General features: G+C 43.5%; 2 protein-coding genes across 2 annotated transcripts; both read left to right on the forward strand.

Annotated features, from left to right (window-relative positions):
* The first annotated feature begins 23783 nt into the window (after positions 1-23783).
* EGFL6 (EGF like domain multiple 6) lies at positions 23784-92744 on the forward strand. Its single transcript, XM_055122376.1, has 12 exons — positions 23784-24109; positions 42810-42928; positions 50917-51009; positions 54543-54662; positions 58241-58360; positions 61358-61492; positions 63262-63384; positions 78176-78520; positions 79720-79800; positions 83102-83203; positions 85863-86128; positions 92372-92744. Exons 1-12 carry the CDS (start codon positions 24036-24038, stop codon positions 92480-92482), a joined length of 1689 nt encoding a protein of 562 aa, XP_054978351.1. The 5' UTR covers positions 23784-24035; the 3' UTR covers positions 92483-92744.
* A 16757-nt stretch (positions 92745-109501) lies between these two features.
* Positions 109502-124305, forward strand: TCEANC (transcription elongation factor A N-terminal and central domain containing). Its single transcript, XM_055121821.1, has 4 exons — positions 109502-109559; positions 112627-112711; positions 119856-120045; positions 120293-124305. Exon 4 carries the CDS (start codon positions 120301-120303, stop codon positions 121348-121350), a length of 1050 nt encoding a protein of 349 aa, XP_054977796.1. The 5' UTR covers positions 109502-109559; positions 112627-112711; positions 119856-120045; positions 120293-120300; the 3' UTR covers positions 121351-124305.
* The last annotated feature ends 19874 nt before the right edge of the window (positions 124306-144179 follow it).

A 144179-nucleotide genomic window follows, 5' to 3' on the forward strand; every position in this document is an offset into this window, starting at 1 on the left:
TTTTTGCATGTGGTTGTCCAGTTGTGCCAGCACCATTTGTTAAAGAGGCTTTCCTTGCTCCACTTCACATCTCTTGCTCCCTTATCAAAGATTAGATGGTCATACATTTGGGGTTGTGTGTAGGGATATTCCACCCTGTTCCATTGGTCTACGGCTCTGCCTTTGTTCCAGTACCATGCTGTTTTAATTGTTACTGCTTTGTAGTAAAGTTTGAGGTTGGGGATGGTGATGCCTCCCATCATCTTTTTCCCAAGAATTGTTTTAGCTATCCTTGGACGTTTGTTATTCCATATGAATTTTAGGATTGCTTGATCCATTTCTTTGAAGAGTGTCATGGGTATATTTATAGGGATCGCATTGAATCTGTATAATGCTTTAGGGAGTATTGCCATTTTGACAACATTGATTCTCCCTATCCACGAGCAGGGTATATGTTTCCATTTCCTCATGTCCTCTTTGATTTCATGGAGTAGCGTTATGTAGTTTTCTTTGTAAAGGTCTTTTACTTCCTTGGTTAAGCTGATTCCGAGGTACTTGATTTTCTGGGGCACGATTGTGAATGGGATTGCTTTTTTCATGTCCCTTTCCTCTGCCTCATTGTTTGCATATATGAAGGCCATGGATTTTTGGGTATTGATTTTGTAGCCTGCAACTTTACTGTATAAGTCTATTGTTTCTAAGAGTTTCTTAGTAGAGGTTTTAGGCTTCTCTAGATATAGTATCATGTCGTCTGCAAATAGTGAGAGTTTGATTTCTTCCCTTCCTATCTGGATGCCCTTAATCTCTTTTTCTTGTCTAATAGCTATCGCAAGTACTTCCAGTACTATATTGAAGAGGAGTGGTGAGAGTGGGCATCCTTGTCTTGTGCCTGATCTCAGAGGAAAGGCCCTTAGTTTTTCCCCGTTGAGGATAATGCTTGCCGTAGGCTTGTGATAGATGGCTTCGACTATCTTGAGGAAAGTTCCTTCAGGACCCAAGTTTTACAGAGCTTTGCCTCTTCTGAGCACAAGAAATCTGATTCAGTGGCCACAGTTCCCAAATCCAACTTTCTTTTTTTAAATTTTATTGAATCACCGTGAGATAGTTACAAGCTTTCATGTTTGGGTTACAATATCACAATGATCAAACACCCATCCCTCCACCAGTGCACATTCCCCACCACCCCACCATCAATATCCCTGGTATACCCCCCTTTCCCACCCTCCCCCTGCCTCCGTGGCAGACAATATTCCCCATACTCTCTCTCTACTTTAGGGCATTATGGCTTGCAACACAGACACTGAGAGGTCATCATGTTTGGTCCATTATCTACTATCGGCATGCATCTCTCATCCCAACTGGTTCCTCCAGCCATCATTTTCTTAGTGATCCCTTTTCTGTTCCATCTGCCTTCTCCCCTTCACTCGTGAAGCAGTCTTCCAGCTATTGGGTAATCCTCCTGGCCCTTGTATCTACTGTCCTTGAGTGTCAGCTTCATGTGATGTTATTCTATACTCCACAAATGAGTGCAGTCCTTCTGTCTGCCCCTCTCTTTCTGACTCACTTCACTTAGCATGATACTCTCCATGTATATCCATTTATAAACAAATTTCATGACTTCATCTCTCCTAACAGCTGTATAGTATTCCATTGTGTACGCAATACTTCTTGGAATATATCTCGAGGATGCTAAAAAGCACAGTAGAAATGACATCTGTACCTATATGTTCATTGCAGCACTGTTCACAATAGCCAAAATCTGGAAACAACTTAAGTGCCCTAGAACAGATGACTGGCCAAATCCAACTTTCTCATCAATAGTTGAGAGGTTTTTTACTTAGGATATAATTAATACAAAAAAGTTCACTCCAAATTATTAAATCTATGCTTGGGAACTATGAAAGACTCTGTTAGTGATTAATAGAGACAGAATAAGGTGGAGATGGACTAGCTACCACACCAGCTCCCAAGTCAGCCTTAGTGAGAAATGATTTATTATTAAACTAGTAGGTAGGCCGGAAGAGTGCAGCTCACTGTTCTCTGACTGCAGGCAACAGGGTTGACCAGTATTCCAGCAGCTGTGCCTCCTGTACCAGGCACTTGTCTTGCATGAAACTAACCAGCATGTGATCACTAGCACCTCGCATGGTCCCCTGAGTCCCATCAGCAGTGATTCCGGAGTTCAGCCAGTGAGGTCTCAAACCAAAAATAAAATAAAAGTATGATTTATATCCAATATTATATAACATTATATATCCAATATTTTATAAATTTAAAAAGTATGATTTATATCCAATATTATATTAGTTTTAGGCTTACCTAGTGATCTGACACTCAAAATCATCATGAAATGATCACTATATCTAATTACCACTATTTCTACGCAGTTCTCAAGTTTTCAATACACTAGTATTGACTGTATATGCTGTATATTACATCTCCATGACTTATTTCTTTTATAGCTAGAACTTTTATCTCTTAATCTTTCCACTCCATTCATCTGTGGCAACTACCAATCTGTTCTCTATGCATGCACTGTAGCACTGTAGTCCCATTGTTCATCGATTTGCTCAAGCGGGCACCAGTAACGTCTCCATTGTGAGACTTGTTGTTACTGTTTTGGGCCTATCAAATACACCACAGTTAGCTTGCTAGGCTCTGCTGTGCGGGCGGGATACTCTGGGTAGCTTTGCAGTGCTCTCCGAGAGGGACGGAGGAATCAAATCTGGGTCGGCTGCATGCAAGGCAAATGCCCTACCTGCTGTGCTATATGCATATGAGTTTTATTTTGTTGTGTTCTTTCTATTTCATAAATAAATAAAGTAATTGTATGAACTTACTTTGTTTATAAAATATTCTCAAGGTCCATCAGAGGGTTATCAGAAATGGCAATATTTCATTCATTCTTAGTTCCATTATATACATACACCATGTCCATTCATCCATCTGTGGACACTTAGTTTCTTTTCATACCTTGGCTGTTGCAAACAAAGTGGTAATGAACATAGGGTCACAGATATTATTTCAAAATAGTCCTTTATTTTCTTCAACTAAATGCTCAGAAATGGTACTGCTGGATTGTGTGGTAGTTCTATTTAAAAATTTTCAATTATCCGCCATAATGTTTTCCATGGTGCATTCACACCAAGTCGCATTCCTACCAACGCTGTACTATGCATTCCTTTTCTCCATATTCTTTCTACCACTTATGATTTTTTTGTACTTTTGATGAGAGCCATTCTGACAGTTGTGAAGTTCTATCTCCTTGAAGTTTTGATTTGAATTTCCCTGATAATTAGCAACATTGATCATCTTTCACATACCTGTTGGGCATCCATATGTCTTCTCTGAGAAAAAAAATCTATTCAGATTCTCTTTCCATTTTGAAATTGGATTGTTGCCTTTTAATTATCATCCTCATCCTCATCATCATCATCATACAATTTTGCTGCTGCTGTTGTATGAATTCTTTAATACAGATTTTTGGCTCTGTTTGCTGGCATGATTGGGACCTTGGGCCTCTTGTCTCAGCCTATACTGTTTGGTAGCATCATAATCAGGATGGTTGCTTCTTATCTGCAGGAACTCAGCCTGGCCCAATTACATTAAGTCTTTGTCTTCTGTGATCTCTGTTTATGTAATGTATGTCTTTGCCTTGTTTGCTTTTATTTTGCATTTTTTTGTTTCAAGGCCACACCTACCAGTGCTCAGTGCTTACTCCTGTAGTGAATTCAGGATTCACTCCTGGAAGGGTTCAAGGGACCATATATGGTTCTGGGGTTTGAGCCCCAAGTTGGTCTGATGTCAGGTGAACACCCTACCAGCTGTACTATGTCTCCAGCCCTTGTTTCTTTTTAAGAATTAGATTTTTTTCTTCCTAATTATTGTAGGTAAGATTTAAGAAATTTCAGTAAATGTCATGTTTCCTCTGATAAAGTCTGGAAAATGCGGGTCACCATTCCCTGTTAGCACATATGCCCTTTGTTTTATTCTACACTGAAGAATTTCAGTACATTCTGGACTTTGCCTTTGGAAGTGGCACTGAAGTTAATAGGGATGTTGAAGTAGGATTTTGGTGCAGCAGAGGAGCTTATAAACTGAAAATGACCCCAAATATTTCCCCTGGCTAAAAAGCCACTAACTCAATAATTCAGGTGTCTCCCATTCAACGGTATCACTGTCTGTCTTCCCACTTCTTTATAGCCACAGAAAAGCTAGACAAACACAGGTCATTTCATCTCAGTTCACTGCACATTATTTTCTTGGAATGAAATTTTGCTACACTGAATATGGAACAAGATTAGTGGATAATGTATGATCTTGACATTCATGTTTGTTTTGCAAATGAATCCTCTCTTCATAGGAAACTAGTAATAACAGACCCTCTAGGAAGGGTTATTAAGGGGTTAGGCCACAGAGGCAAAGGAATGCTGGGCCTTCACTGAAATATAATGAAATCTTTGGAATTTTTGTGCCCTGGAAATACTAACACTTTTTTTAAAAAGTGTTTCAACAACAGCTTGGATGACCTCATTGCAAGCAAGCCAATAATGAAAATGTGATTCTCTGTGGGTTTAGACCGTTCGCTCTGTCTAGCTGACTGCTTACTGTTCTGCCAGCTAAGCTGGAGGTGACTATTTTGTTCACCTCCTAGTTCTCTCCCCCTTTCTCTTTGCAATCATGTAGAATTTAAGTCTCCGTTCGTTTCTGCCTCTACCCATTTGCTCCCAGGAAAGGGAATCCACTTAGCCATTTTGGTATCTGAGGTTTTTCATCTTTCTTTTATATGTAAGGAAGTCGTTAAAGAGTCCACACGGCATGTAGGCACACAGTGAAGGCAAAGAGCAAGCAACTCTCTGTAACGTTCTCCTGCCCTTTCCATATAAAAAGTGAAACACCTCTAATGTCTTTCAAAGCTGTGCTTTTTAAGATGGAAGGGTTGCTAGTACAAGAGGTACCACATTTCTAAGCTAACATGTGGAAAATATTATAGACAAAGAAGTGAAAGAGTGCTGAATTACATCCAGGAGATCTCCCTGGTTATAATTATAAACACTTATGAAATCACCGATGTATAAATACAGCAATACAGAGACCTCAGCTCTTGGCCAGAGGGGAGCAAAGCCTTTTTTTTCTTTTTCATTCTAAAGCCAATGATTTATATTTATAACGCTTCCAAACGGAAACTAGCTTTCTCATTTCATTTATTTATGAACATGATAAATGGACCATTTCCTGATGAATGAGCAGATATCCTAGCACTCAATACAAAATAAAGTACAAGAGGGGGAAAATGTCACTCAGCAAAACATATAAATATATATATATATATTCTTTTTTCTTCTTTCTTATGGACTATCAACCAAAAGAACATGAGAACATGAAACATGAGTGTCTTGCAAGGGTCTAAGTTATATCTCCTACAGGGAGAGAAGGGAGAGTCTCAGATACAACAAAGCCATGGGGCACTAAAGCACGGAGTCTAACTTTGCTAACTGTAGCCAAGCAAGGAGGGGCAAGAAGACTGGAGATGGTCTGCAGTGATAACCTTAACCTTGAGCACAGGAGACAGTGCCTGTAAGGCTGCCAAGCTTCCATGGTGATCTTACTATAACCCACTGCTTCGGAGAGGCCAGGGGTTCCATGGGTCACCTTTCCAAAGTGACAGTTCCTTATCTCCTTATCTTTTTCGTCAGTTTCACATTTGTCACTGCACTGCCTCAAGTTCTTGTCTCCATCACTCTTCTACACTCCCCGCCACTCTTCTCCAAATTTTATAGTTCCCAGCTCAAAAGCAGAATTGCTGCTTCTTCCTCACAGGTCTGCTCTCTCTACCGCTTCTCTTTTGAGCTCTCTCCATTCTCATTCCCAATACTCTTCACTCCAACTAGACAGATTCCAGTGACATGATTCCCAGTTTGCCATAATTTTCCGTCCTTTCCCTCAGTGCCCTAACCTGTTCCCTCAGTGCCATAACCTGTGCTACAATGTTTTAGCCTCTCCCATGATTCCATGTTTCTCCCACTTTTCTCATAATGGCCCAGCCTACCTTCTATTCTCTTCCACAATGCTTGATCTTCTCCCATAGTCCCATGTCTTTCCTGCCCCTCCCTCCCACCTTTCCCACTACAGTGTTCCAAGGCAAATGCCCCACTTGCTGCACTATTGTTTCAGTCCTCACTTTTTGAAATAGATGCTACTATTCTCCAAAGGGATTCAGTTGCTAATGAAATTACATATTCCCAGTGGTTATTATTCTGTTCAATATTTCAAACTTTTAAGAATAGACTGTCATCATCAGTAAATTTATATCTTTTGATTTTTAATGATAACTAAGTCTCTTCTCAGCCTCTGCAAGAAGATTAATTTTGGTTAACTTTTCCATTCAAAGAATGTGCTAAGACTGTGGATGGCCTTGTTTTTAACTTGGGTCTTTCTCAATTACCTCTTTTTTTTCAGTTCCCTAACTTCCATTCCCTGTTACTTGGACTGGAGCGATAGCACAGGGGTAGGGCGTATGCCTTGCATGTAACCGACCTGGATTTGATTCCTCCGACCCTCTCGGAGAGCCCGGCAAGCTACCGAGAGTATCCCACACACAGGGCAGAGTCTGGCAAGCTACCTATGGCATATTCAATATGCCAAAAACAGTAACAAGTCTCACAATGGAGATGTTACAGGTGTCCGCTCGAACAAATTGATGAACAAGACGACAGTGCTACAATGACAGGGCGGTGCTATAGTGTGGTCCTATTGATGTTATGGTATTCAGGGGAGATGTGATTGAATCTAGTCTTTTACTGAGTTCAATTTCCTAATCCAAGATGTTCTAAAAGATTCTCAAATTTAGGGTTGAACCTGTTTACAACTAGACTCCTATACTCTTCCTGCAACTATGTGCCTTTTACAAGTGTTTGCTTCTTTCTTTGGGAAATTCCCAAATGAAAACCTGACAGTCATCTTGATCTTTGCTCCTCCTCTTGTAGCTTTTATACCCATTTTCCTATTGAATTTTCTTTTTTCCCTTTGACCCCTCAAATCCTACTGCGAGAACTCTAAATGTCCATTTTTCTAACAGGGTCCCAGCTCTCCATACCTAGATTATAGTCTCTGGGCTGTATTTCTAGGAACAAACAAGACATATTGATTCAGGTTTGTTAAACAATCATTGTCTCTTAGACTTCAGGATCTGATTTGTATTTTTCAGAAGTGAAATGCAGGAAAAGCTCCTCAGCTCCCTGGCTATAAACCCCAAACAGCATCTTGACAATATGTGAATTTGGGGTAACATTGAGTATACAGATGTCAGGCCATATTTTATTTGCAACTCCAGCATTCTCTCGGTCCAAATACCCTTAAAGCAAACCTTTCAGCTCCCTCATTCTAAAACAATAACCTTTCTTCCACCATGTTTCTTTAAAACTCTATCATTTTTCTGGCAATTGAAGTCCCCGAAGCTCTGATGAACTGCTTTCAGCTGCCAAAATGATTAGTTTTGAATAGAAACAAGTATAATTCCCAGAGGCTGAGCTATGCAAAACTTTGAACTCTAATTTGAGGTTATATACAACCTCCTGTAACACATAAGCATCATTTTAAATGTTTTTCTTTTCTTATACCAAAGATAGAGTGATTACTAAAATAACAATCATCTATTCTGAATGCAGAATAAGAAAGGCACTTAGACAACAATGATTTCAATGATTTCAATGAGACTTAATAAAGCCCTAAAATCAAAAATGTTTAACACACAGTTAATGTTTAAAACTTCAAATTTACTAGTTGTAAACATATATGATAAATATTATTAAGCCTTGACTAATAAATGTTTAATATAGATAAATGTTACATGATTTTTAAATTCCCTATACCTTCTTTCTGCAAAACCTCAGAGCAAACGATATGTAAGTTTAGGTTCCAGCATGCTTTTGTGCTCTGGTTCAAGTTGTAGAATACCTGCCTTTTAAATGGCTTTATAAATCTTTGGAAGTATAGTTTTTTGGTCAATAGTTTAAGTTTTTAATTGAAGTTCCACAAAACTAACCACTTTTGTCTCAGAATTTAGCTTTCAAGTAGAATTAGAGCTCTGTATAAACTCTTACTTCAATAGAAATACTTTGAAGAGGAAATGGAGTTTTCATATCACAGAATAAGCATGGTCCATTAAAATGTGGTAGGTGGTATGTGTGTCCAAGTGGGACTCATCACTAGGAGCACAAGTTCCTTAGATAACATTTCCCTGGGGTGGACAGATAGTACAGCGTGGAGGTTGTTTGCCTTGCGTGTGGCTGACCTGGCTTTAATTCCTGGAATTCCATATGGTGCCCCAATCACCAAAAGGAGTAATTCCTGAGCACAGAAAGCAGAGTCAGGAGTAAGCCCTAAGTACCACTGGGTGTGGTCCCTAAACCAAATAAAAGCAAAAACAAACAAACAAAAAAAGCCTGTGTCTTCAGGATTACAAGGCTGGTGATTTTTTCCCTGAGCAATCCCCTGGAACTTGTATTATACTTTTTAAATGTGGGGATGATGAGATACAATACTTTTTCTTGACATACAAATTCTATTAAATTGATAATTTTAGTTTTGCAAAAAATGTTTTGTTGATATACAGCCACAAATATTCATTTTGTATCATCTGTGGCCACTTTCGTACTACAACAGAATCGAGCAGTTGTGGCAGAGGCCATATGGCATGCAATATTCATCTCATGTACCCTCTGGTCCCTTGCAGAACAAATGGGCCAACTCCTACTCCAGAGAATCATCTTACATCAATCTTTTTACTCTTTGAAACTCTGTAGCCAGAGACCTGCTTTATCTCCCTTTCAGAAAATACCCAAAGAATTCTCCTCTTGAATGTTCAATTGTGTGAGTTTGCATGAATATGATTTGAGTAAAAGAAAAGAGAGGGAGAGAGAGATAGAGGCAGAGACAGAGAGACAGAGAGATCTCCTAGAACAGAGCAGAACTAGTCCTAACCTGTGGTGAAAACACAGGGTATGAGGCTGGCCTTTTGCCTCCAATACTTTGAGCACCCCATTCATCTCAGGAGATCAATGAACTGCCAGGGTAAGGCATTGGGGTAGGGTGAGGCAATCAGGGAAGAAAAAGTTTAGAGATTTATGATCCTATAGGCTCATCACAATGAATGAATAGCCTAGCCAAGCCTCTGGATGATGAAGAGCACTTATCTGAAATAATCCATGACATCGAAGTTTGGGGGTTTGATCCCACCACAAAAACTCACCTGGGCAGAAGGCTGAAGCCAACTGCTGCAGCATTGGTCCATTAGGCAACGTTGGTTGGATGACACAGGCAGACATGGAGAGAAGAGAGGTAGCTGAGGCTAGTCTGTCAAGGGTAGAGTGCATACCCATGTTTCTATAGCTCAGATGTCCACAGGTTCTCATTTTCAGGGTTAACTCTATGCTCTCAAAACTACCAGATTCCTCAGTCCTCTTGAATGATGGATTCTGGTCTTCCAGATCCCCACATCCCCATCCCAAAGCATTACAATTTTGGGGGTGGGGAGGAGTTTTTACCTGTATGACCTGGTTGCTATTTCTGCTTTTAGTTGAGCAATACTTGGGCTTCAGATCCCGCCAGAAGCTAGTGCCCAGTCTGAGTAGCTGTCTTGTGGTACTGCCCTGTTTTTGGTTGTTGTACTGTGTTATCTTCATTACTGCTGATAGTTATTGCACAGTACCCTGCGCCTTCTCCCTTGGCATGATTATCCATGAGCCCCAGGCATGGTCAGGTGCTGCGTCTAACATCTTAAGGAAAGGCATTAATTCTCATAACAGTTTTGGGAGTTATAGAGTGTTACCTCCTTAACCTGGTAACTGAAAATGGTTTTGCCCAAGGGTACATATTTAGCAATACAAAGGGCCAGAATTTGAGCCCAAGTTGGATTCCAAATTCCATGTTTAATTAATGACTAATTATTGCAAAAATAATTTAAAATGTGGTACAATTCAATACAGTTAGACTTTATGTGTGAGCTAAACCTAGAACCTATGAACAATTCCAGTTTGTCCTGAACTGAGTGTTTTCCAGGACAGAGAACTTACAGTGCTGAGCTGGGAGTCTCAGTCTAGTTGGTTACCCTATACAAATTTAGGCCCTCCCCAACACCTCCAAAAAAGTGATCTTGCTTTTAGTATCTTTGTGTTCTTAGGATGGATACCATGAAACGGAATAGCTGGTTCAAATGATAGTTTCATTTTTAATTATTTGAGAACTCCCCAAAATGTTTTCCACAGAGTCTAAACCAGTCTACTGTCCTACTAATTGTGAATGAGGGTTCCCTTTTTTACAACCACCCCACCAGCACTGTTATTTCCAGAATTTTTGATATAGGCCTGTTTCACTGGTGTCAGGTGATATCTCACAGTCATTTTTTTTTGCATTTTCCTGATAATCAGTGACAATGAACACTTTTTAAATATGCCTGCTGGCCATCTCTATGTCTTCTTAGAGAAGTGCCTGTTCGGCTCCTCAATATATAGGGTTGTTTTTCTGTCGTTGTGCTCTGTGAGTACTTTCTTTCTATATCTTGGCTGTTATTTCTTTGCCAGATGTATGGTGTGTTAATATTTTCTCCCATTCATTGGGATGTCTTTTTAAATTTTTATTTAAGTTTACTTCTCATTGCAAAACCTTTTCAATTTGATGTAATCTCATATGTTTATTTAATTTATTTATTTAATTATTTCATTGCAGTGTGAGAATTCAACCCAGAATCTCACATATGCATGGCAAATGCTCTACTGCTGAGCTACATCCCCAGGTCCCATTTGTTTATTTTTACTTTTGTTTTATTTGCCAATGGAATAAAGTCATTAGAGATTCCTCTGAAGTCAGTATCATAAGACTTCTGCCTATGATTTCCTCAATATATTTTATGGATTCACATCTATTACAAAAGTTTTTAATCCATTTTGAACTAACCTTTGTGTATGGTGTGACATATGGGTCCAATTTTATTTATTTTATTTTTTGCATGCATGTAGCAAACCAATTTTCCCAGAACCATGTGTTGAAGAAGCTTTCCTTTCTTAACTTAATGCACCTAACTCCTTTGTTCTAAATTAATTTCCATACATTTAAGAGTTTACTTCTGGAGTTTCAATTCTATTCTTATCATCTGAGAGTCTGGTTTTATTCCAGTATCACCCTGTTTTGATTACTATATTTTATTGTATAGGTTAAATTTGGGGGGTCAGAGAGATAGTACAGAGGGTAAGGAGCTTCCCTGCACTGCAGCAAATCCAGATTGAATTCTCAGAACTACATATGGTTTCCCAATCACTGTCAGGGTCATTCCTGAATACAAAGTCAGGAATAGCCCCTGATAACTGCCAAGTATGGCCACCAAGCCACCAAAATACTAACTAAATAAATGAAATCAGATAATGCAATGCCTCTCAACACTTTTCTCCTTATAATTGCTTTGGCTACTGATGAAGTTTTATAGTTCCAACCAAATTTATATAGCATTTATTCTATGCCCTTGAATGAATGCCATTAGAACTTTTATAGGGATTGCACTGAAAATGTATAATGCTTCAAGTAGAGTGGTCATTTTAATACTGTCAGTTATTCTAATCCATGAACATGGAATATTTCTTTACTTCCATTGTCTTTAATTTCCTTTAATAGTGACAGTTTTTATGTATGGCTTTCACACATCCTTTCTATTCTTGTTCCTTGGGATTTGATGGCTGTTTTTGTTTTTGTTTTATTGTTTTTTTGGGCCACACCTGGCAGTTCTCAGGGCTTCCTCCTGGCTCTGCATTCAGATCTCACTCCTGATGGGCTTCGGGGAACAGTATGAGGTGCCAGGGATGAAAGCCAGGTGAAAGCCAGGTCAGCTGCATACAAGGCAAATGCCCTCCCTACCCATTGTACTCTTACTCTAGCCCGAGGATTTGATGGGTTTTTGACACTATTTTAATTGAGATTTAATTTTTTTCATTCTCTTCTAGTCATTTTTTAAGTATAGAAGCAACAGATTTTAGTCTGCTACTTTACTGTATTGGTTTGTTATTTGTTTTTTGTGGGTTTTTTGAAGGCGTTAGGGTTTTCTTTGTCTATTAGCACATCACCTACAAATTGTGATAGATTAATTTATTCAATTTCAATTTTAATGCCTTTATTTTATTTTTATTGACCAATTACTGTGGCTAGAACTTCTAATAGTACGTAGTGGTGGAAGTGGTCTTCCTTGCCTTAGAGGGAAGACTTTCAGCTCTTTGCTATTGAGTATGATGTTATCTGTGAGTTTGTTGTAAATGACCTTCAAACTATTGAGATGCATTCATTCTGTTAGGGTAGATATATTGTTTTGTTCAAATTTAAGAACTTTATTGTAGATAAATGGAAATAAATTATTACCTTCCAACAACAACGTGAAAAACTGACTTGGAAATTTAAGTCAATGAAAGTAATAAGGACTAAAGTATCAACAAGATCAAGTTTAAGTCATGACAGTTAAATTTACATTTAAGTTATTAACTAAGTATTCCTATGAGTAAGTAAAATCAATGTTTTTAAAATGCTGTGCAAAACATATTTCAAATATTTATGAATCAATTAGCTCTGATTAAAGATTAAATAATATTCAAAGAAAGAAAACTCATGATTTTTGTAAAGATATAAGATGATCATATGTTAAAGATTTTATTTAACCCAATCCTGGGGAAACTGGTAATATATTGCAATGAGTTTAAAGGAGAATTTAAGGAACAGACATTTACATAGATCAGAAATATTGAAATGAACAACCAACTAAAGGTAAAATTGGCCTCTTCTACTTTGGTGGAAAAAAATCTCTTAAACTTTCATGATACAGGATAAACATGCCTTTAGACTAGAAGACATAATGCTGAGTAAAGTCAGTCAGAAGAAATACAGAAACAGAATGGTCTTTTTCATGTGTGGGGCTTAAAGACACACATTAAGGGAGCAACAAGTGGCCATTGGTAACAGGAGAGTTGGTACACAAGATTACAAACTTACAAGGGACAAGGGGGTGTGGGATGGGAGGGACTGGGGGAAGAGAAGTGGGTATCCTAGTGGTGGGTGTGGTGTCAAAATGATATATACATGAACTAAGAATATTGTAAATTACAATTCCCCAATAAAGCTAAAAATTGCTTAATGATTTTGCATTATTATCAGTCGATCTCAAATTGGCAATAAAATAGCTCCAAGACTATGGATAGAATAATAAATAAAACAGCTCCAAGACAAAAAAAAGAGAATCTGAAAATCAGGAAGGATGCATTACTTTTCAATGAGGTGCGAATACTTCTGTGCACCACCATACAATAAAACATATTTTTAAAATTGAGTTTCCCCACTGACATGATTACAAGTATGATCTTACATAGCTGAGCATTATGCTCTAGTGGACTTGCAAAAAAAGATGGCTAGGGTCTGGAGCAATAGTACAGTGGATAGGGCACTTGCCTTGCATGTGGTCAATCCGAGTTTGATCCCTGGCATCTCATATGGTCCTATGAGCCCACCAGAAGTGATCACTGAGTGAAAGCCACGAGTAAGCCGTGGGTACTGGCCCCCACTAAAAATAAATAACAGAAGCCTAAACAGGAAATCTTTTAATAAGCATTAACATGGCAGAATTCTTGCAATAAACTTTGACTTTATATTTTTCATTATGCAGATAATAGGGTATACTTGTATAATACAAACCTCATTGATCTGTTAATCAAAAATGTAACTGGGATGTGAGTGGAGAAATATTACGAGTTAAGGTATTTGACTTGCACATAGCCTACTCTGGTTCAACCTTAGCACTGAATATGGTCCCTGGAGAGCAGTGACAGGAGTCATTTGTAAGCATAAAGCAAAAAGTAAGCCCTGAGCACACCTTGATGTGGCACCCCACCCAAATATCTATGGAAAGACCCCAAAAAAGAATGATCTGGACTCAAATGTCAGCAGTGCCCAAAGAAAGACACACATAGTTCATCAGCAATAAGTTCTATAAATGATAATAATCAATGGTTGAACATTACTGGTTTTCATGAAGTGTTTTGAGTATATGAGAACTTGCTATGAGATAGATAGTAATCTCTCCTCTTTGAATAATGAGAAAACAGAGGTACAGAGAAGCTAATAACTTGCCCCCAGTCACACAATCCAAGGCTTTGATGCTTTCTGTCTCCAGCACCCAAGTTCATCATGATTTCCTCCACCATCCCCCACTGTCTGCATTCCCTTCCCTCTGTTGTGACTGCTATAGTGCAAACACATATCATCTGTTCTCTGAACCATCAAAGTAGCCTCCTGGTTTGGTCTCAAATTCATTTTCTAGGCAGAAATCTCAGTGCTATCAAGTACATATGGGCACATGTCACATCACTGCCTTGTTTCCAGTCCTCGCTGATTCCTATAGCCCATCGAGAAATCCAAAGTACACAGAACCCCTTTTAAGCATGATACATATGTAGGAACAGAGCCCAAAGAAGCTTGCCCAAGTGGGGAAAACTAGTTCATAGAATTCTGAACCAAATTTTTATTCTTATTTCCTCCCCACACTCTTTTTCCCCAAATATTTTGCCCCAGGCAAAAGTAGCAGGACTTCTAAGGGTCTGATGCTGTGGTGTGAGACAAGTTATTATCTGGGAGAATACAATTTTCAAGGTTATATATTTTCTAAGTGTGCCTTCCCATCTAAAAATTATTCATGGGAGTTGCCGCCCACAAACGGCCTCTCTGACTCCTGATCAAGTTGCTGAACGGCCATGATCCCAGAGACTCAGAAACAAGTACCGGAACCCAGCGGCTTTTGGCAGAAATCCCTCCAGATTTAATTATTAAAATTCCAGAATTCCAAGGGGCTAGAGTGATAGCACAGCGGGTAAGGCATTTGCCTTGCACACGGCCGATCCAGGTTCGATTCCCAGCATCCCATATGGTCCCCTGAGCACTGCCAGGAGTAATTCCTGAGTGCAGAGCCAGGAGTAATCCCTATGCATTGCCAGGTGTGACCCTAAAAGCAAAAAAAAAATTTCCAGAATTCAAAAATCGCACAGCCGCTACCGTGGCCACACGACATCCTATGCTATTCGTAATCAGGAATAGAAAGCATAGTGTCTAATGTTGCCTTTTCGGCAAATCTAAGTGTTTGGGGGAAATCTCAAATAACAATGATGGGCCCGGTGTTGAGGTGTTGAAATGTTGAATGTAATCAAAGTAGAGAGAGAATAATGTGGATATCATCTGCCACACAGGTAGGGGAAGGGGGTGGGATGAGGGGTTTACTGGGGTTGTTGGTGGTGAGAAATGTGCCCTGGTGAAGGGACAGGTGTTTCACTATTGTATGACCAAGTCTTAAACCCGAAAGCTTTGTAACTGCTCTCACGGTGATTCAATAAATAAAAAAGGGGGGAAATCATTTATGGGAGTAGAGAATGAGACAGGAACAAGTATTTATTGGCATAAAGAAAAAATAGTATGTCTTCCTTTATTGTTTGCAGAGCACTCTGAAGAACTTCTGTAAACACATGTGTCTTCAATTCTAATGATACACTGACAGTTCTGTCATCCAGGGCAATGAATTATGTCTTTTTCATCTGTATACTCTGGTTCAGTTTTCACATGTGAATGTCAAGGCAACAATCAACATTGTTTAAAGGAATGGTATACACCAATGTCCCTCAACTAGGGGCCACCTAGTCTCAGTGGGCCCCCAAGATTGTTAAGTTGAAAGAAATTATATTGGGTTAAATGGTTGGCAGCCCACTCCTGACTTTTGTAACCTCGCCTTGTTCTGCTTCTGTAACCATGCTTATGCCCCTGAACTGTATATAACAATGTACTATGCCTGGGTCCTGTCACATACATCCTGACATCTGCCTGTCGGTTGGGCTGGGATTCATGTACGTGAATAAAAGATAGGGACCCGCTCACAGAAGGAGTTGCTGAGAACAAGGAGCCCAGATGAACAAGGAGCCCAGATGAACAAGGAGCCCAGATAGTGACTCCGGTCCCATGGCCCAGCAGATAGTGACTCCGGCCCAGTAGATAGTGACTCCGGCCCCTGACACAGAGCCCAGATAGCGACTCTGGTCCCATGGCTCTACTGAAAGTAACTCCTGACGAAGGGCAAGAAAAATGAAAGAATGTCTCCAGACACAGGAATTTCGAGATAGTGGCTCCGGACGAGGCTACGTGACTAACGTGACTGGCCCGGAGGACACAAGCCCTATTAAAAGGCTGCCCTTTTCCCCCCTCATCCCCCTTCCTGAGCCTCATAGTATGGTGTACACCACACCGCGTCGGCCAGCGTGGGGCTTTTGCTTATTTCACAGTCCAGAGGTGGCTGCTACATTAAAAACCTTCAATATTTCAACAAAAACTTACTGTTATTAGTTGGAGTTTCCCCCCCAAGTCAGACCTGTTCAAATGGAACCGTTTCACATTGCTGACAATTATAAATGTTAAGTCGCGTGGATGCTGCCACGTCCGCGCGGTTTTGGATTTCTGTATAAAGTCCAGGGAAAATTCTGCCAGAAATTACATAGCCCAGCTCACAGTCCCAGTGCATTGCTGTAAGAAGTCTCTGAATTCAAAGTCTTTAGGCACAGAGGGTCCGATTTGCGCTCCACGGCTCCGGATTTATCTGGGCCGAGGGCGTGCCGGTTACGCCCCCTTCCCATGAGTTCCTGGGAGCCCCAAAAGTAAAATCCGAATACCTGTGGGTTTGGAGTCACAGAAGATGGCGCCTGCCACATGGGTGCCGCCAGCCCGCCGCTTTCCGTGCAGGAAGACAGGGTGGGGAGGAAAAAAATCCACCCCCGGCAGCACAGAGTTGTAGCCCAGTTCGGTGTCCCAGTGCATCGCTATCGGATGCTGCGCTGGATGCCCCAATGTGTTACATCTTTGGAATCAAAGGAAAAAAAAGAGAGAGAGAGTTATGTCAACTATAGTGAGTTTTGTGTTGAATTATGGAATGTAATCAAGGTAAAGAAAAAATGAAGTGAAATTCATTAGTTATACAGTAGGGGGTGGGGGGGGGCGGGGGGTATACTGGGGTTTCTGGTGGTGGAATATGGGCACTAGTGAAGGGATGGGTGTTTGAATATTGTATAACTGACATATAAACCTGAGAACTTTGTAACTTTCCACATGGTGATTTAATAAAAATTAAAAAAAATAAAATAAAAAATAAAATAAAAGGCTGCCCTAACTAGCACAAACCGCTTCATCCACCTGAGGTGCAGCCCCAACATGTTGGTCTGAATAAACTTTTTCCTTGCAAGACTGGCCCGTCTCTGCTTCTTGCGGCTCCGGACCCAACAGATATTACAAGGATGTCACAAGTGAAAATATCATAAATGATGGGCATGGGAGGAGACTGGAAGGCAAATAAGTAGGAGAGGTGCTCCACAGGAAGAAAATAAGGTCAGAAGTGGACCAATGTCAGAAAAAGGCTAATAAACACTGGAATACACCATGTATGGGACCTACAAAATAGGCACATATGTCTAAAACTTCAAGTATTTTTTAGCAAATTTTGTTATTTTTAGTCTTTAAATAAGAGATCACAAGTGTCGTTACAATATTATAGTTCACTTTTTAACATTGTGCAATTTTACAATCATACAGTTCTGTTTCTCAAGAATACTTTCCCAAATCAAATCAGAGTGACTTTGACTAAGTCTTTACTTTGAAGGTCTGTCTAAACAAAATTGCCTTAGTTTAGTTCTCACAAGCCATTCTATAGAGTTTATGTAGGAAAACACTAGACAAGCCTGGAAGGGCTATGCCAAGTTGTTATTACATTCAACTGTGAACAGGAAACATTAAAGGATATTTACATGGAACAGGAGGAAGGTATAGAGAATGGACTCAAGCCATACCTCCACCCAATGAAGACAAAACGTAAATCTCCTGATGACAGAGGGTCTTAAGTTGGCAACTTAGGAATCTGGCTAAATTCAAGAGAGCTAGCATCTGACAAAGATTTAACTCCAGGCAGGGAGATTTTTCTATGTGGTAGTGACTTTCAACATGCCATATACTCCCTTAAAACTCAGATGAAGCTGGGGACTGGAGTGATAGCATACCGGGTAGGGCGTTTGCCTTGCACGCGGCCGACCCGGGTTCAAATCCCAGCATCCCATATGGTCCCCTGAGCACCGCCGGGGGTTATTCCTGAGTGCAGAGCCAGGAGTAACCCCTGAGCATCGCCAGGTGTGACCCAAAAACCAAAAAAAAAAAACTCAGATGAAGCCAAGTGACCCCTCAACCGAACATATTCCCTATAAACAAATACATGGGTTGGCTCTAACATGCCACCCCCCAGGTATGAGTCACCATTTTGAAGAGTGAAACATATAGACAAAAAATAATCTCTGGTGTCTTTAAAATCCATATTCTTTCTATTACATTGAGAGGGACCTTAGAGGAAATAGCTAACTGCTCCTAACCTCATATGACCCATCTGTATAATCTTAGCCTTCTACAGTGCTGTCAAGGGTAAATAATTACTCTCTAAAAGGCCTAGAATTAATCATCAATCCACAATAGCTATCTCTCAATTATCAAGTGGAGAGTTTTAAGAGTTGGCAAAGTTTGTCATGTTATATAAGTTTCAGGTACACAGTATCATGACTTCACATTTGTGTGTGTTATCTAGTGATCAGTATGTAAGTTATCATTACCACCATAACAAATGTTTTTTTCTTCTTGTGATGAGGATTTTTCTGATTGATGTGGGAATTCATCCTCCTAACCAAAAATCCAAGGGTAGACCATGTCTTTAGGTAAGAGAGTTTATGTATTAGAGTGCAAAGGGTTCGCAAATGTGCACCCAGGAAAGAATAATAGAGCAGGAAGGAATAGATTAGATAACAAATATCTGCTGTCTGCAAAAGTGTGCCAGGCAAGCATAGAATAAGACTCCTTAGGATCTGTTAGATGTAGAGACAACGTGGGCAAGCATAGAAGAGGAAACTGTCAGGACTTTATACTTTAAGGGTGCCTTCTGATCATTATGTAAAAATACCCAGTCTCTGATCTTCGGGTACCTATTGATTGTTGTTGTGTTTACTAATTGTTCTTCATGTCTCTGTCAATATTGACTCGACTTTTGGGAGTTGGGGCAGTGGTGAGAGAATGATGTTATATTGAAGAGATGGCCTTTGAGACCACTTAGGGCTGCCCCAATGACCTAAAGCTTGGACAGTCTGTGTGTATTTGTCTCCTTACACGTTTGTCCCTTTCTCTGAAATGAACCCTATTGGATAGGGGTTGACTTTAGACAGATCTCCTCTCCTTAAATATGCAGTTCAGTCAAGTTATCGACAATCACCATGCCTAGATCTTGTTTATTTCATAACTGCAAGTTTGTCTTTTTCTCTTTTAACCTAACCTTAGCTTTTTTTTCTGGTCCCCAACAGATGCATATTGTTAAAGAAGACCAGATGCTCTAAGAACCACATGAGAGTTGTTCTGCCCATAACATCGTATGATATTCAACATATGTCTCATAACAGGTGAGTCATTACTGACAGAGACATAAAGAACAGTTAGTAAGCACATCAACATTCAATAGGTAGGTGAAGATCAGAGGCTGTGGTATTTTACATAGTGATCAGAAGGCACCCTCAAAATATAAAGTACTGAAAGTTTTCTATTCTATTTTTGCTCATGTTGTCACTATATCTAAAAGGTCCTATTGATTCAGCAGTCTTACTGAATCAATACTAGGGAGGAAATTTATTTAAATATTATCAGTGTGCATATTTCCACCATGCAGTCCCCAGTGCCTAGTACATGACCAGCTCTGTGCACATTCCAATAAATGTTTGTGCAAGAGATAGAGAATATAGAGAATGGGGAGGGGGAAACGTGATTGATATTTTTCTTCTATCATAGAATTTCAAAGATGGGTGTCCTTGACAGGCATATCATGAAGAAAAACATTACAGACCTCAATATCTCCAGAAACCTTCTTTTGCAGAGTTTAGCATCATCTGTGTTGAAACTCTTATACTTCATTAAATCTTTTCGTTGAAAAAGAAGAATAATTTCTAGAATATGTCACAGGAGTTCGATTGATGTAGAAGACTGAGAAATCAGAGATGCCATTTTTCTCTGAAGTTGGAATGGTAGTCAAGAAAATGTCAAGACATTTGCGTGGAAGCACTGTGATGGAAGCACCAAGACATGAACTCTTTTTCTGTGTGACTTTGGTCAAAGTTGGAACTTGGTGTTTCCCATCTGTAAAATGTCAGAGTTGGTTCAGATCCATTATTCTCAGTCTTGACTCTCCATTAGAACACCCAAGAAGTTTCTAAGTGTCTCCATCCCTGCCTGGGCCATAGTGCAGACATTTGAATCTCTGGAGGTGGAGGCCCAGGCATCAATCCCCTTAAAGCTTCCCAGATGATCTTAGTTTGCTGTTGAACTTGAGAAATGCTGATCCACTTCTCAAGACCTAAGACCTAGACCCTTAGTGGTTCTCAGACAAATAGTAAGCGCATACCTTGGGGTATTTGAGATTCTACTAATTGAGATCAGGCCTGTCTCCATAGACACATAATCAGAATCTTCATTTTAAGAAAACCCTCCCAGGTAATATGTATTGGCATTAAACTTTGAAACTTCTGACTTAGACACTCACTCACACAGCTCTTTCATCCAACAGTGCTTTGCTTCTGGTGCTGCTATTTAATATCATTTTGGAATCTCAACACCAGGCACTTTATGTTAAAACATTTTATGTGTCTCTATTCAGAATGCACAAAATATCCCTCAACACCTGTTCTATGCAGGGGGCTAAGTGGAAATAGATTGGGGGGAAATGTAACCCTGTAAAAGGTATGATGATTTTATGGGATTCTGATCAAAGACTGTTTCTCCTTTGTCAAATGCAGTATGGCCCCCTTAAGAGTATAGCTCTTCAAAGTTAGCAGGGCCAGTATGTTTATTAAAAACACCTGCTTCTTTGTGCCAATACATAGCCAAACTTTCACCTGGCAACACATCATTTCCAGGTACCTTGTCTGTTCTTCATAGCATCTGAAAGTGCCTTTGTCCAGAGCTATCCTTCCAGAAAAATTAGATGAGCTGGCAGAGGAGAATTTGAACTCTGGGAGCTTCCTGTTGTGTGTTCATCACCAAATTTAAATCTAGAGTAGTCAGTTACAGAAGGAAAAACTCAGAAGCTATATCCAAATCTTGTGATTAAGATTATAAAATGACAGCTCTATGTATTGTGACTCTTTTAACTCAATGCTAAGAATAGAGGTAGCCATGTTTATATTAATCATTATTTATTATAAATTTTAAAATAATAATTTCTCTAGAATATGGAGTATTTGAATACAAATTTTTAGAGAAAATTAGCATGGGAAAAGCTGTAATTTTTCAATTCCATTTCTAGACACTGGGTAGTAGCCAATCTCCCTCTTCTAGAAAGGAAATGAAACTTTCCCATATCTCCGCCTAGGCCTTGCCTTTCCAGTAGGCATCCGTATATTTGTGTCCTTTCTTTGTCACACTATGCCCTCAATAGGCAAAAACCCACGGACTAGAGCCCTGGTAGAAAACTTCAGCCAATAACTCAATGGAGACTGAAATGGTGATGCTGTATTAATGTCCTTGCTCCCCCTTCTTTTTTGGGTCCATTCGTGTGGATACACATGTTCTATACTGGCTCAGGAATATCCCCAACAGTATGAAGTGTGAGTGACCTGAAAGATCACTAACATACACATGCTATTATTTTCCTTTCCTGCCCTAACTCACTCTCCTACCAGTGCTTTCTATGCCTCTGGAATAAACTACTTCCACTTGAATCTTTGCTTCATGGTCTGCTTATGCAAAATCCACATCAAATCATATGATATGTTCCATCAGCAGGTATAAATATTTGTACATATAACTGCAGTTTATACCTTATATTTTTTCAAGTTTAATATGTCCAGTAAATAGAACTAGTTATTGTAGGAAGAGTACAATGGGTTCTAGTGACATTATATTTTATTCATGCGGCTGAAGCCATGAAAGAGTAAGAAGATGAGAAAAGGGATTTCTGTAATAGCAACAGAGCCCAGTGGAGAAGGGTCTTGAATTTTAAATCCAGTTCTACATTTGCTAGTGGTGTGATCTTTAGCAAGACACTTAGTTCCTCTGCCTCTCAGATTTTTGACGCTTTAAACATGGTGAAGCTAATGGTCTCCTACTTGAAGTTGTGGGTGTTCAGTAAGATACAGCATGAATAGTGTTTGCCCATAATGTGTGTCACTGTTGGTAATGAACAGCTCAATCACCTGTTTGCTGACCAAGAATACTGAATGTTTTAGGATGCTTTCAATTACTAAAAGAAAAAAATCTATCTAAACAGAGCTCTGTCTGGTATGAATGGCCCATCTGTAGGGGGGGAAATTCCCCGCCTTCACATCTCATATTTAATTGGCTAGAATCAAGGTGTATATCCATTATATAAGTGTGAATTGAGCTCATAATCAATACAAACTTCCTCTTTTATTTTCTTTTTGGGTTACACCCGGCGATGCACAGGGGTCACTCCTGGCTCTGCACTCAGGAATTACTCCTGGCGGTGCTCAGGGGACCATATGAGATGCTGGGAATTGAACCCGATTCAGCTGCGTGCAAGGCAAATGCCCTACCCGCTGTGCTAGTGCTCCAGCCCCAATCTTCCTTTCTCCATACCCTTCATGTTATTTCACATACCAGGTCACAGTCATGTGAGTGTTATTGCTGTGTAAGACTCAATTAAGTCTGCTTGACCCTCAACTGCTGGTTTTGTCTGAGCTCATTCATGTGTCTGCAGCTGACCAATACACACTAGACTCGACTCTGTGGCTCTGTGCCCAGCAGTTCTTCATTCTTCTTATATTGCAAGACTTGCTCGGACAAGGTTTCCTCATGTCCCTGGTAGAGACTCAGCTTGTCTCCAGGCTTGGAAATGGCAACTTTGCTAGCCGCTGCTCTATGCCATCCATCAATGCAAGTCACACAGCAGTTCCAAAGCCAAAGTGTGAGGCCACAAATTTGCGCACTGTGGGAAGCCAAAGTATATAGATGTGGGGAAGTGGTGAAGGAGAGACCAATCATTCATTCTACCATAACAAGTTGTCGGGGCAAATGTCTAAGTACTCAAACAAGTGTTCAAACTCACATCATCCCCATTTCTGTCTTGAGTTTCCATATTGACTCATGAAAGTCAGGCTTTCCTTAACAACAGGGCAATGGATGTTGTGTTAATGCCCCCTGTGTGAATGTCTAGACTGAAATTCCATAGGCTGTAATGGTTCACCGCACAAGGAACCTATCGGGAAGGGTCTATTGGAACATTCTTGCATGTTCAGTGATTTGCGACTATATTCCTGTATCGTTGTGGTCCTACATGTGTGAACGGTTGCAAATGTGCTTGGGGGGGAGGGTGTTTCTCAAAGGGCAGCGTTGCACAGTCTGGTGCCCTTTCTGCTCTAGCAACCTGAGAATGCCATGCTGCAAAAGAAACCCCAGCAGGACATCGAAATCGAAACACAGGTAGGTCCCAAGTACCATTCTGAAAGAACCTTCTAAATGTTGATGGCTAGCAGACGCGCGCAGCGCGGAAATGTGTCCCACCTGAGAGAGACGTGCTGGGCGGCGACTCTCTCAGGAGCGAGGTGGACTAAGGCTGGGGGGAGTTTCTGGGAGAGCCGAGCGCCGGGAGGATGCGCGGGTAGCGTTGGAGGCGGGTCCCAGCCAGATGTGTTCAACCCGCCCCGCCTTCCCTGGCGCACCCGGCCCGCTGCGCCCTCACTGCCGAGGAGTCGCTGCGCCCTGCCCTCCCGGGCGGCCCCACCTCTCCCGAAGCCCCCCAACACCCACACCTCAGCTCTGGACTTCACCTTGCCGCCTTTCGGGGACCGCGTCTGGGGGAAGTCGAGGCACCGCGCGGCTGGGGAGAGCCGCACAGGAGAGCACAGCACCCGGAATTCGCCTGCGGCGCCTTCCCCGGGGACAGCGGGAAGAGGTGGCCGAAGGTGATCGGAGCGGAGATGCCGCCGCCCTGGGCTCTGGGGCTCGCCCTGCTGCTCCCCTGGGTGGCAGGTGGCTTAGGGAACGCGGCCAGGTGAGTGTCTGCGTAGCGATCGCACCCCCTCCTGCCCGGGCTCTCCCCGGGCTCCTTTGTCCCCCAGGGCTGCGGGCGCTCCCGCAGGGGGGTGTGCCTCTGTGTCCGCCGGGCCGCCAGCGCCCGCGGGCTCCCCTCTCCGCCCAGTTCCCCGGCCCTCACCTGGCACGCGTGACCAGGACGGGGAAGCTCTGCGCGCGGCCGGGGGGCGCGCCTCGGCTTGGTGGTCTGCGGGCATCGATTGCGGGCGCGGGCGGGTGGGTGGCTGGGTGAGATCCGGGTGGGTGCAACTGCCCCATTCTAAGGACCGTCACTGTCAGTCTCCGGTTTTGCTGGGGGATGAATCAGAAAGAGGATGACAGCGTGTGCACGGGCTGGGCAGAGCCGGCCAGAAGGGGGGTTGCTCTACCCAGTACCTTTCTCACTGGGACTGAGGAACGCAACAGAAAGGACGCGACTGTCGCAGCACATGGACTCAGCCCGCTGCTCAGCTCCTGAGAACCAGGAATCGCGTTAGGACCCCCAGCCGCCCCTTGCAGAAGGCGCTCGTCGCCTCCTGCTGCACAGAAGGGTGCACAGAGGGGATGAGGAGCGTGTCAGTGGTGGCAGCGTCATCAGCAGGCCGTGTGGCCAGGACTCTGCTCTTCGCAGTGCACGGGGAGCCTCGGGGACACCGCGGCCCTGCGGGGCTCCTGCTGGTCGGATAACATGTCTCGTCTTCTCGGTGTCCCCTCCAGCAGATTTCTGTGCTCGGGCGTTACTGACCCTGGGGCTGGGCTGGACAGTTACTGGGGAAACGGGCGCCTTCTCGTGTGCCGTAGGACTTTATTCAGCGTCTATGGCTTCGCCATGCCAGTAGCAACTGCCCCCAAACATGACTCGGGACACTGCTGAGTCCCCACACACACCCCCAGCAGCTGAGAGAACTACAGCACTACTGAGATGTGTTGGGATGTTTTAGGGAACATAGTTTAGTTCCTGGGAAGGGCAGGGAAAAAGTTTCCATTTGGTGCAAGGCATCTTAGACGTAAGCCTGACTCTGACTTGGAAACAATATCATTCAATCAAAGCTAGTCAGAGTATTAACGGATTTGGAGTTCAAACAGAACCAACTTCAAACCAGGTTCACCAAATGTCTGATGGCAAGTTTCAATTTCCTTTGCATGATAAAAATGTAAGCAGATGCAATTTGCTCATAATCATATTTTCCTTGCACGTTGGAGATTCTTGTATTGCTAGGAAGCCCACTTCAGAAAGACCAAACGCTATTTAGAGATTTGATTAATAGTTCTTTCTTAGTCGGCAAACCGACCTCCAGGAGCTTCGCTTTCAAAGTACCACCAAATTAAATTAGAATCTGAAAAGCCCCTACATAAACCGAAGTATATTAAAAGGGAGAAGCCATGTCAAGAAGCTGAGATTCTGCAGTTTTCAAGATGCAAAACGTGATTTCTTGACATGGGATCAGGTTCCAGGCCTTCGTCGATTATCTATCTGCTCCATAAGCCTGGAAATGTCAAGGGTTGACTCTTCAGGCTCTGACCAGAAACCCTATTTAATCAGCTCCAGACTCCACATTCCTGATGCCACACTTATGGAAAAGACGAGACTTTCAGCATGGGGACGGGTGTCCACTGGTCATTTCCTAAGGTTTCACATCTTCAGTACAAATTGTAACCACTGTGTGGAGATTTCTAATATAAGCACCAGTTTGGGGGATTTTCTCCAATGGAAGACAGCACCGTAATTTTAATGACTTTAAAGCTGGTACCTTCTTAAATGATGCTGGAGCATAATAGACAAAGAACACTCATCAAATGAAGATATCAGTAGTAGCATGCATCTCCCATTCATAACTATCAATATTTGGTGCAAGCTCTATTTCTCTATGTTTTATTGTCACTTTAGATTCTAGACTTGCTGTGTCCAATGCAATTTATAGGAATCACCAGCCCAGGTGACAACTGAGCACTGGATGTGTGACCAGTTAAAGATGAGTTGTACTGTGTGTGGCAAATCCACATTGGATTTCCAAGGTTTTACATGGACAAAGAAAGTGAAATGTGTCACTAATCATTTGACTAGTTGAAATGCTACCGTGAGTATGCTGCCTTCAATTCAAATATATTGCTAAAATAAATGTCACCTCTCGGGGCTGGAGCGATAGCACAGCAGGTAAGGCATTTGCCTTGCACGCAGCCGACCTGGGTTCAATTCCCAGCATTCCATATGGTCCCCTGAGCACCACCAGGAGTAATTCCTGAATGCAGAGTCAGGAGTTACCCCTGTGCATCGCTGGGTGTGACCCAAAAAAGCAAAAAATAAATAAATAAATAAATAAATAAATAAATAAATTTCACCTCTTTACCTAATTTTTTAAAATGTAGTTACCAGAAAAATTTAAATGCCATACATGGCAATTATATTTCTGTTGAATAGTACCAGTCCAGAACATTTATTGATTTGAACTGTGTTCCAAGGTCTAGCATGGACAGCTTTATTTGCCTTGGGCACATTAGGAAAAAATATGTTGTAAACTCAAGTTTTTCTTTAAACTCAAGTTTAAAGTTTAAAGTTTTTCTTTAAAGTCAAGTTTGGAGCAAGTCCCTCTGATAAAAGTTTCTATCAGGGGAGAAAAGTGCAACCAGTAAGGCACTTGCTTTGCATGTGGTCGGCCCAATTTCAATCCCAGGCCAGGAGTAATTTCTGAGGGCAGATCCAGGAGTAAGTCCTTAGCACTGGTGGGTATTGCACAGATACCAGAAAACAACAACAATAAAAACATGTATCTATGTTTTCCACATTATCCATGTTTTCTTCTGTTGAGTTCAGGTAAGACTATGATGAGAGGAAAGAAATGACAGGTTCATGTTGAGGGCCAGCATGTGTGAAGAGAGGACTTCCTGCAAACCATGCTCCACATTGAGAACTGATTGTCTCTGAATTCTATTAAGGAGATCCTATTGTAGTAATTTTCCACAAACATGGTTACTTAAAATGATACATATTTGTTCTTGTATAGCTCTAACGTTTCAAAATGAATCTTATGAGGATAAAATTAAGGTGGCAGGACTGGGTTGTTCTAGAGCTTCCAGGGAGTATTCACTCCCTTTCTCTTACAACTTCTAGAGGCCCTTGTGTTGTGGTTGGTCATTCTAATCTTATCTTCCTTTTCCACTTGTTTTTGCCTCTCAGTCATCATCTTCTCAGGTCCCTTGTGATTCTACCAGGTCCACCCGGATAGTTCAAAAATGATCTGCCTATCTCAGGATCTTTAATTTGATCATATTTGCAAACTCATTTTGTCACAGAAAGTAACTGCACTGGTTTCAGAGATTAGAATGTGGACATCTTTGGGAAGGCCACTATTTACCCTGAACTATGAGTACACTTTTCCTGGATTTATGGGCGGATCTTATTTAGAGGATGAGGGGTAGGGGTCAATATATGGTAGTGCTTAGGGAACCATGTGATGCTAGGGAATTAAACCCACGCCTGACATATGCAGAACATGCACTCTACCATTGATTCATATACCCAACTCCCTGGTATTGTTTTAAAGTAATTTGTAAAGAGACTTATGAGAAATTAACAATATTTTTAAAACCAGAACTTGTGGGGAAACACCCAAAACTCAAGAGCAGAGTATTTCTAGGAAATAGTGACCATGAAATGTATAATTACAATGTAAACTCCAACTGAGAAATCTTATTTTAATAATAGTTTCATTGGCTTAGAAGGTATTAAAGTCCAATTTATGTGCAATCTCTGTGTGCAAGTCATTTTCATAAACATCAAAATGAGAATGAGTAGCTAGTCTACATAAATTATATTGGCATTCAACAAATACAGTTGAGATCCTTCTAAATGTCAAAACTTTTCTAATGTAATTTCAAATTTCTCATAAACCCTAAGGAATAGGTATTATGCCTATCTGACACTCACGGGATAGAAAAACATGAAGAAATTAGGTGATTTCCCAACAAATGTGTTTGATTTGGTCTTTGGCTCCAAGAGCAATGACTTTTGAATTTATTTCCCCCCAAATCTTGGATAAATAAAACCTGACATTTTTGCAAGGTGTTTTCTCATTCTGATATTTTTCTATCCATGACCCCTTCAGGACCTTGTTCCCTTCCTACCTTGTTCCCTTCCTACCTGTAGGATGTTCCTCATCCTACTAGTTGGACCCTAGTCTCATAATGTGACCTCTCATTCATGTGATATTTACCCGTAGCCCCCTTGGAATATCTCAGGGAAGTGGTAGGGAGTCATGTGGTTCCCAATTGAGAAACACTGGAGTAGACAATGGAAAGAAGTTATATTTAAAAGAAAAATATGTACCCATGATTTAATCCTGGTAGGGAATTTTAGAAGACCACAGGGTAAGTGCACCAATATTATGCTATTCATACCCCCATCAGTCACTGGGTGAGGTTCTCTGGGGAGACGGTTTGTCCATATTCAGCCTAGCATGTTCACAGGCAGGGCTGGTTCCCTCACAATAGCTAGTGGGAAATGAGACAATTCGCTACCATGTACTACCATTTGTCGACCTGAGGAGACAGGGAAATGCTTTTTTTGTGTGTTTTGGGGTTGGGGCCACACTAGGCAGTGCTCAGGGGTTACTCCTGGCTATGCACTCAGACATCACTCCTGGTGATACTCCAGGGACCTTATGGGATGCCCTGAATTGAACTCGGATTTGCCTGATACAAGACAAATGCCCTATATGTTGTACTATCTCTCCAGCCCAAGGAAATAGTCCTTATAGATTTTGTGCTCCTGGTGATAAGTTCCAGTATACAGACTCCTTTGGGGACAATGGGACAGGGTATAGAGAGGTCCTAAGATATTATGAAATGAATTATATCTCCCCAACACTTCTAATACCCCAGTACTTCAAAGTATGAGAGCATTTGAAAGTAGGGCTACATTTAAGTTAAAATGAGCTTACTGGGGTAAGTCTAATTATGGCATATTCACCCAAAGGAATTTGGACACACAAACAAACAAACATGTACTCACACACAGCAACACCAAGGAAAACCTGTAGTAACGATATGAAGTCATGGCAGACAATAGCCTTCTATAAAGACATCACAAGAAGCCAAGCCTACCTTGGCTTTCATAATCTAGCCTCATTGGAAAATGACATCCCATTGCTTAAACCACCCAGTCTATAGTACTTGGTTCTGGCTGCCAAAGAAAACAAGCTCAGGGTAGATAGAAACCTCACAAAACCAGAGAATAAAAGTTCACCTGATATTATCAGTCAAATGCAAACTGAAAATGGGGCATCCCCCAGTACGTTGGATTTTTTGTTCTGTTTTGTTTTGTTGCTTTGAGGCCACACCAAGTGGTCCTCAGGGCTTACTCCTGACACTGCCTTCTGGAATCACTTCTGGCTGGTCTCAGTGGACCACCCAGAAGGTAAGCACCCTACCTCAGCCTGACCCCTGGTGCTACCATATATGCTAAGTCTTATCCAGGCAGCTCTGCAGTGTGTAATCTTTGGTGCTGTCGGTAATTTACAGCTATACTCTAGACAGTTGTATGTAAGCACCACCACAAAAGGGTACAATCCCCAGCGAGCAACATGGGTAAAGAAATATGACCCCTGAGTAGCTCCTTGTGAGCTCCACAGTGATTCCTCACCACCTCCATGGTGAAGACTACAACCAGAATGTGTGTGAACACCACACAAAAGAGTATGTGGTTCTTGCATACTCAGTCTCTGGTGACTGAGTATGCAAGAACCACAATGGAAGCCTTGGTGAGTACTGCAGTCAACAAGCAGGCATGCACTACAACCTGATGGGCAAGCTCTGGTGGGCACCACCACTAAAATGGACAAGCAGCCCAGGGAGGGATGTGTGTGTGTGTGTGTGTGTGTGTGTGTGTGTGTGTGGTGACCTCTGTCACCACAGCTACAATGGAGGGAAGGAAAGGGAGGCAGATCAACTTAAATGCTCACAGTGTGCAAGTGGCAGATTAAACAGCCATGGCATCTCTTTAAGACAATGAGGTCACTTTCTGACAAAGGCTTTGCCCAGAGGAATCAAGAGAACCTGGAATTTTCTGTTAACTCTCTGACTCCCAGTGTATTTGGTTTCAATGACTCCCAGTGTACTTGGTTTCAATAACAAACCCATTTTAAGCATGAAGGGCTTACTTGGGGTGGTGGTGGGGAGAGTTCTAAAAGTAATTCAAATTAGTGCAGTTCAATTCAACAAAATTAATTGAGCAACTGACATGCCCTAACATTCTCCTGAATGCCAGAGATACACATCTCTGTGCCGCCCCCACCGGACAACTTTGTAGGACAAGCAAGACGTCTTTCTTTCTCTTTCTCTCTCTTTCTTTTTACCTTTCTCTCTCTTTGTTTCTCTCTTTCTTCCCTCCCCCTCTCTCCCTCCCTCCATCTCTATCTCCCACCCTCCCTCTCTCCCTCCTTCCCTTCCCTCCTTCCCTTCCTTCCTTCCTTCCTTCCTTCCTTCCTTCCTTCCTTCCTTCCTTCCTTCCTTCCTTCCTTCCTTCCTTCCTTCCTTCCTTCCTTCATTCCTTCCCTCCTTCCTTCTTTCCTTTCTTCCTTCCTTACTCCATTTATTCCTTCCTCCCTCCGTTCCTTCCTTCCATTTTTTCCTTCCTTCCCTGAGCTAGCCCCAGCTTCTAGCCCAATCTCTAGGATACAGTAGGTGCAGAATAAAAAAAAGCTCAATGACTGAATGACCAAAGGAGGGATGTGGAGAAGCAAGGATGTTATTTACACATAAATTTAAAATGATTTATATATAAGGTACTCAAAAGAAGAGATATATAGAACATATGTTGACATGTGCACTTATAAACAAAGAACATGTTTGTAAATGTATATATATTCCACACGCTCGGGTCGAGCCTTACACATGAGTGAAGTCCCATGGAACCCAGGTAATGTAGAACTTTGTGACCTTGGACTCTGGGCTCAACAAGACCTGGGAGCAGAGATCCTCTGCCTGCTTCCCCCAGTCTCTGGTGGTCCAGGGGTCATGCCCATAAGCCACCTCCTACTGGCACCAGATAATCTCATCGGCCACTGCCCAGAACTCACGGCTGCTTCTTCCAGAAGGGAGCATAAAATGAGGCCTCCATAATCATGCCACTGGACTCCATTCCAGAGGAGGGTGGGTGAGAGCCCTCCTCACTCCAAGGAACCCAGCGCTGGCAGCTGACCTCCACAACCCAACCACCGCCACACTCCAAGCTGCTTTCCACATGCTCCGGCCAAGCTTCAGGTATGAGTGAACATATTCCTAAACGACGCGGCCGCTTTGGTGGCTGTGCAACACATCATAAGACACTCCCTACTCATTTTCCATAATTATGACACCATATTAGATTGGAGGTAAGATGGCACCAATGCCACCCAAACCCCTCATGTCTCCTAAACTTGGCTCACCATCTCGCCTTAGACAACGTGTGGTTCAGCATGCCAGATATGGAACTCTATGTGTAATCCCTGCTGGAACTCTACGCGTGACTCCTGATGGACATAACTCGCTGTTTGGCAAGATTTGGACAGTATGGAACCAACGGGGCAAGGAGAAAACAAGGCAGCGGCCGCAGCACCGCCACCTGCCCCGGCCGGGCTGTCGCATCACCATCAGACATAGAGCCATGGTAGCAGTGCGCCCAATGGCTCATCCACTGTGGGGTGCTGTCAACCAACCACCAGGTGACATGGGGCTCAGCACAGGCGTTCAACCTGGCACAGACCCTCCGCTATAGGGTCTTGCTCTGCCAGATGCTCAACAACCTCTGGGTGCACACCATTAACCTTAAGGAGATCAACCTGAGGCCACAGATGTCCCAGGTGCTGCCCAGAGATACAGGTAGATGCGTGTTTATCAGTGTGCAGATCGTTGCAATATGCCAGTCGACCAAAAGCTTACATTTGGTAGACTGGGAACACCTGTAAAGGCAATTAGAGGCCTCCCCAAAAGTATCTGTCCCTCTCAGAGAGCCCAGCAAGCTACTGAGAGTATCCCGACTGTACAGCAGAGCCTGGAAAGCTACCCGTGGCATACTCGATATGCCAAAAACAGTATCAACAACGGTCCTCATTCTCCTGATCCTAAAAGCACCCCAAATACGCCATTGGGCTACAGTAGCATGTGACAGGGACAAATGGAGACGTTACTGGTGCCCACTTGAGCAAATGGATGAACAACAGGATGACAGTGATATATGTAAATACATCAAATATGACAGAATACAGATATGAGAGATGAAGCCTGCATGAGAGAGAGTCAGGGAAAGTTGGGGTGGGGTCTGGTGACACAGAAGCTATCCTTACAGAGCGATTGTGAGCCCACCTGACATGAAACAGGATAGATGGCAAGTTTTCCAGGGCTTACTTTGTTGTAGAAATGTCTTTACCTCTCCACCTCCCTCCTTTGATCATTGCAATAACAACAAAACAGCAAGATAGGAAAGGAAGATGGAGAAATAAATTTAAAAAATAAAGATAACTTAATACTGACCCAAGAATTCATGTTCAGTATTTTACAACTTAACAGAATTATCATTAAGGCAATGATCCATAGTTTTTTTTTAATTTGGTAGCATTTTTACTAATTTACATAATAATAGTCTGTTTATAATCCACAAATCTCAGAATCAATGAATATGAATGCAAAATTAAAAAATCAAAATACCAAAGCAGCAAATATTTTTTATCCAAAGCATCACTGTGCCCTTCAAGTATTCCCTTTGCTTGGTTTCTGGGCACCACATGTCTTAGTTTCCTATGGCTACTCAATGAAATACTTGCAAACTAAACTCATGATCAGCTTTTCTCCTCCCGCCTCATCTCACCAATTCTCCCCATCCCAGAACTAACAGGATCCATACAGGCTCAAGCCAGGAACCTGCCCATCATTCCCGACCTACATGCAATCTAGCACTGTCTTACTACAGCTGACTGATCTCCTCTCCCTCCTGTTTTCTACCACCCAGCTCCATCACCACCATCCCTCCCACCAGTTGCCACAATAGCTTCCCTTAGCTCTTGTTTTTTTTCTTCCAGCCTATACCCCCAATAGCCCTCTTAAATATGGGGGTTTTTTTATTCAACATATTTGTTAAGTCTGGGGGTCTTGATTTCAGTGTTGTTGACTCTGTGCTTTGGATATTTGATTCTATCATTCCTTAATACCATCTTTGTACCTCAATCCCCTCATCTGGCCCCCTATTGCCTCTCATCTGTCTCTTCTCCTCCCTTCTAATAGTTTCTTCTCCTCCCCATACTCTGGGGTCAAGGTTGATGTGACCCCAGAGTATAGTATTTCCTCATCCAGTTATTCTATATACCGCATGTAAGTGATATCTTTTTGTGTTTATCCTTCTGGCTTACTTCATTCAACATGATGTCTTCTAGTTCCAACCATGTTGCTGTGAATTGCATAATTTCATCCTTCCTTACAGCTATGTAGTATTCCATCGTGTATATATACCACATCTTCATGATCTACTTGTCTGTCATTGGACATCTAGGTTGATTCCAAATCTTAGCTATTGTACTGAGTGCAGCAATGAATAATTGTGTACATATGGGTTTTTTAATTAGTGTTTTTCCTTCCTGAGGATAGACACCAAAATGTGGAATTTCTGGGTCATATGGGAGCTCAATTCTGAGTTTACTGAGTACCCTCCATAATATTTTTTATAGGGGTTGGACCAGACAACTTTCCTACCGGTGTTGGATGAGGGTTTCTTTTTCACCACTTCCTTGCCAACAGAGATTGTTCCTAGTATTTTGACATGTGCCACATGTGTAACACGATATCTCATTGTTGTATTAGGGAAGTCCTCTTAAATTTTCAGTCTGATCATGCCAGCCCTTTCTTTAAAATCTTTCAGTGACTTTCCATTGAATCAACAATAAAATCTTTCCTGTTTTAAATGGTGTAAAAGCCTTGCTTGGCCTAATTTTTACCTACTTCCCAAACTCTAATTGATACCATTCTCCATAGCAGGAAGGAAGGAAGGGAGGGAGGGAGGGAGGGAGGGAGGGAGGGAGGGAGGGAGGGAGGGAGGAAGGGGGAGTGAGGGGAGGGAAGGAGAAAAAGGGAGGAAGGGAGGGAGAATGGAAGTTACTGATAATACTTTGTTGACTGCCTTTCTTCCTGTCTCTCTTCTCCACTCCCTTACCCATGTTTCCTTTCTAAGTAAACTACTTGTCTTCAAATCCTATCTCATGGTCTACTTCTTGGGAACAACAAACTAAGCCATTCTTCACCACCAATTTGCACTTATATCCTGAGTTTAGAAAATATGTGAGAGAAATAGAGAAAACAATAGAAAGTGCTAAGTTTTGCCCTAAGACTTCTTTTGTTGAAAATTTGAAGCTATATCAATACACATTGACACCAGAAAGGTTGATTACCTGAGCATTACTTTTGATCTCTTAAATGCCTATACAACCAAGAGGCCAAGATGCTTTGATATAACTCTAGAACTGTTGGACTTGGATTCTAAATCTTAAAAATGAATGGAAACCCAGAATTAATCTTAACTGCTTAGGTACAATAGACCTGTCATATAGGGAACTATACTTTTTTGTTTATACTTTAAATAGTCCTATAACAGATCCAGCCCTGTCATAGCACAGCAGATAGGGCGTTGCACATGGCTGACCTGTGCAACGCTCTATCTGCTGTTTTGATTCCTCCGTCCCTTTCGGAGAGCCTGGCAAGCTACCTAGAATATCCCACCTGCTGGCAGAGCCTGGCAAGCTACCAGGCGTATTCAATATGCCAAAAACAGTAACAAGTCTCACAATAGAGACTTTAATGGTGTCCACTTGAGCAAATAGATGAACAATGGGACAACAGTGCCATAGTGCTATAACAGATCCAATTAATCTAATAATCAATCCAATAACAGTTCAAACTCAAATTGTCATGGCTGGACCTAGTTACCTGTATTAATAATTTTTTGTTTTATAATATCTATTTATATTTTCTCGACAATATTTAAACAGATTGAAACATCAACAAATGAATTTTTAATGTCTTAATTTGTCTTGGAGAATATCGTGAAGTTTCCTGGAGCCTGGCCATAAACAAGCATACAAAGAATTCTGGCATGGTATATTTTTTGCAGAAAGTAAGGAATACCATGAAGAAATACTATACTACTTACACAATCCCAGGAATGTTTTAAAATTAACTTCAGCTGTGGAGACGACGATTTTCTGATTAATTTGATCAGTGTAGACAGCAAGCTGCATAATGCATTAAAGGAAGGCTTAGTAATTCTGAATCCAGCTCAGTCTCCCACAGCTCAGGTCTCCTCACAACAGGCACTAACTCACCTCCATTGGTGTTTTGCTGCCTAGAGACTGGGTTCCCTAGAACTTCTCAGCCAAATGTTGTTTAGGAGGGGAGAGGAAAGGAGAGAAGTTGTCTGACCCATCAAGACCTCCCAAGGTGGCAAAGGATATATTGGTGGCATTATTTTTTCCCAGTATTGTGAACACTTTCTAGGTTCATAAATTTCTTTCTATTTATTAGTAGTATTTTATCAGGTTCAATGGAACTGGGCTGATCCAGTTAAATGCATAAGAACTCATTATATCTAGAAATATATTAAAGTCTTACCATTGATGCTATGTCTTATGCATGTGTTCTTGGTATTCTAGAGTGCACCGGTCCAGTTTTTAGAAATGAGACACTTCCAGGAATGCTCAGGGAATATGGGCCATTCCCCATGATATTCATCCCCAAAGTACTTGGGACTGCCAAGGCTACATGCTGAAGGTGCTGAAACTGAAGCCAGGACCTTGCACATGCAAGTTATTTGCCCTTATGTGAGCTACCACTTGAACCACGTCCTTGACTCTGCACTGGTCAAACTTATGGGGAAAATGTGTGCTTCACGAAATATGGAAGTAAATGCAATGCAAATGGCTAGCTTTGTAAGATTTTTATATGAAAGGATTCATATATAAGGTGGTAAAATTCCACATATTCAATTTTAAGAAGGGATGTTTCTTGAAATGCTATTATGGTTATCATGATAAGCTCATTTTTGCAGCAAATCATCTCAAAGTCTCAGTAAAAGTTAATTTCTTTACTTGCCTCAAAGTGCAAAATATGCTTAAGAGACTGATGCCTGCCTTCACATTGAGCCTGAGTCCATCTATCATGTCCATAGTCTCCTATTTTTGCAAAGAATTGGTGGAAGACAAGAAGACAAGTGTGTCTGAGATCCCATTAGAGGTTCTGAAAGCCCAGCCTGGGAGTGATCTACCCACATTACATATCGGTCGAAATCAGTCATGTAGTCCCATCTAACTGGCAGACTCGGTGGGAATTAGAGTTTGAATCTGGGCCTGAGAGATGAAGAAACAGAACTGAGAGCCTTAACCTTTCTTTTCCATGATTGTCACATTGCAACATTTGACCATTTTTAATTTATAAAATGGCAGTTTCGGGGGACATGGAAATAGTATGGGGGTTATAACTTGTGTGTACAATCCAGATTCCATCCCTAGCATCAAATGACCTCCAGACCATCATTTAGTATAGCCCTGGAGGCGTCCAACACCTCCAGAGTTACCCTGGTGGTCCCTGGCACTGCAGATCCCAAACAAGCACTAAGAGGCCTGAGCATCACCACATACATCCTTGGCCTCTAGCACTGAACTTCCACTTCAGTTGGACAACTCTGATTGGGAGTGGCCCCGAGAGCCTCTGATGCACTGCTTAGGAGGCGAATAAACAAATACAAAATAGAAATTTACTGAGGTTTAACTTCTTTTATTGGCCATACCTGGCAGTGCTCAGGGCTTACTCCTGGCTCCGCATGCAAGAATTATTCCCTAGCGGTGCTCAGGGAACCATATGCAATAGTAGAGATGGAATCTAGTCAGCCATACACAAGGGAAGTACCATACCTGCTACACTGTTTCTCTGGCCCAGATTTCACTGTCACTGTTACTGTCATCTCGTTGCTCATCGATTTGCTCGAGCGGGCACCAGTAACGTCTCCACTGTGAGGCTTGTTACTGTTTTTGGTGTATCGGATACGCCTCGGGTAGCTTGCCAGGCTCTGCCGTGTGGAGTTAATAATATTTTCTTATCCAGAATACTCTCAACCAGGCACTAAAATGAAAGAATTACTAAGTTACTAATGGAAAAATGAATGTGTTCATAGGACTAGAGCAAAAGACAGAGGGGCTGGGAAGAAATCAGAATCATGCATTGACTTTCAATGTCAAGGTAGGCACTATGTAGAAACTAAATATTAAGCCTTTTAAATTTTAGTGTTTTAAAAAATATTATAAGATGGAATGAAATGCCTGCTCTGATTGCCAGTACTATACTAACCGATATTGGATTCTTTTCTTCTCCTCAATAATACTGTTTCACTTAAACATGAATATTTTAATAATTTTCTTTTGTATCCATAATTTTAAAGAGCTGCATATGTGCATTAAACATACTGGCTAGCATAGAATACAGAGTTGGATTCTTGGTATAATAAATCAATTTCCTCTGGCATCTACAAATCAGTAAGTAATTATTAGCAGTTCTACTCACTAGTGATCCCCCTAAACTGATTTTTTCCAAAACCAGATGCAGAATTTGATGATTAAACCAGTGAAATCCCATTTGTGGCTATCCCTTTGAAGGATCGCTAAAGAGTGGGTGGATACATGGATGGTAAACCCATTCATTGAAAGGCATGTTGTTCATTTATGGACTCTCATGGTTCACTGATGGTTTTTTCCTACAATGTTGTTTCAAGCTGCTTGGTTTCCTTTAGGAAAGAAGCAGAAACTATACATATCCGCAGAACAGTTGGGGGTTGAACTTTTTTCTAATTTGTATAGTTCCCTGAATATCAGAATTTATTTTCTTATTTTTTAATATGAGTTGATTTTTAAACAGTTATTTTCTCAAATCTTCCAACAAATTAGAGTAAAAAATAAATTTAACGACAAATGTGTGATGTCTTTCATCAGAGTCATGATGCATTTGTGACTAAGGAAGGCAGTACTTAGGACACAGAAGGAAACCTCATTACATTTTTGATAGCCAGTAATATTTTGGAAAATTTTATAAGTGACACTTTGTACAATGTCAAAAATGATGACTTGGGAGAAATTAATACACCTCAAATTGACCAAGTTTTGCCTTTTCACATGAAAGCAATAAAGTCTGATGCAAATTCAGAAGAACATTGTCCTAGCCACAATATTATATAGTTTCTCAACATCAGTAAAGTTCCTACACTCTTTCTCTCCTCATTTGGATTTCCTGTTGCTGAACTTGCCTACTTTTATTCTACTTTTCTGAGTCTTTTTGGGTCGTTTTCTGGGCCTTCCTCATTCTTGGCTCACTTCATATTTACCAGTTTCTTTTAAACTCTCACCTAATCCTCCTTCCCTTCTTACCCTGCTTCCACTTTATAAAGCCAGTAACCAACTACTACTCCATAATTCACTTATGCTTCCTGGGCTTTTGACCAAAATATCCAACCTCCTAGTCAGTATCTATCCTTGGTTGTCTCTCTAATGTGAGCTCAAAATCAGTATGTTCCAAGAGGAAACTCATTGTTTCCTTGATTCCTGGATGTCTTCCTCCACCCATATTCCTTGATCTAGAAATGCAACACTCTATTCTACCCAATAATGTATCTTTCTTGAATATGAAGTAAATTAACGTTCATAAGGGCAGAGATCTTATGTCCTCTCTTGGTTTCTGCTTAACCTTTGCAGACAAACCTGTAGCACATACATTGTACGTATTCAATAAATATTTTTATATAGAAAAGTGAGGGGCTGGAGTGATAGCACAGGGGATAGGGCATTTGCCTTGCATGCAGCCGACCCAGGTTCGAATCCCAGCATCCCATATGGTCCCCTGAGCACCACCAGGAGTAATTCCTGAGTTCAGAGCCAGGAGTAACACCTGTGCATCGACAGGTGTGACCCAAAAGGCAAAAAATAAATAAATAAATAAATAAATAAATAAATAAAAAAGAAAAGTGAATGAATGAATGATTAATCCATTACCAAGTCTTTTACCTTATTTGCATCATTTCCTCCTCTCCCACTACCCCAGTTCCAATGACCAGAGACCTCTTTCCAAGACAACTGTTATCACTGATCCTTTCTGCCTCCCTATAGTGTGTTTTCCAGACTTTTTCCGTGATTGATTTTTCAAAGGGAAGATATCATCAGATAAGTTACCCACTTATAGCCCTTAATTTTCCCTTTATACCTTTAGACTTTAATGCCCCATAGCCTTCAAGTTTATCATGTTTTCTTCTAACACCCAACTCAAATATCACCTTTCCTGTGATAGCTTCCTCTCCTTTCTCAAACAATATTAGTTCCTGTGACTCAAACATCAACTCTGCTTTTTAATAAAGAGAAAATAGATGCTGGAACTTTGTATTACAGGAGTATGTTGTCCAGATACCTATTCTCTGGTGATCTAGATAAAAGTTCTTGCAGTATGAGACAAAGTTATCAATTTATCTTATTTACTAAGGTATGGAGGTTTCTATTTTTACTGACTAGTTTCAATATCTACATTTAAGATTCAAAAACATTGAAAGATAAATAGTAGTTAAAACATACAAAGGAGTAAATAGACCTTTCTCCAAAAAAGATCCACACATTGCTTAGAAACATATTACATATGCAAAATATCATTAACCATCAAGGAAAATCAAATCAAAATTACAATAGACAACCATTTCTCATCCACTAGATGATATTAATGTAGCAATATAGAGAAATGTGTATAATAAAATTAATGGACAGTAACAACTGCTGGTCAGTATGTGGAGAAATTAGAACGTTAATATGTTGCTGGTAGGAATGAAAAATGATGTAACCATCTTGGGAAACAGTATGCTTCTTCCAAAAAATTGAACATATGGTTTCCATATGAATTAGAAATTTTATTCTCCTGAGAAATGAAAACATAAGTCCACACAAAAGCTTGTACACTCATGTTCACCACAGCATTACTCATAATACCCCAAAGGTGGAAACAACCTAAATGTCCGCCAATTGATGAATAGCTAGATAAAGTGTGGTATCATTCCAATAGAATGTCATTCCAATGGAATAGAAATTATCCCAATAGAAGATTTTGTGGAAATAGGAAAGAATGAAAAACTGATACATGCTCCAGCATGAAAGAACCTTGAAGCTATTCTAAATAAAAGAAGCCTGACACTAAAGGACTACATAGTGTATATTTACATTTATGGGAAATGCTTAGAAAATGCAAAAATTCAGGCCATAAGATTTTTTTTGGGGGGAGGGCTGGAGGCAGGGGGTAGCTGAGACTACCTTCTAATAGGTATGCATTTTTTTGGAGAGTGCTGGACTTATTCTGTAATTAGGTAGTGGTGATGGCTGCATAACAAAGCAAATATACTAAAGTCAGGAAATTGTACAGTCTAAAAGAGCACATATTATGTTATGTGTATCTATATTTAAAGGTATCATCGTGTTTGGACCAGCTATTTGGGTGATTTACTTGACACACTTTGTGTTTACTGGTACATGGCTTCTGATTTAGGAGTTATAGTTATATGCAATCTGGTTCAAGATTGTGGTATTCCTTGCAGAATTGTTAATAATGGCTGCATTACTGTTCATCAAAGATCTGTAGGCTGTTTCATGAAATTCACAAAGCTTTCCCGTGCTATAGTAGTGCCATAGTCAACTGAACTTAAAAGAGCAAATATACTGTATTGATCATCACTCTGTCTTCATACAGTACTTGGGGTATAGCAAGTGCACAGTAGATGTTTCATTTTCAAGTAATAGTACTTAAGAGGGACAAAATTTCCCCCAAATAGACATTTGGCAATATCTGTAGACATTTTGGTTGTGCCAACTAAAGGTATGAGTATTATTGGCCTCTATAGGTTGGGATGCTGTACAACACCCTACAGTGCATAGGATAAGCCCCCTTCCCCAACAAATAGTTATCTGGCCGCCCATATCGGTCATGTAAAGATTGACAGTCCCTGTGTTTAAAAATGGAGTGATTAACTCATAACCACCACCCTCCAAAAAATATTTCCACTGAAGTACAAAAACAGTTCCCTTCAGAAAAAGAAAATAGCACAGCTTCCCTTGCCCATGGTGGTCCCTGATAATAAAATAGGTTGTACCACCTCTTTGTCCACCTCTGTATCTTTTCTCTGAATAACCAAATTATGGGGTGAGGTTGGACCTGAGAGAAATGCAAGGTTAACTTCTCGACCCCAATTAAGATTTTAACTTGGATGAAGTTAAGTCCTGCAACAAAAAGTATAGCATTCCTTGTCTGTTAAAGAGCCCACGTTTTGCAACGTATTTAAAATGCAAGAGGAAGCAATGCCATACTGCTCCCAACTATACGACTCAACTCTTTCCTTTCAGAATCTGTTGGCCACCCTGTCTGAACACATGGTGAACTTCCTCCCTGGCCCTGAGTACTTGGGGACACTTATTGGCAGGGCTCACTATCTCAGGATTCAGATAGGGACAGTGAGGAGGCCATGACTTTTTGGTCCTCTGTTTTCACATGACTAATGAGCTGAGGATGATCTTTACCATTTTTAATAGTTAAGACTATATCAAAATAATAATTCTATTCCATGGCAGAGGATAAACATATTCAATTCAAATTTAAGTGCCCTTAAATAAAGTTCTAGAGAGCACAGCTGCATCCATCTGTTCACTATTGCTTATGCCTGCTTTTGCTCTTGGACCAAGCTCGGATAGCCCACACAGCCTGAAATATGTACCATCTGGCTCTTTTTGGAAAGCATTTGCCCACCCCTGCTCCACAGTAATCATTTAGTCTATGGTGTTTCTGGAAGGCATTTCCAGAATCTCCAGCATCTGACTCTGCAGGGATTGTCACTCTTCTGGGTAGGGACTTCCTCATCTGTGACAGCTTTGCTGAAGGAGCCCCAGAGCCCTTCCAGCTCTCAATAGTCTTTCCTGTCATGGAGAGTCCAGTTTGGTTCATAATTCCCAAATACCTGATGGGGCTAGATTGCAGCATTTTTGCCTGGGACAAAGCCAGGAAGTGACAATCTCACATTCACTTCTAACATGGACCAAAATGGCTGGTCCTGGTGACTCTACAGAGCAGAGTTGAAACATACCTCTTTGCACAATTCAGAGACTTACGGTTCAAGTCATTTCCTTGTACCCTCATTTTATAGATTTCATAAACCCATTCCTTTAACCTAAGTAAGAAAGTGATGACACTAATTGCTGGGGGAAAGGCAGGCTTGAAAGCGTGGTGGCAAGAGTTTGCTTTCCCAAAATCAAGTCTTCCAAATTGAACAACAAACAGTCCATAAAAATGAACTGGCATCTCGGGGGCCAGAGCAATAGCACGGCGGGTAGGGCGTTTGCCTTGCACGCGGCCGACCCGGGTTCGATCCTCGGCATCCCATATGGTCCTCCAAGCACCGCCAGGAGTAATTCCTGAGTGCAAAGCCAGGAGTAACCCCTGAGCATCTCTGGGTGTGACCCATAAAAAGGCAAAAAAATAAAAATAAAAATAAAATAAAATAAGCATTTAAAAAAAATGAACTGGCATCTCATGTGTTTATGTAGTAACTAAGAAGGGTGCTGCTCTTTCTTTTGGCTCAATTATAATACCTGGCTCTTTATTTGCAGTTCAAGGCATCATGGATTGTCCTCATCGACAATGTTACTGCAGCCTGGACTGTGTCACTATGGAACCAAACTGGCCTGCTGTTATGGCTGGAGAAGGGGAAGCCGGGGAGTTTGCGAAGGTAATTTTGTAAGAAGTCAGACTACCCTGTGTTAAGGAATAACCAGGGTCCTTAAGTTTATATTTGTGACATCAAAGAGTGTTCTCCAAGATGTGATTTGTTTTAGGGGACTCCTTGTCAGTGATCTCTATTATTCTCATAGCAAGTATGACTAGCTACTTGTGGTTGCCTTTTTTAATTCTGGAGAAACTGAGTTAGGAAAAATCAGGAAATAGATGCCTCCTTTAAAGAATAATTTGTTCCAACTGATTTCTAATGAAATGCACTTCTTAAAGAAAACTACAAATACAGTTCTCTTAAGCGCATTTTCATTCCAAACAGCCAGCCAGTAGACTTTAGTCACAGAAAAGTAAAACCATTTACTTAATAGTTTTGTTACTCACATTTCTAAAAAGCCCATTGTGCCAGTTTCTATGTGGTTTCAAGGAGATCGTGCATACATGCAAGATTTAAGTTGTTGTTTTTCAGATTCTTACATACATATTTGAAGTCAGGCACCACAATCTGCTGTGGACATTGTGCCGTTTATGTAGATAGCAACTCTGAGACAGGGCACGGATATCGTTGAGAGAGTTGGGGAGGGGAGGGATTACAGCATTTTCTCTAATAACCAGCAATTAGAGTGTAGGGCAGTCAAACCCATATTATTCTGACCCTTAGGTATGGCTTCAGGTACAGAGAAGGGAAAGAATCTGGACTCACTCTCCCAGTGTCTGTAGGTGGCATATGGCTTACTGAAGTTCCTCATCTGTGGAATAGAATTGGCATGCTCTGTGCACTTTAAGCGTCGGTATGGATCATAATGGTTTATAAATTGTAAAGCACAAAAAAAGTTAGGCATTTTCAAGAATAACAGTGCTCCCTTCTTTCTGCTTGTCTGTCCCTATGCTCACCTCCTCCCTTTCAGCTGGTTCAAATGTATCTGGATAGAGCATAGGTGAGTACAGAACTTGATCCTAATCTAAACCCATGAAACATTGACAAATGTGATGACGTTCTCTTATGCTCAATACCATGCGGAATCTCCCACTGTCTTCTTCCTTGTGAGGAAATAGAGGATGGGGAGAAAATATAAATATATGATAAAAGTTCATTACTGATTGTTCACCTCGATAAAGTTAAACAAGCACTCCCACCCAGACATTGTCCGTTGAAAGGACAGTTGTCACACCACAGGGATTTATGGTGTCCGGAGCAAGGACATTGTCTAGAGAATCACAATGAGGTGCATGCCCTCAATTCAGGTGGCTTAGTTCACTGGGCCCCTGTTTGTTCCACGACAGCACAGGAAGAACAACGCTACCTTAGAGGGTGTAGAGTGAAAGCACTGATGGTTGTGTGCTTTCCTGAACACCTCAAACAGGCCTCAAACATTACCCTTAATCTACAAGGAACTAAAAACTCATCGCACGTTTCCAACGTAAAACACCAGGGTGAGATGGTCAGTTTGCTTCTATGCCTTCTCTTGACACAACCTCACACATTTTCATTAGAAGTCAAACAGGTGGAACGGGGGAAAACCCAGGTGCGTACACAATTGGGAATCTATTCTATCACCCAAATTTCATCAGCACTCACTACCTTAGAGCTTGTATGTGTCTAGGGGAAATAAGTTGGGGTGAGCTTTGGCTTTCTGGAAGAGCTTTTCTGAAACCAGATCAGGTCATTTGACCACAATCCCCACAGCCCAGCACTTTTCTTCTCAGTACGTGTGGGGAGTTTTTGAAGGACCCTGGAGGCACCAAGGAATGCAAGATGTTCACGCTGCAAAATCCTCACCTAGGGCCTGGAGTGATAGCACAGCGGGTAGGGCGTTTGCCTTGCACACGGCCGACCCGGGTTCGAATCCCAGCATCCCATATGGTCCCCTGAGCACCGCCAGGGGTAATTCCTGAGTGCAGAGCCAGGAGTAACCCCTGTGCATCGCCGGGTGTGACCCAAAAAGCAAAAAAAAAAAAAACAAAAAAACCCCAAATCCTCACCTATGCCAGTTCGCCTACTAAAGAGAATGTCCACCCCCCACTGCCTCGGTCAAATGGTCAGACTCACAGCATTGCCATGATTTCCGGATTAAAACTCAGTTTCGCATTTCCTTCAATGTGTGCAGTCCTTCCCAATAGGTAAAACTCTATGCTCCCCAAAGTACCTCCCAAACAGGGAGGTTAGTATTTCCAAGTCGGAGTGTGTCTGATTTCCAAGTCAGAGGGTGGTAATGAGACAAGAGGGCACGTCAACCTGCCCCAGCAGGCACCAGCCCCCGGCCTGTGAGGCCTGCCCAGGCCTCGCCTCCATCAGCTGCGAGCCCTCCATTCCTCAGATGCCTGGTCTAGGTGCGACCTCTGTTCTGCCTGTGTCTCTCCCAGACAGGGTCCGCTCGTGCCACACTCTCATTAACCTGCAAACATAGGGCACTTGTGAGATGGGGAGAGTCCTCCAGGAAAAGCTGCAGGTGGAGGAGGCAGGGAGAGACCTGAATGAGAGAGCTTCACTTTCCTTCTTTTTTTTTCCTTTTTGGGTCACACCTGGTGATGCACAGGGGTTACTCCTGGCTTTGCACTCAGGTATTACACCTGACGGTGCTCAGGGGACCCTATGGGATGCTGGGAATCGAACGCAGCTTGACCGTGTGCAAGGCAAACGCCCTACCTGCTGTGCTATCACTCCAGCCCCAAGAGCTTCACTTTCAAGCTTACTTTAGTCTTGGGACATTTTAGACAGAAACTCAAATTGCCCGTGCCGAGGATTGGCTGCTCAAGCCCTGGATCCAAAGTGATTGTAAATTGAAAACATCTTTCTGGAGTTTTGACCTGACAGCCGGCAGGATATTATTCACCATTTCTCTTCTGTTCTGCTTGGCACATATCTTGGGTTTTCCTGTCTGGACCGCATTGGAAATGACTTTCCAGGGAACAATCAAAAGGTGTTGAGCCTTTAGAAAAAAGGAAAAGAGATTTGTTTCTCTGACATTTAAACTCAAAAGCTGCATCTCCATAAAAAAAGTACATATCCATAAAAAAGAGGCACTGGAAATAAAATTCTCTCTTTGCTTTAAAAGGGGAAGAATTTTTATTTATTTATTTATTTATTTATTTTTAATTTTATTCTTTTAGTTTATTTATTTATTTATTTATTTATTTTCTCTTTGGGTCTCACCCAGCAATGCAGAGGCTACTCCCGGCTTTGGACTCAGGAATTACCCCTGGCAGTACGCAGGGGACCATATGGGATGCTAAGAAACACATCCCCCACCTTCTCATTTGTAATTTTCTCAGAACCCTAAAATGTCCCCTGTTCTGTTTTACACCTCTGATTTTCTCAAGATCAATTTCAGTATCTAACAGGTTCATATTAAGTATGCTCTATGCACTGTAGATTTTGAAATCTCATTATTAATATAAGAGTCTCTTGCCCACATGCCTGGCTGTCTTCCCTGGGGCCCTTCAGAGGGGATGGGCTCTAGCTTCCCTCCCCACCCCGAGCAGAGCTCCCGAAGGCCAAAGACCACCGGAACCTAGCTACAGCCATGCTCAAGGCCCCTCTCCACACATTCGGATGGGCCTCACGCATGAAGGTACGGGCAGAGGAACCCAGGTGTGTGTAATTCCATCAACGGCCAACATCCAGAGACTTAAAAGCAAGCTCCCAGAATACCGCGGACGTTTCACGCCTGCGTGATATCTTCTAGCCTACTCCTCCCTCTGGGAGAAACTGGCAAGCTTCTAAGAGTTTCCTGCCCACATGGGACAGCCTTACAAGCTTCCCATGGTGTATTCATATGCTAAATCCGGTAATAAGCTGGATCCCATTCCCCTGACCCTGAAAGAGTCTCCAGTGCAACATCATTGGGAGGGCCGAGTCGAGTCAAGAGAGACTTCTAAGATCTCAGGGAAAGGATGAATGGAGAGGTTACTGAGCCCGCTTGAGAAATCGATGATAAATGGGATTTCGTGATTCATGATTCGTGATTATTAATGCTATTCTTCCCAAGACACTTCAAATAACTTGTTTAAGTCAGAATCAAAGTGAAGTTCACTCATTCAATTACATTTCTCACACTTGGAAGTACTCAGAGTTTACCCTACACTCAGAGATCACTTTTGGTGGGATTCAGAGGACCTCACAGGGTGCCGAAGATTGAACCCAGGACAGACTATAATGACAAATAAGAAATTGCAAATAAGAAACTGTATGTAATGAGAATTATGAAACAGTAATAAGAACTAAGACACTGAAATCAACTCCACGGTCAGCCAGAGAAGGGAGGAAGAGGTTTTTTGAGGGTGATTAGAGGCCACTCCAAAAGCCTCCATCCCTCTTAGAGAGCCCGGCAAGCTACCGAGAGTATCTCACCCGCATGGCAGAGCCTGGCAAGCTACCCGTGGTATACTCGATAAAGCCAAAAACAGTAACAACAATGGTTCTCATTCCCCTGATCCTGAAAGAGCCCCCAATATGCCATTGGGCTACACTAGCACGTGACAGGGATGAATAAAGACATTACTGGCCCCCTGCTCAAGTAAATTGATGAACAACAGGATAACAGTTATACAGTGATACAGTGAACAGGTTCATAGCACTATGAAATACTGTAGGGAAAACCAAGCTGAATGTTCAAGCCAAAAGTTCTTAGGATCAGGTAGTAGAGAGAATTCAGGGATAAAAAGCCAAATATTTGTCTGATTATTTAATAAGATGGAGATGACCCGCTCATGGGTGAAGCCATAAAAGGTCTGTGGCTATCTGCAAGGCTAGTAGAAGTTCACATGTGGCTGGAGGAAACAGTGAAGATTCTAGAAGGAAGAACTTTGGAAGGTCCTGGAATAGTAACCATTAAAGGAGGGCACGCCAGGCTACGGTAGCAATCGATTTGAAAAGAAGAGATAGTTTACCTTTGCCATAGTATTGTCTCTGTCTAAAGCACAGAATTAACTAACGCTGAAAAAAGACCTAGATCAGATAATGATTGTGAAACCTGCACTGTATTCAGGGCTGGAGCAATAGCACAGCGGGTAGGACATTTGCCTTGCACTCGGCCAACCCGGGTTTGATTCCTCCGTCCCTCTCGGAGAGCCTGGCAAACTACCTAGAGTATCCCGCCGTACGGCAGAGCCTGGCACGATACCCATGGCGTATTCGATATGCCCAAAACAGTAACAATAAGTTTCACAATGGAGACATTACTGGTGCCTGCTCGAGCAAATTGATGAACAACGAGATGACAGTGACAGTGATTGTATTCAGAAGAGTGAATATTATTATTCATTCCTTAGTACATGATACATGGTAAATGATTATTTGTTGACCTCTGTACCAAATGTGGTGCCATCAGAGCTGGCCTTTGAAATGTGAATTAATGTTGTTTCTGACATCTGATTCCCTAAGGCAGAACCTGTAGAGGAATTTTTGTCCAGATAGTCTACTGAAGGCTACTGTCCAGAGAACTCTGTAAGGGAGTGAGGGAACTGTGAAAGAAGCTAGACCCCCCCATCAAAAAAAGGAAAAGAAAAATGAGGCTGGAGCGATAGAACAGCAGGTACAGCATTTGCTTTGTACACAGCCGACCCGGGTTCGATTCCCAGTAACCCATATGGTCCCCTGAGCACCGCCAGGAGTGATTCCTGAGTGTAGAGCCAGGAGTAACCCCTGAGCATCACTGGGTGTGACCCAAAAAGAGAAAAAAAAGGAATAAGAAGCTAGACCAAGATGTGGTTTCCAGAAAAGTCTCATTTTAGTGTGGTGGATCAGAGAAGTCTAGTTTATCAGTTGTACCATAGAGTTTGTTCCAGTTGGAAGCGAAGCTGTTAGAGTCCTTCAGCAGTGGGGAGAGGAGAAGGAGGAGGCAGCATCATTTTCCAGATATGAGGCACCAAGTGGATACAGTATCTGTCCGTTGAATGAATTGGGAAAAAGTGTAATAGCATGTGTTTGGTGTCAACAAAATGTGAGACAAAGACAATTCAAAAAGTCTTGTACGTGTTAAGTTTGGGGACAAAAAATTCAGAGATGACCAAGACTGAGTTTATGTAACTGGGAAAACAGTGTGATACTAACAAAGATGTAGGGTCTGTGATTAAATAGAAAGATGATGTTCCCTTGAGGAGCAGGCTTGCTCAGAACTGAGTGTACAGTGATCCAGAGCAATAACGAGCAGAGGGAAGAGAATTCCTTGGCAATTGCTGTCATTCTCTCTTACTGTGCTTGCTTATGAACGACAGAAGATACAGAAACTGCTGGGAACTCAATTCCCTACCCGCCTTCTTTCTTATGTCTTCATTTCTTGCTCAGTTCTCTCTCTTTCCCTCACTCTCTCTTTTTCTCTCTCCCCCTCCCCATTTCCCTTTTCTCCTATGACGTTTCTTAAGCTTGTCAACACTTCTTTCTTAAAAAAAATATGTTTTAATTGAGTCACTGTGAGATACGTAGTTACAAAGCTGTTTGTGAACAGGTTTCAATCATACAATGATCCAACACCCATCCCTCCACCAATGTCCATTTCCCACCAGCAGTGACCCCAATTTCCCTCCCACCACCACCCCTCAAGCCTCCCTCTATGGCTCTGTGGCAGGCACTTTCTCTCTCTTTTCTCTCTCCCCTCTCTCTAACCTTCTCTCTACACTCTTTCTTTCACCCTCTCTTCTCCCTCTCCCTCTCCCTTCCTCTCACTCTCTCTCTCTCTCCTTTCTTCCCCTCCCTCCCCCACCTCTATCTCTTCTTCTGGGCACTATGGTCTACAATTCAGATACTAAGAGTTTTTCATGTTTGTTCCTTTACCTACTACTTTCAGGACACAGTTCCTATCTAGAGTGATCATTTCCAACTATTTTGTCATAATGGTCACTTCTCTATCCTAATTGCCTTCTTCCCCAGCACTTGAGGCAGGCTTCCAACTATAGACTAATCCTCCTTGCCCTTGTTTCTACTGCCCTTAGGTATTAGTCTCATATTTTTATGTTCCACAAATTATTGTAATCACTTCACAAATTCATTGCACTCATTCCACAAATGAGTGTAATCTCCTATGACTTTTTCCCACACAACATCCTCCTTAAGAACTGGCTTCAAACTTTTGATCTTCGAACTGTTTTCTTGTGGCCTCCAACTGAGTCAATTAAACATGCTATCTCTGCTCCTATCATTCTTTCATCAAACAAATATTTATTAAGTGCCTGATTGGTCAAGTGTATAGATATATGGCACAACAAAAACAAACCCTGACTTTCTCATATCTTTCATCATCACCAGCACATCATCATCCCCACCACCGCCACCACCATCATCACCACAATAAAGAGCAACACAGCACAACTTTAGCAGCATTAGCATCACGCTATTGAGACCCATCCTTGGGCCTGGAGGTATTTTCTTCCTGCTTCAGATTCATGGGCTGTTCCTTTTAAAGGCACAGTTTTAAAAATATTTCAATCACTCAAACAGGAGGGAAAACATAGAAGATTAAAAAAAGAGGCAAGTGACAGAAAGAAAAGGAGCCTTAACACTTGTCTCTGCATTACTCTAGAGTCTCTTTGGATCCCTACATTATACTTCTTTTTCAAAATTGCATTTATCTGCAAAATTGGATGAGAGTGGGCTGGCTGGCTATGAGGTGTAGGGATGTCGGGGGATGAGTTAGTTTACAAGAAAAACACTTTCCAGGATCTTAAATGTGAAAACAGGGTCAGAAAGATAGTACAGGGGTTAAAGTATTTGCCTTCCATATGGCCAACCCAGGTTTGAGTCTCCAGCAATACATATAGTCCCCTGAGTACTGCCAGGAGTCATCCATGAGCGTAGTTCCAGGAATAGCCCTTCAGAACTGTTGTATGTGGCCCTCAAACAAAAAAAGTGTGAAAACAGATGAGAGGGAAAGGATGCTCATATCGATAGCATCTTCTATAATATGTCTATCATTTATTTGTCCTGCGGAAAAGTCCCCCTGTTCTAACTATTACTGTTTTTTTTTATTGTCAAAACACTTTTTCCTTTCACAGCCACATGTGAACCTAAGTGCAAATTCGGTGAGTGTGTGGGACCCAACAAATGTCGCTGCTTTCCAGGGTACACTGGGAAGACCTGCAGTCAAGGTCAGTACAACAAACCAAGTGGTGATGAAAACTCACATCAGAGCTTTTAAAGTAATTCTATTTTGTGACCGGGCTTGTGGCACAGTATTGATTGTACTTAGGATTCCCAGGGTTAAATCAGATCTTCAAAGGAAAATAGTTCTAGAACCAGAGTGTTCAATTAAATCCTCCCAGAAAAAAAATGTAAAATTCATTCCAAGGTCTTTGCCAACAAGTGAGATAAAAATCCTGTTTTCCCGTTAAGCAAATCATTTTTAGAATGTTTTAGAAGTTAGTGGCTTGTTCTAGCTCTCCCCCAAAATCCTTTCTATGAGAGTACGAACATAAATGTTTCTTGTGGGCAACTTTGCAGATCAGGGCATACAGAATTTTCAAGGCTGGAGCCCGGTGCCCAGAATGAATGATTTAATGCTGTTTACAAAAAGACTTAATTTGGGGCCAGGGGTGTAGTTCAGTGCTATATCACATGCCTTGCAACCCTGGCACTGCAAAGCAATAGGTTTATTAAAACACTGTTAGTTGTGCCATTTTTCACTGTTATTGTCAGTACTAAATCATGAGAATTTTATGGGCTAAAAACTGGATTTATGGGCTGAATGACATGCATCACTTTATCATAACTGACATATTTTCAAACACAACTTATGATTTTTCTTATAGCCTGGTTATCTAAAGATTTAAATATCAAAACAGCAATATTTTATAATTTAATTTTATAATATCAAAACAGTGATTCTCAACTGGAGCAATTTTGTTCCCTTCGAAATATTGCTAGATAAACTACTGACACCCAGATAGATTTAAATTTCAGATAAACAGGTCATTTTGTAGTGGATATAGTTTTCAAATGTACCACAGTGGGTAGGGCATTTGCCTTGCAGGTGGCCAACCCAGGTTCAATCCCCTCCACGCCTCTTGGAGAGCCCAGCAAGCTACCAAGAATATCTCACTCGCACAGCAGAGCCAGGCAAGCAATCCGTGGTGTATTCAATATGCCAAAAACAGTATAAACAAGTCTCACAATGGAGACATTACTGGTGCCGTTTGAGCAAATCGATGAGCAATGAGATGACAGTGATACAGTGATATACTAGTACTTAAAATATTAGTCAACAAGAATTCAAATGTAAGTGAGTGTCCTACATTTAAACTTGCTGGATCTGGTTGTCTGACTCCAGGGGATATCAGGCAATGTAAGAAGATATTTGGAGGACGTGTTGCTGGCATCTGTTGGGTAGAGACAAGGGATGCTACTCAATGCCCTAGTGACATCGGGCAGCCCCACAGAAAGAGATGATTTGGCCCCAAACATCAACAGTGATGAAGCTGAGAGAGTCATGCTAGAAGAATTTGAAGATATTAAGAAAATAGCCTCAAAGAATGAAGTTGAACATAGATAAGCAACTGAAGCTCAACTTCTATCAAAAAGCAGCTACCAGGGCTGGAGCAATAGCACAGTGGGTAGGGCATTTGCCTTGCACGCGGCCAACCCGGGTTCGAATCCCAGCATCCCCATATAGTCCCCTGAGCACCGCCAGGGGTAATTCCTGAGTGTAGAGCCAGGAGTGACCCTTGTGCATCGCAGGGTGTGACAAAAAAATAATAATATTTTTAAAAAGCAGCTAGCATTCTAAAAAGGAATGGGGTTCCAGAGAAGGACAAGTACCCACACCGTCCACTGTGCTATTACCCACCCTTGCAGCCAAGCCAAAGGGCAACGGCATAGATGGAGATCACATTTCTGGAGTTGCCAGCCCTCAGTGAGACACCTCTGCCTTGTCCAACACTTGCAGTCCAACTGCTTGACAGATACGCTGGTGCTTCCCCCAGCACTTGGCCTTTAATAAACTGTGCTTAGGTCTTGCATTCTGTACAAAGAGCCTTTCTCAGGAGTTTTGAAATACAGAAGCTATTTTTCATGCTAGTTTTCAAATTCCAGGAAAGTAGAGAAGTTGAGGGGAATGGTCCAGTTGGCTCAAATTTGGGACTGTCTGTCTTCCCCTTCAGCCTCCCCACCCAGATGGGCCTGATCAAAGTCCATTTATATCCATTAATGGAGACAGGCATCAGCCCTCCACTGAAATCTTTCCCAAGAGTGCTTCTTCCAAGAGATGAGCGAGTCACCTCTGAATTAAGGCCAATTGATGGGATGCTGCTGCTTTTCTCGTTAAGTCCCCTTGGCATTTTTCAGTCCCCCCATTAAAATCAGTTGGGATCCACCAGGTGGGGTAGAGACACACAATGGAGCAGGGATGTTCCATGTCCACTGAGGGTGTTGGAAAAATCCCCATTATAGGTTATTTTGGGGGTTGGGAGATAACTCGTAGTCAGAGGTGTGTGCTTGGCATAATCTAGAACCTGATTTGATCTCCAGCACCGTAAGGCCATTCCGCACAATTGGATATAGCCTGGCAGGGCCCTGGGTATCACTCAACCAGCTCTTGGTTGTCCCTGGAAACGCTGGACCCGAGGAGCATTGCATCCTAAGGCCCTCATGTCGAGCTGCCAGCCTGGTTGGCCAAGAATCACCATGAGTCGCCCCCAGGCACCATGAGCACTGTTTGAAAATTCTCCCATCCCCAAAAAAGATTCTTTTTAGACACTAAAGCTGCCACTTCTTTATTTGATGGGATAAGCTTTAGCTAATGCCACACTGAATTTGCTCCTCCCTGGAATCCACTTTTGTTCTCCTTTAACTTCCTTAAGGGAATTAAGACAAGAGGCCCCCATGTGACCACATTCCAAAGACAAGGCCCTGTGCCCATGACTATGATGTTTTTTCAGATTTTCTTTTTCCTTCTGTACCATTTTTTACTTTACTAAAGAAGTTATTAAGTCTGTGTGTGTGAGAGAGAAGTACTGGAGATCAAACCCAAGGCAAAACGTGCATGCTATCACTGAGCTATGTACCTGGAAAAGTTATTCATTCTTTGCTTTTAGAAAATTCTGAAATGGACATAGAAGAAAGCTCCTTTCACTTGGAGACAGCTGTTATTGGCATTTAAAGCAGATCCTCTCCAGATTGCTCTTCTTTTACATTTTTTATAAAGTTGGTACCAATGTGTATATATAGTTTCACGGTCTTCTATGAAATGATCAGTATCATATGTGATGTTAGTTGCTGACCAAAATGTCATTAAATAACAGGTGACTTACACTAGTCATTAATCCATTCCTTTTTGTGGAGATACTGAATTCCTTCCAGTTAAATATATGAAGAAAAGAGCTACTATGGGATTATTTTAGTATGTGAACACACACCCAAGTTTCTGTTGGGTGAAATTACTAGGTCACGTGTAGTTTTCTTAAATTCCACCAAAATGTTTTGTTATAGTGGTTGTGCGCATTGACATTCCCTATCTGATCATTCCATTTACTACACATCCTCACCAGCCCTCCAAAATGGCAAGCGAGGAGGGTCAGAGATGAGGCAGAGCATTGCCCCCATGTTGTGTGAAAGTCTGAGTTCCACACCTCGAACTCTTCCACGTCTCTCTTTGCTTATCTCCATTTTTCTGATTGCTCCCCCACAGATGTGAATGAGTGTGGAGTGAAACCTCGGCCATGCCAACACAGATGTGTGAATACGCATGGCAGCTACAAGTGCTTTTGCCTCAGTGGTCACATGCTCATGCCAGATGCCACCTGTGCAAGTAAGTCTAGGGAGGAAGACCCTGTCATGGGTGTTTGAGAGGTGACTTTGTCCATTGAGGCTAAGGTAAAAGTTGACTTGGGTGAGGAAAGCAAAACACACCCAAGAAACAACTCTAAGATGGCCCACGGATAAAATATCCTTAAGCACTTAATTTTTAAATTGTGTTAAAATACATTTAATGAGGGACCAGAGAAATGGGACTGTGGGCAGGGTGCTTGCCTTGCATGCAACTAACGCAGGTGTGATCCCCAGCACCATATGGCCCCCCAAACACTGCCAGGAGTGATTCCTAATCACAGAGTCGGGAGTGACCCTTAAGCATTGCCAGGTGTGGCCCAAGAAACAAACAAAAAATACATGTAATGTGAAGTTTGGCATTTTTACCATTTTATTTTATTGGATAATGTTGGCAAGCAACACTGGTAAATAGTGTTAGAGTCCAGTTTCACGCCATTTTAATCATTTTTGAATATTCAATGCAGGGGCCAGAGAGAAGGCATAGGGTCAAACACTTGTCTTGCCTTCCACCAATTCCAGTTCAAGCACCACATATGGTCCCCAAAGCACTCCCAAGAGTGACAAAAGCTCAGAGCCAGGACCAGGACTCACCCTGAGAACCATCAGGTGTGGCCCAAAACCTCAAAAATAAATAAATAAAATGTACCCTTCCTTGGCATTTGGTATTCCAACAATGTTGTTAAACTATCAGCTAGTGTCTTGTATCAGAATATCTTCATCAGCATTAAAAAACAACCTTACACCCAATAATAGTCAACCTCTATTGCTGCCCCAGTCCCTGGCCACCTCCAATTTGCTCCCCGTTTAGTCTATTCTGAACGCGAACTCTTTAAACAAAAAGACTGACTGGGAAGAGAAACCCCTCATAGATCTGTATGCATGCGGGGAGGTATTGAGTTTCCTCATTACAATGGGCATGCTGAATAAAAGAAGTGTCTTGTTGTAGGGAAGTGAGAAATGTCACTTCTGTCTGGGGTATCTATTCTTCCCACCAGTACCTTTCTCACGCCCCTTGCCCCCTCACTCAAAGATTAGTGACTCTTGGTGGAAATGCACTCTGATTTGCATGCCTCAGAAGAAAAGCTGTTCTGTGAGCAGGAAGAACCCACCTCCTGTGGGAGAGTAAGCGCCAACATCCCTCACTCACTGGGAGCCTTTCAGGTTTTCTGTTGCAGCGGGAGGGCAAAACCATTATCCCCTCCTCCCAGCTCCTTCCCTATCTCCTCTTCTGCCCTGCTGTCCCCCCAAAACCTGAAGCATAGTTCTCAGGATCTCTCCCACTAATCCTGTCGTTTCCCAGGGTTAGAAAACCTGAGTTCACGGGGCTGGAGCGATAGCTCAACGGATAGGGCGTTTGCCTTGCACGCGGCCGACCCGGATTTGATTCCCAGCATCCCATAGGGTCCCTCGAGCACTGCCAGGAGTAATTCTTGAGTGCAGATCCAGGAGGAACCCCTGAGCATAACACGTGTGACCCAAAAAGCCCCTCCCAAAAGAAAACCTGGGTTCTGTTGGCTACCCTTAGTGCTGTCCCTCCTGGGGAAATATTCTCTGTTAGCAAAAACACAAGAGATAAAGCAGGCATTCAAAGAGTCTTTGCCCCAAATTCCTTATTATTCTATGCTAAACAACAACAAAAAAAAACAGAGAAAAGTTCATATTTTAATGAATTCTGAGAATGTGAGTGCCTTGTTGCCACTACCAAATATCACTTTGCCAGAACGCCACCCTCCCTTCCTCCCCTCCGTGGGAAACACTATCCAGGCTGTTATTTTAATCACTTAAATTTTTTAAAAATGATATATGCTAATGGATGTTTCTGAAACATTCCACAAAAGCCTAATCTGAGCCAAAAAAGATACATTTGCCCAAATGGAAAGATAAAATTAGGTAAATTGGGAAGGTTCATTAAAACAAAGACAATAAAGAGGGAATAACTAAACTTCCAGCCTAGGGTAAGTGTCTCTTACATTATCCGGACCTGTGTATCTGTCGGACTGGAGCGATAGCACAGCGGGTAAGGCGTTTGTCTTGCATGTGGCCGACCTGGGTTCGATTCCTCTGTCCCTCTCAGAGAGCCCAGCAGGGGCAAGCTAACAAGTATCCTGCCTGCACATGAGAGCCTGACAAGCTACCTATGGCATATTCCATATGCCAAAACCAGTAGCAACAAGTCTCACAATGGAGACATTACTGGTGCCCAATTGAACAGGGAGAACAGTGCTACAGTATATCTGTCAGTGTGCATAAGTTGCTTCTAGAAACAAAGGTTTCCAACTAATAATGGCTTACAGTGGCCTTTAGCTCCAGGTTTCTTTTTGCTATGCTGATTTTCTGTTACCTGGCCCTGTCTTTTCTCAACTAGGTGATTTCCATGTTATAGATGAACGGTGAAAAAAGGAATTCATTCACCACACTCCCCTATTGTAGACACTTATCATCCACATATATTACACCCCTACTATGGAAATATATTTTCTGAAATAACACGTTTAGTAATAAGCAGCCAAAAATTCAACTAAATTAGGGCATGAAATAAAATGCTATAAGCAAGTAGGTCCCAAACAGTTCAGCAAGGCCTTAGTCTTTGTCGTCCTCAGAGTGCCAATTTTATTCTCGTGCTTGTATCCTCAGAGTCATAAAATGGCTCCCACAGTTCCATATAGTGCAGACACATTGATGGTTGGCAAATAAAAGAGGAAAGTAATCGCTGATGAACAAACACCTCTTTCATCATCACACAGCAGTATCTTTCCCAGACGCCTGCCCCCTCCAGAGGACTTAACTTTATGTACTTTGGCTAAAACTCGATCATAGGGCCACCCTTTGCTTGTTGCAAGGGAAGCTGGGGAGAAGACAAGTATTGGTTTTCCAGCATCCATGATGGAAGTGGCAAAAGTAGAGGCCCAGAACGGCTTTGATACAGCCACTCAGTCATGAGTGCCACAGGTTTGACATGGGCGCACGAAAGACTCTCTCTGAGCGCAGAGATCCCTGGAATGGATTCTTTATTCCAGTGACTCAGAATTATCATCTGTCTAGGAAGTTTTACTTTCTTTCCAGTGGCCAAGCAGTTTGCAGAGAGGAGTGATTTGAAATGAGAGCTGCATTTAGGTCCTGGAGGGGTCCATGTTCCAATTCAGCACGCTAGCTAACAGACTGTGGGTGGGATTCAACCCAGAGGTCGCCAAGACACCACCCGTGCCAGTTTCATTGAATTGTCCATTTGGGTCATAGCTAGTGAACTTATCCCGTACTACTCTGTCACATGTTACAGAACATGCCTCTGAACAAAAAGGTATTGTTTTTCGAAAAGCGTGTCTTTTTTTTTTTTTTGCTTTTATGGGTCACACCAGACATTGCACAGGGGTACTCCTGGCTCTGCACTCAGGAATTACTCCTGGCAGTGCTCAGGGGACCATATGGGATGCTGGGAATCGAACCCGGGTCAGCCACGTGCAAGGCAAACGCCCTACCCGCTGTGCTATCACTCTAGCCCCTCGAAAAGCATTTCTTAAGCTCCTCGATGGTAGAGGCTAATTCTTGTCTACTTCTGAGGTTCAAGAACATGTGCCACGACAAACTGCCAGTATGACTGTGAAGACACAGAGGAAGGGCCGCGATGTCTGTGTCCATCCTCGGGACTCCGCCTGGCCCCCAATGGAAGAGCGTGTACAGGTACGAGAGCATCCGCCCAACCCCCTATCCTTCTCTCAGGACTGAATTCCTCTGTTTCCGTTTGTCATGATCTGCCAGTTAAGTCAACATGGTAAACTTTTAAAAGTACAGATTCATATCCCTTTCCAAGATGTCTTTGACCCTTTCCATGATGTCTTTAGCCATGTACGCTCCGTAGAAGGGTCACTTTGGCATACTTGGAAGAGCATTTCTCTATCCTCTAGGAGTGGCCTAATGCCACAGTATAAGAAGGAAAAAAGTCATTTGATTGTCCTATACTGAGCTTGTACATTGAATTTTAATTCATATGCAATGAAAATCTTCCTGCTTCTTATTGTCATTCTGTGAGTTGTTTTCTGAGGACCATGGGGTTTTAGCTTAATTTCTAGCTAATGTTCTCCCGGAAAAAGTTCATTTATACATTTCTTTAGGTGTAAGAGTATTTGGAAGGAGCTTATACTGTTTCTGTTGTTTAAGCAGGTGTCACCAATTTCATGTTGTCTTTATTCATTTATTTCTTTTGCATCATTGGGGATGGATCCCAGAGCCTCACATATGCAGGGCAATTACGTTACCTCTAAACTTTATCCATGGTCCCTCATTGTTTTTCAAGCTTACTCTAAATTGTATGGACCAAGTACTCCCTAATTGATTTAGCTTGGAGAAAATCAGCAAGCATAATGAATCATATCAATTTAAAGCAGATAGAGCTTTCATTTATAACTTGGAGTTTCATCAAATTGATGGCTTGGAACTTGGGGTACTTGGAGTCACTTTTCCTTCTGTGACTCCATGTATCAGCTGTGGGTCCTATAGACGCTGACCCTAAGCCACAGTTGATTTGGGAGGGGTACTAGGGAAAAGTAGCTCAATAGGGAAGAAACCCAAGAAAAGGAAAGATCCTCTCTGGGTAGGGTAACTCAATAAGCAGGTTAAATGTCCCGCATGTCTAGGAGACTGGAAGAGCTTTCTTTCTGGGTTAAGGGAACTGAATTCCTGGCACTGTCATCCCAGATGTGGGTCAGAACAGGTGTCTTATGTATACTTTTTACGTGGCAGTTATGGAAGTGCCAACGGGCTATGATAGGTTCCCCTCAATGACTAATCCACCATCTGATTCACTGTACTTTAGTCCCTGTCGGCATTCGAGTTGTATTCAGCCAACAAATTGTATACACTCAGAGTACTGTACATAATTACATTGCATTTGTGCATAACATTGAGAAGCACATAGCATTCCTATAGCACACCAAGCCTAATGAAAAGATTAAGAGAGTTCCTTTTAATTTGAATAAGCAAATATGGTTTTATATTTTTTTTTTACTTTCTGGGTCACACCTGGCGATGCACAGGGGATATTCCTGGCTCTGCACTCAGGAACCACTCCTGGCGGTGCTCAGGGGACCATATGAGATACTGGGAATCGAACCCGGGTTGGCCGCGTGCAAGGCAAATGCCCTACCCACTGTGCTATCACTTAAGCCCATGGTTTTATATTCTTACTTCTGTACTACAATTGGAATATTTCCTGGTCAAGGTGCTGGAGGGAGCACCAATTTCTCCTATAAAGTTCCTCTAAATAAAAACATTGACACTGCACTGAAAGTAATCAAAGATTGGGACCATGAAAATAGCTCAGAGGACTGGAACACACAGCTGGTGTGCACAGGGGTGTTTCATCTATGTTTCATCTCTGGCCAGCATGTTCCACACCACCACCATGAGCAACCCCTGAACAAAGAATAGCCCCTGAGCACTCCTGGGTGTGACCACAAATAAAATAAAACAAAACAAAAAGTAATAAAAGATTAAATTAGATTCACAGGGTTTATTTCTGTTTACTACAACATTTCTATGGGAAGGCGAATTCTTTTTTTTTTTTTTTTTTTTTTTTAAATTTATTTATTTTTAATTAGAGAATCACCGTGAGGGTACAGTTACAGATTTATACACTTTTGTGCTTATACTTCCCTCATACAAAGTTTGGAACCCATCCCTTCACCAGTGCCCATTCTCCACCACCCGTAAACCCTGTGTCCCTCCCACCCTCCCCAATCCCATCTCCCCCCCACCCCACCCTGCCACTGTGGCAAGGCATTCCCTTCTGTTTTCTCTCTCTAATTAGCTGTTGTGGTTTGAAATAAAGGTGTTGAGTGGCCGCTGTGCTCAGTCTCTAGCCCTCATTCAGCCCGCAACTCCCTTCCCCCACATGGCCTTCGACTACAATGTAGTTGGTGATCGCTTCTCTGAGTTGACCTTTCCCCGGAACCTGAGGCCAGCCTCGAAGCCATGGAGTCAACCTCCTGGTACTTATTTCTACAGTTCTTGAGTGTTAGTCTCCCACTCTGTTATTCTATATACCATAGATGAGTGCAATCTTTCTATGTCTGTCTCTCTCTTTCTGACTCATTTCACTCAGCATGAAACTTTTCATGCCCATCCACTTGACTACAAAATTCTTGACCTCCTTTTTTCTAACAGCTGCATAGTATTCCATTGTATAGATGTACCAAAGTTTCCTCAACCAGTCATCCGTTCTGGGGCATTCGGGTTTTTTCCAGATTCTGGCTATTGTAAACAGTGCTGCGATGAACATACATGTGCAGATGTTGTTTCGATTGTACTTTTTTGCCTCTCTGGGATATATAGGGAAGGCGAATTCTTAACCTAAAGAATGACAAATTTTTACCCAGCTCTCCGTTTTGTGTATGAGAAAGACAATGCACAAAAAAGTGATCCCAGACAAGTAATCTTACTTAGTTAATCCAACACCTATATTTTAAGAATGCCAGGAATACAGTATATCAGACCAAACTCACATGCCTAATTCAAGATAACACAAGCTAACATATATTTGATATGGCCTCTGAAAGTGAGAGCAAAACCTGAGTATAAGGGTTTGGCGAGCTTAGCTGCCAGCATCTCTGTAGCATGACTGTCTGTTGGGGAAGGAAGGAAATCTGGCTATCACCAATACATTCTGGTTGTACATCCTAGATATCGATGAGTGTGCATCTGGTAAAGCCGTCTGCCCCTATAATCGAAGATGTGTGAACACGTTTGGAAGCTACTACTGCAAATGTCATATTGGTTTTGAACTGAAATATATTAGTGGCCGGTATGATTGTATAGGTAAGATTTAGTGACTCCTTTCCCTCTTTTGCACTCCCACCCAACCCGCCAGCTTTCTCTACAGAATCTGATGACAATTCCATCGATAAATTGAACAATCTACTGTGCTTGCCAACAGAAAATGCTCTGAAGTTTCTGGCATTTGGAGTATTATTCTTTCTGGTGCCAGGAATAAAACCCCGACCATCACATACATGGAAAGCATGTGTTCTACTATCGAGTCTACTAAGATCTGTCATGAATGATAAGAAGCCAGATCAAAAGAGAAACTTCAGTCTATCTAGCCTGTTAATGGGGGCAAATAGTGTCTTTTGAACTGACATAGTTCGGTTCTGTGGGTTTTAGAGATAGAGCTGTTTTTGTTTTTGTTTCCATTATTTGTTTTTTTTCACCAGCCACATATCTAAATGGGAACAATAAATCCAGCAGCATATATTAGATTAAAGGAAGAGTGACCTGACATACTGAATCTTGAGCTCAGTGTCCCATTGCTAATAGGATGAGCCTTAGCCGGGTATGTGGAGATGGAAGCTCCTGTACTTTCGCGTCTCACCTTTGAGCCTGCTCACAGCACAAGTATCCCAGTCCCTTCACTTTCTGCCTGCAGAGACAAGCTCTGATACGGTTCTGATGTTACTCTGCTATTGCCCTGATCGGTGTGAAATCAAATTATTTTATCGCTTAGTGGAGGGACTCCAAGGCTCAAGAAGTAGGTGAAGTTGGATGTTAGAGAACCCTTGGACATTTCCCCGTTGGCTTTGTTAGAAGACGGGCCAGGGCCTGTCCTAAATGAAGGAAACTTTGGGCTCCCAAAGTTTCTGTTCGTGTAGCTTGTGAAGCAACCAGTGGACATGACATGGAAAGCTAGCAGTTGGGGGAGGGAAGGATTTCTTTCAACTCTTCCCTCAGAGCTTCCCAGGCTGCGTCCTGCAGGGTCATGTTGGGGCAATCCTCTGTTCCTGGGTTTTGAACCCTCTGGTGAAATTTGGGCAAATCCTCTTAAAAATGTTGAGTTTCTTGTGGACTGGGACCCTCACATGCCCTGCAGAGCAGCAGCCCTGTAACCCCGCGGTGCTGTGCCTAGTCCCTGACTTTCAAAAGGAACTTCCGCGGGACAAGGTAGGAATTCACAAGGCCAGCTGCCAGAGCAAAGAGACCTTTGTGATTTGAAAAGTGGGGGAAGTTAGCATCTAAGCTCTCCTTGTGACTAACTTGAAAACAATAGGCTGTTTTGTGTGACTGGAAAGTGGGGCGGAGCGAAGGGCTAATGAACCTCGTGCTTGGGTGAAATCCGGCAAACTTTCCTAGCTGGAATCCAGCAGACGAGCTCAGACCAGCCTGACCTCTGCTCCTGGCAGCCCCACGACAAATCGCCTATAATTCCAGATGATGTCAGCAGCTCCTAGCTCATCTCATCCTGTGTTTGTTAGGACCACCGGACTCTTCCGTGTGTCCCATTTTCCCTCCTGATAACGATTATATAGTTCTCAATTTGCTGGAGGAAATAGGCAAGCAAGACACCTAGACTCCTTACAGATTCCAGTGGGCTCAATAAGCAGAAAGTGAAATTGCTGAGGGGTGTTGGAGATCGGAGATGGACCGCGCATACACTGCCCTGGCACTGAGTGTCGGGCCAAATGGGGACCCAAGTATCCAGGTGGTGCTCGGTGGGTTGACGGCATGGAGTGTTGGGTTTGATGGCTGTGAGGCATAGTGTTTCAGGCAGCCCTGTTATGCCTTCCTGCTCACGGGAATGTTCATGCTTCTAGATATAAATGAATGTGCTGTGAAGACCCATACCTGCAGCCACCATGCCAACTGCCTCAATACCCACGGATCCTTCAAGTGTAGATGCAAGCAGGGATATAAAGGCAATGGATTCCGGTGTTCCGGTGAGTAGCCTTGGATCACTGCACCACAGCGTTTCTCAGTTCAGCATTTTCTCTCTCGGCAGGGGAGGGGGGGGGCTCTTTCCTTCCCTGGGTGTGTGGGCGCATGTGTGTCAGCTGTGCTGGAAATGTTGACTATGGGGCCAGAGTCATAGTACAGTGGGTAGGGCATTTTCCATGCATCAGCTGACCCAGGTTTCATCCCCAGCATCCCATATGGTCCCAGGATTGATCCTCAAGCACAGAACCAGGAGTAAGCCCTGATCACCACTAGGTATAGCTCCCCCAAAACAAAAAAAATTAAATCCAACCAAGAAATGTTGACAGAGCTGGTCACAACTTCACCTACTAGTTGGAACACATCATCAATCCTTGCTAAAGTTCACACCCTACTCCCTGATCACAACCTACTTTAAAATCCTTAAAATAAGATTTAAGGAAGAAGGACGCTGGAAGCATGTGTCTGTCAGCAGAGACTGGCTTCTGAGGCTGTGACTGGTAGTCATCAACCCTCAGGGTTTAGAACTCAACCTGCTTTTAGTTTAGTTTTGTTTTGTTTTAGTCCTACACCCTCTGGCTCTGCACTCAAGGATCACCTATGGGGCCAGTGGGGGGGCGAGATCCTAGGGGACCATGTAGGGGGCTGGGGATTGAATCCCAGGTCAGCCATGTATAAGGAAAGTGCTCTGCCCACTGTGTTATCTCTCCAGTCCTTGCCACAATATGTTTGTGGCCCTGTGACTCCTACCATTCTCCAGAAGGCAAACCCAGAACACATCAAGCTGCTACAGGGCTTTTAGCTGTCATCAAGCCTGGGTCCACATGTTTAGTGAGTCCTGTTCTCTGGCCACTGGATCCCTTCATGCTTAAGTGCTGGAATATTACATTTAGATGCACAAAGAGCATCACCATGGCATTGCTCCTGTCAGCTGCCACTATGGTCATGAAGAATTTATCACTCTTGCCATGCTCAAAAAATGTTAAAAGGGAGATTTCTTCTCACTGGAGTCCAGCTCATCAAAAACGCAGCTTGCAAGTGTCTGACTTCCGGGGGACCAAAAAATTATAGGATTTTGCTATGTGTCCCAGAACATGAGACAGAGAAACCAGCCTGAGCTCTGGGAATCTCCGCAGGCCAGTCAGAATCCATGACAGAACAGTCATTCCCCTGTTAAACGCAGTGTTACTATGTGTAAAGTCTCCCAGCTTGATCCCCTGGTAATGTCCCTTTTAGCATCTGGTTCCCCCATACTTTACTGACAGTACATGTAGGTCAAAGGGAGGGACGCTAGAAGTTTGAGAAGCCACCACAGAGGAGCCTGATTCAATCAGTTTTTATCTTGGCTGTGTGAAGGAAGGCTCTTTCCTGCCACCATACTGGAAGATGTAGGTTCCAGGTGCTCTTGTCTTAGGCTTAATGGTCAGTAGCTCAGACTCAGGAGCAGAAAGGCCTGTGTCTACATCTGAGCTTAGCTCCAACTAGCTGTGGCCATTACCAAGTCTCTTAGCATCTCTAAACACAGTTTTCTCTTGCTCAAAATGGGGCTCCAGGAGTGCTATAGTGGGTGCAATTGATAGGCCAAGCCACAGTCCTTTGGATCATCATAATTTCACTGAGCTGGGTGGAGAGTCCCATACAGGTACCTAATCTTGCGGAAGTGGACTCTGCAGGTGACCTGTTGCCTTCTCTCAAAGGCTTTCCAAGAACCAAGGATGTGGCTTCATGGGAGAGCACATGCTTTGTATGTATGAGACCCTGGGTTCTATTCCCAGCACCTCAATAAAAGTAGAAGGTTGCTCAGCCCCTTAGAGTTACAAGCCCAAGTTAACATCCCTACAGCACTTCACATGAGTACCCCAGCTTCGCCTTGCAAGGGGGCCGTCTGCGCTGCATCCCACATTGATTCCCAGAAGTCCCAGTAGATCTCAGCCCCAGGGATGATGTGTCCATCAAGAAACATTTAGTCAGCTTTAAACCCTCCCAACCCCACAGTGTGCCTTTGAACAGTGCTGCAATGAACATACAAGTGTAGATGTCATTTCTGCTGTGTGTTTTTGTACCCCTAGGTTATATTCCCATTTGCTGGGTCCAATGGGACCTCAATTTCTAGTGGTTTGAGGAATGTTCATATCGTATTCCAAAAAGGCTGGATCAGTCGGCATTCCCACCAACAATGAATGAAAGTCCCTTTTCCCCACATCCACAACAGCACTGGTTGTTCTTATTCTTTTGGATGTGTGCCAGTCATCCCCCTGATGATTAGTGATGTAGAGCATTTTCATGTGACTTTTGGCCATTTGTATTTCTTCTTTGAGGAAGTTTCTGTTCATTTATTCTCACCATGTGTTGATGGAGTTGGAAAATTTTTTTTCTTATAAAGTTCTACCAGTGCCTAACTACCACATGGTCATTCAATAAAATTTTAAAAATTTTAAAAAGTTTTTAAAAGTTCTACCAGTGCCTGAAGGGATGGATTCTCTAACTTTGTATGAGGGAAACATGAGCACAAAAATGTATAAATCTGTAACTGTATCCTCACAGTGATTCACTAATTTAAAAATAAATTAAGGAAAACAAAAAATAGATCATAATGACAAAAAAGTTCTACCAGTGCCTTGTATATCTTTAATATTAACCCCTTATCTGATGGGTATTGGGTAAATAATTTTCCCATTCCATGCACTGTCTCTATTATCTTGGTCACTGTTTCTTTTGAGGTGCAGAAGCTTCTTAGCTTAATGTATTCCCATTTGTTTATCTTTGCTTCCACTTGGTTGGTCAGTGGTGTTTCATCCTTAAAGATTCCTTTAGTTTCAATACCACGGAGGGTTCTGCCTATGAGTAAAAACTTTTTTAAGTTATTGGGCATCTCACCCACCCTGGGTACCCAGAACCATTCAGAGCAAAGTTGAGGTCACCTTCTGTATCTCTGAATCCTCTAGGGAGCACAGTGTGGAAGTAATATGCAAGAGAAAGCAGTATCCTTATTCATGGAACCGTGAGCTTTTGCAGTCCTAGCTTTCTAGGTTGTAACCCAGTGCTTTCAAATTATAACTCCCACAACAACCCAAATATTTCTCATGCCAAGAAAATTGTTTTCTTCAGCCAGTCAACTTGAATCATATTTGTGAGTAAAACACATTTTTTCTTTATTCTTGGAAACCTCAGATTCACCACAGTATTCTCTTTGATATCTGACAATCATTCCTTTTGTTATTATCCATTCTGCAGTGGAACGATTGCTTTAGTCTTTGACCAGAATGTTTGTTTAATGGAGAAAACTTTCTGGGTCATTTGCTGTAACTACTCATCCAGCCTTTACCATTGTTCTTTGATTCTCTGTAAATCAAATAGCCTTGCTTTTGTGGAAAAGAGGTCTGAGCAATGTCTTTTGCGGGGGCACACCCAGTTTTTCTTAGTTTTTTGCTAAGGAATCACTCCTGGCAGGGCTTGAGGGACCATTTGGGGTTCCAGGAATCAAATCCAGATCAGTTCCATAAAGGCAACATACTACCCACTACACTATCTCGTCAATCCCTGGATCTTAACAATGTTTTACACACATCACTGAAAGGATGGGCCCAAACCACACTTTGTGCATGGAAAAGTAAGATAAATTAAAAGGAGAGATTTTCATCTAACTAGCATCAGCATATAAAGTGTTCTCTCATAAAATATACCTTATGCACATGAATCACAACCATCCAGAGTGTTGCTAGCTAGAGCAACTCTTTCACCAGTCCCCCTTGCCTTTGTTGCTGTTGTTTTAGTGACTGGGAGTGGCACACACTCAGTTTTGATGCTCCATGAAGGTCACACTCATTTAGTTGTGCCACTTGCACACACATTCTGGTTCTAGTGCTCATCAGCAATCACTGTGGTGCTCACACACATGTTCACCAGGAGTCACACTCCTGGCCAGTGTGCTCCCGCAGATCTTTTCCTTTAAATATTCTCCAGGGCTCACATGCTTTAGTTGTGCTCCTTGCAAGAAGCTGACCTTGTATTAAAGATGGAGCATTCTATTGTGGCCTAAGGAGTCTTGGAAATCAGAACCATTCCGACCAAGCTTGCTGCCAGGGATCAAACTAACAGTGTCACACTTTAAGTACCCAGCCTTCTCTCAAGTCCTCCTGGTCTGTTAGAGCAATCTTTTCTGTTATTTCAACATTATTGCAACAGTCTGACTCCACATTGCAACAGAGAAGAGGGTTTAATGGGTGATCCTTACCTTAACCTGAGGAAGAAGTACCCTAAATGTGTCTACACTCTTTTGACTTATAATCAGTTTTAGTGTTGATAATCCATTGCTGGATTATTTTCTCTTAGCTTCAAGATCTTTTTAAGCGCATTTAAGGAAAATGCAAACTTAGGTATCACCCATGTGGGTAGTGACAGTTCGGGAAAGGATGTAGTAATGTCATGATCAGAACCGTGGCTTCTGGAATCAAATAACCTGAGCTTGATTCCTGGCACCCTCATCCACAGAGAACAAACGATGTAACCTCTCAGTGTCCCCATTGCCATACCTTCAAGGTAGAAATAATAACATCTGGCCGTTAGTATTGATTTGATAGTTACTTGAAATAGTGCTTAACAAGAAATTTAGGAGCAGGGAAAGAGTAGAGCAGGCTGGGTGCTCGCCTTGTATGCAGGTGGCACTGTCTGGTCCTCCGAGCACTAGAAGTAGTGATCCCTAAGTACAGAGCCAAGAGTAATCCCTGAGCACTACCAAATGTAACCCCCAAACAAAACAAAACAAAAAGAGATGTGTATACAAAGGGCTTAGTTTCCACCAGGAAGATCTTTAGTGCTCGGCTTTCAGTTGCTAATCCTGCACTAGTTAAGGGAGTAGTGGTGTCATAGCTTCCTTACCAAAGTGCCACAGTTGGGCCAGAGGGATAGTATAGAGGGTACGGCACTTGCCTTGCATGTCCCTGACCTGGGTTTGATCTCTGGCACCACCTGTGATCCCCTGAGTCCCACCAGGAGTCATCCTTGAGCACAGACATATGTGGCCCCCCAAAATAAATATGCCACAGTCTCTCCCATAGAAAAGCAACTTCCTTTGTCATTACAGATGTGCTTCTGATTTCAATTCAACATGTAAAGAACACATCTAAGGATGGAAGTTTGGGGACAACCGGGCCATTCCACTCTTTTTTTCCCTTTTAATTATAACATAAACATTAGAAGAATGGAGGTATGACTGAGGGAAAAAAATAAGTCAGCCAAAGTTCTTAAACATACCAGTAATGGATGATAAAAATAATGGCAAACATAGGACACATGAGCGTCCAACGTTAATCTTAGTAATTGGCACGTATTCACTCATTTTAAATGTCCCCCCACCACATTCTTGACCTGGGGAGACAGAAGCAAAGAAGAACATATTTTTTTACCAAAACATTTTATTTTATGAAAGCATCATGACTTACAAAGTTATTCATTGTAGGATTTTACGCATACAACGCTCCACCACTGATCCCACCACCACGTTCATCTTCCCTCCACCAGAGTTCACAGACTCCCTTTCCCAGGCCCCTCCAGCCTGCCCTCTTGATAGGCACCTTTCAAAAGTTTGTTCATTGAAGTTTGGGTTCCATGATTTAAGTGTTGTTGACTCTGCGGTCTGGATTTTTAGCTCTATCATTCCTTAATTCCACCAATGTACATTGACACCCAATTCCCGCCCCCAGCCCCCGTTGCTTCTCATCTGTCTCTTCTCCCCTTCTCTCTGTTCCAATTAATCTCTCCTTCTCCTGCCTATACTTTGGGATCAAATCATTTAAAACCCTTTAAACCATTGCCTTTACTCATCCAGTTACTCTAAATACCACATGCAAGTGATATCATCCTGTATTTAGCTTTCTTTTGGCTTACTTCATTTAGCATGGTATCTTCCAATTCCATCTATATTGCAGCAAATTATATGATTTCATCATTCCTTAATGCTGCATAGTATTGCATTGTGTATATATGCCACATCTTTATGACACACTGATCTGTTTTTGGACATCTAGGCTGGTTCCAAATCTTAATTATTATACTGAGTGCTGCAATGAATAATGGTGTGCATATGTCCAGTGCATGAATGTTTTTCTGTCCTGGGGGTAAATATCCAAAAGTGGAACTGCTGGGTCATATGGCAGCTCAATTTTAAGTTATTTGGAAGCCCTCCAGACTGTTTTCCATAGGAGTTGAACCAGGCAGCATTCCCACAAGCAGTGCATGAGAGCTCCTTTTTCACCGCATCTCCACCAACAGACATTGTTCCCATTATTTTGTATGTGTGTCATTCTGACTGGTATGAGATCGTATCTCACTGTTGATTTCAGTTTCCCTAATAGTAAGTGATGGTGAGACTTTTTTGTGTGCCTGTTTGCCATCCATTAGTCTTCCTCAGAGAGGTCCCTGTTTATTTTCTCTCCTCATTTTTAATGGGATTTTTTGTTGTCAATATTTGTCAGTACTTTATGTAGCCTGGATGTCAATTCTTTATTGCACGTGTTAACCACAATTATTTTATCTCATTCCATTAGCTGTCTTTTAGTTTTAGCATGTGTGTTGTTTGCCATGCAGAAACTCTTTAATTTGATATAGTCCCATTTGTTTATTTTTGATTCTGTTGCCTTTGCCAGTGGCATTGTTCATTGAAGACAACTTTGAGATTCAGATCTTAATGCATTCTCTATTTTCCTCAGTGTATTTTATAGATTTGGATTTGATCTCAAAGCCTTTGATCCACATTGAATTAACTTTTGTGTATGGTGTGAGATACAGATCCAGTTTTAATCTTTTACTTGTGGTTATCCACAAGTAAAAATTGTGACTGGAGTGATAGTACAGTGGATAGGGCATTTGCCTTGCATGGAGCCGACCCAGGCACGATTCCTCCGTCCCTCTTGGAGGGCCAGGCAAGCTACTGAGAGTATCCCACCTGCATGGCAGAACCATGGCAAGCTACCCATGGCGAATTCAATATGCCAAAAACAGTAACAACAAGTCTCACAATGGCGACGTTACTGATGCCTGCTTGAGCAAATCGATGAACAATGGGAAGACAGTGCTACATGCAGTGTTACTTGTGGTTATCCAGTTTTGCCAGCACCATTTGTTGAGGAGACTGTCTTTACTCCATTTTATGCTCTCAGATCCTTTGTCAAATATTAGCTAACCAAATATGTGGGAGTTTGTCCTTGGATACTCTATTCTGACCCATCCATCAAAGATTCTATCCTTTTTCCAATAACATGCTGTTTTGATCACTAGGGCTATATAGTAACTTGAAACTATATTATAAAGAGAAGCATTGGTTTGAGGACATAAATTAGAAGGCATGGGATCAAGGAGTCAAACAAACTAAAACAACTGGACTCATAGCTGTACAATTCTCATCCACATGTAAGATTCTGCTTCCAGTACTGTGTCCAACCTCAGACCAAAGAAATATTTCTCATGCTTGATGGTCTGGGAAAGTCAGCACAAGGGTGATTGAATGTCGAGGTGAAGTTCCTCTGTGGTAAGATGTTCTCACATCCTAGTGGCCTTCTCTAAGAAAAGCTATAATTTTTCATGTAGGCAGAGGTTTCTGATAAGGTGGATAGCTAGGGAAATCTTAAATCACTCCCCAAAGAAATTGTCAACTGTATCTACAGGAGTTTAGAATGAGAATGAGAAAACTCTGAAATTTAGGCTTTTATGTCTGAGATTCCTAAATGTGCTGTAAATCCCTCCTAAATTTCTATATCATTAAGAAGATGATGGAATAATCAAGAAAGTTTTTTGAGAAGCCCCAGGCTATGTCAAATTTGAAACAGTGAGACCTAGATAAAACTAAATATAACTGCTAGCCATGCACATTCAGAATCCTTGTGGTTTTCAAATCCTTGCCAAAGTACTCCTTCCATGTTAAGGGAGTGAAATGGTGATATCACAAATGTGATGTTTTCTTTTTTGTTTTTTATTTTTTTACTTCTTTAAACACAGTGGTTTATAATGCTGTTCATAATACAGTTGTTACTGGCATTCAATGTTCCAACACCAATCCCACCACCAGTGTGACTTTCCTTCCACTGTTGTCCCCAGTTTCCCACTCATCACCCAAGCCTGCTCCCTTAGCAAGCACAATGTAATTTATTTTATGTTGTGTGCTACAACTGGGCTGGAGCGATAGCACAGCAGGTGGGGCATTTGCCTTGCTCTCCCCCCACCCCGTTCAATTCCTCTGTCCCTCTCAGGAGAGCTCGGCAAGCTACCGAAAGTATCTCACCTGCACGTCAGAGCCTGGCAAGCTCCCCGTGGCGTATTCGATATGCCAAAAACAGTAACAAGTCTCACAGTGGAGACGTTACTGGTGCCCGCTCAAGCAAATCCATGAGCAACGGGATGACAGTGATGATGATGACAGTGCTACAACTAAGTGGCTAATGGGATTATTAAAAAACACTTTAGTAAAAGAAAATTTGTGAAGATTGGTTTATCTCACCATGGGGCTGTTAAATCTTTGAAGCTTTACTAAGCTGTTCGTTGCTGTTTAAATCTTCTGTGTTATTTTTTTGTTTATTGAGCTTACTTGACATGTATTCTACTTTCCCAAATAATTTGATGTGCTCCTACTGAGATGTTAGTATTGTGGAATTTGAAAATGTGTGGCTGAGTGCTCTAGGAATTCTAGGATCTGCATAACTGTACAGATCATTTTATATGGCAGCCAGTGTGGCATGTGGGTGTGGTTTCCTGGGCTCCTGGAAGTATGAGGGGGGTCTGAGAGAGGCTGTCACCCACACTCCAAGAATACCCAGAGTGTTCAGCCTGAAAACAGGTGTACCTGGAGTTTTTACCAGTTTGGCATCTCTGCAGAGATTAATCATGAAGCAGTGAAGTTGTGCTGTTGGCATGGCAGTAGAGTGTGGGTGCGACTGCTGGGGTTTCAGCAGGAAAGAGACTTGGCCCACCCTCCCCAAGGGTGGCCAAGACTTTTCAGCCAGAAGAACGGGTGGATCCATGAATTTTAGCGGCTTGGCTTGAATCTCTTCCAAGATTAGTTGTGAATCTGTAGAACTGGGCCAATGAGTTTACATGGTGGCGTCTGTGGGATGTCTTTTTTTTTTCCAATAGGAAAACTTGGAATTTCAAAACCAAAACTGAAAGCAGATGTTTAGCTTTGACTGGTGTGGGCTTAAACACTCACCTCATTACTTATTAACAGTCTCCAGTTTTATGTTACTGATTGAACAAAGGAAATTTCCAGGGAATGGATGTTTCCTGTTCATTTTTCATACTGGGTCCTGGGAAAAGATTCAGGAACCCATGAACCCAATTATGCACTGTGACCTGCCTCCAGGGGAAGGCCTCTAGATGATTAACACATTACAATCCAAACTTGATTTGCACCCTCTGGCAAATGAACTGAAACAGGCTGTCAAAAGGTCAGCAAAGTGAGTCATGATGCATTACTTGTATTCGAGAGTTGGTTTCAAACCTATAACCACATTCTGTCATGATGATAAATAACTGGACTATTTTGTTAAAAAGGGAAAGATATCTCTTTTGTCATAGCAGTCTTGGTCTGATTTCAAAGTAACAGAAATGTATTAAATGCACATGCATTTTCAAAAAATTTTCTTGCTCTCTTTCTTTGATTATTCAAAATTTGGTGCACTTCTTGTGTATTTTTCCACTAATTTGGTACAGATTGGATCAGTAAAATGGATCAGTAAAATGATGAAGAAATGGACGTGGAGGAGAGACAAAAACAATGCCAAGAAAAATATTTGAATAAAATTCAAATTTAAGTTTTCTTTATAGTATTCCTTTTAGGTTCCAAAATTGATGTCTGCTCCCTTATCTCACTTCCCACTACACTGAATCCAGGTAGTATAACTAAGTGAATTAGTTTTCTTGCCCAGTCTTAAACTACCTCATGCCTAGCTACTGTTTAACACGAAAATATCACTGATTTTTTCCATTTCTTTTTTTTTACATTGTTGTCAATTCTTAAATATCCTGAGTCTGTTCCTGGGAAAGGGCCATGAATCTTATGATTCTAGATCTCATATAATTTGAACCAAGTGTGGAGAAATTAAACTCTTTCCCCCTAAAACAGTATCGATGTTGTCATGAAAATAAAACTGGGAAAAAGTTATTCATATGCCCTACCCTAAAAACCTAACTCTGATTTGAGTATATGAGTAATCTTGGATATTACATGTAATATCACCGAGTTTACTTCACCTACACAACAAATATGTTGTTTCATGACCTGTTTTCTACATCTTTGGATTTTTTCATCATTAACATTCACCTTCAAGGGTCATTGATTGATGTCATAGGGAATAAGAGGGATCAAAAGAATAAATTATTTTTCAAAACAATTTTATTCAATAAAGAAAAATAGGAAATAAAAGATAAAATAATAACTCTAGAAGCCTCTCTGTAAGTAATCAAGTCATTTTGCTTTTGATAGCAGTTTTTGGAGGTGAAGAAAATAAAATGGGAAAGAGAACAGGAGAAGAAAATAGGTTTGTGGGCTGGAGCAATAGCACAGCTGGTAGGGCATTTGCCTTGCACACAGGCGACCTGGGTTTGATTCCCAGCATCCCATATGGTCCCCCGAGCACCACCAGGAGTAATTCCTGGGTGCATGAGCCAGGAGTACTCCCTGTGCATCGCTGGGTGTGACCTAAAAAGAAAAATAAAAGAAAATGGGTTTGTATTCCTTTAACCATAGATCATTATCTTTGAAGTCACAAAATGGCTAACTCCTGATAATATGTATAGGTCAGCCTGTGATTATAGCTATGATTTTTCAATATAAAATTTGACAAATCTCTTGAGCTACCTTAACTGTACCAGTTTTGGGAAATACTAGAATGATGGCAGAAGTATTAAAGGACCCTAGAAAAGTCACCACTTCGGGTCTGTAGGAGCTTGGCAAGAGCAGGTATGTCATTAAAGTAGTCTGAAGGTCTGTAATTTCTGCTTATATTCCATGGTTTCTTCGAGCTCCTTATGTATCCTTAACAATTCCATTCTAAATTCCTTATCAGAGAGGCTCAAAGAAAAATTTGAATGGCTGAAAGATGCATGAAAAATACTGTACATCATTAATCATCACTTGGATCACTTGTATCACTTGTAGTCCCATTGATCTTCGATTTGCTCGAACGGGCGCCAGTAACATCTCCATTTGTCCCTGTCACGAGCTAGTGTAGCTCAATGATACCTGCTCCCTCCAGGAACAGAAAGAGCCTCAAATCGTTCATTCAGAGATTTGATGAAGAAATCTGACCATCTAGTTGGAGGGTGGCCATGAGGTCTTCTGATGTCCCGTGGAATCCAGTACGTAACAGCTCTAGTCCAACGGTCGTCTCTGAATCGCATTACATGATCAGCCCATCTGATTTTTGATGCCTTGGCAAACAAGACAGCATCCCTAATTTTTGACCGTCGACGGAGGTCAGAACTCCGGATTCCTTCTCTCACTTGAGTGAAACATGATATTGCCAGCATAGTTCTTTCGATTCCTCTTTGGGATACCCTAATAGCATTCTCATCCTGCTTGTGTAGGGCCCAGGTCTCTGAGGCATATGTTAATCATCAGGGAGATGCAAATCAAAACAACAATGAGATATCATCTCATGACAGAGACTGGCACACATAAAAATAAACAAGAACTACCAGTGCTGTTGCTGATGCAGGGAGAAAGGGACCCTCATTCATTGCTGGTGGGAATGCAGACTGGTCCAGCCTTTTTGGAAAACAATATGTACATTCCTCAAAAAACTAGAAATTGAGCTCCCATTTGACCCAGCAATACTACTTCAGGAAATATACCCCGGGATCCAAAAACACACAGCAGAAACACCATCTGCACTTCTATGATCATTGCAGCACTATTCACAATAGCCAGAATTTGGAAACAAACTGAGTGCCGGAGGACAGATATATGGATAAAGAAATTGTGGTATATCTACACAATAGAATACTACACAGATGTTAGGAAAAATGAAATGAAAGTTACCTATAAATGGATATACTTCAAGAGTATCATGCTAAGTGAAATGAGTCAGAAGGAGAGGGACAGATATAGAATGGCTGCATTTAATTATGGAATATAAAAATGTGAATATGAAACTAATACAAAGGTGAGGGAACATGGACCAGGAGGACTGGACAATGGTTGGTCAATGGTATAGGAGATTTTGGGTAATTAAGATAGAGGAGGATTCATTATGACAATACTAGCTGGAAATGATCACTCTGGGAAAGAACTGAGTGTTGAAAGCAAGTTAAGGTATATACATAACCTTTCATCATTTGTATCACAAACATAATGCCTAAAATGAGAGAGAGAAAGAGAAAGAGGGAGAGAGAGAATAGAGGTGTCTGCCATAGAGACAGGCTGGAGCGTGGCTTGAAGGAATGGGAGGGAAACCGGGAACACTGCTGCTAGGAAATTATACTGGTGGAGGGATGGATGATGGAACATTGTGTGACAGAAACACAACTATGAACAGTTTTTAATGCTCTATGTCAGGGTGGTTCAATAAAAAGAAAAATGGAAAACCACAGTGGAGGGAGATAAGTAGTCTGAAGAATAATCAAAGTGTGTCCCCTGAAATGTAGTTAAGATACTTAAGCAACATTGGAACTGCTTAAAACAGGAGCAGTCAGCCCCCAAAACTACTGCTGGCTGTGCCTCCTACTTTAAAAAAAAATGGAAAGTGGCGAGATAGTACACTTGATTTGCACACAACCAACTTGGATTCAATTGTAGGCACTCTAAATGGTTCCAGAAATCCAACTAGGACTGATCCCTGAGCACAGAGCCAGGAGTAAGCACTGAGCATTGCCAGATGTAACCCTCAAACAAAACAAAAGCCAGGGGGCATAAACCACATCAGTTTCAAGAAAATGAAAGTAGCTGATAACATGTACCATGTCTATAAAATTTTGTAACATGTCTAAAATTTCTGATGCTTGCAAGGGAAAAAATGAACATTGATTGAATTGGTCAACCTAAGGATGACCAGACTGTGGAGCCATGGGGCAAGGCAGGACAGGGGTGCAGAACTAGAAGTGTGCCAACTGGTTCCTTAGAACCCTAGAAAGTCTCAGAGAAGTCAGAGCTGGTCTGGGTGAGACTGAACACAGGTAACTGGCTAAGAGACTCTAAAGACTATCTATACCCCTAAATAGGACAGAACTCTTTGTAAAGATAACGTGCACCCCTATGTGCATTGCAGTGCAATTTACAGCAACCAAGACTTGGACACAACCCAAGTGCTCAGTGCTTGGTTGTGGACAAGGGAACTGTGGATTATCCCCACCAGGGAATGCTACTCAGCTCTGAGCCCAATGGAGTCTTCATACTTCACAGGACAATATGGACAGAACTCGAGGGTGTTATGTTAAGTGACATCAGGCGGCCTTGCTCATAGGTGATATATAAAGAAACAAAGTGCGATGGGGGAGATGGAACAGAAGACAGAGACCGAAGTTCAGATTTCAGTACAACCCTGCAAACATTGCCAGGTGTAGCCCTGGAGACTCCCCCAGCCAGGGCGAGGGGCCTAATGTCCCAGCACCACATCCTTGGGCATTGAATTGCCTGTCCTGGTTCACCAAGAATCACTGGAGGGGTTCTTGGGCTCCCTCAACAGCTCCCTGCAAAAGAAACAAAATGAGGAAGCAGACAATGGCTGGTGAAAACAAACCTTTAGACTCTGACAAGGCAATTGGGTGTGACAGGAAAGGGGAGAGGGTGTCCGGCAAGTTGTGCAGAGCCTTGGGACAGTGAGGACAGTGAGTGTTGGGTGTGCTCACATTGTCACCTGCAGCATGAGCATGGGCATGTTAGAAACCTCGGTGCTCTGAGTGAGTGTCCAGTACAGTTCAATGCATAAATATATAATAAAACAGAAGATTATTATTTTTTAAATTTATTTATTTTATTTAGTGAATCACCGTGAGGGTACAGTTACAGATTTATACATTTTTGTGCTCATATTTCCCTCATACAAAGTTCGAGAACCCATCCCTTCACCAGTGCCCATTCTCCACCACCAGTAAACCCAGCGTCCCTCCCACCCTCCCCAATCCCATCTCCCCCCCACCCCACCCTGCCACTGTGGCAGGGTATTCCCTTATGTTCTCTCTCTCTAATTAGGTGTTGTGGTTTGCAATAAAGGTGTTGAGTGGCCATTGTGTTCAGTCTCTAGTCTACATTTTGGCACTCATCACCCTTCCCCCGCATGACCTACGTCCACATTTTACTTGGTGTTCCCTTCTCTGAGTTGCCCAGAATAAGAGACCAGCCTCCAAGCCATGGAGTAAAACAGAAGATTATTTAGACCCCAAGATTGGGGTCCATTCCTCCTCCTGTCAGGGGAGGCCGGGGGGTCCTCTGTCCTTGGACGTGATGAGTGGCGTCCCCCTGCATCAGGCTCACCAGAGCAGGCCGGGGCAGGGAGAACTGTTGAGTTTGCCCTTTTCTCTACCATGCAAGTGACCAGTAATAAACATAAACAAGTTGTCATCATAAAAAATAATAAATTAATAAAACATGAGCAAATACAACTGTCCTTAAAGATCTGGTGGTAGAGATTTAGATGAGTGGATCCCAAGATCTTCCACTGCTTGCTCCTTAGCATTTGTAAAATGCTCCACTATGTGTGTGTGTGTGTGTGTGTGTGTGTGTGTGTGTGTGAGGGGGGTGGAGGATGGGAGAGAGAGAATGACATAATTATCAGCTCCTTTGGAACTTCTCATCTGTTTGTTTTTGCTTAGTTATCCCTGAAAATTCTGTGAAAGAAATCCTCAAAGTTCCTGGCACCATCAAAGACAGAATCAAGAAGTTGCTTGCTCACAAAAACAGCATAAAAAAGAAAGCAAAAATTAAAAATGTCATCACAGAGCCTTCTGGAACTCTTCCCACAAAAGTTAATTTGCAGCCTTTCAACTCAGAAAAAAGTATTTCCCGAGATGGGAAAACAAGTAATGGAGGAAGAAAAGGAAATGGAGAGAGAAAGAAAGCAAGGTTGGAGGAAGAGAAGAGAGAGGAAGAGAAGAGAAGGGAAAAAGCTTTAAAGAACCACGTGGAACCAGAAAAGAGACTTCGAGGAGATGTATTCGGTGAGAAACATTTAAACATTTTATACATTTATAAAAGGATATACATTATTAGACATTATTGAAAGGATAATTTTATACCTAAAGGAAAATGGGTCCCATGTCAAGTCCTAAGAACTAAGGTTCTCTCTCTCTCTCTCGGGGTTGGAGTGATAGCACAGTGGGTAGGGCGTTTGCCTTGCACTCGGCTGACCTGGGTTCAATTCCCAGCATCCCATATGGTCCCCTGAACACCACCAGGAGTACAACTCCTGAGTGCAGAGCCAGGAGTAACCCCTGTGCATCGCCAGGTGTGACACAAAAAAAAAAAAGAAAAAAAAGAAGAGCTAAGGCTCTCTATAAGACATGGAAACGCACATCTTCCGAAGATTTCTAATTTGTTGCTTTGGAAAACAAGGAGCAGAAGTACCCCCCCCTTATCTGAAGTTTCCAGTTTCATGGTTCCCTCTTTCCTTTGTCTGACTGCTCAACGCTCTGTGCATATCACCCCAGCCAATATTAGTGTGTCCTTTCTCCACAAGGTAAATCTGCCAACATCTACTTTTTCACTTCTTGAAAGCACTTTTGACAGCTCTGCCTAATGAAAGAACAATTTCACAATTCTCTGGTTATAGTTTCAAAAGCCAAAATTGACCATTGTGGAGAGAAATTTCTACAGTGGAGCTCAGGTAGTCAGCATCAACTGAAAAACTCTCCTTTACACTAGTTGCTCTGAAGAACCCACCATAAGTCTCGGCCCCTCAAGATTGGTTTCAAGGGTACCACCCCCTCCAAACCCCACCATAACCTCACTGTGAGACTTTCAATTTGATGTTTCTGGGCATTTGTCACTGTCTCTGTCTTTCCCTTTACGTTTTTTCCTGTGGCTCTTGGGTTTAACCAAATGAAGGATCAACACAGTTCCATTTAGCCAAGACATTCATTGCCCTTAATAGAGAGCAGAAAGCTCAAAGGTCGTTTGCAAAACTGGTGAGAAGAAACATGTTACTGGTACAGATGCTTAAAACACTTTGGTAGAGCCTGAGGAAAGGTATTCTGAATGAATAAACTGGGACAAGTATGAATGCTTTGGGAAATTTAGGAAAACACTACTACAGTATCTTCAGTAAGCAAAATATATGTGAAAAATCCTCTTATTCAATCAGATTGTCTTAGTTTGGGTTTAGGGCTTTTTTTCTAATGGATTGGGTATTCTTTATTAGCCCCTAGGGCAAAGGAAGCAAGTGAATTTGATCTTGTTATGATGCAAAGAAAGGCCGTAACATCTGAATTGGAACGTAAAGGTAAGTAATGCTTTCTCCCACATCCATGCTTTCTTACGCTGTACAATGTCACTTCTGTTCTTCGAAGATTGTTTTTGAATTATGGAGTTTATTCATATATAGCTGATGAGAGACTCATTACAGTATGACCAAGAATTTCAGTAGGATCGTAGCAGGTCTGTTGGTATTAACAATTATAGTCAGAATGTTTTCTTACCTCCACCACTTCCACTGGTGCTGGGAAGGAAGTGTGGTAAGATAGCATGTGTAGACATATGAGACATTTTTGCTTCAGCTACCATGTCTGAGGACCCACAACCTGCTACTGTTGGCCTAAGATCTATTCCCAAGTGCCTGTGTCAGCTACCTGTTGACACAAGAATGCTTTGTAGAGACTGGAAAGATAGTACAGTGGTTTGGGTAAGTGCCTTGCCTATGGCCAACCCTGGTTCAATCTCCAGCATCACATGGTCCTCTAAACATCATCAAATGTAACCTAGGAGGCCCCCACACACCACTAGGGTGATCTGAGTAATCCCCAGCAGCGCAGAGCCTAAGTAGCACCACATTTTCAGACTCAGGCATTGAGTCACTGACCTGGTTGGCTCAGAGTCACTGGAAGCAGCCCCTTGATCTCCTGAGCACCACTTTGGAGTCCTCCCTTTAAAAATGAATGCTGTGTAACAAATAGCCACGTGTTCTCAGTGGCCTACAGTGAATCATGAGTTGTGGAGAAGATGGTTATATCCTATTTCAATTCACATCCACAGTTCCTTCCATGTGGCGGAAGGGAGGAAAATTGAGACAAGTGCCACTAAAGCAACTAAAAACTGTGCTGCATTCACTGTTCATGGACTAGTAGCATCAACTTCTCAAGCTAGTAAGAGCATTAACTAAATAACTTTGGAGCCAGACATTACCTGGTCTCTTTTAACTGTATAACTGGGACTAGAATTAAGGATCTTTACCAGAATAAGAAGAATTTGGGGTTAAGGAGAAAAGATCAGAAACAGACAGTATTTGTGCTAGTTTAGGATACGTATGGCATGGACAGTCCCTGCTTCAGTCTAGTTTGGAATTCAGGTCCAAAGCTAGCGCTCAGGACTTGGACACAGATCTTACTGCTTAGTCTCACCTTGCTAAAGTGGGTCTGATTATAATACTTTTGGGTCACACCCGGCAATTCACAGGGGTAACCCCTGCCTCTGCACTCAGGAATTACTCCTGGCGATGCTCAGGGGACCATATGGGATGCTGGTAATCGAACCTGGATCAGCTGCATGCAAGGCAAACGCCCTACCTGCTATGCTATCACTCCAGCCCCTGATTATAATATTTTTGTGACAAGCAAATCATATGATACTGTATATGTGAAAATATTTTGCTAATTGTAAGAAGTCAAGAACCAGCTCACCACATTAGTATTTACCTTTCCTTTCCAGTCTGTTATTCTTTATTATAAACAACCAAAGACCCAAATCAAAACCCAAAGCATTTGTGAGTTATAAATCAGAGTGTCTCAATCTTCTCCTTTTCAAGCGCACTTTCTGTTATCTATCTCACAGATCAAAACACTTCCTTTCTGTAAAGGACCAGATAATAAAGGTTTGGGGTTTTGTGAGCCAGTCTGTTACAAATCTCAGTCTTGTCCTTAAGCACAAACTCTGTGACTCTGGACTTTGTATCTGTAGTGAATTACTTGCTTTTCTCTTTCCATTCAGTTGTACATATTAAACAATTAAGTTTACTTCTTAGTAATACTTGCAGTTATTTGGATAAACACAGTAAGAGAGATTCCAAAATTTAGTTCTCTGGGCTCTGAAGGCAAGCAAGTCTTTTACCATAAATCCCAGACTAAGTCCTCAGCCCAGACCAGCTTGTGTTTCCCCATAGGGGTTCTGTCTCTTAAGTCATAACAACTTGCATCAAGACATGCTTTTATGCTTCCAGATTGTCCCATTTCGATGCCGGTGTAGCTTTGCCAACTCTCCTTGGGTCCAACCAAGTCCCACGGCAGGACCTCCCTTTGTGAGGTGTTAGAAATTACGGCAACCAAAGCTGAGTCAAGTAATTATTACAGATGCTCAGGAGTAAATATATTTGACTCAGTCAACTCCCAAATGTTAGGAGCACAGTATTAGCAGTCTTTCTGTGTTTAATCAAGGAACGTTGCTCTATAGTAAAATATGAAAAGGCTATAGGGTAAATAGAAAATCAGGTAACTCATTCCAAACACAAAGTCCAGAATCACCGGGTTTGACTTAGTAACTAACACAGGTAAAAGATGAACTCGTGGTATTAGAGGTGCTCTCAAGAGCACTGTAAGCTTCTCTGGGGGGATGAAAAGGGGCAATTCACTGATGAAACCAAAAACACTTAGGGTTAATATCTTACACTACTCTACATAAAGTAGCCCCAAAAGGTGGGGATGCCAAAAGTTAAGGCTCTTTGCTATCACACAGCTGTGGCTGAGGCCCCGGTTTGATTCTTGACACTATGCATGGCTCCAAGAGCACTTTCAGGCATGGCCCCTGAACACAGAGCTAGGTGTGGCCCCTGAGCACTGCTAGGTAGAAAATAAAAAGGTTATCAGAAACACTGATTCGGAACTTGAATGAAATGACACAATCATTCTATTTTCCTGACCATCTATACCCTAGTAGCTGTTTATAAAAGAGTTTTGTGTCCACTGATTTGATGCAACAGAGTGATGGCAAATTTCTAACTGCGATGTTGGAATCATAAAATAATGAAAGCTCTATCACCTATGTTCTGAATGCATCTTGTATGTCACAGACCTACATGAATTTTGCTATGCCACAGATCATCTATAAAGTTCTAGCAAGGTCTTCACTAACTTACTTGGGCAGGATAGATTGTTTTCTGGCCTGAACTTTACAAAAATTAGCCTACATTTTTCTATTTTGCTTTGCTCAGTAGCTTCTTGCCCATTGTCTCTTTCTACAGTGTTTAACTTCTGTTTTTGTGGGGGCCACATATGATGTTCCTTAGGGATCATGCAGTATCAGGGATGGGACCCAGGACCTCACATACACACACACACACACACAATGTGTGCTCTACCACTGGAGCCACAGCCACTGTTGTACAACAGCTTTTGATTTAAGATCACAGCAACAGAATTTATCTATAATGACTTCCTATATTTAAATGGCATTTGAGTTGTCAGTGTCCTTAAAGTCATTTCAGTGACCATGACCAGGCAATTGAGAATATGACAGTGCCTTTCAAAGATCCAAATGGGAGAATGTTTTTCTAGAGTCCTCTTTAACTATCTTAACTGCACCCGTTTTCTTCACAGATTTAAATATCTCTGTTGACTGTAGTTTTGACCATGGTGTCTGTGACTGGAAACAAGATAAGAAAGATGATTTTGACTGGAATCCTGCTGATCGAGATAACGGTATTTAGCTTGCACTGATTGCTGCTCACATTATGGCACTGATATAGGATTCTCCAGGAGGAATCATTCCTCTACCTACTAAGTCTAGGTTGTCTGTCACATTTGAAAACCTTTAAACCATTTGAAGTTGCTTCTAAATGACTAACAGTTCAGCATACTTTCTCCTACAGAACCCCTCTCCTACCCACCTACCCACACATAGGATGTTCTAGAAAACCTCTTCTGTATTGACTCTCCTCCTCCTCCTGACAGAGCGATGCTGTGATACTTACAAGGTTTAAGAGTATGGATGCAATAAGTTAAAAACAGAAGTTATTCCTTTACCCACTCTTGCCAACTGCGGTGTTCTGTAGTTTTTTGTTTTCTTTTTGGAGCGCAAAGAAATCAATCATGAGAAGAAACATGACCTCCACCTAAACCTGAGGTTTTAGTGTAGCCACCTGTTGAACCATGGAAACCACCAAGAATGCCTGGTTCGCAGCCTGTACTACTGCATTGAACTTTCCCTTCTGCTGCTGGAAGATTACTTTCTGGTCATTTAACACTGAGCTCTCAGCCTCAAGTCTGGGTTCTCTTAAGGACTCTTCCTGGGCCCTTGCTCTCCTTTCAATGTTGTGTGTGGTAGTTCTCATTTGGAGTATAAATCAAATTATATATACTCCTTTCCTGAAAACTCATCATATAATAACAACAGGTAACACCTATACCTCAATGACTCCAGTTTCTTACCCATCAAATCATTTATTTGGGGGATGCATAGCTCAGCCCTCAGTAGAAAGATCAATGGTTCCCCAAGAGGGTGATTTTACCTCTTCAGAGGTAAGGAAACAATGCAAAGGAGACCTCAGGTGCAACTGGGACACTTTATGCTTGTTCCATAAAGAAGATAGATTTTTGAAGAGAAGAAATGAATTTTTTCTGTAAAAGGAGCTGAAAACTAAATAAATTTGGGTACATCTGGTTAATAGTCTTTGGATTAATTCCTCCCTGAGATCTTTACTTTCAAAGCTTCATATACATTTTTAAAAATCCGGGTTATCCCCTCAGAAAAATTTCTTTCAGACTGGGATTTGTACAGAAGGGCTCTATCCAACACAATAACTTGCGTGAGTAGAACTTTCATGAGCGATTCAGGGTAAGCATGGGAAATTTTAACCTATCCAAGAGGCTACCTTGTTCCCTCTAACTGGAGTTTCCCCTGTCTTCCATCACAGCATGACCAATTTTATCCTGCCAGAGCTCTTTCACATTGGGAGCTCAGAGGTTATTTCAGGATCCAAATAGGTCACACATTCAGTAATGTGTTCAGTTAGGTTTCTGTCAACCCAAAGTTTTTCCCCTATTTACAAATACTGGAATCACACTCCTTACTTCCTCTCCTCCTGAACCTCCATCAGATCCGGTGGACTTGTGTTTAAAATTACAAATAAAAGAAGCATGAGGTAGGGCCATAGCAATAGTATAGTGGATAGGGAGGGCATTTGCCTTGCACATTGTTAACCTGGATTCTATCTCTGGCACCCACAGAGTCCCCCAAGTACCACCAGGAGAAGTGATATCTGAGCAGCCCTGAGCATCACTGGGTACGATGTTCAGGGCTTATAAAAGAAGAAAGAAAAAGAGAAGGAGAAGGAGGAGGAGGCAGAGGAGGAGGAGTAGGAGAAGAAAAGAAAGAGAAGGAGAGGATAAAGAGGAGGAGGAGCTGGAGGGGGAGAAGAAGGAAGGAAGGAAGAATCCACATTATTAGAAGGATAAAACCTCAAGGGCAGTTTAACTAGGTTTCACCATGGAGAAATCTGCCCGAATAGGTCACAAAAGAAAAAAATCTGGTAGTTTTGTTAGGAAAAGTACAGGAGACCTAAATTTCACATAAGCAACATATGCTTAGTATATCTCACTGACATTCTGTTTATCTGAAATTCAGAATTCACTGGGTTTGCTGTATTTTTATTGGCTCAGCTTTGTAAACCTCTTTCACTGAGTTCTGGAGAAATTTCTCCTTCTTAGCAGATTCTTAATCTAAGAGTCTTTGAAGAGTTTTCATTAAAGCTACAACCAGAAGGTTAAAGATAACCAAAGATCTACTACCACTGATTGGGAGATAGATAAACCAACATAATTTCCATAAAAAATATTTTACAATACTTAGAAGATGTGTTCCTATCATGTTACATCAGGTGGTAGAGTGATGTATCTGGTATCTGAGCAACACAAGACTATTTAAGTCTGCTATGGATTAAATACCATACTATGACCTGTCTAAGGAGCATCACACAGCATTGATTCCATGGAGAAATGCATCCCAAAGTTCAAACAGCTAAGACAAAACATTCTGGAAAACAAGTTCCCCACCAGCTACAAATTAACTTTAGTGCTAAAGGATTAGTGTTAAAGGCCTAGTTATATACTGACCGCTTTTCTGCTACTAAGCTTTGTGAATATGAACCAGTTCCTCAGCTCTAACTCTCAGCATTCTCTCTGTAACAAAGAAGTTTTGCTCTGTGGTTCCTTAAACCCTTGTAAGCATTAAAATATTGTTCTTGTGTTTCAAGTGAAAAGGATTTCTGCTTTACTACAATTTGTTGTTTATAGCTACTTTGCAGTCAATAGCCAAATCCTTTAGTGGCCTCATTCAATTTGCGTGTTTCTTCTCTTGAAGCTGTTGGCTACTACATGGCTGTCCCTGCTTTGACTGGGCGTAAGAAGGACATCGGCAGATTGAAACTTCTCCTCCCTGACCTGCAGCCCCTTAGCAACTTCTGCTTGCTCTTCAATTACCGACTGTCTGGAGACAAAATAGGGAAACTTCGTGTGTTTGTGAAAAACAGTAACAATGTCCTGGCCTGGGAGGAAACCAGGAGTGAGGATGAAAGATGGAAGACTGGGACTGTCCAGTTGTATCAAGGAACTGATACTACCAAAAGTGTAAGTGTGAAAAAATAACTAAACCGTGAATGTACATTTGTTTTCAACAATTTAACACAACCCAAACCCGTGCTGAGCACCTAAGTGATGGGGGTACAAAGATGAATAGGACTGAAGCGATAGCACAGGGGGTAGGGCGTTTGCCTTCCAAGTGGCCAACCCAAGGACGATTCCTATGTCCCTCTTGGCAAGCTACCAAGAGTATCCCGTCCACACGGCAGAGCCTGGCAAGCTACCCATGGCGTATTCAATATGCCAACAACAGTAACAACAAGTCTCACAGTAGAGGCATTACTGGTGCCCGCTCGAGCAAATCAATGAACAACGGGATGACAGTGCTACAGTGCATACTTAAAGAACTGACATTCTGCGGCAAAATAAGCAAGGTGAATAAGCACCAAGAAAAATATGACGGTCAGAGATATAGTACAGGGTTTAAGGCATTTGTGTTGCATGCCACTCACCATGGTTCCATCCCAGGTACCACATATGGTCCCCTGAGCACCAGTAGAGGCACAGAGCCAGGAATAACCTCTGATCACTGGATATGACCCAGCCTCCATTCCCAAAGAAAAAAACTAGAGCTGGAGAGATAGCTCAAATGTTTGAAACACAGACCTGGCATGCAAAGGCCTCAAGCTTAATCCCCAGAACCACACAGCACCCCCCCCCCCAGCATCCCCAGGTCTGAGTACCCAACCATTAGGCCTGCACCACCACAGGGCCAGGTAACTCTGAGGATGGTCCTCTAGACCCTGGACAGCACTGGGGGAACCCCCCTCTCCCCCCTACAAGAGTGATAATACTTGTCTGGTGTGTGTATAGCACATTCTGTAGAAAATTTGGGTGTCAGACCATTGTCCCCAAACTAGATTGTAAACTCCTCCATTGGTAAAGAAATCATTTTGTCCCCTCATTCCATCCCGGGAACTTATAACAGATCACAAGGAAGAACAAAAAGAACCAGAAGGTCATTTTTGTGTATTTTTCCCTGAGAATGGCTGTTGACGGGCATGCACAAGACTACCCTGGGTTCTATAATTCCCTAGAAGGACTCCCAGACCTCAGAAAATTTGATAAATTGGTACATTCATGATTGCAATTAACTCCAGTGAAAGGATTAAGATTAAAATCATCACTGGAAAAAGGAACGACTGGGCACAGATTGCAGTGTTTTTCAACTAATTGGAGGCCAACAGACAGCTCTGAATTCCCCCAGAAGCCATGTGTGAAAATGCCCACAAGTACTGCCCCCCTGGGGTGCTCACCCGAGTCCTGATGCTTGTTGCTCTTATGAGAGGATTAGTCTGCCCACATTACTCTGTCTCCAGCCTCGGTGGGGGCCAGACTGATACAGTATGACCCGATGCCCTGCCATAAATCAGGACTCCTCAAACATTTTTCACTTGTGACCCCTCTTAACCTGAGAAATGCAGCACAGATGAGCGCCGCCAGAACCACTTCAGCACCTCAAATTCATTATATGGTTGGTTTTTGAGTTAAATTTTGGCTGCCACGCATTCAGAAACTTTCTGCTCTTTTTTCTTAACATTTTGTCAGTGTAAATTACAAAGTTATTCATATTTGGGGGTTTTGGCATATAGTGTTCCCACACCAAACAGCAATCCCTTCATCAGTGCCCACTTCCTTCTACCAGTGTCCCCTGTTTCCCTCCCACCCACCAGCCTCCCTCTACAACAGGGACTTTTAAAAATAAATTTTAGGCACTATAGTTTACAAAACTGTTACTTTTAAGGTGAGGAGCACATGCGCCCAGATTCAAAAGGCTCAAAGGTTACCATCTTAAAAAAGAAGCCTTTTACTCTTACCAAATTTATCTCAACCCCCACATTCAGTTAAGTGACCCCTGTGGGGTCATAACCCACAATTTAAGAAGCGAGGGCGTAAGTTATCTGACATGACTTAAGTCATTCTTACAAGGTGGGATATTCCAAAGACGTAAAGGTGATCCCGAGGAACCAATCAAAGGTCAGATCTTTCTTGGGGGTGTGCAGGATCTGGACAGCTCTGACCTCCCAAGTTAATCCTTTACTGCACAGTTTGTTTTCGTAGGCCTAATCACTGTCACTGGCATCCCGTTGCTCATAGATTTGCTCAAGCCTCAAGCGGGCACCAGTAAAACTCCACTGTGAGACTTGTTGTTACTGTTTTGGGCATATCGAATACGCCTCGGGTAGCTTGCCAGGCTCTGCCGTGGGGGTGGGATACCCTCGGTAGCTTGCTGGGCTCCCCGAGGGGGCGGAGGAATTGAACCCGGGTACGGCTTCGTGCGAGGCAAACGCCCTACCACTGTGCTATGGCTCCAGTCTGAGTTTTAATAGAGGGTACACGATTTTAAGAGAAATGTGGTGAACGAGATGAAATGCTCAGAAAGAACAAAGAGGATAAAACGACAGTCAACCGAATTTGACCACCATGAGGTATGTCAGAACCTGAGCAGCAGTTGTTTCACTGACATGAGAGGTTGGAGGAACCACTCTATAGATGGTGAGGGAAGTGGGCAGAGCCCCAGGAGCACTCACTCTAAATCTTGCAAAAGTCTGCTTGAGAGGGCAGGGGTTAAGAGAGAAGAAAAGATAAACGATATATGAGGGGCTGGAGCAATAGCACAGCAGGTAGGGCGTTTGCCTTGCACGCAGCTGACCTGGGTTCGATTTCCAGCATCTCATTAGGTCTCCCGAGCACCACCAGGAGTAATTCCAGAGTGCAGAGCCAGGAGTAGCCCCTGTGCATCTCCGGGTGTGACCCAAAAGGCAAAACAAAAACAAAACAAAAAATAATATATGAAAAACTGAGTATCAGTAAGTGGTGGCAAGAGGAAGAACAGTAACGTAGATGCACTGGGAATTCGCTCCAACTCAACTGAGAATCTCTTTATAACTTGCTGGTTATTAGTTAACATAAAGGAAATCCTGTTTTCTGGTAATAGGTATCAGATGAGAAAGCTTGGTCCCTAGCATCAGACGTCATCAGGAGTGACCCCTATTTTTAATGGGGAGTGTAAATTTTAATTTATAACAAAGAAAAATTTAGAGTGGTGGTAACATGACACTGGAAGTCTGGCAGTTGGAGTGGTATTTAACATACAGATTTAACATATAGAACTCAGTGCGAAGCTAAATTCCAGGAATTCTGTAAACAAATAAATCAATTTAAACAGTTTAAAGAAATAAGTCCTCAATTTAAAGAAATAACTAACAAGACAAAAAGTTTAGAAAACAACTCATTATTGAAAACAAGAGTCATAATCGTTCCATAGGAACACAAGTGCATCCATAGTTTGCATTTTTCTTTCCTCCAGAATGAATATTTAAATCTATTTATAACCAAAGTATGCAGATGCTGTTATAGATTTTATCTTGATAAAATATGTATGTGTCATTCTAAAGAAGAACGTGTTCCAAGTTAAATTATCTTTTCTCTTTCAAATGTTTATTCTAGGTTAACTTTAATCATCCTTGCATCAGATTTGTTATGCTATTCTCTAAATCTGCTTGCCTCTGACACTGAGCATTAAAGAATTAAGGAACTCAGTAGGCACAATAGTCTCTGTTACTACTGAGTATATTGAATGGTATTTCATAAGTGCTCCATATGTGACAACTATTACTACTTACAGAATTATTAAATATTTTGGTTTTTCTAATTATAAAATTAATATGAACTGTTTTTCTTGTCATTTTAAGAAACTTATAAATATTCATCCAGCAAACATTTATTCTAGTAATATTTCACTAAAAAGTATGTTTGAGGGGCTGGAGTGATAGCACAGCAGGTAGGGCGTTTGCCTCGCACACAGCCGACCCGGGGTTCAATTCCCAGCATCCCATATGGTCCTCCGAGCACTGCCAGGAGTAATTCCTGAGTGTATGAGCCAGGAGTAACCCCTGTGCATCACTGGGTGTGACCCAAAAAAGCCAAATATATACGTTTGATTAATGAGTGACATTAACAGTCCTTGCATAGCTTTTATTGTTTCAATTGTTTTATTAAGATACTGAGATTTACAAAGTTATTTAATAATTGAGTTTAAAACACACAGTGTTCTAGCATCAGTCTCATCACTAGTGTTAATTTCCTTCTACCAGTTTCCTCAGCTTCCCTCCCACTCTCCAGCCTAGCTCATTGACAGACACATTTTTAAGTTAGTTGGTTGTAGTTCGGGTCTCCTGCTTTCAGTGTTGTGGACTCTGTGGTTTGGATATAAAGTAGAGCTGTCCCACTCCCCCACACAAAATACCTGGCATCCCTGACCCCTGCTCCCTATTATATTTCATCTGCCTTATCCCTTCAATCCCTTTTGTCCATGCCTTCATTTCCTTAAATGTTTAACCCCTATAATTGTATCCAATTTGAACGTAAACCTTTTTAGTAGTCATCCGATGTTCTCTATGTATTCATATTTTCTATTCTTAAATGTTTTGATTTATTTTCATTGTAGCACTGTAGCACTGTCGCACTGTCATCTGGTTGTTCATCGATTTGCTCGAGAGGGCAACCAGTATCGTCTCCATCGTGAGACTTGCAACTGTTTTTGGCATATTGAATATGCCACTGTTAGCTTCGCAGGCTCTGCCATGCGGGTGGGATACTCTCAGTAGCTTGCCAGGCTCTCTGAGAGGGATGGAGGAATCAAACCCAGGTTGGGACAGGCAAGGCAAACATTACATTAAAATCATTATTTTATAGTTACAGCACACTACTAAAATAGAAAAAAAAATGTGCTTCTTTTTCATGAGTAGTATCTTATAAAAATTAATATAACCTAATAAGAATGGTTTCAACACAGAGAAACAATGACATGTCTTATAATTTCTAAATACATAAATACATAAATTGAAATAAAACTATACTGCCAGAAATTGTCAAAATCTTAGTATGTCAGAAATGATTCCATTTGACTAGTTCAGTAGATGTTCAGAGGGTCTTTAATTTCTTTGAGCCTTTTAAAATTATTTATTTTAGATTTTAATTATTCCTATTTTAAATCAGTCTTTTAATTTTTATCTTTTTAATTTTTTTAATTCTATTTATTCTTTTATTTATTTTTATTTATTTATTTTTTGCTATTTTGGGTCACACCCGGCAAGGCACAGGGGTCACTCCTGGCTCTGCACTCAGGAATTACCCCTGGCGGTACTCAGGGGACCATATGGGATGCTGGAGATCGAACTCAGGTCAGCCACGTGCAAGGCAAACACCTTACCGGCTGTGCTACCGCTCCAACCCTATTCTTTTATTTTTGCGTTGAAAGGTGGTTACATCTAGCAGAGCTCAGGTACTACTCCTGGCCCTATGCTCAGGTGTCACTCCTTGCAGTGGTGCTCGGGGGAACATGTGATGCTGTGGCAAACACCTTAACTCTTCAGCCCCTCATTTGTTGTTGTTGTTGTTTAAATGAAATTTCTAAAGTTTGTTCTTTTAAAAAAATTATTATTGAATGACCGTGAGATACAGTTACAAGGGTCAATCACCCCAGTGTTACAATTGAGTTACAATTACGAACTCAATGTCTGAGTTTCAATCATACCATGATCAAACAACCATCCTTCCACTAGTACACATTCCCCACCACCAATGTCCCCAGTATAACCCCCCTTTCCAATCCTCCCCCTGCCTCCATGGCAGACAGTTTCCCCCATACTCCCTCTCTGCTTTGGGGCATTATGGTCTGGAATACATATACTGAAAGGTTATCTATCACTTTTGGTCCTTTATCTACTTTCAGCAAACATGTTCCATTCCAAACGATTCTTCCAGCCATCATTGAGTTAGTGATTCCTTCTCTATTCCAGCTGCCTTCTCCACCAGCTCATGAGACAGGCTTCCAACTATGGGGCATTGTTCCTGGCCCTTGTGTCTACTGTCCTTGGGTGTCAGTCTCACACTATGTTATTTTGTATTCCACAAACGAGTGCAGTCCTTCTATGTCTGTCCCTCTCTTTCTGTACAGTTTCTCCTTAAACCTTACCCTACTCAGCCTCTGCAGCCTTCAGATTCCTTGAGGTGTTGCCTTTGACCCCGTCTTCTCTGAACATAACTCATTCAGTGTGTATACTGGCATCTGGAGAATATCACATATTTTTAAGTATTCCGTGTCAAAGCCAGATTTTGTTCAATAGGGATACGTGAGCTTGGTCCCTTCGTTGTTATTAAACAGCTTGATTATGTCATTGCTTTGAATATTTGGAAGTAAATATTTTATTTCCTCTCCATTATTAGATCATTTTTGAAGCAGAACGTGGCAAGGGCAGAACCGGAGAGATTGCAGTGGATGGCGTCTTGCTGCTCTCAGGCTTCTGTCCAGACGGCTTCTTCTCTGCTCATGCTTAAATGCTGCCATTGTCCTCGGTAGCTCTGTGATTGATTTTTATCCCACTCCTGTTGTTTTTATAGTTTGATATTATAGAACCCCATTTAGGTATACAAACTAAAAGTTATAATGTATGAACAAAAATGTTATTGTAAGTTGTCTTTCTTCTAGAAGATGCATCACTGTTTGCTTTCAGTACAGCACTGTTTTATCTCCTCGTGTTTCTGAATTTATAAAACATGGAAATATCAGTTCAACTTCCTCCCACATACGATTTGTCTGTATTAATCACTATTCTATATAACATTTCTAGAAAAATAAAGAGAGAGAAAGAAAGAAAGAAAGGTTTTACTGCTTGATTTTTATGACACATGTGAGAAAATATGACACCTATAGCTTAATGGCTTAGCCCGACCTTTTAGAGCCAAGTTTGTATGTTTAAATTTCTTGTTAAAAAGATTCCAAATACTCAGTATCATGGCTTAAATTTTTCTAAGTAAGATTGTGTTGTTGATTCTGTGCTTAATTATGTGTATGATTATTTGTTCTGTTTTTATTCTTTCCTGTGTATGTGCAAAAGCCTCTTACTCTTAGACAGTTCTTTTAAAATTTAAGATAGTACACATTGCTAGCATATATGAGGTCTTTGATTTGATCCCTAGCATTAAAGGAAAATATTAAAAATCACTTTCTATTATTAGAATGTATTGCTGACTTATTTATTAGGCTTTGCAATGCAAATTAGCTAGTGATTTTTATTTCAAGACCTCAGAGAATGGTATACAACTAAATTATCCAAGTAGGGGAACTCAGATAAAAGATCACAACTTCTTTCTATTTCTCTTTTATTCCAAATTCAAGAATCATTTTGTGTGGAACTGAATTCTAAGTATAGTTCCCAAGGATGAGAGTCTATCCTGTTTTAAGATTTGTAGTTAGAAACAGTTTCCAGATAGCCCCCAAGCAGACATTTCCCTAGATATTTCCCCACTCCTTTCTAAGACTTGGAGCTATAGGAGGAAGGAAAGATAGAATGTGGTTCATTGATTCATCTTGAAAACATTTTGCCTCAGAAATATCTTTGATGCTGAAACTCTTAGGAATCCTCCTTCAACAGCATTCTCTTTGATACAAATGATGCCGACAATATTTTAAGATGTTGTGGAGAATCACATTTTTCTCCTTTTAGTATGAATTAATATTGCCATACAAAGTATGTTGTATGATAGCTGATCACTGTAGAACACACACACATACACACATAACACACACACACCGCAAATAGAACTAGCCACTGCTAGTTGAAGAACTTCCCAGCTAAGGCAAATCAGCTCACAGAATTTTAAGAGAAAATAAAATGGTTATTTTAAGACATTAAAAACTTATTTCTTTGCTTTCAGGGAAAAGTTACTGTTCCTTAGATGTGTGATTAATCCTTCATAGCCATTTTCATCCACCAACATGGTACTGTCTTTGCAAACCACCCATCCTCTTTTCTAGCCCCACAATTATTTAACTGCCTCCCTTCTGGTTTCCATAACCTCCTCCTTAGTCACTGAACCATGCTCATTCCTTTGAATTTGATCTTCATCATTGAATTCTTGAGCTCCATATCAAGCTGTCTGGTGTATCTGATATCTCCATTTTCTCCCCATCTCTAGATACTACTCTCTAATAAAACATACCTTGGACACCAAGGTCATCCTGTCATTGCCACTAAAGGCCTTGTAACATTCTAATTTACAAACTACACAGAACCCCAACCTTGATCCACACAGCTGCCTTCTTTTTTATATCCTGTCTCCAGATTGCTAAGCACCAGTAGAGAGAATGACACACTGTTGACTGATTCTTCCACAAAACCATGACTTTAACCTTCTCCAGACTCTCCTTTGAGCTGCCCTAATTACCTACCATGGAGTGATTATTGCCCGGCTACTTGCATAGACTAGATATCAGTCACCATGATGTCCCACATCCTCCAACCTCTTGGGCTTGTATTTATTATATTGAATAACAATGGCGTGAACCCACATTTTTGCCTCCTCTCTGAAGCTAAAAGTCAGCAGTGGCTAAAGCATCTAGTTACAGTTTTTATACCACCTCTGAACTCTTGTCATGAGCAAGGATGTATATTGAATAATACTGTCTGACATTCTCACATGCAAAGCAGGAGGCAACATTCAACAGATGTGACCTGTATGACCCCTTCCCTTCCTGTTCCAAAGAAAGTGTTGCTCTCTCCTTTTAGGATAGTGAAGCCCAGGAAAATTAGCCTCGCTGTCTCAGGTTGTATGGTTCCCAAGCTATTATGATTCTCTTCTAATAATTTATGAAGGAGGGTAGCTATATATAGTATGAGCCTATTGTGTACTGTGTGACCAAAGAGGACATCTACTATCTCCTCAGAAACACATCCTCCAAAGTTTCCCACACTAACACCTGACCCCAATCAAAGAAATGACTCCAAATTGTCAAAGTAGAGGATCCTGGGTGTGCTTCTACCTTAACTAGGTAGAAATTTCTTGGAACATTTCTGGAACAAAGATCAATGAGCTATGTTACTATAACTGTAGAACTGGTATTGGTCTGTGATATCTGAAAAACTCTTGAATTGCCCTCCTTTAATCTCTGAAGAATAGAGTGAGAATGTGATGCTTGAACTCTGAGTCAATTCTGAGGAACACTGGAAGTATTTGCAGTTAAGAAAATAAGATGACTAGGGACTGGAGCAATAGCACAGCAGGTAGGGCGTTTGCCTTGCACGTGGCCAACCGGGGTTCGATTCCCAGCATCCCATATGGTCCCCTGAGCACCACCAGGAGTGATTCCTGAGTTTAGAGCCAGGAGTTTCCTCTGTGCATTGCTGGGTTTGACCCAAAAAAAAATTTAAAAAAGAAAAGAAAATGACTGGAAATTTCAGCACTTGTGTCAGAGTTAACCTGATCTCCTCTACACCTTCTTCCAGGACCTTATCTTTTTTTTTCTGCCAAGGGCCGTTTCAATATGCATAGCATTTTAATATGCATAGCATTATAATATGCCAGACAATCTGTTAAAATATATTTATTTTATATTTTAAAATATAAAACTAAGCATTATTTTTAGATATGATAATGGTTCTGTGATTATGATTAAGAATTTCAATTGAAGGTACATACTGAAGTATTTACAGGTTAAGTGACATCATGTCTATGATTTGTTTGAAAATAACACATGGGAGGAGTTTTTGGTGAGGGGAGATCAGGAATAAGTAGGCAAACTATTTTTTGGTCAAGGGCTATGCGATTGCAGCCCTACTGTTGAATAGAAGTGACTGTGTCCTAATGGAGTTTGATAATTTTTTTTTGCTTTTTGGGTCACACCCAGCATTGCACAGGGGTTTTTCCTGGCTCATGAACTCAGGAATCACTCCTGACTGTGCTCAGGGGACCATATGGGATGCTGGGAATCGAACCTGGGTCAGTCACATACAAGGCAATCGCCCTACCTGCTGTGCTCCAGCCCCTGGAGTTTGATTTTTAAACATGTAGCTACCCCACCAGTTGTGATTTGTCTAGTTTTCATGTAGAATAGGGCTTTTAAAACTTATTTCACTTGTGATCTTTTGTCCCCAAGCTGCAATACAGTGGGTGGGGGCTGGAACAATAGTATAGTGGATAGGGCACTTGCTTTGCATGGAGCCAACCTGGACATCCTATATAATGACCTTAGCCCTGCCAGGAGCCAAGAGTAAGCCTTGATCATTGCCAAATGTGGTCCGAAAACCAAAAAATAAAAAAGGGAAGAAGGAAGGAAGGAAGGAAGGAAGGAAGGAAGGAAGGAAGGAAGGAAGGAAGGAAGGAAGGAAGGAAGGAAGGAAGGAAGGAAGGAAGGAAGGAAGGAAGGAAGGAAGGAAGGAAGGAAGGAAAGAAGGAAGGAAATGTGGACTAAGAAATGCAACAGTACCACCAGAAACCTCTCAGATTCATTAAGCAGTTGATTTTGAATTAAATTTTGGTCATTGGACAGTCAGAGACCTTTTACTCTTGCCAAATTTTTCACCACCTCCATATTCAGTGGGTTCATGACTCACTATTTAAGACACCCTAGATCAGAGATAGGGCAGGAGGGCCCATGACTCATGTGATCTGACTCTGATCAATGATAAAACAGATAATCTGCTTTTTGATGGCTGCCTGGGTTCCATCTGTCTGTATTGTTTTGGCCCATGAATAATGCTATGGGTATTGAAATGGCCCTTGGCAGAAAAAAAGGTCCTGGAAGAAGGTGTAAAGGAGATCAGGTTAACTCTGACATAAGAACTTTGGCATAGGAGATGAGCAGATAGAGATGAAACTACCCTGATCCCATAATGTTGTAAATCAAGGGAAGTATGTTTAAATAGCACTGTCTGTAGCACTGTCACCCCATTGTTCATTGATTTGCTCAAGCAGGCACCAGTAACGTCTCCAATGTGAGACTTCTCATTATTGTTTTTGGCATATCGAATATGCCACAGGTAGCTTGCCAGGCACGCACAGCAGGCATCGCCCCTGAACACACACCCTACCCCCCATGACTCTGTCCCATGAAGGACAATGTGGACAGCTGAGAGAGTACTGAAGGGTGAAAGCTTGATTATTCCAGCTAGATAATATCAGGGATGTATAAGGGAAACATATAAACAGGGATGAGAAGCAATGAGCTTATTCTTTTTTGGAAATTGCACCAACTACATGACTAAACACAGTGTGGAAGAATCCAGAAACTCTTTAGTAATTGTGCTGGCAGCTTAAGAGAATGCTGACTTCCTTACACCAGTTTGGCAAAAGTCAGTGATAGCAAGTGCTATGGAAAATGCAGGAAATAGAATGCCACGTGCACTGGGTGGTTCAGCATGCACCTTGCCCCTGTGCAGTGCCCCTCAGCATTCACTACCAGACCATTCTCCAAGCCCACCATATGTGTGACTGGGGCCATCATACCATTGCTAGATAATGAAGCCAGAACAGTGACCTTGAGAAATAAGCGAGGAAAATAAGGCACACCTAGTGACACCCGGACTAGTGTTAGGCAGAGAGAGTGAATGAAAGGGGAGGGGAGAGAGACAGAGGGAAGGTCATTAGGGATTGATTTGAGGATAGCAGGAAAAGTGGATGATGACCTATTTTTAAATAATTTAATAATAATTCAGAAATATTTTTCTTTTTTTTTTTTGCTTTTTGGGTCACACCTGGCGATATACAGGGGTTACTCCTGACTCTGCACTCAGGAATCACCCCTAGGCGGTGCTCAGAAGACCATATGTGATGCTGGAAATCGAACTCGGGTCAGCCACATGCAAGGCAAACACCCTACCCGCTGTGCTATCGCTCTAGCCCCTCAGAAGTGTTTTTAAATTATCCATGAGTTGGCATTTGTTGAAACCAGGAGATGAGTATGTAAAAAGCTCTTAATACTAATTGGTAAACTTCTTGTTGTTGTTTGATATTCTTCACAACAAAATGTTAACAAAAGAGAAGGGACTACACTATTTTAAGAAAATTTGTGGGGTCGGAGGAATAGTACAGCAGGTAGTGGATTTGCCTTGCACATTTCCGACCTGAGTTTGATCCCCAGAACCTCATATGGGCCTCTAAGCTTGCCAGGAGTGATCTCTGAGTGCAGAGCCAGGAGTTTGCCCTGAGTACCACTGGCGTGTGGCCCAGAGATCAAAGAAAATAAAATTACCATCACAGATGCTTCAAATAAGGCCCTCCAGAGCTTAAAACATGAATGTAAAATGTTCTCCTGGTAGTTCCTGGACTACCTGGAAAACCAGCATGTTGCTAAACTTGTCTTGTTGTCAGAACCAAGATGATGTGGGCCTCACATAGCAGCAAAGATCCAGGTGTAGGCTTAGCCCCAGCAGCTGCTCCAGTCTTAGAAGGGTGGGGGCTGGGGGTTCCGTAACCTTCTCTGCAAGGTGCGTGGGTCTCCCCGAGGAGCCCTGTAGCTCTGACAAGGCAGAGCGGCTGCCCTCCACCCGTTCCCACTCAGCATGGAGCAGGGGGTGCCTGGGGCCATTACTTACCCTCTCCTGCTTTGAATTTCCCAAAATGAGGATAACATGCAAACTTTACTCCTGGCGGTAAGGCGAGGGTCCCATGAGGGAAACCCAGGCAGAGAATGACCTCAGGCCTGGATATGTTAGCACTTGTGACCAAGATGTCCTCTCATTTGCTTCCTTTCCTGGTTCCATCTTCTGGGGGGGGGGAATGGCATGCCAAATTTGCTGCCGAGTAACTCTCCCAAGTGGCTCTGCCTGTTCCCATACCCACCAGCCGCGACTGAGAAACTGGAACCCCTCACCACTAGAGATCTATGGAAACTATGACCAAAGCAAAGGAATGAATAAGCATCTGAGGAAACCACCCTCTGTGGTCCCTGAGCCAAGCTGGAGGAGCTCTGCCTCAGCATGTGGGCCCCTTCAGCTACCTGTCATCTGCTCTAGGGAGTGGGAAAGCCTTGTTGCCCGGGAAATCCTTTCTGTCCTGCCTTCCAGACTTCCGGTCTCCTACGGAGAAGGGGATCCCTGATCTCATGTGTGCAGTTACAGGACTTTGGTAACCCCTCAACCCCTTCTGCTCAGAGAAGCCAATGCTCCCCCAAACACTGCACTGGCATTACCTGAGAAAGTCTGTAAACTTTTTTGTACTCTTGGTATTTTTGTCTGGGGCCCCCGAATACTTGTGAGATGACTATGGAATATTTTTATCTAGACATGATTTCAGTTGTCAACAATTCTTAGCCTGTCAGTTTCATAGATGCTGATAGAAACCATGCAACTTCTGGGTTAAAAACAAAGGACTTCATTCATTGTTTAAATTTTAATTTTAGCCACCATGCTTTGCAATTTTACAATACTATCATTGGTACAATTTCATACATATAACATCCAACACCATGCCTTCCATATATGTCCATTTCCCCCTACCATTGTCCCAGGATCCCCCTTTGAGACCACCACCTCAATACCCAACTCCCCACATCTCACTACCAAAGTAATCTCCATTCAGTATACCAGTTCTTAGATTCTGTTGCTTTGGTTCTGTTATTTCCTTACCGTGTTTTTTATATATTTATATCCCATATATGAGAGTTTGTTCTCTCTCTTTCTGGCCAAAGGCTTTTATTACTCACAGCACAACAGGTAGATGTGCTTCCGGTTCACACCACTGCACCTACTCACCTGACACAGGGGTGAGACAATGAAGAGGTAGGTTGACAAGGAAGCCAGGTACACTGTGAGTTGATGAGCCCTGAACTTAGGGAGCCTCACAACCTCATAAAGAAACTGAAAACTACTGCACAATCTTCATACTTGGAAGAGAATGCTTTTAGTAACTTTGCCAAGAAACAAATATGCCCCTATTAGTAATCTCCAAGACTGTATCTCTGCAGAAATCCTTGATAAAATAGTAGGGACAAAAATCTGTTGCACGGGAGATAGAAACATAGGATTATGGTCTCCAACATCAGACTCTCCCTCTGTGGCATCAGTTAGAAAGGGACTGGCAGAAAGAATGAGAATGTTGGTTTCTTCTAAATTCACAGCATTGCAGATAAATCTTTCTCTTGATACTATTGCATTCTGGAACTTACTTTTTCCAGGATTGCTATGTAAGTTTTGTTCCAATCGGACCATAAGAGATCAATTAGGTGATTTAATCTCTTTAAAATAAACAAACAGAATAAAAGCATTCCACATTTTGAGGGTTAACTATCAAAGTTTGGGACTATGTTATAATTTGATAGTCTACTCCAATAGTGGTTATTTATTTTTCAGTCAAAGAGTTTTGCTCTTACAGCATTTAAAATGTTTGAGGACTCTAACAAGGTGAATTGGATAATGACTATTTATCATCATGTCAAGTAAATGCATTTCTTTGGGAAGGTGAAAAGCAATCAGACTGACTGACCAAATCATCTCTCCACAAAGCAGGAGGAGTAAGAAGGGTAGTGGTTAAACACATGTTTCTGCTTTTAAAAATTGGCTCTTATGGAGTATTGGTACATGGATTTTAAGTGAGTGGGTTTTTTTTAAAAAAAAAAAAACAAACTCTTCTAGCAAATCTGAGGCCCTCCAAGAAGGCTAATGTTGGGTCAACATCTAAAAAGCCAATGTAAATAAATTCCACCTTTCCTTTTTTCTCTTTAATTCAGTGAGACAGTGATTGAAAATGCCAAATAGTGGAACTCTGTCTCCATTCTAAGTGGTGACCTGGTGTTTCATGGATGAAGCTCTATTCTGTCTGATCAGGGCATTAAGAGGTGACATACATTTTGGGGGTCTGTAATTTTGTGTTAAAAAGGTTCCTTGTGATGTGGAGAATGAGGTTGCTGAGAGACATGACCATTTAAAAGGATTGTCACAATTCCCATGTTCTATCTGTGCTTCATAAAAATTCTGGCTTTGACATGAACATGAAAAACTTCTCTTAGTTAATGTATTCCATCTCGGAGACAGTGGAATGAAGCAGTGATGAGAGTCTGGCCTGGAACTGAGAAAGGATGCCCCAGAGTGAACTAAATATAGAAAATTTAGGTGCTGAGAAAGTACAATGGTTGAGGCTCTTGCCTTGCATATGATTGACACCAGTTTGATCCCTGTCACTGCATATCGTCTGAGCACCACCAGGAACACAGAGCCAGGAATAGCCCCTGAGCACTATCGGGTGTAACCCAAACATCCCCTTCCCCAGAAGATAGAATGGTTAGGTGTGTTTACCAAAGATTATTCTGCATATCTCTCTAATCAACCTGTGAGTGTGATATAGATTTTCATTTCTGGATTTGGTCGGTTGGTTAGTTGTTCATATTCTCCCCACCCTGTGGCCTCTAACTATACTGGGTGAAGGAAATGGGACAGAAATGAATTACCACGTCCTCCTCAGTCATTTGGAGCGATAGGACAGCAGGTAGGGTATTTCCCTTGCACGCAGCCGACCGGGGTTTGATTCCTCTGTCCCTCCATCCCCCTAGAGAGCTCAGCAAGCTACCAAGATATCCCACCCGGACAGCAGAGCCTGGCAAGCTACCCATGACATATTCGATATGCCAAAAACAGTAACAACAAGTCTCACAATGGAGACGTTACTGGTGCCCCCTCGAGCAAATCAATGAGCAACAGGATGACAATTATACAGTTATACTCTTGTGTATGTGAGGGAGGTATTAGAAGGGACCACAAGGAAAAATGTCTGGAGTGAGAGTTGTTATTGTTTCTTGATGCCTTTGGGGTCTTTTTAATTTGGGGGGGGGGGCATTGAGCCACACCTAAATGTATTCAGGGCTTACTCCTGGCTCTGCACTCAGAGGTCACTCCTGGCAGGGCTGGGGGACCATATGGAGTACCGGGATTGAATCTAGGTCTGCCACATGCAAGACAAGCACCCTACCCACTGTACTCCAGCCCCTCTTGATGCCTTTTGAATGGAAGGTTCCCTTTGGAACTTCTCTGGGAAAAGTTCATTGGGCATGTTTGCACTGACTTTTCTACAACAGGGTTAGCTACTGTCCATCGAAACTTACTCTATCCTTCAAACTTACCCTTTCAAATAAATGTCATCTAGGGCTGGAAATATGGAAATATGGCTCTGCAGTAGCCTTGCATGTGTAAGACTTTAGCTTCGATCTCCAGTGCAGTAAATAAATAAGACGAACCTCATGTGCCAGACTTTGTGCCAAATGACTGGAGACCCTCAAAGTGAATCCCACTCTGAGTTCCAGATAAGTTGTGACTGAAGGCACACAGACTCACACACGACCCAGTCACCAATGACTTGCTCTTATGGATGTCCCCCATCCTGTAAGGCCTGAAAGGAGAGACCCTGGACATCTGCTGGCAGCTGGAGGTCAAGGGCAGCAGAGACTTGAGAGGGTAGTCCAAGGGCTGAGAACTAGGAAGAAAATAAGATATAATAATAACTTATTAATTATTATTATTATTAAAGATATAATAACAACTTATTATTATTGCTCAGGAGCCAGAAACCATCACCTTCCCCACATTTTTTGGTTTCCCTGGACAGTGAGAAAAGTTTCTCCCTCCCGCTTGTGTGTCACGGTCCTTTTAAAATCCCTGTCTCTCTTTCTGAGTCCAAGTTGCAGTTCCACTGCTGCAGTCCTGCTGAACACAAGACAGCCTTCTTTATTGAGGGGCTCCTCTCCCAGAGTTCTAGCAGTGCCCCCTGGTGGCAGCCCAATGATAGAAGGCTGTCTTGCAGTTTTTTCTCTATCCAACTTGTGAAACTCCGGCTTCTTCCAGAACCTTCCAGTTTAGTCATCCTGAGACCTGAAGAGTCCAGTCTTGCAGACCTTTCATTCACTTCTACTTACCCCAGTAGGCATCGACTTGTCCTGTTTCAAGGCTGGAAGATAGAAAGCTGCACAGGGGGGTGCTGGAGCTATAGCACAGCGAATAGGATGTTTGCCTTGCACGCGGCCGATCCAGGTTCAATTCCCAGAATCCATGTGCCAGGAGTAATTCCTGAGTGCAAAGCCAGGAGTAACCCTTGTGCATGGCCAGTTGTGACCCAAAAGCCAAAAAGAAAAAGAAAAAAAAGAAAGCTCCACAGGAAATTTCTTCCAGTGTTGTAGGTTGTGCTCTTTTAGGACAGCAACTTGCAATGTTTTCATACCAAGGACCCAATAGGAAGGGAATTCCAACACCTTGGTAAGGTCAGGAATTTTCTTCCAATGGCCCTCAAATCACACAGCTATGTGAAGACAGGAATCAGTCAATGTTGGCTGGGAGCTAGTGACAGAGACAGACATCATCTAACAAAAATTAAAAAAAGAAGTTACCATAAGGACCCAGGAGGCCACAGGTCACTGAGAAGCCTTGGAGGTGAGCTGGCTACAAGGTTATGCATCATTGCTAGTGAGACTGTCCCCTGTTGCAGGAATGATGTCTTACCAGTTTTCCTCACTCACAAGGAGTCTCTTTAAATCCCCGTTCCGGAAGGGGTACACCATTGGTGCAAACCCCATCATTTTATCATGACATTGAGCCCCTAAGGAGCTCAGCCCAAGTGCCCAAATTGTTTCGTCTCGTTATTGCAATGGAGTTGATATCTTCTGCCCCTCAATATCTAGGTGGTGTTCCAGTCAGATTTGAAATGAACAAGCACATAATAATAGAATTAATTTTATTTTTTTTAGAGTTTAGCACATTATGTTTTATTTAAAAAAATAATCATCCTGAATCACGGTTACAGTTATGATTGAGTTTCAAGGGTAGTGTTTGAGCACCCATCCCTTCACCAATGTCCTGCTTCCCTCCCGCACTCCTGAGGATTGAACCCGGGTCAGCTGTGTGCAAAGCAAGTGCCCTACCCACTGTGCTATCACTCTGGCCCCTTTTTCCCTTTTAGGCACTGTGGTTCAAGTATGGTAACCAATAGGGTATCCTGCATATCACTTTACCTCCTTTCAGCACCCAGTTCTGATCCAGAGTGACCACAACCCTCTATCGTTGTAGTGGTCCCTTCCCTGTCTCCTCCCCGAACACACACAGTAGCAAGATTCCTACTAAGGGTCAGTTCTACTCTTAGAATTAATTTTAAAATAAAAAAAGACAATGGTGCCGGAGAGACTTGCCTTGCACACAGTCAACTCAGGTTTGATCCCAAGCACTCCATACGCTGCCCTGAACTCTGCCAGCAGTGATCCCTGAGGGCAGAAGCAGAAGTAAACCCTGAGCACTGCTACGTATGCCTCCCCGCCCCCGCAGAAAAAAAAAAGGAAGTAAATGAAGAACCATGAACCTAATCGCTAGAATTTGTGTGGAATGATGTGGTGAGGGTGTGGGAGGGGACTTTGGGACATGAGTGGAGACAACTGACACTCTGGTGGCAGGTGTGGTATTGGAATATGGGAGGCAGGAAACTCTCAGCAATAGTATTGTTCATAACAATCCTCAATAAAGTAACCGGGAAACTTTTAATTAAAGATTAAACATGGACTGGAGCGATAGCACAGTGGGTAGGGCGTTTGCCTTGCACGCAGCTGACACGGGTTTGATTCCTCTGTCCCTCTCGGAGAGTCTGGCAAGCTACTGAGAGTATTCCGCCCACAGAGCAGAGCCTGGCAAGCTACCTGTGGTGTATTTGATGTGCCAAAAACAGTAACAAGTCTCACAATGGAGACGTGACTGGTTTCCGCTCGAGCAAATCAATGAATAATGGGATGACAGTACTACAGTGCAGTGCTAAAGATTAAACATAAAGAAAAAAATAATATGGCGACTACAATATGTTACATCGTTGCATGGGAAAATGAGGCTGACATGGATAAATAATTCTCTTGGGCACTGTCAGTCAGGAGGGTAGACTTCTGGCCAAATGTGTCTCCCCTGAAGACAGGAGAAGCTGGAACGAACACAGTCATTCTTTGTGCCATTGCTGCTGATGAATGGTCCCTCCTGGCAGCACGCCCGGGTGTGCAACGCCGTGGATGGTGTGTTCAGTGTCAGCCCAGGAGAATGAGCTGTGATGCCTCATGGGGCAAGAATGTAAGAGAAAGCCAGCAGCACAGACCAGTGCTTTTTTTTTCTGCATTGATTGTCAGTTATTGAAGTAAAATTGCATTATCACACTCTCTATTTCAGCTGTGATCACTAAAAATCCACCAGCCCCCAGGGGCTTTGAGTTTGATCCTTTATAGTTTTACCCTCATGAACAGCTGTTTTGAATCGACTTTATTTCTTTATCTACTTTGTCTAGATTTGTCCCACTAAATGGAATTTGGAGTCACTCCTGGGGGGGATGGGGATGTAAGTGTTGTTTTCTTCCCTCTGGGTTTACATTCTTTAATATGCATCAAGAAGTGACTGGGGTTCGATGTGTTGGCTCTTTTCTCATTTCTCTACTCATTTGTTGCACTGAGTCAGAGGGAGAAATGAACAGAATGGGCTGATGATATGCAAAAGGAGACAGAGAGGAATGGAAATGACCAGAAGATCGCTCTGGTACAAAGCTAAGATAAATGGGCACTTTTCCTGCCCAGACCCCAGAAATTGGGCACAGAGATAACTGGTTCTCAGTGGGGAAGGGGAGAGTGGTAATCAGGCTGCATTTCCAGAGGATTCAGCAGTGACCTGAGTCATATATTAGCTATCATATATGGTTGCTACTGCCATGGAGAAGCCACAGATGCTGCATAAAGTCCTACGGCCCACGAGAAGGCATCCCTTCCCCCATTAACTGTCCAGCCCAGCCCCAGGGTCAGTAACGCCCGAGCACAGAAATCTGCTGGAGGGGACACCGAGAAGGCGACACACGCTGTCGGACCAGCACGGGCACCGCAGGGCCGTGGGATCCCTGAGGCTACCCCCGTGCACTAAAAAGTGCAGAGTCCTGGCCACCGCTGCCTCGTGCCTCAACCCCTCCGTGCAGCAGGAGGCGACGAGCCCCTGCAAGGAGTAGCTCGGGTCCGAACGCGGTTCCTGGTCGGTCATTACCCTGCAGTGCGTGCATTTCCTGGGCAAAGTTCCTGGCTTCAAAAGTCCATTGCAGGGGCTGGAACGATACTACAGCGGGTAGGGAGTTTGCCACGCCCGCGGCCCACCCAGGTTCAATTCCCACCATCCCATATGGTCCCCTGAGCAACACCAGGAGTAATTCCTGAGTGCAGAGCCAGGAGTAACCCCTGAGTATCGCAGGTGTGACCCAAAAAGCAAATAAATAAATAAATAAATAAATAAATAAAAGTCTGTTCCAGGGCGGTAGATGGCGGGTTGCAGATGTGCAATGCCCCCAGGAACCAACGAGCTCCACATGCTCCGACAGCTGCACCCTTTTTTTGTATTCTTTAATTCCAGTGAGCGAGGCACTGGGTCAAGCAACCCCCTTCCTGGCTGGCTCTGTCTGCTCAACCACAGCAACACTGTGACCCCTCCCCCATGTTCAGTTTATGGCCAGGAGGCAGCAATAGTGGACAATGCCTGTTAGAATTCTGGAAGCTTTCTTCTGCTCCAGATGCAAGTGGAAGGGGACCTTTTCTCAATTTGAGTCACCAGGAGATACACAGTTACAAAACTGGAAGGGGACTTTGAAAGAGAAGCAAAGACTGGCAGGCGGCATCACCAGAAAGGTGCCTGACTCCCCGAAAGGTTCCGAAGTCAGAGGAAGCCTCAAGCCACAGAGGATGCTGAGGAGAGGGGCTCTGCTTCCCTGGCTTGGTGGACATGGAGCTGCTGGGCCCTTCCCAGACCTCAGTGCTCATGGAGCAAGGAGCTGGCCGCCCAGATGTCTGTCTGCATGTTAAACATCCCAGCAGAAAACAACTGCGTGGGCATTCCCTGCAAAGCAGATGCTGATGCCCTGTCAGTGTCTGGAAAATGGTGAATGGGGTCCCATCCAGGAGGGTCTCCCCCAAACTCCCCAAAGTCAACCGCAGATAGAACAAAGAAGGCAGCATTTGGACAGAAGCCAACAGAGCACAAATAGTGCCCTTGGTTTCCTAGCAGTATGGTGTGCTGGTGGGCTGCGATGACCAAGCACCTCAAGCTGAAGCGGGTTATCTCATAGTTACGCAGCTGCAGATGGAACCTTAAGGGGCTGACAGAACCATGCTCCCCCTGAGAGCGCTAGAAGAGAATTCCTGCTGGCTTCTGGCAGCGCCCACAAAGATCCTGGCCTCAAGGTGACATAAGTCCAGTGTCTGCCTTCCCTTTTGCATGGGCTTCTACTTCTCAGCAGGACACTTCTCATTGGATTTGGGGCCCAGCCAGATAATTCAAGATGATCTCATCTTGAGATTTTTTTTTAGGCGCAGGTCACAGCTTTGTTTTTTTTACTTTTTTGGATCACACCTAGCGATGCACAGGGGTTATTCCTGGCTTTGCACTCAGGAATTACTACTGGTGGTGCTCAGGGACCATATGGGATGCTGGGAATCAAATCTAGGGTTGGCCGCGTGCAAGGCAAATGCCCTACCCCCTGTAGTATTGCTCCAGCCCCGGGACAGGTCACAGGGCTGTTTTTAGGGGGAGGTCACATCTAATCTTGCTCAGGGTTACTCCTGGCTCTGTGCTCAGGTTCTGCATGCAATGAACCTCTCTGGGCTCTTATCTTGAGATGCCTAATTATATTTATAAGGATCCTTTGCCCCAGTCAGATCACATGTGTAGTTTTGGGGTATGGAGCTTGGCTACAGACACTGAAGCAGATAAGATCCAACCTTGCAAAGTGGCGCAGAAGGGAGGCTCCACAGAAGGGACCATCTGGGAAAAATTGGCAAGAACAGGGTGTCAGCATCAGGGGTCTGGCCTTGAGCTTCACTCAACTTCCTAGTCACATGAGCCCAAGACACAGAATCTATCATGCATGCTTAGCAAGTCATCCTAACTGTAGCATCTAGCCTTGTTGGGATTGGACCAGCACAAAGCAGAGTTGGAAAGCTAATAGGCCAATAATGCTAAACTTTATGTGATTGGACCTTTCTGTAAAGCCGAGACCCTCTATAAAATGTGTGTATTTGGCAATAAAGTGAACAGTCATCATCTGCTCCCGGAGGGTGTTTCTCCATGCACCCGTCATCCTTCGCCCCATGTCTGCCCGGACCTGGGCAGTAACGTGTCTTGGCACCATTGGGGAAAACTGTTCCTCAACATTGGGGGTTAAGAAATAAACATATCTGTGTTTGGGGAGATCACCATTCAACCCACAACCCTAATGACAAAAGGTCTTTTAGCCATTCCTTTCCCCTGCCCATACTCCAGGTAGTGGGGGAAGCAAAAAGGGGAGCAAAAAAGAGTGAGAAATTGATCCATTTGCTGCTCCAAAGGGGTCACACAGTGGATGGGAGCGGGGTCAGATATTTGAGTTGGAGAGTAATTCGAGTTTGGATATTTGATTGGGATGGTCCTTCAAACACTCCCCCCAAACAGAATATTTCTTATAAAGCAGGTCCTTGAATAACATCATTTCTTTAAAAATTTAATGAAAAAAAAAACCACCCCAGCCCATGTTAATCAAATGGATATTATTCAAGGAACAGGTTTCTTTATACATCATTTCATTTAGAGCTGCAGTTTTCAAGAACCCGTAAACAACATTAAATGAACACTTAGTACTTGAAACTGACTGGAAAAAGTTGGGGATTTGCTCAAGCCTGAAGCTCCAACTCCCGGATAAATAATGACAGGTAATAACTTAGTTAATAACTAAGAGTATTAACAGGACTTGCTCAAGGCAATGGGAAAAATATACCTTACCATGTTTAGCCTTTTAAATAAATTAGATATACTTAGCTTTTGTGATAGAAGCAATGTGAGAGCAATTGCCCTTTAAAATTAAATTCTCTGTTCCCTCAACTCCAGGATAGGGCTTCAATGTTTCAGGTTTTTTAAGTCTTGTCACTGTTGCTTCTTTAATTAGTTTCATCTTGTGGGGGGGTGTTCCTTCTTTTGGGGTAAGATTTGCTATGTTATTCGATCAGAGACTCATCCAGCTTCTTGACAGCACTCTGTGAAAGCAGAGCAAAGCTTCCTGCAACCTTTAGTAGTAGAGGATCATCCAAGGCTGCCACATTCTGTGCATGTGGATCTCTTTGGCTTAATCTGACCCTTGCAGAGAAAGAACATGAGCAGGTGTGAAGTGCAGGAGACACGTGCAACTAAACGAATGTCTATAGCTCATGTGTCAGCTGATGAGCCTTGGGGTGCATCAATACTTCTTGAATTAACGATTGAAATAAACAGCTAACTCCCGTTTTTGTCCAATTTCGTTTCCATCTAGCTCTTCACTGCCTTGACCGGAAACAGAAAGAGTATGTTGTGGAACAGCTCCACAAATGCTGCTAATGGAAAACCAGAGCAGAGCTGGTTTCCTTTCATTCAGCCCCCGGTGAGAGAATCCGCCGATGGGCGGGACCAGCCCCCTCTCTTGACTCCGCCTCGGGGCCCGCCCCATTTGCTGCTGGGCTCTCTGCGCAGGCGCAGTTTTCCTAGCACGCGTGCGCCAAGGACGGACTATTACTGGTTGAGCGTGTTTAGTCCCGCCTCTGGAGCCGGAAGCGTTCCTGGTGCGAGGGCCTCCGAGGGCTCTCGGGCGTCGTCTGCGCTGCTTGGTGAGCCGACGTCTGTGCTCAGGCCCGAAGGGCGAGCCCTGGTGCGCTCTGGGAAGCCCTCCCGCCTCGGGAGGCTCCCGGGGAGCCCGGGAGCGCAGGGGCCCGGATGTGCCTTCCCTCCCTCTTCCCTGCATGTCCTCCAGCTGCGGCCACGGGGTGGGCAGATCCCTTGGGGCCGCAGCTGCCGGGGGCGCAGTGCCAGACCTTGCAGCAGCTGCAGCCTCCTTGGCTAATCGCTTGTCCCCACCAGAACCCCGACTGGTGCCAGAGCGAACTCTTGGGCAGGGCCCTTTGGGGATGATGCTTAGGAACTAAAAAGTTGCCTTTCGAACTGAAGTTACCGAGCGGGGGGGAGTCGGGAATTGGAGAGTGGGGAGGGAAGAAAAAAGAAAAAAAGATGTGAGAGCAGAGGCAAAGGAAGAAGGGGCCTGTAACTTTGCACACCACAAGCATAAATGGGAGCGCTATTGCAACCACGGTCCTCAACTCGATCTCAAAGAGATATAGGGGCGGGAGCGGGGAGGGCGTTTGCTTTGCACGCAGCCGACGGGGGGTTCGATTCCCAGCATCCCATAAAATCCCCAGGAGTAATTACTGAGTGCAAAGCCAGGAGTAACCCCTGTGCATCGCCGGGTGTGACCCCAAAAGCAAAAAATAAATAAATAAAAGAGTTCTAAAGACCTAGCTCGGTTTAATGTACTCAGCTTTAGGAAGCTGCTTCTTTTACCCTGATCTTTTCTCTAATGCTTCTCCCCACGTGTGAGCACTTTTAATACAGACGTGTGCACCTTGCTTCAACAGGAGAGTTAACATTTTCCATTTTTTATTTGCCTCAGTCAGCAGATATTTAGAGCCGACCGTTGTGGCCCCAGAGAGACTTTTAGTTTGGGGAGCTTGGGGGCCACTTCTGGCTGTGCTCACGGATCACTCCTAGGAGTGCTTGGGAGAACCACGAACAGTGCTGGGGATGAACCCGGGCGGGCCATGTGGAAGGCAAGCACCGTAACCCCTGTTCTGTTAGAGTCATTTTGATTTGTGTTCAGAAACAAGGGGTTCGGGTGTGTCTGAGCACCCATATATTGGCATGTCTTCTAGAACTGTGTTCCATTTGGCATTCACGAGTTACTTAAGACTATTAGCTGGTCCTGGCTAATAAATACATTAAGTATAAAGCATCGAATTTTGGAGAATTTGTGGAGGAGGAAGAACACAAAATTTCTCAAGAACTTGTTTGTATCATTTATGCGTTGAGATGGCACTGTTTGCACTGACAAATCAAATGTGTTAAATTATTTAACCTTTAAAAAGGTTAAATAATTAAAATGTGGCTGTTTCACATGTGTGTCTTACAGTGAAACTGCTGGATTGCACTGCTAGAGAAGGGGTTGGGCCTGCAACCAACATTCATCTGCCTTCTCCGCTTGCACTGGTAGATAGGCAGATAGATGCATTGTCGGCCTGTGTCATTCTCAAGCTTTTGTGTGACACACCTAGTTATCTTTAATTTATGAGGACTGTCTCATTTAATTCTCAGATCAATGCATAGTGGTTGGATTTCTCCCATTTGGTAGATGAATACATTGAGGCATAGATGGTCACAAAACTTCCCCAACTTGTTCCACACTCCTGAGTTCTAGAAGTGGGACTCTGGGGACCCACAAATGATTTAACTCCTGGAACCCACTGGGGTATCCCATTGGGAGGCTGGCTTTTTTGTTTGGTTCTAAACTAGAGCGTTATAATGATTTTTTGGTATTTGAATTGCATTGCGGTTGGTCTCCCCAGGCCGAAGCCTGGGAGCTGTGGGCTCTGCGCCACTGGGCATAAGCAAGCTGTTTTGTAATAAAAAGTCATAAAGCCCCGGGAAGAGAGGAGAGTGAGCATTCTGGATTCTCTTAGTGAGGGATTGGGGATGTGGCTCAAGTGGTAGAGTGCATGCCTTGCATGTGCCGGGCCCCGAGTTTGACCCCTATCACCTCAAGGCCCTCCAGCAGCCCTAGGTTTGCCTCCATAATACTGTGACTTTCTCTATATGTATGTATGCATGTAACACATGTATGTTTGTTGAGTCCTAGCGAGCACTGGGTAGATGATACACTCGGCAGATGTTTGCCGGGTGTGGATCAGTGACTTAAAAAGTTGTCATTTTTGGTGGGTGGGGGATGGCGCCTCTCCCAGGCTCTGCGTCGGGGGCATCACTGGTGATTTGGCCCAGTGGGCCAGCAATTCAATTTGAGGACCCGAGGATGAGGTACTTCTCAGGCCCTGCAGTGCCTGGGGTTACCTGGGCCACCCTGGTTGTGACTAGTGGACCATGTGGTTCTGAGACTCCAATCCAGATCAGACACATGCTCCCTAATGGCTATATGATCTCCTGGTCCCCGTAATTGCCATTCTTAGGGCCGGAGCGTTAATACAGTGGGAAGGACATTTGCCCTGCACTCAGCCGGCTCAGATTCAATCCCCGGCATCCTATATGGTCCCCCAAGCATCTCTAGGAGTGATTCCTGAGTGCAGAGCCAGGAGTAATCCCTGAGCTTTGCCAGGTGTGATCAAAAAAGCTAAAAGAAAACTGCCGTCATTACCATTCTTATGGTCCTGTAGGAAGGGCAGACAATGCAGGAGAATATTTTGGGGCCAGAGAGATAGCTCAGTAAGCGGGACTGCATGCATTGTCTGCAAGAAGCCCAGGTTTGATTCCACCCTTACACGTAGCTCCTGACCACCACTAGGGAGCAACATACAGAGGAGTAGCCTCCAAGCGTTACCAGGTGGGTTCCCAAACAGAAATGAAAGATAGAATCTAATAGAGAAGTGTGCGGTATGCCAGCCACACGTGAACACCATCAACTCCTGTAATCAACTACCTTATGGTCCTTGGCATATCCAATAAGCAATGTCTATAGGGTTGCAAATGACAGTTACTTTAAGCCCAGCCTCCTTTGTGATTTTCCATTTCATATTTTTTAATTTAAGTTAGATCTCATTATAACATCAAATAAAGAATAGGATATATTTTTACTGGAATAGGTTCCGTGATTAAACCTATATTTGCTGGTTTTGACAGGTTTCCTCGTCTGTGAGGCCTGGTTTTATTGCAAGGATTGAGATGACATCAAAGCACCTGACAGGTTGATTTGCTCCACACAGAGGTAAGTGAGGGAGTGAGGGAGTAATGGGCTGTGACAGGATACAGTCACTGCTGCACTGTGGTAATTTGGAGGGAAGGTTCTTGAGTTAGTTGTGTACAGTGGGCGTTTTTAGTATTTCCTGATCTAAAGGGGCTCCTCTAGCCAAGGAGGCGTAGGAGCAGGACGGAAACAGTCTCTGGGCTGGTGGCAGTAGAACTGCTTCAGGAGGAGCTTTTTCCAAGCGTGTGGTATGGTGGCTGCTCTGATTTCAGTCACTGTCACCGGGAGAGCTGAAGAACCAGCCCTCAAGGGTCTAGGCCCTGTGTTGTGGGGCGAGGCCGTGGTGCCGTCTCAGGGCTGGCTGTGTCTCTGGATGACTGGGCTTTGCAGCCAGGACTGGCACCTGTCTCACGAGCCTCTGGCACACGGGCACCGAGTGTGAAAGGACTGCTGCTTCTGGCGGGTTCGGAGCAGTCACAGCGGACGCCGGAAGGGTTTCATCACAGGACAAGCCCTCAGCCCCCATCTGGAGAGCCACCGAGAGCCAGAGAAGGCTGTCAGTGAGCAAACGCAGCAGGGATCTGCAGGGAGATGCACTGGAAGGTGATGCCGCCCACCTCGCGCTGCGAGTCAAGTGAAGGCGCCCTGGGAGCTGGCCAAATGCCAGCAAGCCCAGGCTCTGTTGCAGTCTTCCCCCTCCCCGTCCCCTAGCAGGCCAGTGGCCGGCCTGGTGGAGGCACCGCCTGTATTATAAGTAGTCGATTTCTTGATTGGATCCTGTCTACTGGGCTCCTTCCAGGCAGACAGCATCTGTGTAGGTTCAGCACCGATCCAAGGATTAGGTACATGATACATATGTGTTGCTAATATAGTTCTCAACTGAACACATACATCCTGCTTTGTATTTTTTTAGTCCAGTTCTCAAAATTCGGTATCTCATTTACTTCACAGTCTAGGATACTAAATTCTTTATCCCCGTCAGATTGCCCCACAGGGAGAGTAGCACGTTCCACATGAGTTAAATGCTCTTTAAGATACAGGGCCAGGGGCTGGAGCAATAGCACAGTGGGTAGGGCGTTTGCCTTGCACGTGGCGGACCCAGGCTCGATTCCCAGTATCTCATATGGTCCCCTGAGCACCGCCAGGAGTGATTCCTGAGTGCAGAGCCAGGAGTAACCCCTGTGCACTGCTGGGTGTGACCAAAAAAAGCAAAAAAAAAAGATACAGGGCCAGAGTTGGGAGGTACAGTGCACTCTGCACCAGGATTCCTTGATCAGCAGTACATGCTTGGCAAGCACCTGACCTGGGTTTGGTTCCTAGCATCACAGGGGCCCGAGCATTGCCAAGGTGCAGCCCTGGAGAACCCAAGCACCGCTGAGGTGGTATGGGTCTCCCCAGCTCTGCAGGGCCTAAGCACTCTAACATCCTCGGGCCCTTGCCCTAAACCGGCAACCTGGTTAGCCAAGAATCACCACTGGAGCCCTCAGACCACCTGAGCACCAATTGGGAGCCCCCCCCAAATAAAATATAAGAGTGAATGGAAAACAAAATGGTGATTCCTCCAAAGCTCACATCTAAATTTCCCATATGCTTTGCCCATCCCATTTCTGACTTTCTGCCAAAAAGAATTGAAGTCAGGAAGGATCTCAAAGTGATGTTTGCACCGTCGTGTTCAAAGCCCAGTATTTACAGTAGCCAAGAGGGAATTCATTGAATGCTCAGTGCTGAAAGAGTGGCTAAAGAGCTCAGTTCGAGGAATACTATCCAGCCTTCCAGGGGAAAGAGGTTCTGATCTGTCACAACGAATCTTGAGAACAGGAAGCCAGTCACAAAGGACCAAGGCTGAGCGATTCCACCTAGACAAAAATTCGCCAAAGGATCTAAAGGGTGGATATTATTGCAACAGGGACAAAGGTGGTCTTGCAAGATGCAAAGTGTCTCTTGCACCCTGCTGCGAGTGTCCTTAGCACGACCTCCCCAAGTAAACCTTTCAGAAAGGCCTGACGTGCACTTTTGTAGTCTGGGTGACTTGCTCAAGGGAGAGTTCCGACTCAGCAGCTGGAAGAGAGCTCCACCAAAGGGGCTCTGAGATGGAGCCCGCGGCGCTCCTGCGTGCAAACGCAAACCACAGCAGCAGCCAGGAGTGAGTAAAATTGTTTGCTGATAAGGCAGAGGAGGGCTCTCTGACGCTTCGCAGTCCTGAGCTTCAAGTGATGGTCCCCTTCCGAATCCCCTTGAAACTCTGACCGCTCGCTCAGAGGCTCGGCCCTGAGTTAAACATTGCCTAACCTCCTCAAGGACATGCCTTCCGGTCTCCGTCACCCCACCAGCTGCCCGCCGCAGAGAGCAATGTCCAGTGAAGGTGGCATGCAGACTGCACGCACAGAACTGGCAGTCAGGGCCCAGGGGACCCAGACACACTCTACAGCTGGAAGCCCTGTCATTGTCAGCTGGCTGCTTGTTTGCCGTCAGGCCCCAAGATTTCAGGCAGATTCTTCTGAGAGCCAGGTTTCTTTTTATCTTTTTACATTACATCAGGATTTTTTTTTAAATTTTTTAAATTTTATTGAATCACCGTGAGATAGTTACAAGCTTTCATGTTTGGGTTACAGTCTCACAATGATCAAACACCCATCCCTCCACCAGTGCACATTCCCCACCACCAATATCCTAGGTATACCCCCCCTTCCTACCCTCCCCCTGCCTCCATGGCAGACAATATTCCCCATACTCTCTCTCTACTTTTGGGCATTATAGCTCGCAACACAGACACTGAGAGGCCATCATGTTTGGTCCATTATCTACTTTCGACATGCATCTCCCATCCCAACTGGTTCCTCCAGCCATCATTTTCTTAGTGATCCCTTCTCTATTCCATCTGCCTTCTCCCCTCCACTCATGAAGCAGTCTTCCAGCTATGGGGCAATCCCCCTGGCCCTGGTATCTACTGTCCTTGGGTGTCAGCCTCATGTGATGTTATTTTATATTCCACAAATGAGTGCAGTCCCTCTATGTCTGTCCATCTCTTTCTCACTCATTTCACTTAGCATGATACTCTCCATGTTTATCCATTTATAAGCAAATTTCATGACTTCATCTCTCCTAACTGCTGCATAGTATTCCATTGTGTAGATGTACCAAAGTTTCTTTAACCAGTCATCTGTTTTAGGGAACTTGGGTTGTTTCCAGATTTTGGCTATTGTGAATAGTGCTGCAATGAATATCTAGGTACAGATTTTATTTCTACTGTGCTTTTTTACATCCTCGGGATATATTCCCAGAAGTGGTATTGCGGGATCATATGGAAGCTTAATTTCTAGTTTTTGAAGGACTGTCCATATAGTTTTCTAGAAAGCCTGGACAGTTGGCATTCCCACCAACAATGAAGGAGAATCCCTTTTTCCCCACATCCATGCCAGCACTGGTTGCTTTTATTCTTTTGAATGTGTGCCAGTCTCTGTGGTGCGAGATACCCATTTGATAAGGGATTAATATCCAGGATATACAAGACACTAGTAGAATTGTATAAGGAAAAAACCTCCAACCCCATCAAAAAATGGGGAGAAGAAATGAACAGAAGTTTCCTCAAAAAAGAAATACAAATGGCCAGAAGGCACATGAAAAAATGCTCCACATCGCTAGTCATCAGAGAGATGAGACCCAGGTTTGACTCTTGGGCAGGCGCAGGTCTTTTCAAGACTTTTCTGCGCTATCTCCCTCTGCCCTTTGTTTCCACAGCCTTTGAACTTTGAAGGCTTTTTTCTCCTTTCCTTCAATGCAGCCATCTTAGAAGGCAAAGGATGGCAATTCTCCGTCTTACAAGGACCAGTCACTTTAGACTGGACTTGGCGATTCACTGAGTGACCACAGGCCTTACAATTTCACCTACGCAGCTCCCTGGGGTGGAAAGAATGATGTCCAATGATGTTCAGCGGGAGAGTCAGCGTGTCCACTTCAGCCATCAACTCAAGAGGAAACGGGGCCCGCTGCTCTGCATGCAGAGCCCCATGTAAGAGCTCCCGAGAGAAGGGGCAGGAGGCCAGGAGGGGGATAGCTTTGCTTCACATGTCATAAAATGATAAGAGATACATAACTGCCCTGATTATGGAAAGAATACACAGTCGTCACAGAAAGGAACCAACAAAAACTCACTTCAAGTGTTGCCAGTTGGAAAATGCCACTGTTACTCATTTGTGCAGTATAGAATAACATCACATGAGGCTGATACCCAAGGTCAGTAGATACCAGGGCCAGTGGGATTGCCCCATAGCTGGAAGCCTGCTTCATGAGTGGAGGGGAGAAGGCAGATGGAATAGAGAAGGGATCACTAAGAAAATGATGGCTGGAGGAATTAGTCGGGATGAGAGATGTGTGCCGAAAGTAGATAATGGACCAAACATGATGACCTCTCAGTGTCTGTGTTGCAAGCCATAATGCCCAAAAGTAGAGAGAGAGTATGGGGAATATTGTCTGCCATGGAGGCAGGGGGAGGGTGGGGAAGGGGGCGTATACCCGGGATATTGGTGGTGGGGAATGTGCACTGGTGGAGGGATGGGTGTTTGGTCATTGTGAGATTGTAACCCAAACATGAAAGCTTGTTACTATCTCATGGTGATTCAATAAAATTTAAAAAAAAAGAAAGAAAATGCTGCTGTTTCAACTTTGCAAGTGTTGTTGTTTTCTTGCAGTGCTGGAACATTAAACCCGGGGTTTCACCCATTCAAGGCATGTGCTCCAACATGATCTCCATCCCCGGCCCATTTCAAATTTTGTGTACCCTTTTCAGCATTTTTTTTGCTTTTTGGGTCACACCCAGCTACACTCAGGGGTTACTCCTGGCTCTGCACTCAGGAATTATTCTTGAAGGTGCTTAGGGGACCATATGGGATATTGGGGATTGAACCTGGGCCAGCCGCATGCAAGGCAAACGCCCTATCCGCTGTACTATTGCTCTGGCCCCCATGCATACTTTTTAAATAGAACTTGGGTCAGGATCTCAGGGTCTCTGGGGACTTTATAGGGGAAGGAGGTCAAGCAGTTATCAGGAGGTCTTGGGGCTCCACTGGTGATTTTCAGCCAAGCAGATGGTTGGTCCAGGGCCGGGGCCAGATAAGGTAATGCTGCTTGTGTCGACCCTGTAGTGCCAGGAATCCCTGGGCGTCCTCATCAGTGCTGGCGGCCTCCAGGTATTCATGTGGTGCGGGGAATTGAACCCGGGTCTGGTGCTTATCAATAAATAAAGTAGCCCCTTTATGTGGATACAAGTTTCAGGCCTTGCAGCCGATAGGTGGTTTTCAGTCTGTTTACAGTTTTACAACTTATCACCACAGCTTCTGGAGGTTTTCACCTCCTGGCAAACCACCTCTGGCCCAGTCACAGCCACTCCCCTTCCCACTCTCCCCCAAAGCTTTCTCCTCACTCCAAACGCATGATGCACTTACAGCCTCTCTAGATTTGCCTTTCTGGATATCTTAAATAAATGGAATCGAATATGTTTGGCTTCTTGGCCTCAGCAGAGTGTTTGCAAAGTTTCTCCAATATTGTACCCTGAATCAGTTTGCTCATTTTATTGCAAAATAATACTCCATTGTATGGATATACCCCTTTTTTTTTAGATCCGTGGCAGGCTGGCCATTGAGGTGCTTCTACTTTTGTCTGGTATAAAAAGTTGCACCAAAAAGAGTTGCTATAAAAATCTGTGTGATTTTTTTTTTGTACATGCAGATGTCTTTATTTCTCTGGGGTAGATATGCCAGCTTATGTGGTAACTCTGTTTTATCTTTTAGCTACATAGTTCTACATCTTGGCTTTTTTCAACCATGTTATGTTAGGGCTAGTCCCTCCTGCCATTTGATATCCCCCAAGTACGTAGTTTTAAATGCTTTCATCTTAAGGGTGCACTGTCATTTTCAAACACTCGCACCTTCGAGCTTCTTCTTAGTTGACAGGAAATTCTTGCCTATCCAGTTCCCACGTCACTCATTTCCTAAAGTGACTTGGTAGATGCAGAATCACTAAGAGACATGATGCTTCATGGCAGTTCCTGTCTGGAACCACCTGAGTGTTACTGGCCTGTGAGTGTCCTGTTGTTGGTCATTTCAAATAGGTTCTCTGACCTTGAGTCCATAAATTTTGGGAAAACAGAGTCCGTGCCTTCGAGATACTTACATTCACAGGTAGACCAGCTGGGCGTACAGCCATCCATGGGGTCAGTAAGGGCAGAGTTACCTATTGAACTGGAGGGACAGCCAGACAAAGTAAACATTTGTTTGCTCTGGATAAGATTCAAATGTGTGCATGCACCACACACACACACACACACAACCACCAGGTAAATTTTTATATTTAAAAGTGAAAATAAGAAAAAGTGCTGGGCTGGAGTGATAGCACAGTGGGTAGGGCATTTGTCTTGCACGTGACCAACTCGGGTTCGATTCCCAGCATCCCATATGGTCCCCCGAGCACCGCCAGGAGTGATTCCTGAGTGCAGAGCCAGGAGTAACCCCTGTGCATCGTTGGGTGTGACCCAAAAAGCAAGGAAAAAATAAGTGCTGAGTTGTGACACAGGTGGCAAAGCACAGGCCTAACATGTGAAAGCCTGGGTTTGGCCCCGGTGCCCCTGCAGGGCCCCCTAAGCACCCCCAACGGTGGTCCCCACAGCAAAAGTGACCCCCAAATGGAACAGAGAAATTTCCTGCAGCCAATCAGGGACCAGTGAGTGTGAAGTCAGCCGCCTCCCAGGGTTCAGAAGACTCAAGCAGCCATGCCGGGCCTTTTGGTTTGGGGCACTTCAGACCTGGCTCCTCTCAGCACCTGCTATTGTGCGCTTCCTTTATATGCCCCCAAGCCTAGCCTCCCCTTTCTGCTCCGGTGTCTCCTTTTATATGCGCAGATGCACAATTTAAGAATGCCAGAATCTGCAGATAGAACAGCATAGAGCTGAATCTGAGGGGAAAGGAATGGTTTGGCTGTCCCCATGGTGGCAGGTGTGGCCCGATGCATGACAAGAGGCGGAAGCTGTTAGGACCCAGCTCCCGGCAGATTTCTTTGAAGCCACGACTCCCACAGAAGCTGCCTGCACGCCTACTTGTCTTTAAAACCACTGAAACCCACACTTCTGAAAGGATGTTGTACCCTTTGCTGATGGCATTTCCTTTTCTCTTAGGAGAGGTTTCCCAAGCAGTACCGAGAGCCACCAAGGCCACACCTGGAAGTTCTCTGGACGCCGGGTGGTACTGTGGATCAAACCAGAGGCCCCGTGCTCCAGCCACTTGAACTCTCTTCCCAGCCCCTGGTCCCCTTTCCTACCACTCCACACAGCTTATCAGAAAACCGTTGGAGAAAACACCGCGCAGGTAAGAAGGTGTAGTGCTTTCAGGAAGCTGTGTCTGCAAACACCGGCTTAAGAAAGCAGAAACCGGTCTGGGGAGATGGCGCCGAGGGCTGGAGCACAGGCTTTGCAGGTGGGAGGCCTCGGGAAGCTCCTGATTCCCTGAGCATGGCCAGGCGAGACCACTGAGCCAGGAAGAACCCCCACGCACTGCCTGGTGCGCCAAAATAAGACCAGGGAGAAGGAAACCACAACGTCTCTTTTCTTTACAGCTCTGAAAATGTCTGACAAGGACCACATAGTCGCCAGAGCCTCCCTGATTGAGCAGCTCATGGCTAAAGGGAATTTTGAGGATCTTGGCACCCCCCTGACTGAGTTACAAACAGTTCACATGACCAGAGAGCACCTCCAGGAGACACATGTGGTCAGGGCTGTGTACACAGTCCTCAAAAGCTGCCCGTCAGCGGCCTGGAAGAAGAAAGCCAAGTGTTTGCTGGCAGAATGGAAAGCGCTTTACAAACCACGGCATAGCCCCAAACCGTTGTGTCCAGAGGGAAATAAAGAGGAGAATTCAGCACTTTCTCAGGAGCCCAGGCAGGAGGGGCTGCCCGGCGTCTCCTGTTCGGCCTGTCTGCTCTCAGCCCAGCCGGTTGCTGCGGCCAAAGCTGCTGAAACAGTCACGCCTGGTCACAGCGTTGGCCAAACGCAGCCTAAGCTAGAGCAGCCGAGGGCTGGTGAGTCGCTGTCCATGGACCAGGGAGGCAGTGAGCTGCCGGACCCCGCGGTTGCTGTGAGAACTAAATGCACAGACCTTCTCTCTAAGGCTTTAGCAAGTTCTTCGGCAGTCCAGCCCCCGGCTGCCGGCTGGCAGCCCTTTGCGCAAGAAATTGAAGAGCACATTTTCGCCCGGCATTCGAAGGACCTCAGGAAGTATAAAGCTTGCATCCGCAGCAAAGTGGCCAATCTGAAGAACCCCAAAAACTCGCACCTGCAGCACAACTTGCTCTCTGGGACCACGTCTCCCAAAGAGTTCGCCGCAATGACCAGCCTGGAGATGGCCCACCAGGAGCTGCAGCGGCTGCGTGCCTCCTACACCGAGGCCGGCATCCAGGAGCATGCCCTGCCCCAAGTCGGGGAGGGCACCCAGACGAGGAAGATCAAATGCAGGCGCTGCGAGCAGTTCAACTGCAAGGTCACTGCAATCGCCCGAGGGGCACTCTTCCTTCCCAGCTGGGTGCGGAATGCCAACCCCGATGAAGAAATGATGACCTATGTTATCTGCAATGAATGCGGGGAGCAGTGGTACCATAGCAAGTGGGTGTGCTTGTGAGCAACGTGTTTCTTTGCCGCAGGGAACCAGGCTGACCCCTTGCGTGTCTACCCCCTTCCCTTCCCTGAGTGGTTTCTCTGGTGCTGACCTGGGGTCTCGCACACTGGGCCGCGGTACTTGCCAGGGTCATGCTTCTTTAGCTGCGGTGTTTGTGCTTGCACAGCCCTGGCTGTGGTGTGTCTGGAAGTCTCTTGCACCGCCGGACATCACAGATAGGAGAGTGGCCCATGCACGCAGGAACCCTGGGGATCAGACTCACGGCCTCACATTTGCAAGGCAGATGCTTTTGCCACCGCACCATCTCTTCGCCCCATATTTGAGACATATTTTCTTCTTGGCAGTGCCAGGACTCAAACCCAGTCCCTGGTCTTACTCGCCACCCTTAGTGCAATCAAAGCAGGAAAAAGGAGAGCGCCCACTGCAGTCACTAAAAGTTGGTCATTTGGGAAGAGGCGTGATCATTCCGATTGTGCCTTGTGATCACTGAGTACTTTGCCAAGCTCATGGTGTAGCTGCGAACAACTCATTATGACCTTGGGGTCTGGAAGAAATGTCGGTCCTCGGGCCCTAGCCCGTGAATCCTGCTCTGCCGCTTGGCACGATCCCCAGGTGAGCCCCTTCAGGATGGATGGCGGAGCCCCGCTTTAGCAATAGGCCTGTGCTTTGAAGCACTGGCTGGATATTAGAGTCCCCTGGGGAGTTTTGGGTGGGTTGTTTGGGGGCCTACACCTGCGGCACTCAGGAATTACTCCTGACTGTCTTCAGGGATCACTCCTGGCAGGGCTTGGAGACCCACCAAGTATGGGTGCTAGGGATCGAACCTGGGTCTGATGTGTACAAGTCAAGTGCCCTCTCCACTGTAGTATCCCTCTAACCGCTCCCTGGGGAGCTTTGAGCACACACAGATGTGTTCAAGGCCCACCTCCGAGCAACTCCCACAGGACCTGCAGGATGCATCCCACACCCCAGCATTGCTCTGGAGTTTCCTCAACCTACTGTCACATGTAGAGTGGAGAACGACCGGCAGATCGCCTCACTGGACCCTTCTCACAGCTCTGAAAAAGGAGAGTTCTGCTGTTCACTTTACAGAGTAATAAACAGGTCCAAGCCCCGAAGCCATGAAGAGCCCCTCGTAAATGGCACCCAGATTTCCTTCCTTCAGCAGTCACCGTCCAAGGCTTCTTCAGGTTTGCTTCCAAGGAACACGTTCCTGGAAACACGGGGCTAAGTGGATCATGTCCATCAGCGAGGCCACTGGGGAACCAGACCCTCCCAGATTGATCTGGCCTACTGAGCCCCTTTCAAAGATATGACTCAGCACCCCCTTGCCTTCTTTAAACAGAAATTGCCCCCCTCCCCGCCCCCACCTTTCCAGACCTCCTGCAAGACATTGTTGCTCACTTTGGGAAACATTGGGCTAACCAGAAGTTTATTTTCCCCTTGAGCCTGGAAAGTTGCCCCACAATTGCATCTCACAAGCAGATTTTTTTCTGGTCCTGGCTTAACCAAAGTTCTGTACTTTCTCATTGTTGTTTTCTTCCTATAAGTTCTCCATTATATATAAACTCTTTTTTATGGTACTAAACAACTCAGGGCCTCCTACTTTATCCTTGACCTTTAGTACTGTTGAACTGTGACTTTCGGTTGCTGCTGTGGGGGAGAATGCATGTTCTCAAGCACAGGTGATGCAAATGTGTGTTAGGTTTCTAGAGAAGCGCCTCAACGCCCCCATGGCTCTCTAGCTGACATCCTGACGGTTAAACTGACAAGATAGCGAGGGACAAGAGCAAAGCACTTATCAACACAAGCAGGATAAACTCAGTTTATGTAGGGGTGGGAAATTCAAAGTATATTAAAGACCTTGATATTTGGGCACCAGAGTGATAGTACAGTGGGTAGGGCATTTACCTTGCACGCTGTCGACCCAGTTTAATCCCCAGCATCCCATATGGTCCCCCACACATCGCCAGGAATAATTCCTGAGCTTTGCCGGGTGTGTCTCCACCCTGCCTCCCAAAGAACTTTGGCTTGAGGCTGGAGCGATAGCACAATGGGTAGGGTGTTAGCCTTGCATGTGGCCGACCCGAGTTTGAGTCCCAGCATCTCATACAGTCACCCCGAGCACTACCAGGAGTAATTCCTGAGTGCAGAGCCAGGAATAGTGCCTGTACATTGTAGGGTGTGACCCAAAAAGGCAAAAATAAATAAATATTTTTTAAAAGAACTTTGGCTTATGTGTGTCCTAACAACAATACATCGGTGAAAATAACAAGATAATGAAAAGAGCTTCATTCGGGCTTTGGGGAGGGCGCACACAGTGAAAAGGTCTCCAGAAGGGGCAGCTGATGGGAGGAGTCCAGGTGACTTGTGTGGACCCTTAGTCTGCTTCACCTCCAGTGATCAGTTGGCTCCTACCCTGCTGGTCTGGAATTCTCAAGGACAGACACTTCTGTTCCAGGTCGAGGCGAGGAGAGAGGGCAGGCATACAGCCTGTGTCTGCTTCCTCTCAGTTGTCTCCAGCTACCAAGGATCCTTCCTCCAGATTGAAATATTTAGGGGCGGAATATTCTGAACTCCTTCAGGTCTGGAAGTCCAATTGTGCTCATGTTAACAACCACTAAAAAAAATTGATGTGTTAGAGGATGTTTTTCACCTCAGTCCTTTCTCTAAGGAACTAAAGAGGAAAGTACTTCTTTGAAGCCTTAGTTTAACCAATTTTGTTGAAAAAAATCAAGCCTTCTATGAGACTTCCACTTAATTTTTGTCATCACTGTCATCACTGTCATCCTGTTGCTCATCAATTTGCTTGAGCAGGCACCAGTAACGTCTCTCATCATGAGACTTATTGTTACTGTTTTTGGCATATCGAATACGCCACGGGCAGCTTGCCAGGCTCTGCCGTGCAGGCACGATACTCTCGGTAGCTTGCCGGGCTCTCTGAGAGGGGCGGAGGAATCGAACACGGGTCGGCCATGTGAAAAGCAAATGCCTTACCGCTGTGCTATCGCTCCAGCCCAGCATTAAAATAAATGTTACAAATGCCTGTAATGGTCATTCTTCTTTTTTTTGGCAAAGTTCCCTTCTGCGTGGGCTTCAAGCGTACGCATTTTCACCAGTTCTGACCTCCCAACTCTCCTAATTTCTTGTCAGCACTGTGTCCAGCTAACCTGCCTCAGGACAGAATTGCCCAAAGGTGCATAACCCTGCTACGTACTTGTGTTTCCCAATGGTTTGGAGAAAGTCAGCCCGAGGCCATCATCCTGTATTCTGTCCCTGTGGCTGCAGAGCGTGGCTTACTGTGGTAAAACACTTTAGTCTTGTGAAGAGAAACTTGCAAAAAGTCACATAAACACTGAGTTTCCCAAAGTGTGGTTTCACGTGACTTGGAGTGATTGTTAAAAATGATTCAGTGTGGTTATAAAAGAGCTGGGCACATGAAAAACAAGCTGGATTAGCTTGTGTCAATGTTTTTGTTGGGTTGTTATTGTTGTTGCTGTGTGTGTGTTTGTGATTTGAATTTATTTTGTCATCTTGCAAACTAAATTCATAGAAAAATGCAAATGGCTGAAATGCAAATTCCTTTAGTCTCTGGGATGTAACGGTCCATGTAGTCTTCCTGATTTTAAATCAGTTTGGCCTGTGTTTTGTTCAAATAGAAACAAGGAACGAATAATCTGGGGTCTCAACTAAGTCAACCCTTCATTTCTTAGGATAGATGGCAGTTCTTTCATATCCTATGTTTTACTCTGTAAAAAAGTTGACTTTAAAGTTACTCAGGAGATAAAGGATCTTTCATTTAATCCCAAATCACCTTGATGGGAGCAACAGGTGGAAAGCTACCAAGCTGAGAGAATTCCTGACCCTGAGGTGCAACAAGAGTTCACTTAACTAGGGGTCTGGAGCAATAGTACAGCAAGTAGGGCATTTGCCTTGCGCACAGCCGACCCAGGTTCGATCCCCGGCATCCCATAGGGTCCCACATGCACTGCCAGGAGTGATCCTGAGAGCTGAGCCAGGCGTATACCCTGAGCATCACCAGGTATGACCCAAAAAGGAAAAAAAAAGAGTTCACTAAACTGGGATTCCGGGGCTTGGGGGAGAAGGAGGAGGTGAAGTTTGCCATTTAGGTTTCTGAGGACACTTGTCCATCAGAGTAAGGACTCAGGAGATCTTCCCAAGTCTAGTGGGGAGCTATGGAATCTAGGGAGTTGGTGGCAATAAACTTTGACCTTTTGCAGGGAGCCATCTGGCTTCCATGTCTCTGCAGATGGGGAGGAAAGCAGGGATAAATGCAGGGGCCCGAGGGCGGCCCTCTCTTGCTTTCCATCGGATACTTGAATACTCTCCCTGCGTTTTCAGGCTTAGCGAAGACCCCCCTGTAGCTTCAGCACACAAGACCCCAAACTTGAGCCTTGCCGTGTGCAATACTTTGAGCTGAAGCAATTTAGAGAAATGGTCAAAGGTGACTTCTACCTTCTCCTTCTCCGTTGAAGTAGATCATAAGACCCTTCATCTAAAGAGTTTCCTCATCTCCACAAGTGGGGAGGTGTGGGAGGCTCTGAGGGAACTGGCTAAGTGGCCCCAGTTTTCTCCCATCAGCGCAGAGCCTGAGCCCCTCTCACATTTCCCCTCACTTGCCGCTCTATGAAAGCTGGGATGAAAACGCTCAGTTTGTTTTTTTCTTTTTGGGTCACACTTGGCGATGCTCAGGGGTTACTCCTGGCTCTGCACTCAGGAATTACTCCTGATGGTGCTCGGGGGACCCTATGGGATGCTGGGAATCGAACCCGGTGCGTGCAAGGCAAATGCCCTACCCTCTGTGCTATTGCTCCAGCCTGAAAACACTCAGTTTACCCTCTCTTTCTCGGTCTTCATTTCCTCGTGAAAGCTATGCCATAAACACAGACACTTTTCTCTGGCTACTTTGTCTGATTACAGAGCCCCAGCTAAGGACCCAAAAGGGCAGAAGGGAAAAATTCCTCCCCTCTGCAGTTTGGCAACTAGATGTTTCACAAAGTGCAAACTTCTTCCCCGTCCATCCCCAGCCCTGGGGATCACAAAAGGCAGGAAGCACAGTGCTCATGTTGAGCACAGATCCCAGCTGGGGGGTGGGGGGGCAGGCAGGGATCATCCGGAGCCAGGATGTACGGATGCATGGGTTCGGGTGCTCTCTGCAGGGGGTGCCCGTGCACGCTTGTTTTGTCCAGGTTCCCCCCTTTTTTTTGTAGCGAAAAACCTGGACACAATCACAGCTCTGTCTCTTCCCCTAGCGCTTCCTGTGATGACAAGCTCCTTTCATGCCCTCTTCCCAGCCAGGAAGCTCCAGCTGGCACCACTCTGATGCCTTCCACAGGCTGGGCCTTGGCTCAACGGCCGGCTGCTTTGTTCTTTATCATTTCCTGGTAAATGAAAAATATTTGGGGGAGGTATCTGTCTGTCCCTCAGAGGCATTTATCATCGTCAGTCCCGAGACTATTGGGGGCACCTCCTTGCTCTCAGAACACCTCCCCCGCCCCCAGCTGAAGGGCAGTTGGGCGACAGCCTTCAAGTCCCAATTGCCTTCTTTGACAGGAGCTTTCGGAGCCGTTAGTCTGCAGGATCAGGCGCGCTCTGCAGGGGTGTTCGCACATGGCACTGTCTTGGCTTACTGCTGGGGACCAAGAGATGAGCAACACAATCTCGGGCCGCAGAAGGCACCACATGGAGGGGAGCCACTGTTATAGCACATTGTAAGAGCTAGGCGTGAGGCAGGGAAGAGGCAGCGGTACAGCGTGGCCGGAAACCCCGGGCAAGTGTCACACGCTGTGGGCTCGAGAGAAGCTAGAAGGCGCAAGGATATTCTAGCATCGTATTTACTGGATTCCTGCAGCTGCACGTCTGTGTCATTTACAGTCATAATTGGAGAGTGTGGGGAGAGGCTTCAACTCTGCGCAGCACTGGAAGGCTCATTGCTGGGGCTCACTCCAGGCAGTGCTGAGAATTGACCGTGGGCCTCCCTGCAGGCAAAGCCGGTGCTCAACCCTTTGGCCCATCTCTTCACAACTTGTTCGGGGTTATTTTGTGCAGTGCCAGGCATCAAACCTCACTCGGGTAAGGTTTCCTCTGCCACTCAACACCACCCCCCACCCCACAGTGTTTCTGAGTGGAAGGAGGGTGCACTTTATGGATTCCTGTGACCTCATCCTCCCTCTCATGGAGTGCAACCCCCAGTGCACTGATGGGCCCCCAGCATTGGTGGGGAGGTTCTTGCCTTCTCCATCGCCACTGTGTGTGTGTGTGTGTGCGCGCGCGCGCACGTGATAAACAGAATGGGTAGGAATAGACTCTAGGCAGTCCTTAGTCTTTTTTTAAGTGTCACTGTCATCCCGTTGCTCATCAAGTTGCTCGAGTGGGCACCAGTAACATCTCGATTGTGAGACTAATTGTTACTTTTTTTTGGCATGTTGAATATGCCATGGGTAGCTTGTCAGGCTCTGCCGTGCAGGTGAGATACTCTTGGTAGCTTGCCGGGCTCTCCAAGAGGGGCAGAGGAATTGAACCCGGGTCGGCCGCATGCAAGGCAAATGCTCTACCCGCTGCGCTATCACTCCAGCCTTTTTTTAAAGTGATGGCACATTTTTTAAAAGGTCTGAAATCCTGAAAAAGTTACATGTTAACTAATCAGCAAGTTAAAGTTGCCCTTCACAACCTTACAATTTGTTTCCATTAAGTTTCTTTTTTTTTTCTTTTTGGGTCACACCCAGCAACGCACCAGGGTTATTCCTGGCTCTACACTCAGGAAATACCCCTGGCGGTGTTCAGGGGACCATATGGGATGCTGGGAATCGAACCCAAGTCAACTGCGTGCAAGGCAAACGCCCTACCCGCTGTGCTATCATTCCAGCCCCTCCATTAAGTTTCAACTCAACTCTTTGTTTAAACTATCTTCTTCTGAAATGTACATAAACATCGACACAAATTTCCAGCAGCCGCTTTTAAATCATCCCACGGGATCATCATTTACTAAATGCACCTTTGTGGACAGAAACCAACAGCTAAAATAAAAATAAACCCACAGTTAATTTTTAAGTGGGAGCACACCCAGTGATGACTTAGTCCTGACTCTGAGTTTAGGAATTACTCCTGCTGGTGCTCAGGGATCCATAGGGGATGTGGGGCATTAACCCAGGTTGGCCAACACCCTACCCACTGTACTATCTCTCCCGCCCTGAAAGCAGAAGTTAGAGACGCTCAGTGGTGCCCAAGGCGTGTGGTCGGACCCTCCCGCACCTGACTGAGAATGAGTGGAGACAGAACAAGCCTGCTGCTGGGTTTTCCTTTCCTCTCACCAACCACAGCACACCGTGGGAAACTGGGCTGGGGCAGCTGATATGAATGCGCCCGATAAAAGGCAATGAACCCCAGGTTTGGGGGGACTGGGGGTTGGAGTCCATGAGTTGCCAGCTCTTCTAGTTTCCTCTTTCCTGGCTCTTCAGGCTGAGGACTTCAGTCCCTGATGCTTGGTTTTCATGAAACAGATGGACTTTCATCCCCAGCTCTCGGAAACCTCATCAGTTGCCAAACAGAAAGTTTCCAGACATTTTAGGAGATTTCTGTACCATTCAAAAATGAGACAGTGGCTAACAGGGAACCAGGGCTTCTCTGGGGTGCTTAGAATGTTCAAATATTGCTTGCGGCGGCAGTGCACCATGACCCTGAAAGAATGCTAAGCCCTGTGGAACAGTATACTCTCTGTGGGCGTAGTGCATGGTCTCTGGAACTGCATCTCAAGGTTTTCTTGAAGCAATCAAATGCAGGGACGGAGGAAAGTGGAGACAAGATCTCCGCTGCATATTTCTCTCCGTGAGTCATCCTGAACCTTTGTGTCCCCGCTCACGCAGCCATATGATGGGGAGATAATGGCAGTCTTTCCTCAAAGGTGCCTGGGGGGCAGGGGGAGCACCCCATCACGCCTCGGGGCCAGGCAGTTTGATGGGCCTGCGCCCGTGCATTCCTGCGGAGAAGGCTCTCTCTCAGCCATCCGCAGCCCCTTACGTCACAGAATTAACTGTACGAGCCATGGCACCAACACTGTAGGTGGTCTAGAATCAAGCCAGAGCAGTGAGTCCAGATGCAGAAAAAAAATGGGGTGGTTGAAGAGATCGAGGCTAGAGCACATGTCGGCCATACGCGAGGCCCTGAGCTCCATCCCCAGCACGGCTAGGGACCCTGGCGGCCTCCGAGCTTCCTCCACCCTGAATTCCTCTGGAGGTGTTTAAAAAGCAAAGCAAAGCAAGTCATGATCGCTGCAAATGAAGTCAGCCCTGCCCTCTCTGCCCTCACGGCGAGGCCCTGGAAGCGGGGGAAGCTGCGTCTCCTGGGAGAAGCTGGACCCCATCCCAGATCTATTGAATCCCAACCTCCGTTTCCACAAAGTCTGCAGCGCTTCCCACTCAGGGCACAGATTGTGAAACGCTGTCCGTCTGTGCACGGCCCCGGGACCTGTGAACTCTCCTTCCGCCTGACCCTCGGGATGAAATGCCTTTGTTCCCAATTAGCACTGTCTCCCCGCTGCTCTCGGCACCAGCCACTTCCCCCTCCACGCTAGAGCTCAGGGCCCTCTTGGCCTTGCAGCCTCGCAGCCGCGCGGACACACTCACTTCCTCCCTGGGAACGCTTTCTCATGTGGCGTGCTGGTCTCGCTCCCTGGCTTTCCTGCCGACTGGCCCCTTTCTCTCCATATCATGCGCTGTTGTCCTCATTATTCTGAACCTTTTCACTTTGGAGAGGCCCAGACTTTGGTCTTTGGACATCTTCCATCTCCACACTCATTCCCTTGATCTAGTTCCATGGGTTTCTTTGCCATCAGCTTGCTCATGGCTCCCCTTCTTTTGCTCCAAGCTTACACCAATTGGAACTGGAGGCCCGTGGAGCAGATTCACCTCTACCTCCCTCCTTTTTGTATCTATTCAGTCTCTTAAACTTAGCCTGTGTCAAATCAAGGTCCTGCTCTTTCCAGTGCTGCTTGTCCACTGAGTGCAACTCCACCTTTGCATGACCTCAGCTGAAAGCCTTGGAATCATGATTCACTCCTCTCACATCACCCTGATTCTAGGCAATAGCCAAATCCTAGATGCTCTATTTCAAATAGATACCCAGAAACTCAAGTTAAAATTGCTTTCACAACACTGAGAATGTACATGCATGATAATTTTATAAAATATGGGAGCTCAGTGGTTGATGGACCTAGTGGTAGCATGGTTTGCATGTGTGAGGTCCTGGGTTCAATCACACACTCACACAAACACACATGCATGCACAGACAGAACACACAATTATGATGACCAGATATTAATAAATGGTGCAAGATTATTGGTCTTTAGTAGATACAAAATATTGCAAAACAAGCTAATGAAAGTTGGAAAAGATAACTTTTATTATAATGCATATCAGAATAAATAATGATTTCAGTAAAACTTTTATTTCCTAAATTTAGATTCATACACACTTTTGTGGGAGATGACTTTATTTTAAACAATTAAGGATCAAGTCTAAATTAAATTGGGGGGCAGTTTTGTTTGGTTTTGGGGGGTACCAGGGCTCAAAACTTGGGCTATCCACATGCTGGGCATTTGTTGTAACACTGGGCCAAACCCCCAGATCCTAGACTGTTGGATAACATTGGGTTGTTCTTGCTGCTCCCACAGGGAGCTTAAGGTTTATTGAGCCACTCCCACAACAGTGCAACTGAGGCACACCCAATTCCATCAGATACTACTAATAATTGCTTTTCTCTTTCCTTTATGTCATTTGCATGGTGTATTTAGCAATGTCATTTTTGTATAGACACAGGAAGACAGTTGTTGCTATGCTGTGTGACATGGGACTAGGCCAAACATCTATTATCATCTTCTTTAGTTCTTTCTGTTTTCCAAGAGCTGGAAATAATCTCTGTTCCCATCAACTGATAGAGGGATAAAGAAGTGGCATAATTACAAAACTGAACGCAACTCAGTTATAGAGAAACACGAATGCCTGCCATTTGCAACAGCATGCACCCACAGGATATTTATTATGCTTAGTGAACTAAGTCGGATATAGAGGACCAACAGTCTATGACCTCACTAATATGTGATATTTAGAGAAAATAAACACAACTAAAGAAGATAGTGATAAACGTTGGGACTAGAAGACCCATCTGAGGTTAGCAGAAGCAAGGGGAGCCTAGGAGTCATAGACTGACAAAGGGGGTGCACGTATTGATTTCAGTGATGCACACCTGAATCTTCAATAATGTTCTAGTGCAATGTTGATGCAATAAAAAGAAGACAATTGATTGTTTTAAAAGCCTCCAATAAGTATTCATTGATTTGATGCACACAGCTGACCCTGGATCTACTCCCCATTATCACATATGCCCTCCCTGAGCACTGGCAGGAGTAATCTTTGAGCACAGAGCCAGGAATAAACCCTGAGCATGATAAGGTGTGACCCCAGGCCCTGTCACACCCCATAGAAACAAAAGGCCAGACAGAGAGAGCCCCAAAGACTGGAGTGCTGCCTGGCATGTGTGAAGACCCCCAGGTTTGATTCCCAGTATTGCATGACCACTGAACCCCACCCACATATGGCCATGGAGGCCCATCAACAGTGCCAATTTGATGGTCCTAGGCGCCACTGGGTCCAAGCTCTTAACCATTAGACCTGACACTGCCAGTCCAAGCATTACTAGGAGTATACCCCAGCCCCCACACTCTGCTGAAAAGCTTTAATCCACCCCCTAAGAAAACAGAAAAACTGGGTATATGACACTCTACCTGTATAGACATATATTTATGTAAAATATTAGAGGGATTGATGTTGTTTACAACAGGCAAAAATAATTTGAGATTGGAAAGAATAAAGAATTAGAAATCAGGGGAGGATTTTTTAGACTAGTTTTGGTACACACCCAGCAGTGCTTGGGGGATACTCCCAGTGGCTCAGTGCTCAGGGGATCAAACCCCAGGCTCCCATATGCAAAGCCTGCACTCTGAACCATTGAGTCATCTCTTGGGCCCCTTGCAAAAATACTTTTGAACTTTTCTTCCCTGTGTTGTATCTTTGACACAGATACAAATTATAAACATGAGCTGTAATTATAAACATATTATAAACAAATTCTAAACATAAGCAGTGATTTCCAACTATCTGTTCATAGAAATTTCCGTACTGTCCACAACAAAAAAATGTTGTTGCTGCTTAACCATCTAGATCACCTAGTGGTACTAATACAAATAATCATATAAATACATATTGTAAATAATAGTTTTTCTTCCTGACTGGGGTAGGCAGTCAAGTAAGAGGGCCCCTAGACACTGAATGTCAAGAGGCCATAAAACCAAGAAATGTTTGCGAGGTATCTATCTTGCGGCCAGTCTAAAACTCCAGACTAAAAACACAAGCTGAAAGCCTAAGTCAAGAACTCTCAGGAGACAGTTAAGCAGGAACAAAAGCTCTGATAAGATTCTCTGAAGGAAGAAGACCACCGGAGTCCTCTTCCTTGACAACACCCTAGCAAGGGCTCTGCTCTTATCTCCATGTATGGAAAGCCCCAAGACAAGGATGTTTGGAAAATACCCATCTAATCAGCTTCCCTCCTGTAGGTGCTACAACCTCTGTTACTTTAGACACTTCTCTCCTCTATTTTTTTTATTTTCTCAATAAAACAGTTCCTCAATAAAATAGTTTTGCTCCAATATTGTCTTATCCTGAGATTCCTTTCCGTGAGAAATGGGGTGGAAGTTGGTATTGACTTCTCCTTTTCCTATGATGAGCATATCCTGCTTCGGTCTGAGAACCAAGGTTCCCTGAAAATCTGAGTAGTCCTGAGACCCACACAGCATAGATCAAGTAGGTCTCCAGTGCAGCTTGATGCCTGCCTTCAAGAGACTGGCTGGATCATAAGGCCCAGACCATGGAGGAACTCAGTGGACTGTTGCCAGTACTTTTTCCTTGGCTTTCCCTCACCAGCCAACACCATTGTGGCAAGCCAGGCAGGAATGTGTCAGCTGGATCTATTTTGGTTATCTCCTCCAGCTTGTACTTCACCGGCAACATGCCTTAGTGTATTTACCTATTTCCACAGGTCTGCAGATATAAAAAGGTCAAAAAATACCTCTATCAAGTCCTAGGTAATATGTGCTCAAACTCGCAGGTAAAGGTACTTATGCAGTTGCCTTATCCTCTTTCCCTTTATTCTATGTTGTTTTGCATTTTGGCATTCAATAGCATTTTCTATAGAAATAAATAAGGAAAGGGATCAAAACTGAGATTCTATTTGTTATCTTCCTTGCTGAAAGACCCTGCAAGTATTTAATGGAGAATATAATTATTTTCATGTGGCTGACCCTGCTTCTGTTCCCTGCTCCAAATGGTCCCCCAGGTACCCAAGTATCACCAGGCATAGCCATGATGACCCCCCCCCAACACTGCCATGGTAGCACAGGTGATCCCAGGTATCTTCAGGCCCTCACATAGAACAGCAGATCCTGTTACTTGAGAATTACTGAGAGTGATCCTGAGACAATGAACACCACTTGGGAGTACCTGCCTCCAAAGAAAAAGATAGTTGATTTGGTAATGAGTGCAGTGAAGTAGATAGGTAGATAGATAGATAGATAGATAGATAGATAGATAGATAGATAGATAGATAGTATATTGAGGTGCTATTAAGCTGTCCGTACTCCCTAAATTTTATACTATAGTAAACCAGTGGTAAATCAATACAATTTGGATGAAAAGAGGGCCAGAGAAATAGCACAGCAGGTAGAGTGTTTGCCCTGCATGCAGCCAACCTGGGTTCTATTCTCAGCATCCCAGATGGTCCCCTGAACACATCCAGGAGTAATTCCTGAGTTCAGAGCCAACAGTTACCCTTGAGCACCACTGAGTGTGGCCCAGAAACCAAAAAGAAAATCGTTGAAAGAGTTATTTAGGCCTAGATTCTTAGACTGTGAGTTACAATCCCATAAAGGGCTATTGAACTGAACGTGGAGGTCATTTTAATATAAATTTATTATTATTATCAGTAAAAGTTTGGTTTGTATATCTATTTTATATATCTTTAACTTGGGTTCATATAGAAATTTTTTGGCAAAGTGGGTGGAGAGTGGAAAACATTGAAGAAATCTTGGTTTTGTTGTTACTAAATGGTTGTTTATTACAGACTTACCTGATTTTTATGCCAGTAGCTTAGAAAACATCCCCAAAACTTTTACATCAGCACTATTTTCAACTTATGCTGTTTAAAAAGCCCATACACATTTCATTATTCTTGTTTTAGTTCAGCAGTTTTTAGTGTCCTCGCAAAGTTGTGTAACCATCACCATATCTAATATCAGAATATTTCCATTACCTTCCAAAGACACCTGGTACCCATTAGCACTCACTCCCCTTCCCCCACCTCCTGCAAATCCCAGGAAACCTTGAAACTACTTTCTGCTTCTGTGGAATTCTCTTTTCTGGACATTTCATATAAATGGGGTCATGCAATATGCAGCTTTTACTATCTGACTTGTTACTTTTCTTAAAACTCAAGAACCAAACCATTCTTTACTAACCTAAGAAACTGGACTGACCTTTTCTTTAAAGAACAGCTTCAACTAAATTTGGTTCATTTCATATTTTATACTACAAATTTCATATTCTAGGACTTAGAGTCATCCTAAGTTCTATAAGTATTTATGTCTGTCACGATTATGCTTCTCCAAACTTCTGTGTCAGTTACACAGTTTTTGGTCATGTAAAACTCCACATTTTGAAGACCAAAAGAAAAAACCACTTTCATATATAAGGTATGTGTGACAAGGTTTTGTTTTGGTTTTTTAGAAAAAGGAAATAAGGAGTTCCTCCCGTTTTTTAAATTTTGCTGACAAAGAAGAGTGCAATCAAATTTCATCATTCTCACTGTGGTGTTTTAGTATGTGCATAGGTATTGTGCTTCGTAAAAACTAATCTGGGAATTCTCATAAATATGTAGGATCATTTTCTCTTCCCCTGCGTGTCTCCTGCCAAACACACTGTGCTATAAATATAATTTGGTGCCTCTAAACTGTAAGCCTTGTTATAAAGTAGTTTTTTCACAAAATTCCATTACATTTCTAAGCTGGGGCATTTTACACTTCATTCAGGCTCTGAATTTTCTCTATTCACATTCCTATTTTAGGGGTCAGAGCCATAGTACAGTGGGGAGGGTGTTTGCCTTACATGTCACCAACCTGGGTTCGATCCCCGGCATCCCACATGCTCCCCTGAGCACCACTGGGAGTAATTCCTGAGTGCTGAGCCAGGAGTAATCCCTGAGCATCATTTGCTGGTGATCCAAAAAAGCAAAAAAAAAAGTCTTATCTTAGCATTGTTTTATATTGTATGTTATTTATAATATATTTATAATATATCTTGGCTCCCTATGCCAAGAGTCATTATGTTTTCATTTCTCTGTGCTCCAAGGCTAATGTGGGCACGTCAGAGGCTTAATGCAAGTTGGTTAAATCAATTTTCTATTTGATGTTAGAGTAGAATTTCTCTAAGAGTTCCTACTTACTTATGTTCTGCATAATAGAAAAATGTTTCTGTTCTGCAGTCTTAACTAACTTTAATAAACAGGATCAAATACTATTCTTGTTAATGTTTTAAACCCAGTGTCCACAAACTAACTTTTTCAAAATCTAATTAATTCATGTTAGGAAATTTGAAAATTTTCCAATTTAGAACACAAAGCCATGAGTCATCAGAGCTCTTTTAGATTGTATTTTTGTTCAAATATTTGATGACCGTCCCAGAGGTAGCATTCTAGAACACCACACCATAATATTCAGATTTGCCAAGTGGCTTTCAGTGCCCCTCCCATTATGAGGATTTTATGTCCCAATGTGTGACTTGCTCTGGCCATCAACCTAAAGGGTGGAAATAATCGCTATCACTATATTGCTATAAAATTTCCTTTTTAAAATAGTTTCGAGGCCACACCTGGTGATACTCAGGGCTCACTCCTAGCTCTTTGCTCAGGGCTCACTCCTGACATGAAGGGGGACTATAGTAGGTGATGGCTATGGAACCAGGGTCATCTGCACACAAGGCAATGACCCTACCTGATGGACAATAGTTCTGCCCTCATTTCTCATTTTTGCTTTGGGGTTACACCCTGGAGTGCTCAGAGGTTATTTCTGGCTCTGCTCTCAGGAATTACTCTTGGTGATGTTCGGGGGAATTTATGTGATGCCGGGAATCGAACCCAGGGCGCCTGAGTGCAAGGTGAGTGCCCTATCCACTATATTATTGCTGCAGCTTAATTTCTCATTTTTCTAAGCCTCTTGAGATTTGGGGTTATTCTTTTTAAAACCACAGCTTCAGCTGACTGATGCCAAAGATACAAAGAGCTATAATTCCACTTACTTGCATTTGTATTGTGAGTCACAGTACAGTGCATGAGATCATCTCTGAGACTTTACAACTGTGTACCATGCAAGAGTTCATAGCTACAACTCCATCAACTTCTAATTTCATAAAGCAATTTTGTTAGAAGATTTTTAATCACTTTTTGGGGTTAGAAGTGGAGATTTAGGACCACACCTTGAGTGTTTCAGCGTTACTCCTGACTGTGCGCAGGAATGACTCCTGAAAGTGCTTGGGGGACCATATGTGAAACCAGAAATTAGAACTGGAGTCAGCCATGTGCAAGGCAAAGACCTCACTCACTGTGCTGGCACTCCATCCCCTATGTTTCAGCTTAAATAGCAACATGTAGCTCAGGTCTAGACAATTCACATGCCACACCTAATTTCCTCTCTGAAGGTTTTCACTATTTTTGTTAGATTTATTCCCAAGCAGTTTATAGTTTTCTTATTCAAACTGGTGCTTATTTATTTATTTATTTATTTATTTATTTATTTGTTTATTTATTTATTTATTTCTCTTCTGTGTTGGTTGGTTGTATGAATATAATTTATTATCTAGGGGCTGGAGTGACAGCACAGTGGGTAGGGTGTTTGCCTGGCACATGGTCAACCCAGGTTCGATTCCCAGCATCCCATATAGTCCCCTGAGCACCGCCAGGGGTAATTCCTGAGTGCAGAGCCAGGAATGATTCCTGTGCATCACTGGGTGTGACCCAAAAAGCAAAAAAAAAAGAATTTATTATCTATTTATTTATATTTTTGTTTAAGAGCCATACTGGGTTGGGACTACTCCTGACTCAGTGCTCGGGGGTCACTCCTGTCAGTGCTCAGTGGACCATGTGTTGTTGAGGATCACGCCGGGGCCTGCTACATGCAAAGCTTGCACATAGCCTGCTGAGCTGTCTTTTCGACTATGAAATTTATTTATCTTTTATAGTGTTTGTTTTGTGTTGGGGCCCCAACCTGGCTGTGTTCAGGGCTTACTTTGGCTCTGTGCTCCAGGATTACTTGGGGAACCATTTGCATTGTCAGGGATTGGACCTAGATTGTTTGCATGAAAGGCAATTACCTTATCTGGCCCTAGAATGAATGTTTTAGCACCCCTTTTCCAGTACCAGGAATTGAGTCCAGGGCCTCATGTTTGCAAGGTACTCAAATGCTGAGTCACATCCCCAGCCCTACTTCCTCCACCCCCTTGTATTACTACAATTTTAATTTTCAATCATTTTTTTCTTTAGGCACCATGATTTGCAGTAGGTTTATTTTAGTGTTTCAGGAATACGATGCCACCATACTGCACCCGGACTGGAGTGATAGCACAGCGGTTAAGGTGTTTGTTTGCCTTGCACATGGCCCGACCTGGGTTCGATTTCTCTGTCCCTCTCAGAGAGCCTGGCAAGCTGCCGAGAGTATTCCACCTGCATGGCAGAGCCTGGCAAGCTACCCATGGTGTATTTGATATGCCAAAACAAGTCTCACAATGGAGACGTTCCTGGTGCCCACTCGAGCAAATTGATGAACAATGAGACTACAGTGTACAGTCCTACATACTGCACCCACCACCAGAGGAACCCTGTAAATCTCAGCTCCACCCGCATCACGTGACACCCATTTAGCGAACCCAGTTCTATAAGCCAACTCAGGATGCTTACTATTGGTCACTGTTTATTCCCTTACTCTGTTTCTTTATTCTCCACATAGGAGCGAGATAATTCACTATTTGTTCTCTCCGTTTAGCTCACCTTGCTTAGCATAATACCCTCCAGTTCCATCTAAGTTGTACCAAAATGCAAGATTTCCTCTTTTCTCATAGCTGAGTAGTCTTCCATTGTGTATATAAACCACAGTGTCCATCCTCTCACCTGTCATTAGACATTTGCATTGTTTCTATTTCCTGGCTATTGTATTTAGTGCTACAGTGAACATGGCTGTGCATATATGCTTTTGAACTAATCAATTCTGTGCTTTGGGTGTAGATGCCAAGAGTGGACTCATTGGGTCATATGGAAGGTCCATTTTTGATTTTATTTTGCTTTGGGGCCACATCAGGCAGTGCTCAGGGATTACTCCTGGCTCTGCACTCAGGAATTACTCCTGGTGGTACTTGGGGCTCTATATGGGATGCCCGTGATCGATCCCGAGTTTGTCACATACAAGGCAAACACCCCACCTGCTGTACTATCACTCCGGCCCTATTAAGGTTTTTGAGAGGTTGACATACTATGTTCCATAGAAGCTGAATGGGTGATATTTTACCAAGAGATGCTCACTATTTCTTCTTTTTATTTGAATCACCTTGAGATACAGTTACAAAGCTTTCATGTTTGAGTTTCAGTCAGACAATGATCGAACACCCATTCTTCCACCAGTGCACATTTTCCACCACCAATGTCACCAGTATCTCCCCATCCCAGCCCTCCCCCCGGCTCTATGGCAGACAATTTCCTCCATACTCTCACATTATGGTTTGCAATATAGATACTGAGAGGTTATATTTGGTCCTTGATCACTTTCAGCACACATCTCCTGTCCCAAATGATCCCTCCAACCATCATTTTAATTTTTTTTTTCTTTTTGGGTCACACCCAGCGATGCACAGGGGTTACTCCTGGCTCATGGACTCAGGAGTTACTCCTGGCGGTGCTCAGGGGACCATATGGGATGCTGGGAATCGCTCCCGGGTTGGCCACATGCAAGGCGAATGCCCTACCTGCTGTACCATTGCTCCAAGCCCCTCCAACCATCATTGACTTAGTGATCCCTTCTCTATTCCAGCTGCCTTCTCCCCCAGAGCATGAGGCAGACTTCCATCTATGGGCTGCTCACTATTTCTAACCTAGCCACCCTCTCAGTTCACTTTGGCCTCAGTTCACAAACTGCCATTGGCTGGGTCCATTGAAATAGCAATTGATTTCTCACTGGTCTGTAGGCTGAAGTTGAAGTTCTAGGTGCTCTCGGTTTTGGGGTCTGTTGAAAACCCACTTCCAAGTTCTTTTTAAGCTGCGTCCTCATGCAGTAAAAGGGGTGAGAGAGCACTATGGGTTTCCTTTATAAGGACACTCTACCACTGTGAACCAGATACCTCCAAACCCACTCCTCATACTGTCTCGTGGGATTTGGGATTTCAACATATGAATTTCAGACAACCACAAACATTCAGCAGGTCACTGTATTAAATTCTTTTATTACTGTTCTACAGGGTCTTTTGGATTTTCTAATCATATCATGTACTTGATAGAGCTCTTTCTCCCTTTGCAATCCTCATACCTGTTCATTCACTTCCTGTTAGAGCAGTGTTTCTCAAAGGGAACTGCACTGCCTGCTCTTCAGGACACTGAATTGATGGGGGAGTTAGCAGTCAGTGAGGCCACGGGGGAGGATGCACTTCCTCTTTGTTCCCTTAAAGAAGGTAGATTTTCGTGGGGCTGCTGAATGGTTTATTTTTTTGAAAAGGGGGCAGTAGGCCAAATAAGTTTGGGAACCTCTCCTAGGGCTTCTGACGCTTCCAACTCGCCCGTGTTTGCTACAGACATACCTATTTTCTTCCAGGTTTAGAAGTCCTAGAGAACAGGTGCAAATTCTACAGTGATGTTTAGATTTTGAATAGATAATCCTTCCAAGTTAAGGAACTTTTCTTTTGTTCCAGGTTTGCTAAGAGATTATCACAGATGCACATTGAATTTTATCGCATATGTATTTCCCTTCATCCATTGGGAGAATGATATAACTCCCCACCTCTACGTTTAAACTGCATTCTGGAGAAATTTTCAAATGGTTGTGGCATATTAACTCATTGTAGTCACTTTTTTGCCACCTCTTTGCATATGTCATATTCCTGGTGGCATGCTGGGAATTGTGTATAAATGAAACATAAATGCTCAATAATTCTTCAAACCTTTGCCCCCCACATCATGTTCAGTTCTATCTTAGGCAGATAGGGTGAAATATGGATCATTTTAGAGGGGATCATTTTAGATGCAATCAAGGATTAAACTTAGGCCAGTGGTTTTCAACTGCTAGGTTCACGGATCCAGAGCTGGTCTGCAGGTGTAAAAAAATAAAAACCACTGGTTTAAATTGAGCCTGGCAACCATGGTGGATGGACACTGCAGTAATAGCACTATAGTACTGTCACACTGTCGTCCTGTTTTTCATCGATATGCTCGAGCGGGTACCAGTAACATGTCCATTGTGAGACTTGTTACTGCTTTTGGCATATTGAATACGCCACAGCTAGCTTGCCAGGCTCTGCTGTGCAGGCAGGATACTCTCGGTAGCTTGCCGGGCTCTCCGAGAGGGATGGAAGAATCCCGGGATGGCTGCATGTAAGACAAACGCCCTGCCCACTGTGCTATAGCTCCAGAACACTGGAGTAGTATGGATTATTTATTTGAGGTTTTTTTTTTGGAGGGGGGGCATACCTGGCAGTGCTTAGGGCTTACTTTTGGCTCTGCACTCGGATATTACTCCTGGCAATGCTTGAGGAACCATATGGGGTGCCAGGGATCGAACCTGGGTTAGTCGCGTGCAAGACAAATGCCCTTCATGCTGTATTAAAGCTCCCACCCCAGCGATATGGATTGTTTAGGACAATGTAGAAGGTGGTGGGAGCAGGGGTTGAGAGGAAAAATTAGTTCTGTGAGACTATGGTCTCAAGGGGCCGGAGCAATAGTACAGCAGGTAGGGCATTTGCCTTGCATGCAGCAGACCCGGGTTTGATCCCTGGCATCCCATATTATGGTCCCCCCAGCATCACCAGGAGTAATTCCTAAGTGCAGAGCCAGGAATAACCCCTGAGCATCGCTGGTGTGACCCAAAAAGCAAAAAAATAAAAAATAAAAGAAAGAGAAAGGAAGAAAGAAAGAAAGAAAGAAAGAAAGAAAGAAAGAAAGAAAGAAAGAAAGAAAGAAAGAAAGAAAGGAAGGAAGGAAGGAAGGAAGGAAGGAAGAAAAAAAGAGAGAAAGAGAAAGAAAAAGAAAGGAAAAGAAAAATTTTAAGAAAAAGAATATGGTCTCAATCATCACACTGAAAGGTCCAGAAAGTCTTTCGTGGGCGTTGGATATTTGTCCAGTGGGAATGCAGGAAGAACAGTGCTTCAGCCTAGCTGTCCGAAGTCTGTGGCAAGCAGCCAGTGTGGGTGTGAATGGGAGGATTTGAAGAAAAGAGTTACCATGTTACTGGGTGTTTGTCTTGCCCTAACCATTGTAGCCTAAAGCAAAGTTTCCATTTGTAACAAAAGGTTACATGTATACCTATAAAGTATATCCTGCTGAGGTTTAGAACTTTGTTACATATTTCTGGTAGCTCTGTGGTAGAATACATGTGTGTGGGGGGGGCTTCGGCTTTAACCCTGGCACCATTAAAAAAAAATTAAGGCAAAAGGGAGAGTCCAACTGGCTGAGTGCATGCTTTGGGTTGCATCCCTGACATCACATGTTCAGTCAGCATCTGCAGGAGTGCCGAACCCCCAGCACAGAGCCAGCATAGCCCCAAGCACTGCTGGGTGTGGCCCGCAACCAAACAATTTTAATAAAACCAGAGTCATGCTGCCCTAAAACTTCAGATGTTTTCTTTTGACGTGTCACTCTCTTTTTAAAAAAGCGTTCATATTCATGAGCATTTCCAGCACGAAGCACGAGTATCCTTTGCATCATTGCCACCGTGGTGTGCCTGAGATTTCTCTTCCACTGCCTTGAAAGGTGAACTTCACCATATGATTCACATTCGTCAGGAAATCAACAAACGGATCAAATTTCCCACATCGTTCCTGAATTTTAATGCCGGTTCTTTTCTGCCATGGGTAATCTCCGAGGCAAGCTCTGTTTCGATTGTGTCTGAGAAAAAAGAAGCACGATTCAGCACGCACATGTTGTTATGATGGTTTTGCAGTGTTAGGGATTGAACCCAGGCAAGGCATGTGCTCTGCCACCACCACTGAGCTCTGTTTCCGGCCCACCATGTAATATTTTAAAGAGAACATATTAGAGCTAGTTATAGAAGGACTAGCAATGATAGTTTCCATCTGTCCCTCAATTTGAAGTTTGTAATAGTGTGTGCCTTTCCTTTCCTTAGAAAGGTCTGAGTGTTGCTCTGTGCTAGGTTCTCAGTGAATTGCTGCCCCTCTGCTCCCCTCGCCCTGTATCATCATTTTGCTTATTTCCTTCAAGGCTCCTAACCCGATTGCTAACCTGCACATTTGTTTCATGTCTTGTGCATATCTCCCCCACCTCTCTGATTTCTTCTAGGAAAGAATAGGAATTTTTTATTGAATCACGATGAAATAATACAGTTATACAGCTACACAGCTGTTCATGATCCAGTTTCAGTCATACAAAGTTCCAACAACTATCCCTCTTCCAGTGTACATTTCCCACCAACAAAGTCCCCAGTTTTCCTCCTGCCACCCCCCCCACCCCAGCCTGTCTCTATGGAAGGTACTTTTCTTTTCTTCTCTCTCTTTCTTTCTCTCTCTCTCTCTCTCTCTCTCTCTCTTTCCCTCCCACTTTTTGGGCATTATGGTTTGCAATACAGATACTGGGAGGTTATCATGTTTGTTCCTTTACCTACTTTCAGCATGCAGTTCTTATCCAGAGTGATTGTTTCCAACTCTCATTGTCACTGTAGTTCTTTCTCTATCCCAGCTGCCTTCTCCCCCAGCACTTGAGACAGATTTCCAACTATGGACCAATCCTCCTGGCCCGTGTTTCTATTGTCCTTGGGTTCTCATCTCGTTCTGTGTTTTTCTTATGCCCACAAATAAATGCAATCATTTTCTATCTGTCCCTCTCCTTCTGACTCATTTCACTCACGCTTGATACTCACCATATCCATCCATTTATAAGCGAATTTCATGACTTCATTTTTCCTACTGTGTACTCTTCCATTGCATAGATATACCATTATTTCTTTAACCAGTCCCAGATCCAGGAATCTATTTTATGTATCAAGATGGGGTGGTATGGAACAAAATAGCTGGTGGACAGAAGCAGAACTACAGGGAGGTTGATGGGGCTCAGAGAAGGGGAATGGTGCCTGGAGGTGGCTCCTGAGTTCTTCCTGCACCTCCTCTGCTGTGGGGTCTCAACACCTGGACCAGTATGCACACACTCAATTTGCTGAACAAGTATTGAAATAAAGTGGCTTCTCTCTGCCCGCAAGTCTTAAAAGCGCCCAAGAGGAGAGTATAGATATATGTCTAAACTACAAGCATTGGAAGGGTTTGGGCTGGTGAGTTGTTTACTCACAGTTTGGGAGGTATCAGTTGTGTGGCTCCTGCTTCCCATGCCTTCAGCTCTCTGGTATTTTCTGTGAGTGGTAGGCTTCTAAGACCCATGAAAGAAGGTTTTCTATCGTGGTGATGGGAAAGAGATTCTGTTTGATCATGTTAGCTAGAACACTGGAAACTTCTCATTT

The sequence above is a fragment of the Sorex araneus genome, chromosome X, assembly GCF_027595985.1.
Source record: "Sorex araneus isolate mSorAra2 chromosome X, mSorAra2.pri, whole genome shotgun sequence".
NCBI classification, from domain to species: Eukaryota; Metazoa; Chordata; class Mammalia; order Eulipotyphla; family Soricidae; genus Sorex; species Sorex araneus.

Bases quoted from the DNA above. Each gene is read 5' to 3' on its own strand.
- EGFL6 (XM_055122376.1), top strand. From the start codon at position 24,036: ATGCCGCCGCCCTGGGCTCTGGGGCTCGCCCTGCTGCTCCCCTGGGTG. The intron at 24,110-42,809 runs GTGAGTGTCTGC...CTTTATTTGCAG, and splicing joins GGCTTAGGGAACGCGGCCAG to TTCAAGGCATCATGGATTGT. The intron at 78,521-79,719 runs GTGAGAAACATT...ATTCTTTATTAG, and splicing joins ACTTCGAGGAGATGTATTCG to CCCCTAGGGCAAAGGAAGCA.
- TCEANC (XM_055121821.1), top strand. From the start codon at position 120,301: ATGTCTGACAAGGACCACATAGTCGCCAGAGCCTCCCTGATTGAGCAG.